At 42.2% G+C, this 144179-nt stretch overlaps 6 protein-coding genes and 1 long non-coding RNA gene across 12 annotated transcripts; 4 read left to right on the forward strand and 3 right to left on the reverse strand.

The window, feature by feature from the left end:
- The first annotated feature begins 5874 nt into the window (after positions 1 to 5874).
- Positions 5875 to 13181, forward strand: timp2b (TIMP metallopeptidase inhibitor 2b). The gene is made up of 5 exons (XM_034592092.1): positions 5875 to 6228; positions 10857 to 10957; positions 11050 to 11155; positions 11488 to 11612; positions 11735 to 13181. Exons 1-5 carry the CDS (start codon positions 6099 to 6101, stop codon positions 11930 to 11932), a joined length of 660 nt encoding a protein of 219 aa, XP_034447983.1. The 5' UTR covers positions 5875 to 6098; the 3' UTR covers positions 11933 to 13181.
- Positions 13182 to 14148: 967 nt separating this feature from the next.
- On the forward strand, positions 14149 to 30656 carry usp36 (ubiquitin specific peptidase 36). 2 transcript variants are annotated; one of them, XM_034593410.1, is made up of 20 exons: positions 14149 to 14263; positions 18183 to 18448; positions 18573 to 18794; positions 19580 to 19690; positions 21525 to 21627; positions 21723 to 21790; positions 22487 to 22557; positions 22671 to 22753; positions 22882 to 22993; positions 23098 to 23238; positions 23969 to 24069; positions 24153 to 24291; positions 24414 to 24776; positions 25404 to 25628; positions 26077 to 26201; positions 26319 to 27011; positions 27578 to 27792; positions 28126 to 28317; positions 28408 to 28523; positions 28622 to 30656. In XM_034593410.1, the coding sequence occupies exons 2-20, from the start codon at positions 18196 to 18198 to the stop codon at positions 28751 to 28753; spliced, it is 3465 nt and encodes a 1154-aa protein (XP_034449301.1). In that variant the 5' UTR covers positions 14149 to 14263; positions 18183 to 18195; the 3' UTR covers positions 28754 to 30656. The 2 variants fall into 2 exon arrangements, with proteins under 2 accessions (XP_034449301.1, XP_034449302.1); XM_034593411.1 differs by lacking the exons at positions 14149 to 14263; positions 18183 to 18448; positions 18573 to 18794; positions 19580 to 19690 and adding an exon at positions 21223 to 21365.
- A 1026-nt stretch (positions 30657 to 31682) lies between these two features.
- cyth1a (cytohesin 1a) lies at positions 31683 to 71624 on the forward strand. 4 transcript variants are annotated; one of them, XM_034592252.1, is made up of 13 exons: positions 31683 to 31934; positions 57418 to 57500; positions 59628 to 59692; positions 60825 to 60891; positions 60980 to 61098; positions 62329 to 62409; positions 62584 to 62696; positions 63617 to 63765; positions 64054 to 64166; positions 67851 to 67929; positions 68032 to 68100; positions 69099 to 69253; positions 69669 to 71624. In XM_034592252.1, the coding sequence occupies exons 1-13, from the start codon at positions 31916 to 31918 to the stop codon at positions 69745 to 69747; spliced, it is 1191 nt and encodes a 396-aa protein (XP_034448143.1). In that variant the 5' UTR covers positions 31683 to 31915; the 3' UTR covers positions 69748 to 71624. The 4 variants fall into 4 exon arrangements, with proteins under 4 accessions (XP_034448143.1, XP_034448144.1, XP_034448146.1 ...); XM_034592255.1 differs by lacking the exon at positions 31683 to 31934 and adding an exon at positions 36923 to 37156 and having other exon boundaries at positions 64054 to 64165; positions 67853 to 67929; XM_034592251.1 differs by lacking the exon at positions 31683 to 31934 and adding an exon at positions 43363 to 43638.
- LOC117765771 lies at positions 66168 to 91496 on the reverse strand. Its single transcript, XR_004614620.1, has 3 exons — positions 91485 to 91496; positions 84276 to 84476; positions 66168 to 66362 (listed from the first exon to the last, which is right to left on the reverse strand). It is a non-coding gene; the product is annotated as an uncharacterized LOC117765771 (long non-coding RNA).
- On the forward strand, positions 84261 to 86842 carry socs3a (suppressor of cytokine signaling 3a). The gene is made up of 2 exons (XM_034592256.1): positions 84261 to 84454; positions 85007 to 86842. Exon 2 carries the CDS (start codon positions 85153 to 85155, stop codon positions 85768 to 85770), a length of 618 nt encoding a protein of 205 aa, XP_034448147.1. The 5' UTR covers positions 84261 to 84454; positions 85007 to 85152; the 3' UTR covers positions 85771 to 86842.
- Positions 91497 to 118236: 26740 nt separating the features above from the next.
- LOC117766705 (transmembrane protein 235) lies at positions 118237 to 124828 on the reverse strand. Its single transcript, XM_034593989.1, has 4 exons — positions 124328 to 124828; positions 123157 to 123234; positions 122515 to 122652; positions 118237 to 119389 (listed from the first exon to the last, which is right to left on the reverse strand). The coding sequence occupies exons 1-4, from the start codon at positions 124494 to 124496 to the stop codon at positions 119145 to 119147; spliced, it is 630 nt and encodes a 209-aa protein (XP_034449880.1). The 5' UTR covers positions 124497 to 124828; the 3' UTR covers positions 118237 to 119144.
- Positions 124829 to 131601: 6773 nt separating this feature from the next.
- Positions 131602 to 136979, reverse strand: fscn2a (fascin actin-bundling protein 2a, retinal). 2 transcript variants are annotated; one of them, XM_034594157.1, is made up of 5 exons: positions 135920 to 136979; positions 133021 to 133177; positions 132804 to 132925; positions 132514 to 132681; positions 131602 to 132401 (listed from the first exon to the last, which is right to left on the reverse strand). In XM_034594157.1, the coding sequence occupies exons 1-5, from the start codon at positions 136740 to 136742 to the stop codon at positions 132196 to 132198; spliced, it is 1476 nt and encodes a 491-aa protein (XP_034450048.1). In that variant the 5' UTR covers positions 136743 to 136979; the 3' UTR covers positions 131602 to 132195. The 2 variants fall into 2 exon arrangements, with proteins under 2 accessions (XP_034450048.1, XP_034450047.1); XM_034594156.1 differs by having other exon boundaries at positions 132508 to 132681.
- Positions 136980 to 144179: the final 7200 nt, after the last annotated feature.

Genomic DNA, 144179 nt, shown 5'->3' on the forward strand with positions numbered 1-144179 from the left:
CCCTGTTATTAGGCAATTGCTGTAGTTGTAAAGGTTTTTTTTTTCTCCATCAGAAAGTAAATACATTTTTTTAACGAAAACAAGTTTTATTTTGAATGTATCCAGCAACAGTGATTCAAATTCCTTTGTTGAACCATTGTTTTCAGCAATATTACACAAATACACCTGAACAGATTATGATGGAACTTGGTGGAAGGGTACAGAATGGGTTAGGGAAGAACCCATTAAATGTGGGTGCGGATACAGGATTTATTTTTACTTTAACAAAAAGGCTAGGTTTGTTTGTTTGTTTGTTATTCATGGATCTCGATGGAAAAAAATTCTGGCATATATACTGGTACCAATAAGAAATTTGGTACAGCTTCATTTAATTTAAAAGGACTGTTGGGCCATGGCAGAGGTATGTGCTCAACTCAGTGTCATTCTACTTTTTGGGTGTAATAGTTAAAAGTCAAATTTTTCTCATATTTATCATCCCTTTCCTGCAGCAGTATGTGAAAACAAACAACCTTCAAACATGTGGGTTTGATTCAACATCAGATAAGAGACTGGATATGAAAGTGTTTGTGGTTACGGGGGGATTTGATTAAGGATGTGATGACCGTTTCCTTTTCGGGAATCATCACATCTCCCCAGGGCTATTCTGTTTTCACCACACACCAGACTACTGTTTTCAAATCCTCCTGCATTTCTGCTTCACACAGGCTCACTCTGACAACATGCAGGCCTACATGCCTGAGCAGGTGGGCTGAACAACCACATATAACACATAGTGACTCATGAGTTCCCGAGAAACGTATCGGTCGGTGAAAGCACCAAAACATGACGTGGTAGGAGGTGATCGATTATTAGTAAAGAAGACGTGATCCAGGTGTATATTTAAAGATGACTCCTCTGAGATACACTCACAGTTGGGTTGTGATTTGATCGTAAACAGAGAGATAGTGGCGTCTTTTCATTCACACGTAATCAGACGGTGAGCTCAATGTAAAGTAATGAGAAGAAGTTCATGAGAAGGGAAAGTTTAAATATTTCCTCACAGGATAGACTTGTTTTGTAAGTGACTAATTTCTGGCTGCGTTGTCCTTGTTGTGTCATTTGACCTTAAGAATAATCAACCCCAAGTCACAACAGAATTTAGAAATTTTACTCTGTGGTTTTATGAGCAACAATTTAGGCAAACCCATTTAACCCATTGAACTCTGATTCTCTGTTGAAATTGTCCAGTTTCCCCTTATGTTAGAAGAAACTGTTGTAATAAGAAAAACACAACAAATAGCAGCAGAAGTAAAGGTCCAGTGTCTAAGATGTAGGTAAAGGGAGCTAATTGCAGAAATTTAATATTAAAAAAAAGAAAAGGGAACTGCCTTTGTGTTAAGGAGGCATGGGTTGTGTTGGCAAGTCAGTGGTCATGTATGGAGAAGTAGTTCATTCTTGAGAAAGGGATTCTTCAGTATGAATAGTTGCCCCATCACACACAGTGAAAAGACAACTTAAAAATGTTGTTTACGTCCTTGTATAGTAATCTATCTATCTAACATCTATCAGTGCATTGTTTTTATTTGACAACCTAAATAGAATGATCGTGTTGCGGTTGTATGCCACTGCCAACCAGTACCGCTTTAGTCTCATACTCACATATACTCAGACACATATGAGGTCACCGTGACCTTGACCTTTGACCACAAAAATCGAATCTGTTCATCTTTGAGTCCAAGTGAATATTTGAACCAAATTGGAATTTCCTCAGGCTGTTCCTGAGATGTTGAGTTCACAAGACCAAAAACGTGTTTTGTTAGGTCACTGTGACCATGACCTTTGACCTCTGACCACCACTTTGAGTCCAAGTAAACGTATGTTCTAAATTTGACAAACTTCACTTTGGGCATTCTTGAGATATCGTGTTCACAAGAATGGGACGGACGGACGGACAACTCAAAAACATAATGGCTCCATTAACTGCCTGTCGCTGGCGAAGGAGGCAAAGCAGAAAGCTCTGATAAGTAATGGCAGCTAAAGAGTCATCATCATATTCGTGATCGTGATCGTGATCAGTCTTTGGTGACGGCACAGTAGAGTTGCTCAAGAGGGTTGAAAAGGTTAAAGATGTGCGTTAGTCATTTCAGCTGCATCCTCAGACGTCCTTGTCATGGAGCATCGTGGTATCGTGGAGGAAAATTTCTTGGAAAGTGTGTGTTACATTTTCAGGGAAACCCAACAGCAGTGACACCAGACTGTGGAGAGTTCTCACCGTCAGACACCAGAAAGTCCTCTTTCAGTAGCTTCCCCAACTTAATGCAATCTGATGATTTTCTTTTTCCATTAATCTGAAATACTGAAATGTGCTGTGTGCCTTACTTTCAGTGATCATCCAGTACAGCTCCTCTCTCTCCATCTCTTTCTCTTGTCTGCCCAATTTCACTTATTTCAACCTGAGCAGTTGAAGCAGATGGTCGTTCACCATGGGTCTTTTTTTCCTCTCTACTATCACTGCTTCCTCATGTGTAGAAGAAATCTTTAATTGTGAGATTTCTTTGGAAATCTGCAAACACAAATTTAATTTTGCTTGACAAATCGTACCTCTCAAGAACTACAAGCATGGCAGCATGGGCACCAGAGACTTTCATTGACACTGACTTTGTTTAATTCATTTTTATGTAAAGGTGTTGACAAAGGCTCTGCTCCGATTTCATCATTTCATCATAATGGTTGTTATTGGCTTCGTTAGAAATTTCAGAGGGATTTCAATTACTTCCAGAGCACAATCCAGAAATTCTGGTTTCACTTGGAACAATGGTAAGACTTTATTACTTTCTCTTCCAAGCAGATGTTTCCCTCCTCCTCCCTGTCCCACCTTATGAGAATTCGGTAATGCTGATTCACATGGTGAACAATAAAATTCGAATAGTCGGAGGCCCCTTCTGATGAATGGAAAATGTTGGGAATTACCACTGGGCTGTGGCCGGGTCTCATCAAAACAAAGATGGTAAAAAGGAGGAGGGGTGGCGGGGGTGGAGGTGCAGCAGGGGGAATGGATAGTTGAAGCGCTGCGTGGTGGTGGTCAGGTCAAATGGGATGTGTGGAGGCAACAGGGCCGAGGGGGTGGGAGTCAGAGGATGTGGGTCACTGCCACAGCACCCACCAGTTCCCACAATGAGACCCTCTTTTTCTGCCTTACCGGGCACTTCTTTTTAAGAGTATTCCTGGCCTTGCAAGTCTGTAATTTAGGGTATGGAGGTTCGGGCCATTCCTAAGCCCCTTTTGCCGTTTGTAGTGGGTAATGTACACAGGGGGGGCTGCTTACATTGCACTTTGACAATTCCGCCCTCGTTCAACAAATCAAAACCATATGTTGATACAATAATCCAGATTTTAACCGGCGAGAAAAAGCCTGTTCTAGGTAGAGCTGTAGCGTTGGAAATAGCTCAGAACGGTCGTGCTGTGAGGTCATTTGAAATGTGGCTGGGAGTCTGGGACACGGCAGTGATCTGAGCGGAGCCAACCACATTATTCAGCATCTCTGTGCAAAGGAAGCTGAGTGTTTGGACAGGGAGCGGCAGGTTTAGCCCAGAAGAAGGCGTCCGCTGTTCCTCTCATGCTTCTGGTAAACGGCAGAGAGAGACGGAAGTATATTTCCACCCATTTCGTCTTGGATGTGTCACTTCCTTTCATGTGTCCTAACTTCTGTTGCACACACTACATCTGCGTTGATGTCTGTATTTGTGTTGTGTCTTTTGTGTCTGGTAAATTCCGCTTTCCACTTACGAGTCATACGGGCTTGCAAAATTACTAGCGATGTGGAAATTCTCCTTATCTAACATGGCGGCGGTGTCCCTCTAAAAGACAAATATGTCCACGAATGTCCAAATTTCCCCTCAGGGAAAAGACGCAGGGGCACTTGAGTCACTCCAGATATGACATTAACTTGGGTGTCCCAGTTTCCTCCCTGCTCCCTCTTACACAGACATCAGAGACCTGTGGAAAAGCAAACAGGCAAAAATGCTCAACTATGGAAAAGAGAGAAAATATTTGCCACATTGGCCAGAAGACCAACAGTCGGTGGTGGCCAAATATGATGTCAGGGAGCGAATGCAGATACAGTCCTCTCTCACTCTCTCTGTCGCTCTCTCTCTCGCTCTCTCTCTCGCTCTCTCTCTCGCTCTCTCTCTCTTTCTTCCTTCCTTTCTTCATTATTCATCATCAGCTCTAATCATCAAACACACCGTGCCCTCACTGTGATCTCCCCATGTTGGAGCCAGAATCAACACGGGAGTCCACAAACCCAGAGCTCTGGAGATCCACGGTTTCCTGAGGTGGTGCTCCAGTGGTGAACATTCCAACTGAAGAGCTACCTACTGTATTTTATGCAGGAGAGAGGGATGAGAAATAACTGAGGAATTCGACTATAGCATAATGTTTCTTTCACAGACAGGGTGGAGGGGTCAGGGTAGCTTACACCGGGGGGAAATGCCGCCAGATTGGATCCATTAAGTTTTGAGGGGATGATGTCACTTCTCTCCATTGCGCCACTCCTCCTCCACTCATCCTTCATGCCTCCTTACGGATACTGCGATTAGTGGATCAGATGGAGGTCAGACCAGAGCAGAACACCTTCACAGATAATTATAAGGATTACAGGGGTGCGGTTGTAAGGTGGCCAGTGGGTTTTTGGACTAATTAAACAACCAAGACATAACATGGTGCTGGTAAAGGCAGGTTTTGTTTGGACAGAGCCACGCTAGCTGTTTCAAGTTTTAAGGATTAAGCTAAACTAACCGACTGGCAACTGGAGATTCACATTTTCTCATCTGCTTATCTTCTCAGGAGCATATTTCCCTAAATGTCAAACAACATCCAAAATCTTACTGCAGATGTTCAGGGATTGTAGAAACCCTATTCCCCCTTTTGACTTTGACTGTCTGTCTGTCTTTGTCACGAACTGACCTGAGTCATATTCACGCTCCCCAGAGGACCCATTTGGTGATTTTCCGTAAATAGTTAAGCTGGCAAGGCAAAAGCACAAAATACTTGTGTACTGATTTAGTGAGACACAAATGTACTGGCAAAGATAATTAGACGAGGACATTCCTGAGATAATGGCAAAATGACCTTATTTTTAACCTTAACTCTTATCTGTTCAGGGTTATGGTTGGATAGATTTCAAATGTTTCAATATTTAATTTGTAATGAAAATAAACTATTTATCACATTAATCATTCTCTCTCTGTATTTTTCCGTTGTATAATATATGTCCAGTTTTCTCTTTTATACTAATATATAACCAGTATTAAACTATAATAAAATCTATATTTGAACTGATGGACATTTTGTAACTATAATCCCTATTTTTATATTCTATTCATTTCTGAAAATAACAGCCCTGTATATATAGTAATATTTCTATTTTATTATGTATTATTTGTGTTATGTTATCTTATATTAAGATTGCACAAGTGTTCTATTCAATATTTTCTTATAAAACTTATAAAGTAACTAAATTTATAAAGTTGCAATAAAAGAAAACTTTTAAAAAAAAGAGCCCAAAACCTAAAAATGAGCTAATGGCTGAAGTTGTTATTAGATCTAAGTCTGGGTATTTTGTGGAGTGGGATTTTAGATTTGGAAAACTGAAGGTTATGTGTTTATTATGGGAGGGTGTAAGGAAATGTACAGGAGGATAAATGCATGTCTCTGTGTGCATCAGTGTTTAGATGTAAACAGAGGCAGCCCATCATGGAGCAGCTCGGGTGACGTGGGTTTTGCGGTGGATGTGTAAACTCTGGGAGACCCTGACCTCCGCAGCCTCCTTCTCATTGGCTGAGGCCTCAGTGTGGGAGGAGGCTGCTGCTGCCTGCGGGTATAAAGTGGGAGGCTGCTCAGGACTCTGGAGGAAAACAGAAGGAGGCGTCAGTGCTGCAGACCTCAGCTGGAACCTCTCATATGTTGTGCATGTGTAGAGTTTGACAAGCAAGACTTCAGTGTTTGATTCTTTTGAGGCAAAGGGACGTTTTTAAAACTTCCTCTTCAGGAACTTGGCGCTGCTGCCTTCACATTTGTTTCCCTCCAGCTCCTTATTTTAATATTTTCGTGCGTCCAAGATGACCTGGACGGTGAGCAGCTGCTTTGTTACCCTGGCCATCCTGTGTCTGTGGCGGGTGGAGGAAGGAGCAGAAGCCTGTAGCTGCTCCCCAGCTCATCCTCAGCAGGCTCTCTGCAGCTCGGATGTCGGTAAGTTGATGGATGGATGTCAAGCTGCTTGATTGCAAAGTGTAGATGCTTGTGTGTTTTTAATACCGAGGGGGAAACTTCTCCAAACTTTCCTTAGTCTTATGTTTACAACAGGATGAGGAGGATGGAAATTTCTCTGCCTCACTCTTTTTTTCCCTCTGCCCTCCTCTCCTACTCTAATCAGCTGTTAATATTGAATTTTTGATTTATACCCACATAGATGTACTTCACTTTTTCAATTTTATGTGTATTTCATTGAGGTAATTATTGCTCAGCCTACAGTTAAAAAGAAGCCCTCAACAGTATTAGTACCTCTGCCACACCCTTGCCTGATGATGATCAGAATTCCCATCAGTGTTATTTACACTCCTTTTTAATTGTCATTTCTGGAATTGATGTGTCACGCAAACAAACAGACAAAACAAAGCAGCCTGTAATTTAAGTATTTACCTCGCCTCCTCCATTGTAAAGTGGATCCTGCTGAAAGGTCATTCGAGCTTCTCTCACTCAAAGCCCAATGAAGAAAGTTCCCCTATTACAAAACACTGCTTGTTGCCGCCTTCAACACAGGCCATAAGTTCACTGGCCCCAAACAGTGACCGGCTTGTGCAGTTATTTAAATTGAGGTTTTTGCTGAGGGTCATTTTTCTTGGTCGTGGGCTGGCCGCCGAATGTGCGCCATGTATACAGAAGTTGTCTCATTCACAGGTTTCTCTTCACCGATGGATTCCCGGAGTAATTTGGTCAGAGGGGGCACAGCTCCGACTAGTCTGTGAAGCCATGCCTCTGAGGTCAGGTCCTAACATGACCTTTAACCCCCCCGGCATCTGCTTCATATAGAAAAGGAGACTCATAGACTCTGTGTCCGGAATGTGGAGCCAATGCGGAAGGTCCTGAAACCTGTATTCTCTTGAATGACCCGCAGAGGGCGACTCCACTGGTTGCGAAAAGTGTTAATGGTGTCAATAGCTAGTTTCAAGTCTTCTTCAATACAGCACAGTGTTTATTTCATAAATATGATCCCACCTAGAGTCAAATGGGGGATAAAGTACAGTGTGTTGTGGTGTTTGACGAGATCGAGTTCGGTCAACAATCGTGAACTTGCTAAAAAGCCAATGCTAATTTCAGAGAGAAATGATTGTAGTTCATTTGCTTATAAGGTCACTGGTACATTGACAGTTAGTGAGTGGATTAACAGTTGTGTGATTAAGTGATTACAATATTATTATTATCATCTTCAAAAGGAAGGTCACCATTAATTGCCCCAGCACCATTATGCTTTTTCAGTTTTTTTAGTATTATGTTCTGGTTGTTAGTCTACTGTCTGCTGAACTAGTTAGCAATTCATATTACAGTGAACTTATTCAATATAGTATTAATGTAAAGCATAAACAATGTATGTTATTCCCATGCTGTTTCTACACAGTTAAACATTGCCTTGATTGATTCCTGCTTAGTGCTGACAACAAGAACAAGAGTAGCTTGCAAACAGGTTTTACAAGTTGCTCAAGAGAAGTCGAGATTTGTGTCATGTGTGAACGTGTCACTTTCACTGTGTGTTTTGATGACGTCACACTGTAAATAGTTTCCTATGTGTTTGGCAAAGTCAGCGCAAAGTGAATAAGGTCAAAGCAGATACTTTTGAAAGATGCTGATAGAAAGTTGAAGTAGCAGAGCCATGAATCCAAAAGTCTGTTTTAGTTTTATCAGACTAGTTTTATCTAATTACAATACCACTTTACTTTTTATTTTATTATACCCTGGCTTAATTTATCTTTCCCGTCCTGTAGACAAAAGGAAAATAACAGATCAACTTGAGTTGTAAACATCTAGTTTCATTTATCTGACAGAGCAAGAACAAAACAACAAATCTTCCCTCATGAATCGAAAATCCATCCTCTGGGTCTTTGGCCGAGGCACAGGAATGTCGTGCAGTCATATGCTGCGCTCATCATGTGTCTGCAGTTTGTTTTGCAATCCTCTGTGATTATACCTGTGCTGCTTTATTTTGTGAAAAGAGGGCAAGCGAATCACTTCGGGACCATGAAAGGAAAGTCGGCTTTGACGTGGCTTCCGGTATAAACGCGGTCCTGCAAGCTGTGCAAACAGAGCTGACATTAAAACCAGATTTCCTCTCTGAGTGTGTGCAAGCTCTCACAACAGCTGCTTTAAACTCCAGCATCCCCTGGTGAGAATGCAATGGATCAATCTGTGCGGCAGGTTCACGTCAATGTGCAAAAAAATTCACTTTGAAATGTAACTTTTCGACTCTGTGTACGTCAGCCTCATTATACAAGAGTGCAAGAGTTGTGAAAAGAAGATTTGGGCCATGGTTTTAAACACTAGTTTTTAACGTAAAACAACATCCTTGAAGAGGATGAGCAGAGGAGTTGGTTTGAATTCACCGGTTAGTTTCCCTCGTTCAAGGTCTGACCACTATGTGGCTTCTCGGAGAGTAAAATGAATGTACAGGCCCTGCAATTACATGAAATGCATTTACTTTAGTTTTTTTTTTTGCAGCGCACACACAACCACAATACTAGATACAAAATAATGTGTTTATTGTTTGAGCAACTAGAAGATTCGATGTTTCCCACAGCTTGCGCTTTTATGAAACACATCATTTTGTTAAAGGGCATGGTCAGCCTGTTCCAGTAAACACCGTCTTTTCCTGAGAGAATTTGCACTGAATATCAGGACAGAGAATTGTTATAATCCTATACTACTTCAACTACAGAGGACAAACCGAATCTGCACTGGCAAAGTTGGAGCTCGTTTTTGATGGATTACTGTTTAAATTGCTTTATTATGGATGTTCTGCAAATGACGAATAGGAGAAAACACATAGAACATTAATCGGCCTCTTCATCTGAATAATTTGTCTATTTTCAGCATATTGAATGTTTTTTAAAAGAGCTAACTCTAACCCTCACAAAGCCTCATATTTCAGTGTTTTTCTTTTTGTACATACTGTGCATATTTCCACCTGGCCTACTTTACAGCAGTAGAATGAGAGTTGATCTGTGTGCGATTCTGCAAACTCAGGCAAAGGGGATTACCACTAATCCACTTTGTAGCCAGAGAAGTTTGAGTTTTTTTTATTTGTTTTTTTCTTTAACTCTGGGCGGGAGAGAGAGAGAGAGTGTGTGTGTGTGTGTGTGTGAGGCAGTTTGTAAACCAGAAACATCTTGACTGGTGTAGACGAATCATCACGAGGTGCAGCATGTCATTCTAAACCACGTATTTGTTTGCGAGTGTATCTGCTACTTTGCAGCAGCTCCCAGCACAGAGAGGCTCACGCAGGCTGTGCCAGCTCAGTGTTTTGCACATTTTCCTGGCTACGAACTACACCCCCCCGCCCACCCCCTTCCAGTCTCTTCTGCTCTCGAACTCCTCCTCCCCCTGTCAACTCGTATGTTTGTGACAGTATTTCAGTTCTGCTTTTGAAGGTCTTCTCCCTGTTTGCACAGGACACTGTTACTACCTCTGCGTAACTCTTCCCGTCTGTTCTCCCCTCATCACTCTGCCACTCTCCCCGTCTGTGCACACACTCTCGTCTTTTCCCCCCCACTTGTTTTGCTCCCGTGAAAGGTCGACTCTTTAGACCCTTAAAAGGAGATGTTCTGGAAGACTCTATTGACATTGAATTAGGGCACATGTGGCTCACAGCTTCATGCCTTTCACCGTGTAAAAAACAAACTAAAAGGCTTTATCTTCATTTGGTGGCCTGTGATGGTCCGAGGCAGACGGGAGCTGACACCTTGGGAAAGAGACGACTCATCTGGGACAACAGAGGGAACATCTGGTTTACCTCAGCTCTGTCGCTAGCCTCCTTCGTTGAAAATTCAGATTTTGTAAACCTTTTTCTCAGCAGTAGCCATGTGCATTTAAAGTAATCACCGCAACTTGGGAAATACTTGTAATTCATAGGTATTTAGCTATGACTGATGCATGTTAATTACCATGCTATACTTCAGCTTTTGGATTCACAGGAAGGAAAACATGTTTGTGAAACACATTAGTCATATTTTTTTTTTATTGAATACCCAGAGGCTCATCTGACATGGCTCTGATCATATTTTTCCACTTGAACTGTTATATTTCTTGCCCATCCAAACCTCAATGAATCCAGGAACTGGAACTTTAACAGAGAGAGAGAGGGGGGGGGACAGTTGGGGGGAGGCTGCGCACAAAAAGAGAGAGGGGTGTATTTGCATGTCAGCACCTCAATCCAGACAGAGAGGCAAGGCTGGCAGAGAGGCCTCGGGGCGAGGGGAGCTTTTCTAGTTCAGCTTTTTTAAGATTGCTGACTGGCTTCCTCCTGTGTCGGCCCAGGAGCCGGGAAGAAGGCAGCACACATTCCTCCCTCTGATTGCAGCTGATGAAACACTCATGGGCCTCTGTCTTCCCAGCACCTGGCACATGCAAACTCCACAGATCCAAGCCGCAGCAATGTGTTGTGGCCAACTGTGGCGTGCCAAACCCAGGGCAGGGCTTAGATCAGATACAGACAGACCTAGATGTAGTTCAGTTTTAACATGTCAATAGTGTTTCACTCAGAAACTCTGTTTTCAAACATAATGCATTTAAATGTGTGTGGTTTTTCTTTTTTTTGTGTCTTTTTCCAGTTATCCGGGCAAAGGTAGTTGGATCGGAGCAGATTGAAGTTGGCAACAATATCTATGGATATCCCATCACACAGATCAAGTATGACATCAAACAGCTCAAGGTACATGGAGTAAAGTGTTTAATTAATCGTTTATGTTTGGTCATGCACCCAATTCTCATTTCTTGCCTTTTACTCTGTTTAAAAAATTTCAGATGTTCAAAGGTCCGAGCGAGGCTATCGAAGCCATCTACACTGCCTCCTCCTCTGCAGTGTGTGGGGTGAATCTGAAGACTGATGGCGAAGACTATCTGATCACAGGTATAATGCACCTGCCTTTCTCATCCATCCATTATCAATACCGCTTATCCTTTTGAGGGTCATGGGGAGGGGGGGGGGGAGCAGGAGCCAATCCCAGCTGACATTGGGCGAGAAGCGGGGTTCACCCTGGACAGGTCGCCGGTCCATCGCAGGGCCAACATACAGAGACAAACAACCATTCACTCTCTCATTCACACCTATGGTCAATTAAGAGTCTCCAACCTAACGCCATTGTACAGCAAACTTGTATTATAAAATATAATGCATATGATTCCCTCATATCAGTTTTCACATCATCTAACTGCCTCTACATCACTCTCTCTCCACTTTAGGCCGTCTGGAGAGTGACGGGAAGATGCATGTCACACTGTGCCAATTCATTGAGCCCTGGGATGCCCTGACTGCCACCCAGAGGAAGAGCCTGACTGAGCGCTATGAAATGGGCTGCGAATGCAAGGTAGAGAACCTGAAGTGTTGTCAGTAGTTAAATCGGCGAATCAGATTGTGAAAATAATCTTATGATGCATTGTGTGTTGTAAACTCAGTCCCCTGATCTCGGTCTCCTCTCCCCCTCCTCAGATCACTCGCTGCACCTCCGTCCCCTGCACGGTCAGCGGCCCAGCGGAGTGCCTGTGGACGGACTGGCTAATGGAGAAGGAGGTCTACGGAGAGCAGGCCAAACACTACGCTTGCATCAAGAGGAGTGATGACTCTTGTGCCTGGTACAGAGGATCTGCGCCGCCCAAAAAGGATTTCCTGGACATCGAGGACCCTTAACTCCACCACTGTCCTATATGGTCTGAGGATGTCCACAGTTTAAACAAAGATTTAAATGCCACAAGCAAGCTGCAGGGTGTGTACTCTGGTGAGATTTGGGGAAAATAATGTAATTGATTATTTTAGTTGCAGGACTCATTAGGTTTTTTTTTAATGTTTTTTAATCGATCAGTCTTATGAATTCAGCACTTTCTGATGCTTCTACCCCTAACTCTAAAGCACTTCCTCATAAACCACTTCTCCCTCTGCTGAAATAAAGGGATAATCATCACAGTTTAAGGTTACACTTTGCTGTCCTTTTTATTTTTTGCACTAGTAATTTCTCATTACTAGTTTTCATTTCCTGTTTTAACCAAAGGAACTTTGATTCTATAATGAAACGCATACATACATACATAGCTAAAACTCAGTGTACTAATTCTGTGCGTCTCTGTGTTTAATAACATGAGCTGGTAATCGGCAGCCGAGCTACCACGGAGTTAATGACACCTTTTGCCTGTCGTATTCTTTATGTGCTGATTATATGCAAATATTTTGGCTTCTGTTTTATTCTAAATCTGTTTAGAATAAAAGAGTGGCATGTTACTGCCTGTGCACACGATAAAAGCTTTGGTAATTGTTTTTTTTTGTTGTTTTTTTATAATCCTGAAAAGACAAGTATGCACTTTGAACACAATGATCACAGCAGTCATATCGTCTCTTGTCTGAAAAAAAGAGGATTGAATCCTCCATTTTGTATGATGTATGTTTTTTAATATTACAGCTCTTCTCTTAATGCTTTGGTAATTGTAAGAACATATTTTATTTAAGAAGATATTGTGATTCAACCATGTATTCAAAAGAAAAGCCCTTATTTTGATACTTTTTTAAAAATGACAAATGACACAGAAGACAGTATATTTTAAGTTTATATCAAAATACACAAAGTTTGAAAGACGTCAAATTGTTGGCCTTACTGTTTACAGGCTCATCCTCTTGGGCACTGAATTCAAGAACACATTCCAACCAAGTATCAGTTTTATTTGAGAGTCATGGGAATGAACATAAACATGTATAACGGATGATAAGTGACTTTATAAATTAACGAGTGTGAAAAAACTATCTTGATTGGAATCTGTAGTCAAGTATGATGATGTCTTGTGCTGGTTTCACATGGGACTTTTGATATGAGATGAGTTTTGCATGCATCTCCAACTGAATCAATACTGTACATGTGACTTTTTTTATTAAATCCCAAACCCTGTTTTAACTCGCTTTGCTCTGGTCATTTTTTACATCAATGCTCTGTGTACAGACTGAGGGAAAACTCCAGTTTACAGCTTATTCTGAAGGGCTTTGAATCCAGCAGAGAGTCAGAGTGCCTTTTATTTGGTAGTTGTGTAATTTGAATATTCAAATTCAATCAGAAACGTAACTTTATTGTGATGATCCGAACAGGCACGGAGAACAAGACCTCACTTTTGTTTGAGGGAGGCATGAATTAAGAAGAAAAACTACTAGGTCAACTGTAAAATCTACTTTAATCGTCTATAATATATTAGTTTCTTAAATTAGTATTAAACAGGATCTGTAAAGGCACAGTAAAACAACACTGCAACACTACAACAGCAGTCTGCTGCCACCTATTGGAGACAACATGTGACAGTCATTTACATTCCTCATCCATGTGCACACATGCGTTATTCTCAAACATGACACAATGTCAAATCATTTATGGTTTATTATATTGGCAGTGAAATAATTTATTAAAACATGAAATTACAGTAAAATAAATTGTTTTCTTTCACCAGCAGGGTAAAGTTAAATTACAAGCCTGCATCAGGAGGTCTATGTAACACTAATAATACTACTACTACCACTACTACTACTATTAATAAGAATAATACATGTTTGTGTCAATCAGTAGAAATGTGGGAAGTTGTCACGAGGGAAGCGATTTGTTGTCTCGAGGGATTTTGTTGCAAGCGCGTGACAGCGATGCATCCCTAACACACATGTGAACATACATGTAGACAAACATGGAGACAAGCAAACATGTAAAACGCAACACAGGATGTTTGTTCCGTGCTCATATTAATAATTTTTAGACATGTTCAGTGTCGGTGGTAAACAGCGCTGGCTGGAAGTCACGTGTGCTCCTCTCCCGAGCGCCGATTGGCCGGGCCGCTCAGCGACGGCGCGACCTGCTCCCCGATTGGGCCCTGATCCCCGTCAATCACCGTGGTCGCCGCCCTCTGATAATGCAGCATGGGCGAAAATAGCAGATAGGAAAGCTACAGCTGAGGAAGCGAGGCTCTCTACCGTCAACGATTTAGCACGATTGGGGCCAAGGTGAGTGAACCGACGTCCCGAGGATAAACGCGCCGTGTGTTCGCGGCTGTTTCCAGCTGGATGTTGTCGGGCAGACAGGCGCAATGTGGCGGCTGAGGGGGACGTTAGCCACCCGGACGCAGAGATGCTAACCCACATTGCTGCATTGAGCGAGGACGGAGGCTTCTCGCCACGTTAAGCTAGCTCGCTGGCTAAACCGCTACAGCCGCTGTCAAGCGCGCAAAACTGCGAAATAAGACGCAGTCGAGAGCAGCAGAATACAAATCGCCCATTATAGAAGCTTGCGCGTCTTTCTCAAGGTGACCGCGACGTCTTATATCTGAACTCGAGACCCTTGCGGTCGATATTAGCTGTGGTTGAGGTTAGCAAGTTAGCATTTGAAGCTAAGATGACTGGTGCGGGGAGCAGAGTCCAGCCTGTGTGGAGGAGGCTGCCCCGCTGCTGTTTGGTGTTTATAACGATGGTTATTAACCTGGAGAAGTGGTAACCAGCAGAACCAGGGAGCTAACTAGTTGTCTAACCTAGCTAAACTAAAAGAGGGGTTTTAGAAGTGACAGCAGTAACGGTGCTGCCTTCAGGCGCTCCCCCTAAAGTCCCCCATCTGCAATCCACGAGTGAACACATGTGCGTTCAGGTGCTCCTGTAAATAATCCTGTTGTAGGAACTGTTTGATCTTTGGTTGCTGATATGTGTGTGTGTGTGTGTTTACAATTAGGGGATCCAGTAGCTTTAGTGCCAACAAATCAGTTGTATTGATCATTCATTTGCTAAAAGAAAGTTTACTTTATAAATTGAAAGTAATGTTTAAAGTGTGTCTGGGTAAATCATCTATCCAAAGATCTCTACTTCACCATTGACTTGATCCCACTTTTCTCTGTCATATTTACAATGTTTTTGGAAGCTCTTGAAGTCATCACATGTAACCCACTGTTGTCATTCAGGTGTAATTCACCCTGTGTGATCTGAAGTGATCAGGACACAATCAAACATGTAATATCAGTATTTGGTAATATTACTATTAATCCGCCAAACACATCCCAAATTCATTTGCTGTTTTGTAAATGAAATGGCAGAAAACCTTAGCTGACTTTTACAAAGGTTTGTGTTCATCCAACTGTCCCAAACCCTGAGATGTTTAGTTTACTGGCAAATAACATAAATAATGATAATATCGACTTTCAAGAGACCCAAGGACTGTACATGTATTTATCAACTCATTGTTACAGCTTTAATCACCATTCCTTAACTAAGTGTGTTTAGTTGTTATTGACCAAGGTGGGGGGGGAACTATTTTTTTATTTCCTGAAGGGATTTTGTCGTAAATTCAAGACAAAACAACACAAAAGCACCACAACTTTTGTTGTTTACAATTTGAGGGCAGCCCAAACTTTCAGATGCACTTTCACTTTAAAAAATACAACCAAAATTTATTTGGGGGGGGATTTGCAGATGTTTTGCCACTTTCATAAAATCTATATATTTTAAATGCAAGTGTTTCAGAAAGCTGGTAAGATTAGATATTGTTAGGACTCTGGATATATGGATAAATAAAAATGATGACTCTTGAGTCCACGTTGCTGATTATTTTTCTTATGCACCTTTACACTGCCTGTAATTTGAGGGAAACTTAATGTTTGGCCTGTATTTGCATCATCATCATCAGATGTAGGGGTTAATGATGACTGCAGCAGTTCTACAAGATGACTAAAATAAGACGTTTTCAGACTTGACCTGCTAGTAAAATCCGGAGTTTGTTTACGGAATTTTCCCGGAGTTTGCCTTTCACACATGAACAACACAGTGAGAGGTTCTCTGCACAGACGCGTTCACAACCGCACCAAATCCTCTGCATTATTCAGAAGAGAGGTGGAGCAGCCGGGTGCAGCAGGCAGGAAGTGACGTATTAACTCACAATTCACAGACACGGCGTCAGGTCTCATCACCACAAACCCTCTTGACATCTTCTTTGGTGTCTTCTACGTGTGTGTCACCACTTTTTTATCGGGAGATATTTGATTTTTGGATCTTTCATAACCCCCCCGGTGAATCCAGTGGGGATCCCCTGCTGTGTTCACACATCGACTTCTCCTGGATTTCTACAGGTTTTATACTAGGAGGCCAGGCTGAGAAAGTCGGCAGAAACTGCGGATAGTCTCCTTCGGACATTTGCGTTCACACATGCGCCTCCTCCAAAGAAAATACGGAGGAACTGCAGGGTTCAGGGTTCATATCTGAAAGCAGCTATATTAACGCAGCCACTGGTATCTAAGTCTGCAAAACAAACAGCTTATTACAGTTTTTACATATTAATCACAGAGTAATTACTTGAAGTGGTTTAAGTAAACAGTGGTTTAAGTAAAGAGTAAGGCTATATCTTAATACTTGAGTCTAACAGGGTTAGTATGTTTTGGACATAAGGGAATTTGACTGAGTCATTGATAGTGTTATCGATACATGGACATTTGCAGAGACAGTAAGTGCAGCCACAGGCCTGTCAAACTACAGCAGCAACATGCACGGATGTCCACACTGGTAGGCTCAGCTAATATTGATACCTAGATACATGGGTAAATTCCTCGTATTATCAAAACATTGGCTGAATATCAGTGTAGCTGATAAGACGTTTAATAGTCAAGTGTAAACATTAAAAAGTGTCAACGTGAGATAATAAAAAGACAAATTGTCACGACCTAATAATCAAATCAAACACCTGAATTGCGCTAAATACAACAATGCTGCCTGATCCTAGCAGTAACATCACTGCAGTTAGCTGTGTGGCTGTGCTCTGTGTCTTTCTTAGTCGTATCAGTATCAGCAGCACGTGAAGGTCAGTGTGCCCTTGTACGTACAATGCTTGTTCAGGCCTCCTTCTCTCCTCATGACGTCACTGCCCACTCTGATGAGCACGACACTTATGCCGCTCCATGCCTTTTGGTGTTGTTTTTTTTGTGCAGTACAGTAAAATGTACATGATGCAATGCCTTCACTGTCAGTGGGGGTTGTGTTGTGTTTGGGGCACCTTGGCTACACCGGGAGTAAATTGAGGCAAAAGGGGGACTGAATGATTGCTTTACTCACCGCTCAGTCAGCACTGAAAACATTTTGTCAGCCTGCTGCCTTTTGTAGAAAATGACACGTCAGAAGTCATTCACTGGACCGACTCTGGCAGAGGGTTGCTGTGGAAATGTGCACACACTATTATCTGAACTGAAATGGCCCTTTTAGTGCTCTCAGCTCCACTGTATTTAAAGGGGATAACTGACCGCTAATGATGCAAATGTGTTCCAATTTTCAAGCCGTTTGCAGCTCTCATATTACTGATAATGAACTGTAAGAACCACGCCGCATTACAGAATCAAGGTATCAGTATCAGTATTTTCCTAATACTGATTTAGGTGAGAAAATGGTGAGTGTAAGAATTTGATGTATTGGAATTTGGCTTGTCAGTTAACAGCAGCTGCTTACACCTCATGTCCTCTCAATGCTCATCCTCTCCTCCATCTCATTCACACACCCAACCCTCTGTTCTCAACGTCTGATGGCTTGCATAACTGTAGGGACAGCTGCCAAGACCCAGCTGGCTCCTCAGATGCACTCATATCTGTTGTGGAGCCACGTCAGGATATGTGGCCTGGAGAGGTACCTACTGTAGCACAAACAGACAGGGGTGGTAATAAACACTTAGCTGAGGGATTATTTCAACATTAATTAGATCAACACAAGTTTTACCTTCACCACTTTTAACCCCACAGTACTGTGAGGTGCGTCAGGGTGTAGACGTGATAAGAGGACATGCTATAGATCCCTTTGGGGAATTTGGGTGAACAAGCTTTATTAATTGATTAGTGCAGCATCATGTGACGTGACTGTTCAAAAAAAAATGTACGACACTTGACACCCGGTCTATCTTCCTCTGCAGTGATGTTCCAACAATGCCGATAGTGGATAAACTCAAGGAGGCATTAAAACCCGGCCGAAAGGAGACAGGAGATGAGGGTGACCTTAATAAACTGTTGGCTTCTTCTGCCAAGAAGGTCCTTTTGCAGAAGATAGAGTTCGAGCCTGCCAGCAAGGGGTTCTCTTATCAACTGGACAGCTTAAAGAACAAGTATGTCATCCTCAATCCCAGGAATGAGGGTGCTACAGGGCAGAAGGCAACAGAGCCTCTCCAAATTAAGAGGCAAGGTAAGACCTCTTTAGAAGTGTTTGACATTTTCCATATTTTCCTTTTCATTTGAGTTTTACTCTAAAAGCTTAGATCATGTTTTCTTTTTGTTTGTGTCACAAAATTGACCACACTTCATTTCAGTCTCAGAGAACATGGTTGGTGGCCAGACCGATGGGATCCCCGGTCCACAGAAGATGCTCTTTCCAGGAAACAAGCTTACCCTCAAATGGGAGCGTGTGTACAGGGTGGGAGCCGGCCTCCACAACCTGGGAAACACCTGCTTCCTCAACTCCACAGTGCAGTGTCTCACCTACACCCCGCCACTTGCCAACTACTTACTCTCAAAGGAGCACAGCCGTGCCTGTGAGTGCCTGTCTCTTCTTCTTCAATGCTGTCAGTCTCACAACATTTACAATCCCCATTCATTTACATTTCCTAAACACTGCATGGGGACACACAGGTTTAAGTTTAGAAAATGTCCGTTACCCTGCAACTGTTAATCTGCATGCAGACAGGTTTCGCTGAACGTCACAGTGAAATACAAACCAAAGCAGCTGCAGAAGAACAAACTAAGACAGCTGCTTTATGCTCTTTACATTGATTGTTGTATTCAGGCCCCGACTCTTTCAACAGTCTATGATCATTTCTAACGAGCCAAGAAAACAAAAACTCACTGACCTTTTAGTTTGTACATTTGTAAAAGTAATAAGCACTGAAACTGGACAAAAACGAATTATTTTCTACTTTGGTCCAGACGAAGCTGCAGTTAAATAACCTTAAATATATTCATTCGAATTAAAATAGATAAATACATTTTCAAGACCTGCAAGTGAAAAAGACATTAAGAGGTTTAAGCCTTTGAAATTGCGTCAAATGTGTCCATAAATGCCTTGAAGGGCAGAACGTTCTTGATAAAGGCTCTAACACTCACCTTTCTACATGCACTGCATATTCAAGGCTTATAATCAGTTTTTTATTTTGAAAAATACCTGAGTATGGATTGTGACGAGCTTTCTGTCGGTCAGATCTTTAGTCCCTTTCATTCATAATGTGTTTTTTTCTTCCTTCTCTCTTCTGCTACAACAGGACATCGTCCACAAGAGGAGTTTAAATTTACATTTGTGTTGTTGCTCTTGTCTGTGTTTCAGGTCACCAGCCAGGCTTTTGTATGATCTGTATAATGCAGAACCATATCATCCAAGCCTTTGCCAACACTGGCAATGCCATCAAGCCCGTCTCCTTCATCAGAGACCTGAAAAGTAAGGAAGCGACCACCCCTCAACACTGTGATTATGTCTTTGCAGTTTCTGCAGAGTTTCACTGTGGGTAATGTCAGGAGTCAAAGCCACCTTCTTAAAATTTTGGTTGAATATTGCCAGAGGCACAATGACGCAACAATAGGCCACAGTGTCCCATGTGACGACAGCCAGTAACTGCAGTGCTTAAGTGGAGCGTTGTGGCTGCAGGGTGTGAGTGAACACCATGTAGAGAGCAGGGACGAGTCGCAAGTTAAACCTTGACATGGTGAGGTACTGTGCTGTAGTCTCACAGGAGCCCTCCCTACCTACCTGCCTGCCTGCTGCTTCCTTATGTGCTGCTGCAATCAAGTCTCCACCTCCTGCGCCTCTTTTTCTCTCAGCCGCTCCCTCCCTTCTCCCTTCTTTCCCTCCCCAATGCCCTCTCTGTCTCCTTGTGACTGCAGGATGAGAGGAGCAGCTTTAGCACAAAAATGTACAGTCTATCCCCTTTTCAAAAAAACAACCAAAAACATGACCGCACGTGTTTCAGAATCTCCCTCTCCATTCATTTAGTTGTTGGCCACCTTCATGAAATTTGCCACAGCAGCGGTAACGATGTAAATGCATACACTAAAAAATCTACATCTGTGCTCAGCATGCCCCCCCCCCCCTCCTCATCAAAACAGTACAGCACAATGTTATCACATAAAAATCAAAACACTTACTACAACTGATGCTGAAATCACAGCAGGATCTCACAGCAGGGGGTCTCCAGTGTATTGCCAACAAATTTCCAATCTTCAGGGCGTCCTCTTCTCTTAAGTTCCCTGAACAGGTCAATAGTGCTTGGTCTCTTATTCCTTTTTCCCACTCAAGGGTGACTCATTGTCATAAATCTGCAGGGATGCTATGCTGGGAATGTGGTGATGACCACATTACAATTCTACCAGCTCATACTTTCCCCTCTTTTCCATTAGGAAATAACAGCAGAGGCACAGCTGCATTAGCTCTAATGCGAGACTTTTAGACCAGACATCAGGCTGCTGAAGTCACTAAGTGACTGTAAGCTTTTTATTAGATCATTATTGAACCGCTTGTCTGAGTTGCATGAGGTACGAACATTAGAGGCCTCTAAGTACCCACGAAAGAGTAGTCTTTAATCTTTACTGATTATTACTTTATAAATGTGCCTGTTGGCCATGCGTAAATGTCCTTTAATAGATAAATTCCCCCTGTAACCTGCTACTCTCTAATATGATACAGTATGAGTCTTTTTTTAACTAAAGACCTTCAGTTAGCCGTCTAGTGGCAGTAACTGTGTGGCCACTTGTTTGTATTCTTTTACTTATGAATTGGATCACTTGTCTTTTTATTGTGCCGTCACTTTGTTGTTTCGTAGAAATGCAGTTTTAGACATGAGTGTTTACAGAACAAAGCATAAGTGATGATGCTGATATTTTGTCTGTGACAAAAAAAAACATAACTTATCATTTAGCTGACGCTTTTATCCAAAGCAACTTCCAATTAGTGCATTCAACATCTATGAGGGGCCATTCGGGGTTCAGCATCCTGCCCAAGGACACTTCGGCATGGGCTGGTTTACGAGCTACCGACCTTCTGGTTGGAGGACGACCACTCTACCGCCTCAGCTACCGCAGACCACCACTAAACAGAGACTGACTTTGACCAGTCAGTGGTCAGTCAGTTTATTGAACTCACTACAATGATCATAACCTGCCAGTTAGAGGTGCATGAACATTTTTGCTTTGACTCAGTGTTGAGTAATTGTCACAAAGCACCTTTTAAAAACATGGAATTAACACAAAGCTAAAAATCCACTTTTTGTCTCCCACAGAAATTGCCAGACATTTTCGCTTTGGAAGCCAGGAGGATGCCCATGAATTTTTGCGGTACACCATCGATGCCATGCAGAAAGCCTGTCTCAATGGCTACCCCAAGTAAAGCTCTTATTATCATTATTGTCTCAAAAGGTTTTGTTTGTTTGTTATGATGATTGATTTGATCTTTTTCTTTGTGTACTTCCTGTGTGTAGGCTTGACAGGCAGACCCAGGCCACAACGCTGGTTCACCAGATCTTTGGAGGTTACCTCAGGTCAAGAGGTATTGACAGTTTTCTTCAAAAAAAATGTTAACTAATAGAATTTTTGAAAACTGTACATGTCTATGAATTTTCACCTTTAATACTTGTATTAGTATTGCACTATTAATCAATTTCCCTGCAGACGTCACTAAGTCTAATGTCATTGTCAACGAAATGTATATTGTGAAAACTGCTTGCTGTAGTTTGAAATTGAGGTACCACACTGCACATCTGGATCTGGTCATGGTTTAAGATGCCTCCAGTGAAAAAGTTGTCAGGGGAAATTAGCAAGTCATTCTCTATGCCCTCACTGCTTAATTCTTGTACTGTCTCGTTTTGTTTTTTCTGATGCTCAGCATTAGTTTAAAATCTCGAAACCTCATACATCTCATTGGTGTGTTGACTGACTCAGTAAGTGTTGATACTTTTATAGTCCATGAGATTTGCGAGCGCACTAGTTAAATGCATAAATTTGGCATATTTCTAGACAAATTGATTTATTACGGTTTCTTCAAGTTGAAAGCTTTAACATGTTTGTAAGATGCAAAAATGATTTCATCATAATTATATCAAGTTAATATATTTTCATGTGGTTCATAAAAGTTGAACAGAGAACTAACCGCTACTGTGAACCTTTGACATAAACAGGTTTTCTTTCTTCAGAAATGACCCCGAGGCACAAAGTCAGATTTTGTTTTTTCGCTTTTGTCTCTCAGTGAAATGCTCTATTTGTAAAAGTGTGTCTGACACGTATGACCCTTACCTGGACATCGCTGTGGAGATTCGGGTAGGTTCACAAGAGTTTAATGTCTCATTTTCATGGAAATATTACATAAATACTTGATCATTGTTTATTTTAACTTCAGCAGAACTCAGTAGATTTCTCTTATTGTCTTTTAGCAAGCGGCAAACATTGTGCGAGCCCTGGAGCTGTTTGTTAAACCAGACGTGTTAAGCGGAGAGAATGCCTACATGTGTGCCAAGTTAGTGTCACTTTTCTAGTCTGGTGACGTTTTTAAGTAGAGCAGAACATCAAAATATTTTTTCCTATACATATATATTCATTTATTCACATCCTTTTTGGGTTCAATCTATTTTTTTCCCTCTCTAGGTGCAAAAAGAAAGTGCCAGCAACCAAGCGTTTCACGGTCCATCGAACATCCAACGTACTGACTCTTTCACTGAAGAGGTTTGCCAACTTCAGCGGTGGCAAAATAACAAAGGTTAACAAGGAAATCCTCACACAGTCGACCGTTTGAAAGAACCGTCTCATTTCTCAGTGTGTCTAATTTTACCATCTTATTCGTCTTTCGTTCCTTTTCTTCAGGATGTCGGATACCCAGAATTCCTGAACATCCGCCCCTACATGTCTCAGAGCTCAGGCGACCCTGTTATGTATGGCCTCTATGCTGTCCTGGTGCACTCGGGGTACAGTTGTCACGCTGGCCACTACTACTGCTATGTCAAGGTAAGCGGAATCGATGCACATATGCTTTTATGCTTATAAGTTATTTCAAAGTCCCAAAGTTTTCTGGAGGATTTTCTTTGTCATAGAAACAGAGGAACATGTTTTTTAGGCTGAAAGTAAAAAAGTTACTTAAAATGCCCTCCGACCATACCTGGTGGATTCATATAATAGGAGTGCTACGAAACAACACAGAATAATGAGCAGAAATAGCAACTGGCAAAATATTTAATGATTCAGCAATTTTTTTGGAACCACTATTCAAGAACTACATTGTTTAACACAGAAGTAGCATAAATATTTGATGCTATAATTTAAACTGTACAATAGTGTCTGATGTCTTAACTTTTAAAGCATTTCTAGCTTGGATTGTAAAACATTGATACAATTTTCTTTCTTCGTATTAATAATTTGATATTTGTTTTATGGCAGTATCAACTTTTATGATGTTAAATTCACTGTAAATTCACTTATATAAGATATAAAATGACAAGTCTGCTGCTATCAGATTGTTGCAACAATCCTGTAATCCTGTATTGCCATGAAGCAGAACTGCAAAGTTGCCATGCCCTAATATAGACAGTTGATATTATTAGAAATGATCTGTCCTTGTTCTTTTAGTATTCTGTTTATGTATTTATTTTGTAAACTTTTTTTTGGAGTACAGCAGTAAATACAAGCAAAGCAAATACATTTCACAAAAAATATATATATCTTCCTTGTTTTCTCTCAGGCAAGCAACGGACAGTGGTACCAAATGAATGATTCAATGGTGCACTCTAGTAACATCAAAGTGGTCTTGAACCAGCAGGCCTATGTGCTTTTCTACCTGAGGTAAGACTGAAGCACTGCAACAGATCAGAAAATATGTCTTATTGGCTCCTACTGGATGTTTAATTCAATTCAATGTCTTAAAGGATCCCTGAAACTAAAAAGAATGGAGAGGGTCAGACCACCAAACAGGGGATGCTGTATCAGGGGAAGAACAGCACGTCGTCTGAGCAAATAAAGAGGGCCAACCTGAACGGCCCTCTCTCCTCCCCGCAGGTCACAAAGGTATAAGACATTACAGTCATTTGATAAAAACATTTTGTAAAACGGCAAAGGATGTGCCCTATTTTTACAGCTTTCAACATTTTGGTTTTCAATGATTTTGGTGTAACTTCCCCTTCTGACAGAAACTTGAGCCTGCACAACTGCGTAAGATCCAGTCTGTGGATGGTGGTTTGGGCCTGCCCGTTTCCAGGAACGGTGTGAGCTCTCAGCCACAACCCAGACTCTCCAACTGGATTTCATCGTCCAGTGGCCCACCAAAGCCGCCAGGTGGACCAACGGTTATCGACGAACCTTTCAAGAAGCTGAAGAAGCCGTCTCCCCAGAGCCAAGTGCAGTCCCGCAGCAGCACTCCGACCCCTTCCAACAATGGGATCAGTAGGACGGAGGGAGATAAAAAGCAGGGTGGCGAGGGCAGAGGCATTGCGGCATCTACCTCATTTAAGTCTCTGTCTGACTCTTCCTCTGCCGACACCTCTGAGTCTAAGGTAAGGTTTGCAGTGAAAACGAACAAACACAAATCTTAAGAGGCAGGATCGAGGTCAATTTTATCTAATCACTTCTCTTGTGCAAAGAGTATTACTATATAAACTAGATGTGAAAGCTTTAAGACACAGATTCTCATATAAAATCCTTGTCATAAATAAATTGGATCTTGAAAAAGGCGATTAAGCTATTTAATGGCATGGAAAAACTTCCATTTATCCATATAGTTGCAAATTTCATATATTCAATGAAAGGTGTTCATAAAACAATGTTTACCAATCTTGAATGTAAAAGTCTGAGTGAGTCTGTGGCACAGATCAGCCACAAATAAAAACAGATAAATGCTTTTTAATGCTGTGGCAGATCTGTGTGTAGATCTGTGGCCTGAACCATCAGTAATGTTATTAAAAACGTATTGTCTAGTTTTAATTATTTTCCCCATTGCTCTCATGGTTTGATTAAGTCCCAAAAAATAGTGATCAGTTATTACATTAAATCCATGTACCTGTTTTGTGGCTGATCGATGTAGTTTGTAGTCGTTGGTATAAACTTCAGCGTGTAAAATGTGGTGCAAACGTGGATGCACAGAAGCGTAACCACAGCCTGCCATCTCCCTTGTTTCCTGCCAGGACTCCTTGTCTACCAAAAGTGCGCCGGTAGGAGAGACGCCCTCCACCCCTCGGAAAGGCTCCAACGGCCTGTCGTCTCCAGCCAAGAGTGTGGAGCGCTCGCAGAGCACGGAGGAGCAGAAGACGGTGAAAATAAAACCCCCAGCCCTCAACAACATCACATCTGAAGCCACCAGCACCATGTCCCCTCCACCTGCCAAGAAACTGGCCCTGTCAGCCAAGAAGGTGAACTTCATTGTCCATCCACAGCAGCACCACTTCCTGTCTTTGTACAAGCTCATGATACCTTGGTTTCCTGTTCCCTTACTCCACACTGCTGTCCCAAATTTGACCATTGATTTCAATTTGTAGTTTTATGAAGGCAAGTAAACTCCTTTTCCTAGTTTATTTTCTGCTGTATGTAATGTGTTGTTTCTCCAGTGTTCCTGTCTAATCAACCACACGGTAGCACTTGTTTAGAGTTTGTCTTCTTTTCCTTTTTAGTTTCTTTTTTTCTAACCATTTCTAATTCTTCTCTGCCATACCCTTTCCTCCTTGTTTTCCTCCCTCCATCTTTTCCTGCCATACCTTTTTAATCACCCCCTTTCCTTATTTGATTCTCTTCCTTGTTTTTGTCACATTCATGGCTATTTTCTTTAGACCACCAAGTTTTTATTTATGTCGATAACTGCAGGCTCGCAACCGGAGTCCGAGCAACATTGATGCTCTGCCCCCTTTGTCACGCCAGCTGTCCAGTGACCCCACGCATCAAAATCAACTTAATCCCCCCACCTTTGCCTCACCTTCTCACGCTCACAGGTACGAAATGTGACACTGATATCACATAGTAGGAAAACACAAAAAAAATACCAATTTGTCCATGTGAAATGACATTGGCAGGGTAAATCCAGATGTTATCTCTTGTTCTCTCCTCAGAGCTGGTCCATTCCATTTCCCTAAAGTCCAGTCATCGCCTTTTGTCCACTCAAGTGGCTCCTTCAAACAGCAGAGCCCTCAGAAACAGTCTCTTCACTCCACACTGCAAAAACCAAACGCCAGCCTTTCTCCGAAAACCAACGGGCTTCACAGTCCCAGCCCAAAGAGCCCCAAGTCTTCCAACAACCTCAGCTCCATGGTCGAAGAGCCAGACCTCAACAGCCCTTCAGCTGAAAAGGTCAACCAAAAGAAGAAAAAGAAAAAGAAGCGGCGCCATTCGGAAGTGGAGGGTGACGCAGAGCCAGTGACATCTCCGGCTACAGTGACACAGGACATTGTTGTGGAGTCAGCCAGTGAGAAGAAGCGCAAGAAGAAAAAGAAAAAACGAAAGAGGGAGACTGACAACGAAGAGCCGGCGAAGGAGAGGGAGTGCGTCTCGTCTCATCTGGACACAACAAATCAGGAGGAGGATTGGTGTCAGGGCGGCATGTGGAGTCTAACGTCCAATCCGAGTGCAGAACAGTCTAAGAAAAAGCCTCAGTCAGATTCCACAGTTCCAACGCAGTGTGAGTCACAGCAGAAAGAACAGGAAGGGGACTCTGGGTTGTTGAAGAAGAAGAAGAAGAAAAAGAAGAAGATGCAACTGATGGAGGCTCTGCAGGACACGTCGTCGACATGCTCGGCATCAGAAAGGTTGGTGGAAGGTTCTTTTTGATACATGTCTGTCTTTGTGTCACTGAAAGGGACAAACATTCACTTGGATTTCATTTCAACGTATGTTTATGTTTTTCTTGAACATGGTGTCTTAAGATCAGCTTGAGGGAATCTCTTCAGATTTGGTACAAAAGTTCACTTGGACTCACTAATGAACTGAACAGATTTTGGTGGTCAAAGGTCACGGTGGCTTCAAAAAGATGTTTTGGCCTCTAGAGTGACTGCTTCAGGGAATATCTTCAACTTTTGATCAGTTGTCACTTGGACTCAAAGATAAAGTGATAATGTGTCAGAGGTCAAAGGTCACGGAGAACTTATATCAATCTGGGGGAAAGTATGAAGAAATATGTGCATGAAAACCGCTCTGGTTAGCGGAGGCATACAACCGCAGTGAAGTTATTCTAGTTCATCAGTTATTATTATTGCTCTCCCATCTAAAAGTCTCAAGTGCAGGTGCTTCATGACGTTTCATCTATGATCACAAATGTACAAAGATAACTTTTTGCAATAAGCACATTTCCTTAAAATTTTTATTTCCCCAACAGCAATTCTGAGGTGAAGGCTGCAGCTGTTCAAGATGACGAGGGGGAGTCGAAAAAGAAATTAAAGATGAAGAAGAAGAAGAGGCTAAAAGAAGAAGTGAGACTGTGGGAGGAGAGCAGGCGATGCTCAAACGGCCAAGATGAGGAGCGTGACGTGGCGGAGCCCCTTTCCGAAAAGATCACCACAGAGAATGACAAACTGAGCAAACAAAGCACAGGTACGTGGGCGTGGACTCGCATGAACACACAAGTATGTTCATGCTGTGCAAACTACAGTGAGAAATGTGTGACTTTGTTGCTGCGCCAACACAAAACTTGTAATATCCTTCTATACTGATTTAGCTATTTGGCCAAAAATCACTGCAGCGCGACCACAGCCTGTCAGCCTTTAATGCGAGTGACCGGTCGTTTCACAATGACACTAAGAGCATGGTTTTCATTCATTTCATCATCTCATTTCATTTTGACAATGCCATATTTAATCACAGCCTAATCTGTGCTATTTTATTTCTTTCTACTGATTTTTATTTTTTATTTTTATTCATATCCAGCCACAGTGGTAGTGTGGGACAGCCAAGTGAAGGACGGCTACAAACGCAGCCAGGCTCCAGCGGCTGATGGAAATGAGTTAGGAGATAAATCCGCGACCCGTGCTGCTCCCGTAGCCTGGGATGGAAAAAAGACGAGTGGTGTGGTAGAGGAGCTGCTCAAGAACGCCACAGATAAGGCCTACGGAGCCAGCGGTGAGAAACTGAGTTTCTGCATACATTCAAACTTTGTATTTTTAGCAAAATAATTTGTATGCGTTTACACATTTTGTTTGTCTCATCTAGTCCTCAGCTGGGATGGAGATTTATCTGCAATCAGTAGAGATGCCATCGATGACGTACACCATGCAAAGAACGACACTGTGATCGATGAGTGGGATGAAGACTTTGACAGTGGAAAGGTGAGCGGGGAAATAAACAGGACAGAAAATTGTGAGAATAATACATTTTAGATCTTCTTTTCTCACTTCATCACCTTTCCCCCCTTCTAAATAAACAGGTGAAGAAAATAAAGAACTATAAAAGAGAAAGCTGGAGGAGTGGCAGCAGCATCTTCCAGAAAATCCAGGACAGGAGGAACAAGTGGTCTGTGACACCCGGAGGGAAGAGAGTGTTTGGAGTCCGTCGCTGAGAGTCCAGAGTGCTGTTGAGATCATGCCGACTGGATATTGAGACAATACTGTATACCAAACTTCTCTACCTTTTTTTTTTTTCCTTCTTATTTTTAAACTTTTTTTTATCCGTCTTGTGTTCACCTCAGACCCAAATTTAAGAATAGGATTGAGCCAAAAGCAGCACAGCAGACTGTTAACTGTTTGACTGACAGCACCTTCACACTCAAGTTCCAATTAACCAACATGAAGAGTGTCTTCATCATAGCTGGATTTAACAACTCATTACCCCTTTTTAATCAGAAACGCTTTAGTAAGTGGCTCAAGCTTTTTTTTTTTTTTTTTATCCATGCAGTATTTAACAGAAAAGCCTCACACATCCATGTCACATGAATTACTGTATGTTGGCATCCTGTGAGCCTCAGTTATTGCCCTGCAACTCTGAATGACAATGAAATTAAATACAGTAAATCTGTTTTAGAGCATAATCTGTTGCTTTTGCAGACGCAAGGGTTCAGTTAATTGGACATTAAAAAAGTGACCTTTTTTAGATCCTTCTCCCCTGAAATGATACTAAATTGAAATGATCCAAAATGACTCTATATTAAATCTATAATGCTTTATTTTATTTTATTTTATACCTCCATCAGCGTTATGGTTTGTTTTTAAAAGACCAGATGTTGCCTGTTGGTAAAATTAGGGTTTAAATTGGTTCAGAAACATTATACAGTAAGTTTGTTTTTATTTTTGTTATCTTGGTTATATGCCATGTCATGTACTGTTTATTTGATACATTTAAGACCACAAATAAGTGCTCAGCTGAACATTTTCACTGGAAACATTGAAGATCAACACATTAGTGCAACGTTCATTTGCAGAGGAGACGTTGTGGTTGCTTGAGGAAATCGGACAAGAGCATTTATTTTCTACTGTGCAGCTATTAAACTCTGTAGCTCATCTCACCAGTTCCACAGTTCGGAGGCTCTTTCTGGATGTTTTCCACTCTGTAACGAACCTCACCACAAAACCAATGTACTGAAATAAAAGGGTTACATTTTTTACTTCAGGCACTGTGTTAGACCGGGACTGCCACATGCTAATAATTTATTTCCCCCTTGTATCTCTATGCAATTTTCTGATGCTCATGCTGGTCACACTACAAACTGGGCTGAGACTCAGGAATCAGGCATCCTGTATCGCATCTTCACCTCCTTTCAGACTCCCCCCTGTTTCATACGATGACAAACCACCATTTTGCATCCTGTACATCCTGTAGAAACTGTTTTATACCAAGTATTTCAGGTGTGGAAACCATGGGATCATCTTGCACCAATCCAGACACAGATGCGTATAGAGAAACTAACGTCGCAACAAAACGCTTTGCCAGTGTAGAAGACTGTACAGTCCATCTTGTGCTACCTGTGTTTCCCTCCCAATGCTGTAAAGATTTGCCCATGCATTTCTATTCATTCTAGAGATGTTGCCTTGAATTGGCTACAAAAAAAGTATAGAATATGATGTTATAAATATATAATTTAAAAGAAAAGACAGATCTTTAATGTGCTACTAATACTTGGATCAGTTGGTGGAAGTTAACTTGAGAATTTATCTGCAAATGTGTTTGTTCATTTGTGTAAAAGAGAGTTGTCTGTTTTCATGCAAGACCTTCCCTATGTCACTGTAGTGTGTACAGTACAGGAGAGGCCACGACTGACTGATTTCCATAGGACGTGTTTGTAAGGTGTGACTCTCACTTAGAGGAACGTTTACCATTGTGAACGGACGGTCCACATGTTTGCATTGATGGTTCTATATTTTGCACCACCTTTTCTGACCAAGGAGGAGACCTTTCATAATGAAAAGTGGCTCTTACCACACTAGTTAAACGATAAAGGTGCAATAAAGTTGTGACTTTTGTGAGCACATTCTGCAGTTTTCTTAAAGCCTTTGGAAAGTTGGTTAACAAGTGTTTTCCTACTTAAGACATGAAATAAGACGTATGTAGCAAATCTATATTTTTTCATGATTACAATTCATCTATGTACGTTTGCATTGGACACAGCAAATATAAATGATAAATGTCCCTTTATTTGTCAATGTGCAAAAGAGACGATACAGTCCAATAATACAATGCAAAATAATTTAGATTAAATAACGAGATCAATTTCAATATCGGTCAAATATCAAAAACTTAAGTTAAATTAATCATCAAAAATAAATGAAATATCCAAATATGATAAACAAAACCAAGGCACTAACTTTAATATGGGGAAATAAGGCTTAATTATGCAATTATCAAAGTTTGTGGAGAAATTAACCAATTTTTAAGTTAATCATGCAAGTCAGAGGCCTGTTATTACATTTAACTCAGCGGTTTACGGCTTTACAAATGTGTATATTCACAAACATTGCAGATATGTGATCAACACAGAAAGTATCCAGCTAAGTGACAGTATGGTTTAAACAGTCTTGTAGATAAGTAAATATATAATTACATAAACACACATCCAAATTTATATTTAACAAACACAAAGGAGAGAAAAGTTAAAAAGTTAAATTTGCATATCGACGGTTTTGTTAGTGTTTTTTTTGTGTGTCTAAATGTCTCGATGTTTCTTTTTAAAGCCACATCCTGGATGTGGAATTTACCAACCATGAACAAGTCAATGTTATAGTTCTCGTCTCTAAAATGTGCAATAAGTTTTTACAGTCAAATTACTCACTAAGATTAGATTTACACAAAATATGATCCTTCCGTTTAGTTGGTTTCACAAAGTGATTGAATGGATGAAATGTTAAAAAAACGTTTGTCAGAGTTTCAGGTTCGTTCAGCAAAGTTTGTTGGTAAAAGAGAAGTTGGAGCGTGACGTCACTCCCGGGGTGGGCGGGGCCAGCATGTGCCCCACCGGCTCCTCTGGGTGCGTAACAGCAGACGCAGCAGCATCCACAGCGCGACACGGCACGGCACGGCACGGCACGGAGAACTGCCCTGGTTGAACAAAACAAAACAAATCAACAAGCTGAGAAAAGTGTTGAGCCCGTGTCTCAAGTCTGGGAGGAAAGAGAGAAGAAGGTGAGAGGAGGAAGAGGAAGAGGAAGGGGAAGGGGAAGAGGAAGGAGTCCATAGGGCGCTTTGGCGAGAGACATCCCCGGACAGTGACGCCTGCATCAGGACCACCAGGATGGAGGGCGAGAATTACGGTTGGTCTTCATCCCACCCACCCACCCTCACTTACAGCCTGCACGGCATTTAGAGGAAGCTCCTCTACGCGACACAGAGTTTCTATTCACAGTTAGTGTCCATGCTCTGCTGTGCCAAGTGATCAGATATGTGTTCATCCCGGTGCCAGTCTAATGCACTAGTGACAGCATGGCACAGCTCTAGACCCACATCTCCTCATGTGGTGTTTAATTAGTCGAATGCATGCACAGGAGAGGACATGTTGGCAGTTTTATAAACCAGTGCAGGTGGCCTCCATGGAGCTCCATATAAAAAAGATCTGTGTGATGAATTATTAAGCATCACACTGCAGCTGTACGACAGCTCGGTGGAAACTGGAACTAATCCACACATCTGTGAAATTACAGCAGCGAGAAACAGAAAAAGTTCTCGTGCTGATCCAAACTGATTTGTTTATGTTGGCCTCTGCTCTGAGGCTCTTTACACGATGAGTCCTTCTCCTAAACAGGCCCTCATTGCTGAGACGAGTCATCTTTAATGTCCTGACATCATCTCATCGAGCTGATGGCTGCATGTCTCAGGCCGTGATAGAGTCTTCATCTCAATTATTTAGCAGTTTTAGTTTTTCTGTGAGCTTTAATGCATCTCAAAATAGAATCACCAGCAATGGCCTCATTGCGAGGTTTCAACTCGTGTTCTGTCAGAAGGAGGGTGGGCTTTTCTCTGGGTTGAATGAAAAGACAAAAAAAGTTTTATTGGGTCGGCTGTGAGATAATTGATCTGCAGTTTCATAAATGTTTTGTGCAGTGTCAAAGAATTCTCATTGAGTTGTTGACATACTGGACGGCCCATCCTGCATGTGTCTCCTCCGCCCTGCAGCTGGATAATCCTATTTGTTTGCAGCAGCCTTCGCCTCGTCAGTGCTGTCCCTTTCTTACCTTGCATTCAATTCAGCAGAACAACTGCTGGATGGTTATGTAATTATCTGTGAAAGAGCGAGGCAGCAAGGGAAGGGACACGTTGAAGCTCCCAGCAGATGCAAAATAACACTCACACTGTCCCTGACACCTCCTCATTCAAATCAGCTGCTCCTGGATATGAATGAGGTCAAAGCATCTCGTCTGTCCCTGAGCCCAGGGACTGTTCCATCCATTGTCAAGACTCTTTATTTCGGTGTAGACAGTTGTTTACTAGCTTTTCTATGATATAAGTGCAGTAACCTTCTAAAATAGTGTGTTTTTTTGCTGCATGCTCCTGTGATGTTGCTTAAGGTGCTGCTGCCTGATAAATCAGTTATCTTGGGATTCATTGGGTGTAGCTCAAGCTTCAAAAGCTCTGAACTGCAGGGTGTCAACCAAAATGTCCCCGCTGCACTTGTGCCATCTACCTGCACTTGTCAATGCAGCCCTGGTTCCTCTTTGCATGATGAAACGTGCGCACACAAAAGGAAGTTCATGGGCGTGGCAGGTATACGTGTGGTTGCTGTGGTTATGTGCCTTCGCTGCTCTCGGTCCGACCCCTCCTCCTCCTCCCCCCTCCGCTGAGTGAGTGACATGCGAAGAAGATTATTGTTGCCTCCACTGGCCTGTATTGTGTGTTTTTTTTTGTTCTGGTTGTATTCTGCCACTCTGCCCACGTGATGAACGAGGCACTAAGCTGCTTCATGTTCAAAGCACACTCGCAGGAAGACTGTCAAAGCAGCAGCAGCAGCAAAGTCTCTGTGGACTCACGCAGCCGAGCAGACAAAGTGTGACACAAAAAAAATCGAAAGATATAAATGAGAATTTGAAATCTATCCCTTCAAAGTGTGAGAAAGTTCTCGGAGTTCATCTTCTGACACAACCCAGAAATAAACATCCTGATGACACAGGCAACAAACTTATCCTTTTGCCTTTTTTTTTTATATCATTCAATTGATACAGCTGCACACAAACAAGGATATCAAACCTTTTACATTGAATGGAAATGGAAATCTGGAAGTGCTGCAACTTTACAGGAAGGTGTCACTAAGCCCAGTCAGTCTATATTTAGGTGGTTGAGTTTTTTTCCTTGTGTGGTGTGAGTGTGTTCGGTTGAGCCGTGCCAGCAGAGGTGCTTGTTCTGCTCCCACTACAGACAGGTGTTACTCACTGGAGGTGATGCTAACATTAGGCCGCGGTGTGGGAGTTCCGCCAACACAGAACAACAACCTCTCTGCAGGTTTGCACCCAGCTGGGGAAACTACAGACCTGACTTCTTAAAGACAAACACATGGTCGACTTTCTACTCTGGCAGAAGCAGCTTTTCTCCCTGACTTGTCTGCACGTGTTTTCACTTACTTGTTACAGATGAGTTAAAGCAAAGTCTGATCAACTCCAGGAAGCTGAGAATAAGGGTGTTGTTGCCTGATATGTCCACATGGTGGCATGTTTGCACAAAGATACCTAAAAGGAGCTGAGAACAGCCACTAAAAACATGATGTTTGCAACATGGTGCAGAGGCACATTCACTGATTATTATAATTATAATTTATGTGATCTGAAGGTGTCTTGATTTATAGTAATTTACGAAATAGACGGATTAGGTTCGGATTGAGGATAACTCTTGTTATGCTTCCCCACCCTCCACTTTATAAAAGAATAGAGTCAGTTACCAGTTGAGTTTATACAGGATAACTGCTGTATTGTCATGCTATTGTGGATTTTGAGTGGCCTTTATAGCAATTATGCAATTCTATTATATTTCCACTAGGGTTTGTTGACTTTTTACAATTAATTCATCTGAGCATCTCTGTGATTGTGCCAGATAATAATAAGTCTATATAATGAGTCTATTAGAAGTTAAAGATAGTTATTAATTATATCTTAATCCGGCCCTGTTATTTGAAGAGTGTTTTGGACAGTGAAGCTCCAGAGCAACCAGAGCTTAGTGGGATCTCGTCATTCAGAGAACTATTGCATAAGTGATCATTGAGTGTGGGCAGTCTGGGCACCTATGGGCCCTTATGGGTTTGTCAGTGAGAGCAACTGGTGCTGGGAGTCTCTAATGTCTTTTTGTGCTTTACTTAATATAACCTAGAAGCTTGAGACTCATGAACGGTTTAGTAAACCTACCTACATCTCAATGAATGACCTATAGAATGACCTATCTACCTTAGATAAAATGAGATAAGACACAAGATAAGATAATCCTTTATTTGTCCCAATTTGCAGTGTTACAGCAGCAAGAGGGTAGTCAAAAATAGAAGTCAGTAAGTAATAGTAAATAAACATGCAATACTTATTGTAGGGAAATGTATAAAATGGAATAAAGACTAATATAAACAGTGTAAAAACAGAATATATACAGTGCGAGAATATATACAGTGGAATGGATTGCACATAAGCCATTGAATTGCACCTGCCTAAAAACCGCCTGACCAATCTATCTATCTATCTATCTATCTATCTATCTATCTATCTATCTATCTATCTATCTATCTATCTATCTATCTATCTATCCATCCATCCATCTACTGTATCTATCTATCTATCCATCCATCTACTGTATCTATCTATCTATCTATCTATCTGTGAACATGCAAATGAAGCTGTGTGTGGTGGAGTTTACGAGTGGGTGAGGAATCTGCATGCTTAAAAAAGAGAAGAGAAACATTTGTGCCTGCTTCCCTGTGTCCTCTGCTGCGCTTCCTTCTGTGACAGGGCTGCTGCTCCTCTGGGTGATGTGCAGCTGCAGCGTTTTAAAGTAGCCAGGACTGACTCTGCAGTTCACCCAGGGGTCAGCCTGAGCCACTCGGCCCCGCGGTACTGAACCAGGGCTGATGATGGCCACATCAAAAGTGACGTCGCCGCCCATGTGAACAACCAACAAGTGCAGCGAGTGACAGAGCTACCTCATCGCATTCAGCCACGGCCTCCTCGGCCTGTTGCCAACACGCTGCCCTTGATGGCGTGATTGACAGAGAGGGCACGGTCAAAGAGTCTACTAATGACCGAGGGTGAATGAGGGAGGCGGTTGTTAAGGAGACTCTGTGTGATTGACAGGTAGGCTAATTCAGAGTGGCAGGCGGAGCGGACTTGGTTCAGGAGTGGAGGTAAATATTTATCATTTGATCCACATAAGAGGAAGTGATCAATTGTCGCTAATTATGAGCAGATCTGTGCCAGAACCAGACCAATTATATTTTTTTATGACTGTGCAAATCTGTGTGTGTGTGTGTGTCCATATGTGTAACGTGGCTCCAAAACCCCAAAATGTGATATTGCCGTGGTGAATGACTCCCAATAGCAGTGAAAATAATCGAATAAAAACAAATGGCTCACAGTGTTTTGCCCAGGAGCAAATCATTTCTTCCACCCTGTTGCTAAGCAACAATGAAATCTTGATTTTTATGTACAATGCTGCGAAGCCAAAAAACGACGAGCGACCAGAAGCTAAAAGCAACTGAGGGTAGAAAGGGAACTTAAAACTGCACAGCACAAAACAGAAGCAGCGACGACGGGTCACTGTGATTCTCGTGTTATGTGAAACTTTCAATTTATTCTTAATTGTTTTCTTTTATTTCTTCTGTTGATTTTCGCTGTGATGGTGGTTTTTTTCAATTGGTCCGGCTATGGCAAAAGTCATAGAAAAACACAGATTTGTCTCAAAGGAACATTTTGATATGATTTCACCCTTGCTTCTGTATTTATATGTGCAGTCTGTTGGGTCGTAGCAATATCTGCTTCAATCAGTATGCAAAAGTAGCAAGGGAGTGCAAGTGGGAGAGAGAGAGGAAGGGAGAGAGAGAGAGGGAGGGAGAGAGAGAGAGAGAGAGAGAGAGAGAGAGAGAACAGAGGAGGATAGAGGGAGGCTGAGACACCGGCACAAAAGGGGAACAGGGAAAAAAGCAGAAGAGATTTCAGCAAGTTGCACATTCGAACCGAGGGAGGAAGAGAAAGTAGGTGAACGTGAAGGGATCGGCCTCCCAGGAGAGAGGAGGGGAATTCATCCAACTGGGAGAACAGGTGACGCCCAGCAGGACCTTACACTTGGGAGTCTCTCTGTGGACGCAATGGCCAGGGGCTCGGAGTGAGCGTCGGAGTCAGGGCCTTCGCAACTTCCCTTTTCCTCCTTCCTACCTCAGTGCGACTCAAGAGGGAGCAACTTCACACATTAACGCACACAGTCCAGACTGCAGCTATGGGGACAGTGAGTGAACTCTGCGTGTCCAGTCTTCAGACGTTCTTGTGTCCAGCTGTGAAGACGCTCCAACAAGTTCCAGGTAGAGTAAAGTCAGAGCTTTGGGCCATGTGGTGCAAGCTCCATTGACATAGGGTTGTTTTTCTGTTGGTTTAGTTGTTGGTGTGTTGAGTGATCATATTTAAACCATCTTTTACTGTCACTATTGACGGACTTCTCTCCATTCGTGGTGCTTGTGTGGCGACCGGAACAAACAGGCAGTTGGACAGAAATAGCGGGAGCTTCTCATGGCTTAATGAGGCTCCCTCATTTAGCTCAACTTAAACCTCTGCCCCACACACACACACACACACGCTGAGAGAGGCAGAGCTAAAGTAATTACTCCACCGAGCAGATCTAATCTTAAGCAGGTGTCACACACGTTCACAGCCGAACTCATTTCAACTGACTGTGTTCACGGTTAAAGTTGATCCACAAACGACCAAACTGAGAATATCCCCTCTCTTTCCAGTTGATAGTTGACGTGTTGGCGGCGGGGGTTGTGTTTACGGGAGATCACCTCCTAAACCTGGATAAACAGATTTCACTGCTTCCCAGTTTAATTACAGATGGAGGAGCAGGCACGAGTGGAACTGGCTAAGTCTCTTTAGGAGATTGTTTATACTCGCCATCTGTCCCCATGTGTCCAGATTTGCTCTTTAAATCTGTAGTAATACTCTGTGTGTGTGTGTGTGTGTGTGTGTGTGTGTGTGTGTGTGTGTGTGTGTGTGTGTGTGTTGGTTGTTAGGTGTTGCAGCTGTATTACCTTGAAGTGTTGACATGACTTAACCTCCCCGTGTTGTGGTGAATCAGCTGACTGAGTGCGTAGCGATGGGGAAGCTATGCTGTCTCAGTGATTTTAAGAACGCCTGAATCAGCATCGGGCACGTGTTTGAAAGATGGGAAAATTGTCATGAAAACTGAAGAGGGGGAAGTGAATCTGGATTCTTCTGATGACAGCAGCGTTTCCCAGATTTTGACCAAGCAAACACTAAAAATAAAAATGACGCAGAAGAGCTCAAGTTTTAAAATGTAACAATTCTTCAATTAATATGTCTAAAAATGACCAGACCTACGTTATATATTTTGTTCACTTGTGTACGGACATTATCCAAAATGTTTCCAACAAACCCAGAGGAATCCAGAACAGGACGATTCGTGTCTGTTTACTTTGCCGCTGCTGTAACCTTTGGGCCAAACAATGTATGACCGAGGAAAAACCCACTTAGTTAGCTGTTTTTTCCTTCCACTGTTTGTAGCAATGGCTTGTAATAGATCACGTTTATTCTTTGTCGTTTGCTGTGTGACGTGAATAAAACTCAAACATTACCTCATCTGTGAAGACGATATGCGCCTTAGTCGCGTCAGGCCGATTTTCATCAGCAATGGTGGTGAAGTCAACAACTCCCATGATCCCGTGCTGCTTCACGTCGTTTTCAAAAGGGGTCTTTTGTTATTGTTTTGATTGAGAGACCCCTAGTGGCTGAATTTACTAATTTTATTTAAAAATACTAGTTTGTGAGTTTAATATTCAGCCTCCAGTCCAGTACATGAAGCGGCACATTCACTTCAGCTGTCACCCGCCTGCACGTGTCATAAACTGTGATAACATTAATGTTGTGGTGGCAGCCATTATACATTCTGCACCTCTAATGGTGGGAGGAGGCTGGACGGTGGTGTTTCTGTTTCTACTTTTAATCCTGAATCATGCAAGTGATTCATGTGTGACTCATCTATAACTGGCACCGTCACATTTCATCAGCAGCACGATTACATCGCTCCTAAATATGTACTTATTAACAAGAAGTTCTGTCGTGATATTTCTCAGGGGGATGACTCGTTTGATTTCAGCAGCGTTGTTGCTCTTCCCAACTTTAAATGTTAAACTTAATCTTCACGGGACACAAAGCTGACACAGAGGTGGAGGCGCGTGTTTTACTTATTGGAGCTTTTAATTCAGCTCGATTGAGGCACAGGACGGTTACATGTGTGGTCAGTCACACATTTGCATCTGCTGAGTCGGGCAGGTGTGCCCAGGATTTTCCTGGCCTCTCTGACAGTAGAAATTAGTCATGTGGGCTCCAGGGGCAGCTGGGGACACACTGATCTGTTTGGGAGCACAGACAAGTCCGTCAGCAGCAGCAGCAGCAGCAGCAGCAGCAGCAGCAGCAGCAGCGGCGGTGGTGCTTGTTCGGGAATATTTGCCAAATCAGCTTTTTGTAAAGGAGGGGATGGTGCAGTGACGGCTGTTAAAATGACAAGGCAACATGACTCTTCTTACTGTAAGTCCTGTTGTTATTGTGTGATTGTGTAGACATTGTGTTGATATGCCTGCAGACACACTCCCAGCAGGGACTTTTTGATTGCCCAATTGATTATGATGATAATGATGATTTCTTCCTTAGCCTTCAGTCTTCCAATGCAGTGGTTGTGCTCGTGTTTGGTGACCATGTCAAGTGCAGCAATGAACGCCGTGCAAACTGCTGTGAGCCTGGCCTGAGGAAGAGCGACTCGCCAGGCTCCCAGCTGTCCTTCTTCATCAGGCGCTCGCTGCATTTCGCATCCTCCTCCTAAAACTGATCTGCAAAGTCACAGCCTCTGACAGTGGTTTTCCTGCATGCATATGTGCAGGGGCAGGAGCGAGTTCTGCTGCAGGCTGACATTAAGGAAATGTGCTGTCCGAGATATATGAAGAGCATGCTATATTTACAGCATGTTTGTCATTGCAAAGTATTTGGCTGGGTATATATTTTCTTTCCCTCACACACACACACACACACACACACACACACACACACACACACACACACACACACACACACACACACACACACACACACACACACACACACACACACACACACACACACACCACACACAGACACAAGAAAAGTGACATTAAAGCTAAATATACACTCGTATTACTACATGACTCATGTCAGCAATCGAACTGCAGGGGCACACTCCCTCTCGCACAGAAAATTATAGGATGGATTGATCCAAAGGTCTCATTACCTGTGTCAGCAGAGCAGCGTTTTTTGGAAATCAGCTCATGCATTTAGTCATGCATGGAGCAATAAAACACCAGCAACAGCTTTTGCCAAAGAATGTCTGCTATGCACATAGTAAGCTCCTGTATCTCAATAAGCCTCTTTGGGCTTATATGAGGCTGTTGTTTGTATGTGAAAGAGGCAGGGAACAAAAACAGGCATGTCATCGTGTGAGATGACCCAACACCCTGCAGCGAACAAACCACTAGATGTTTCTAAATGTGAGGATAAATCTGTCTGCGTGACAGTATCTGACCATTAGATCAGTAGTTTTTGTGCAATTTTGCCCACAATCAAACAAATGGAAAAAACTGTTAAAACATGACCTCCTTTGGTATACGTAAATATTTATGCTTCCCTACATGTTGCTTCTGTCTTTTTTTCCTGCTGGTACAACTGTAAATATTGCAAATGATCAGCAGGGGTCACTATTGGCATCTCCTCTCGTAGGATGAGTACAGGTTATTTTCTCGCCCAGAAGACGAGCTCAGACCTTCAACGATGTCACATAATGTATCTCAACTCAGGATCTGTCACAGCAGTGTTCTGTCTGAAGAGGACAGAGCCCTGTGCTGGTTCGGTGATATGATGACTGTGGAGAGTTGAGCCGTAAGTTGCCTCAGGCGCACACAGCTTGAACCAGTGAGGGGTCTCCTCAGGAAAGCATCAATGTAAAGGCTCATTCCACCGATTTTTTAAAGAATATGATCACTTTACCTGTTGTAGTCTCTGTGCGGAGGGAGTTTTCTCTTTAGAAAACAACCCCATGATATGATTAGGGTCATATCAGCTTGAGTTAGGAGAGTATACACTTTATAAGCCTGTAACAAACTGCGACTGTTGATTTTGCTGCTGGGAAGTTTTTCAGACAGAGCTAATTCTATATATCCTTAAGGAACAATCCATCCATCACCTATCCTACGTAAAGACAAATACTTGATCAGATACGCCCTGTGTTTGCATTGTATTGATAAGTACTAGATGTTTGTTACATTGCTATTGATGAAGGTTATATTTAGATAATGTTTTATTGCCCACCCCTACATGTGCATGACTTTAAATTGTCTGGTGTTCCCGTTTCAAACTATCACTCACTGTTGAAAAAAAGAAGTAAAGCAGAAGAAAATCCTTCAAAGAGTTTCTTCTCTATTTTTTTAACATGCATGAACCAAAACCTCTTTCCACTCCATAATTCAGCGTTCGATTGGATGTTTTCAATAAATTTGTCACGTCTTTGTGCCGACACGGAAGTTGCAAACAATAACTTTGTGTGCTGATATCCACTCATGATCTCTGCTGATCATTTAAAAAGGTCACGCCGCTCTCTCTGCTCTCACTTGTTCCAGCTTCTTTAGCTCCGATTTACAGCAATGCTCTGGGGAACAGACAAACCCATGACAATGAATTGGAACTTTGTGTGTACGGGGCTCACTTCACAAAGGGCCGCATTGTCCGTCGTTTCGGTTTAGGTCCGCACAACCGAGCCATTCACGTCGCACAGCTTGAAGAAGAGCGCCTGAAATGGAGTGGCTGTGCAGACTGTCGCACTTCTCAAAGAAAGAAGTCTTGATGAAGTCTTCAAACAAGAGGTGAAGCCCAGCATTTGCTATCGCTACTCAACACGTGTCTTCTCCCATCGTTCGTCTGGTAGAACGACGGTGAGAGAGAAATAAAAGCAGAGAGGAGCTGTTTTCTCCCTCTACCTGGCCTCTTTCATTGGCTGTGAGCGCAGCATTCCTCTTCGACTCATGTGTTCATCAACAGGCAGCCACAAGCTCGGCCTGCTCCTGTCTCACAGCAGCACAGTTGTACTTAGACAAACAGCAGGCTGATAAATTCACTTCTAACAAGGAGATAGGGGACTGTGTGTTGAAACAGACTGAAACATGGAAACAATAAATCCAGAGGGAATGTTTGTGACGAGAAGCTGGTTAAAGTTGCATTGGACATACAAAAAGTTATGTCTCAGTCTCACCACGATTTGGCAGAACCAGTTTCACCATTAATGACGCATCCAAATGAATGTGTTAGCAGCCTTGAGAGGGTGGGACCACACTTTCACTTGTGTAACAGTGGACTTCGTCTGACTGCACGTACACACACGCGCGCACACACACAATGGGTGATGGTTCCCATGGTGACTGATTTTCAGGGAGTGGGATTTTCCAGGCGGCGTCCAGAACAGTGGACACTCCAGAGTTTGTTCTGGAGGTTGACTTTGATCTAAGTCAGTAGATCAAGGGAGGACAATTCCTGACCCTTTAAATATACACACACACACACACACACACACACACACACACACACACACACACACACACACACACACACACACACACACACACACACACACACACATCTACTTTTGGCGGATGTGCAATATTTATATGTGTGTATTAATTACACTCTCCCTGCCCCCACTCATTCCTGTCTCAACAACAGGGTGTTTGTGTGTGTGTGCGTGTGCGCGTGTGCGTGTGAGAGAGAGAGAGAGAGAGCCGAGGGCAACAGGGTGGGAACGCAGGCGGCACCAAACGCGTCATCTGACCCATTTTGTGCACCTTCGGGCAGAGCAGTGTCATCAGCAGGGACAGGGGAATGTTACCGGATACGGATCAAGCTCTCCTTCAAAATAAGTCTACTAAATAATAATAATAATTATTATACGCTACTAATTGAACCCCATTTGTAGTAAACCAATACCACGTGCTTATTTATTTTCCTTTATGCTCTTTTATCATTGCTTGCTTGTTGATTCTCATAACAACTCAGCACCGTTTTGTGTACCTCGATTTACTTTTACGAGATGGAGTAAGTAGTCAACTTTTTTCTTGTAAAGCACTTTGGGCTGTGTTTTATGTAACAAAAGTGCTAAATACAAATGTATTATTATTACTAGGATTTTCGGGTTGCAATGGATATGCCTCAATATTATTACATTTGAATGAAGTTAAATCTGAATCCTCGCAAGCATTTTATTACAACCTTTTTTTATAGTTTATAATTCACAACACATGCATCTGCCGTTAACTGTAATAAACAATGAAAAATAAATACATTTCAATCAATTGGAGCAAATACACTTTTCTCGTTCTCACCAAAACAACATGTGGGACTGTCAGATTAAAGTTTTAAATTGCTTCGTGGGGGGGGGGGGTTTATTATGAAAGTGTGGAAGGGAAGCTCCTCGTGTCTGTGTCTGGCCGGTTGACAGAAAGTCTCGCACAGGAAACATTGGCTGGTTAAAGTCTGCTCAGGCCACTCCTTCAGTCTGCCGACGCGCTCCCAACAACCCGCCACCCGGAGGAATTCTTCACTTACACAATAAGCAACTTTAAAGAAAATCTATACGTCCGTCGATAGTCGATAATCCCGATTGTACTCGACGAAGTTGCCGACGCGGCTGAAACTTTTTGCGGACGTGCGAGGCGCAGACAGACCGACAGCATGGTGTTGAAGTCGGAAGACGGGATCGGTGAGTGAGAGACATTTTCACGTCTTTACCGGAACGTGTGAAGTAGAAAAAAAAGTACATTTACGAGATGTTTATAATTTGTTATTCGTCAGCAGCTTTTCAAAAAGTCACTCTCAGGAACCAAATGTGTGTGTGTGTGTGTGTGGGGGGGGGCCTTGTTTACAGTGTTTACTCCTCTGCCATTTGTACTATCACTGTGGTTTGTTGTGTTCGCAATCAGATCCTCGCACGATTCATCAGAAGCTGTGGCTTAACTCAGAAGGATAAACTTTTCATGCCTTTCCTGAATATATGAAATAGACTTAATCACAAAAATGCTACTTAAAATACATATATTGTAATTTGTGTAGTAATAAGAGATTCCACAAAAAGAGGGGACAATAAAAAAGTGTTATGTTTTGGTGTTTTCAGAAGCTGACACTGATATTAGGGAGTAATACAATTTGAAAACTGACTAATCAGCTGATATATATTTGAAAACATTGGCATTTATTCCCAAGATGTCATTTCCAAACTGTAAGGACACAAAAAAAGTAATTGAGGCTTCATATTTTACAGCTAAACCATAAACTTGTATTATAAATAACTATAGATTAAAAGGAAACACAAATACATGTATTTTGGCACTTTTATTTTATTTAATTTAATATACTGATACAGACCTATGAGACTTAAATAAAACTTAACCAACTGACTAGCAACCAAATACATAGAACTTGAATTGACATAAAATGCAAATGTAATTGTTTATTCTGCATTTTAATAGTTTTCATATGGGTAAACAAACACAGATACTGATATTTCTCATATCTGCCACCACATCAGGCACTAGATATTAGTTATTAATTTGATTCGTAGACATATTGTAGTATCTGCTCCCTTTCTGTTTATTTTGTCACCATTTAGTATCTGTGAGTCTGTATTGCCAGGCTTAATACTTTTTGTTGTATAGCTGCGTGTGTTATGTATTCATTAGTTTGGTATCATAGTTGGGGCTCAGCCTTTCACGCAGTGGTCACAGTTGAACAGCTTTTGCCTCCGAGGGAACATCCCCAGTGTCAGTTTTCAGCAAGGGCAGCAACAGGTGTGAGAGCAGGCGGTTCACTCCTGCAGTGTCAGCATTGGAGGCAACACATTGTTTCACATGTTGCACTTCAATTTCCTGTATGATCCCTGCTTTTAAATCGCTTAGCTCAGTTTAAAAGTGACATTTCTCCCTCTGAAGCCCGTTCTGACAGCTGTAATATCCCTCTAACCTGTATGAAAAGACGATTGTAACACTTTGACATGAGTTTTTTTTTTTTAATGGAGTGTATTATTGCATTAGCATGAAACGCCTTTGAAGCCTGACAGAAAGTCCTTGTTTCTGAGTGTGACGCCTTCATCCCGTAGCCTCGCAGCATTAATTAGCAGCACCCTGGACCTGCGTCACTATTAATCGTGTTAGTGAACAGTGAACGTCTGACTGACTGATCCCGTTATACGCTGCTGCTCCTTTGTTCTGCTGATGGATTGGGAGAACTTTGCACACTCTCTGCCTCTGCGGCCCCTCGGCTCAGCCCGGCTGGCACACAGCTGCATTGTTGGTACATGCACAGAGATGAGAGAGAGACAGAGAGAGACAGAGAGAGAGAACAGTCGATTCTCTTCAACTCCATTTGCCTCTGCCGTTTATGGGGTGGGTGGTCTGGGAAGTTAAAGTAGTTGTCAGTAATGGTTCCCTAATGAGCGGTGCTGAGAGCTCTAATGGGCCCTCCAGAACAATGTGCCCTGCCTGGCACTAATGCCCCGGTGGTTTGACAACTGTCATCCTCGCCCCATAATCACATTTTTAGCCTTCGCTCTGTATCAGTGGCAGTTCTCCTTTTTCCACCCAGGCCAGTTTGAGTTTTTTATAGTTCCTGCAGTAGACAAAAAGTATTTACTGTCCAGTTCATCTGGGCGTTGTAAGTTTTAATGTTTGGTAGCTCAGAAACGCAAAGAAGGCAGCACTGCTGAACTTTTTTAGGAAGGGGTGGTATCACAAGTCAATGAAAAGGGTTACAAAAATAGTGGTAGATGGTATAGTCATTTCACCACTGTGATCTGTCATGGTAACGTAAAGATACCTGTGGGATTCAACTGTATTCATTGTTTTTTAATCACTTTTTAATAATAGAAAGCTCAAGAATGCTAAAAAATAGCAATTGCCAATCAAATGTTTATTATAAATCAACTAGTTTGATTATTCAAGGTAAAAGCCACAAATACAGTCAAATAATTTGTGATCATATCATTAAGACTGTTATATAGATATTAACATTATATTATACATTTTCTGGCCACAATCTATCCAAGTGTGTATAAAAAATATATCAATTATTCAACTGACAGAGAGCAAATGAACAGAAAACACAAAGTTTGATAAAGTGCTAATTGCTTAAGATTAAATTCCAAATTTCCGGCTGGTTGAAGCTTTTCAATAATGACTTACAGTTTTTCTCTTTGTTATGATTGTAAGTTGAATATCTTTTCGTCCAAGTCGAGTTTCTTAACCTCACCTTTGGATCCAGGAACTTTTCTCACATTTTATAAACTAAAGTATCAAGTGACTGATTAAATGTGAACAAATGCGACTGTAATTTGTTGGCCTTGCTGAAACTTCCTGCTGCCTGTCAGGAAAACAGGAGGATTTACCCGTAGAGCCCTATATACCTGCACACTTACTGTTGACAGTAATGACTGGTTCGCATGTGTCTTTATGTCGACCTGTTGTCACACAGGCCAGGGACAAGCCATATTATCCTCTGTGTTCCACGAATAGATCAACTGGAACTGAACGTTTAACTGAACGAGACAATACTGTAGACAAGAGTGTGGCATACAGCGTTTCTTTCTCCGTTTGTCTGAGCCTGCTGTTCATTTCCCTCTCTTCTCTCCCAGCACTGTTCTGAGTGTGTCTCAGGTTTGTCCGCAGCAGGTACAGACACGCCTGGAGTCATTTTCTTCATACAGGAATAAACTCTGTGAGCCGCCGTGTTGATAAGGCCCAGAAATTCAAGATGGCGGCTGACGGGAGCTCGCTAGCCAAATCATTATGAATGAGTTTACAGCTCAGGGTTTGGTTTTGCTCTGGTAACCTAGTCTGCTCAGCATTATTCTGTGTTTGCGCTGCGGGAAATAGACATAAAACTGAAAGCATGTTTTTCGTGACATGACATACTTCGCTCCTGACATGGATTAGCACATATTTTTGGCGCTGCTTTCCTTGAACAGTTCTCTAACTCCTGTTTTTTCTGCTCCGCTCAAGTTGTGTTGTGATAGATTAGAAGGTTTAAAGTAAGAAAGAACGGTTATTTTACTGCCTTTCCCACAGGATGGGAGGGTTCAGCCACAGCTTTCACTCCTCTGATCTGAACTGCTCACAAACAGGAAGCCGAGAGTTTGACAGTATATGCTTGACGGGAAGCGATGCCCTACAGTTTGTGTGTGTGTGGGCTAAATTTTCTAGACTGCTCTGCTACAGAAAAAGTGAACACAAGATGAGCTGAAAGGGAAGTCAAAATAAAAAAAAAGATTTGGGTTCCTTCAGCTTTCCCATCATGTGCTTTCTCTCTCTGTGTGTGTGTGTGTGTGTGTGTGTGTGTGTGTGTGTGTGTGTGTGTGTGTGTGTGTGTGTGTGTGTGTGTGTGTGTGTGTGTGTGTGTGTGTGTGTGTGTGTGTGTGTGTGTGTGTGTGTGTGTGTGTGTGTTTTTGTGTGTGTGTGTGTGTGTTTTTGTGTGTTTTTTTTTTACTGGCCAGGGAGGATGTTGACAGTAGCACAGCCCCGATAAGAATCGAGGCCAATAGCATCAGAGGACAAAAGCATGCACTGTTGATAGAAATAACTGTCCCGCTTTTCAGGGAAAACAATAAGACAACTCCACATTGGCCTATCAAAACATTCAATGATGATAAACGCCAATGAAATAGAATGGAGATTAGTACAGAAAGCTTTTGTGCGTATAATGATGGCTTGTACGTGTGTGTGTGTGCGCGCAGCTGCAGGATGTTTGTGCTGTGGAAGTATCTGTATGTTTGCTTTACACTGAAGCAGTGTGTGTGGTGGTGGGTCCAGCTATACGTTCTCCAGCTCCAGTTCCCACCCTGTCACATCCTCTGGTCCCAGCATTCCTGCACAGCAGCGTTACCACTGCGAGCAGACTGGCTGCGAACTCTGTTGGGGGGGTGGCCATTGTTCTCCTGGGGGTCTGACGGCGTCATTTTAAAACAATCTCCATCCAGACAAGTGTCAAATCGTATCAGAATAAATCTCAGCTCATACAAACACACATGAAAATATCACCACACCATTCATGTACACTTGGTGTGTGCCGGTGTAAACAGGAAGCGGTTTATTTAGTTGTAGTTTGTTGCTTAGTTACAGAAAATAACGAGGAACAACAATGGTTAAAAATAAGGGCAGAGATTTATTTTCAGCTATACTTTAATTTGTCAACAACATTGTTAGGGGTGTAGAACAAAAAAGAAAGAAAGATAGAGAAAAGTTCCTGACTTTCTTTCAGATTAAATTTATTTTTCTTTTTGTGAAATATGGCTAAATTTTCTTTTTTTTAACCCTCTATTAAAACATCTATATTCAGATTCTTAAGATTCAGGAAGTCCTCTTAAAAATCCTTAAAAATGTAAAATTACAAATTACAAAAATATAATTCTCACAGACGCGTGGTTTACAAGTTGGAAAGTTGTCATGGAAATTTGCTGCTGTGCCAGATGACGAACTGTGTTTCAGCAGATGAGACTGTTTCCAATGAGACGTTGTTTCATTTGAAACGAGGCCAAAAGGTTTTCGATCCATTGTTAATATACTTGATATTTAATTTCTCTGTGATTTTCCCCGAACAACACAGAGACAAGGCACCTGATCTTTAAATGTGAGGTTTTATCTGTATTTAAAAGACACAACTGCAATTCAAAGTGTTTTACATAAAAATACGAGACGCATAAAACACAGAAAATGTATAAAAGAGGGACAAACAGTAGATTTAAATCAGTTTATTTAAATTTCTTTTATCATAAAGAATCTTAAATGACTTTTTCCTAAAAGTTTCAAATGTTGGTATAACAAAGATATGTTTTTCTGAGGTTTGTCTCTACACTGTTGCCGTTTTAATGTTGAGACACTCGACTTGTCTGGAAATACAGCTTCCTAATGCAGGACATAAATCATTACTTGTCAACAAACACATGGAACCCATACTGGCATTAGTCAGAGGAAGCCCCGTCACTGTGGGACTGCAGAGTTCAGTCAGCACAGCAGAGGGCTCCAGGTTGACTCATCCCACTTCATGCAGACATGAGGCAAGTGCTCCCGTCTGCTCTGTGCTGCCGACGCACCCAAGGCAAGTGTGCAATCTTTTCGGGAATGCATCATTAGCACGGGGGATGATGCTCAGACACCATCCTGAACGTGACAAAAATACATGATTGTCTTCAGCACAGGCTCCATTGTTAATGTGGACTTTTGAGGTAGTAACGATAGTATGACTGGTTGGATGACTGGTCAGGGAAGAGCAGGCCTGGCTTCAAGTGCTGACTCATGACAGCAGCTCATCACTTCCGGACCAGATGTGTCCAAAGAACAATTCATACTCATCTTAATTAAAAGTCTTTTTGACAAATTGGCTCTGGAGGCACCGAATTCAGATTCTTTTATCTTCCCCATGTGAAAATGAACCATTTTTTGATGTTTAAGCCTTAAATATGAAAACTCTGTGGCCTTGGGGGAGATGATAGTGCATCTTGCCCTGTAAAACACTAAGTGTGCTCATCGGGTCAGTCAATATTAGTTTATTATTAAAGACATCCCGATGGATTGGCTGGAGATAATTGGCCGGTTCTCTGCTCGATCAGACATGACCGGTGGCCACCTGATCAGGCTCAGCCATCCGATTGAGACACTTAAAACATCGCAGGCTGAATTTCAAGAAGCTACAAGGTAAAGGAGCTAAAACAACTAGCGAGCACAGAGGCCGCCACAAAAATTCAGAAATGTTGCACCTGTTTTCTTTTGGGAAAGTAAATGATATCACTGTCATTTGGATCTTCGACTAAAATAGTAACCTGACGCAGTTTTGCAGAGGTTATTTTGATTAAATGTTTCATTATGAACATACAGGTGATTTTTCCATTAAGGAAAAGTTACCAAACTCGTGCATGCTGTCAATTATTGTTAAAAGTTAGAATTCGCCAGGAAGATATATAAACATAACATATACAATTACATATACTTAGATCAACTCAGCATTGGAAGAAAGTCATATTTTTATCGATTAGTATAGACTTGTATATGTGTGTGCGTGTGTCTGTGTGTGCGTTTGTGTGTGTGTGTGTGTGAGGCAGAAAAAGGGAATGAGCACTGGGTGGAGCCTCCATGTTAAATGGTAGTGACAGCAAAACAGAGGGAGGGAGGGAGGGAGGGAGGGAGTGAGTGAGTGAGTGAGTGAGGGAGGTGGTGAGTAAGGCTCCTTCCCCAGTTGGACTGAGTCAGTGTGTGTGTATGTATGTGTGTGTGTGTGTGTGTGTGTGTGTGTGCTGTGAGCAGGCTGGGAGCTGATATTTGTGCTGTATGTATGAAAACGCCGGCAGTATCTCCGTGCCTGATCGGGGGAGCAGGCTCCTTCTCTCTGCCGCTCGACATGTTGACGTGCGGCCGGCCAGCATCAAACAGCAGCTGACAGAAGCAGGGACTGCCGGGTGTTTTATTATTTTTATTTTTTCTTAATTTGATTTACATGAAGATGGAGTAGAAAAAGACAAGGAGCTCCCTGCAAAGACAGAACAAAGTGACACTTCGGGGGATTTCTCGGTCAGGTCAGCAGTTTGATTTGACGATGCCTGTGTGTTTTATTTGCTGAATTGATCCTGTGTGTGTGGAGCTTGTGGTCTTTGGCCCTTGCTGTCATGTGGGTCAGTTTTCATTGATTGTACCTGCTCCCTCCACACATTGACAGTATTGAAGATTGAGTCAGTGGAGATAATGAATGCATCTGTGAGTTAATAAAGAGCTAATGGGAGAATCAGTTTACATCCAACCAGGAGGAGGTTTGACTTTTTAGTTTTGGTGCTCTATCATTGTCCAGCCTCGTCCCTGGTTGTAGCTTGTTGCCTTTAGGCCAATGACTGTCGCTCCACTGACTGACACTTAAGATGACAGGGCAGTGTGGTGCTGTCAGTGTGGGTGAGTGGGTTTTTTCGTGGGTGTGTGGGAGGGGGTATTATTGCCCATATATCTGAGCTGTAAAAGTCCAGATGCACATTATGACCCTGTTGGCTGTGGAACAAAGTTTTCACATTTCACTTCACATCAGGCGACTTCATAGGACACAAAGAGTCTAAACTTGGAAGTAACGCCAAGGATGCTTAAGCCGTCAGATTGAGTTGAGGAATGTCCCGAGAGGCAGCTTTTAGACACAAAGGGAGAGCTGTGATCGTCCCACCGCTCTTCCCACTGTCTCTGTGTTGTCCCTCCACTCGCCGTCCCACACCTCCCCGACCAAACACAGGGCTCCTTCTCTCTCCCCCTTCACCTCCTCCTACCCTCAGGCCAGGTCAGGTTGGACGCTTTGTGGCTTTTTGATCCATAAATGGGGGTCCCTTTCTTTGGTCTCGTTCTGATTCTGTTTTGTGTTCAGCAGCAGCAGCTATGGATCAGGAGGTCAGAGTTCAACGAGTTCTTTCGGGCTCATGCCCAGTTTATTAACTTGCATTCCTTCACACCCCCTGCACTCTGCTCTGATACAGGCTGTCTGGTTCAGAGGCTGAAGGTGTGTGTGTGTGTGTGTGTGTGTGTGTGTGTGTGGGTGTGGGTGGAGATGTTGTGGCGACCTGTTTACACATCTACTTTCTGTGGACTGTCTTTATTATGAGAACGAGGCAAGTCCCTAAATCATAAGTCATTGAATTTTAAGGTTCAGGTTGGGGCTGGAGTATGTATTCTGGAAAAAAATGTAAATCAATATAATTTTAGTGTGTGTGTGTGTAAAATATATATGAGGCTGAGTCCCTATGGGATTTGCTTTAGTAATGAGATTTAGTCTCATATCAGAGATCAGCAGCCGAGACAATCACGTTTTAAATCACCTTTGCTTGTTCAAGCAGGAAACAGCAGAACAGACCAGCAACCTCACCTCTATTTAATACACTTTGTGTTATCTTGACTGTGTGTATATATGTGTGTGTATATATATGTGTGTGATCACATGTGTTTGTCCATCCCATGTGTGTGTGTTTTGTGCTAGATATATTAAACCTCATCATGAAGTAGAGGCTGCTTCTTCTTCACATCTGGCGCTAGTATTGATTTAGGCTCGAGGGCGATTGATTGGGACCTTGGGTTGGGAGGTCGCCCTTTTAACAAGTTTAAAGAGAACTGTCCATGATACTATAAAGACAAAAGGCTGTACAGCAACAACAAGAGCCCAGAGGGCCATGGGGGATGGGAGAAGGTGGAGAAAACTGATGCTCCCGGTTGCATTTTAGAGATGACATTGGACGGAAAGAGCAGGGGAGATGATGTAGGACCAGCAGGAGGAGAATGATCAACTCTAATGGAAAGTGTGTGTGTGGACCAAATGGATGTTGTTTGGATATGGAGGCAATAAGCTGTGGACAAGAACAGATGAAGAACCTTGTGCAGGGAGCGATCGCTGCTACCAGGGTCATTCATCCGTCTCCAATCAGTTTGTGCACTACATCAAAATGTGATCACGTACAGGAACAGACACACGTGGCTACGGGAATGGATTTGTATGTATTTGCATATTCCCACAGTCAGCAAATCACAGGCAGTATTGCGGTGGAAACACATTCAACAAAGTCTCCATCTACGGCTGTGGAGCTTCAAGAGTCCACACTATGGTGTAAAACGTCCACGGAGCCAGATGCGGAGCTTATTTAGGTAATACGTCTGTGTGTTTTTTTTTGGCTCCCTAAATTGGGTCACATTTGCAGGGAGGAGGAGGAGGAGGGTGAAACATCCCTGCGAGCACTCAGACTTCTAATTTCCTTATTTTCCGAGGAGAGTTCTTGAGTGATCTGGGTGGAAATGAGACATCTGCCTCTACTGCCAGGATGGTAATCACGGTGCGTATTAGTGGGCTCCGCCGCTGTGGGACAGGGAGCTATAATTGGTATCTCCCTTGATGTCACCTCCCCAGCTCGCTCTGCTGACCCAGCCCTCGCTTGAAAACTGCTTCGCCCATTCGCGAACTCCGCAGACACTCTTAGGAACAAAAGATGAGGTGGTCAAAAATATAAATTAAACAAGATTTGGCCGCTCAAGTGAAGGATTGTGTCGAGTTGAAGGGGATCGGCATGCATGTGATCTGAATGTGATCTTCCTTTAAAATGGGATGTAGTGAGGGATAAATTTAGGCTAAAAAGCACTCGAGAGTAATGAGGGCCAGGCTGTGTCAGGACAAATCTCAGATAATACTGTCCTGGATTTGGCAAAAGAGCATTTATGGTGGACATAAGGTCATGATCTGAATCTGATCTGAATGTTTTTTGCCCCACATTGGTTTTAGCAACATATTTCACACAGAAAATGGAGTCTGTGGACCTCTGCACTGAGCCTCTTCGACTTCCTCTGATAAGGAAACAGCACCTTTGCGGGTGTGTGTGTGTGTGCACGTGGTATTTAATTGACTTTAAATGGCTGCACTCATTGCATGCATACCCCCCATGTGCATATTCCCCTTGATTGACCTGTTTTCCAGACAGCACGAGTGCTGTCTGGAAAAGGAGTGAAGATGTGGGCGGCTCTGTAGAAATCACCACTTACAGGCTCGCCCCAGACATTGCTGTAGGGGCCCCTTGCTTCTAAGAGGCTCCTGAAGTCCGATATAGACGAGGCAGAAGAGGAGAATCGCATCTCGTGAATAAGGAGCAGAAAACACCGAAAGTTCTCTTGCATCATATCAAACTTTTTTATCAAAGTCACTGCATCAACGAGGCGTGTATTTTATTAGACTACCAGTAAATGTGTCTTCACAGAACCAGTTGCTCTCTCATCACTCTATCTTGACCTCATTTACCCTCCTGTCTTTCTCACTTCCTGTCTTTTTTCTGATGACTGCCTCTTTTCAAGGGCCCTGCCAGTGCAGTGGTTTGCTGAAAAACATCCAGGAGACAGAAGAGAAACAAGCAGCTCTCAGCGCTTACTTAAATGGATGGGTCCCCCACCCCCTCTCATCTGCTGTGTCCTGGAAAATGACACCCACTTGGCACAAGCGTGGGTGGGGCCTTTCCCTTCCCTGATGTGGTCTTGACAATTCTGGGCGAAGTCAGGAAGACAGCGAGGGGTGCACCTGATTGGCTCTGTGAAGTCTTGATTGTGTGGGTGATGTCGGATGACGTGTGGAGGGGTAGGGCGGCCCGTTGAGTAGAAAACCTGCCCTTTAATCGCAGGCTCAGAGTGTCATCGTACATCTGCCCTGCTGATGGGGTAAGGTACTGGTTCTCTAAAGGCTCCTTGTTTGTGTGCTCCCGTCCCTCAAGAGGGGGAGACGGACAGTTTCCATCCCCAAATGATCACGTTCTTTTGCTCAATTTCTTTCTGTCTCCTCTTCTGTGTCAAATTATAGTCCTTTCTGTCGCTCTTCTCTTTCACTTTGTGGTGCTCCTCTACGCCAAGAACGCTGTGGTGGCAGTTGTTAGATCCCGCTGTCCTGTGTGGCGTGGCTTCTTTTAGCTTCTGCCAGCCAACCAACCTGACCTCACGCTTTCAGAGAGAGGAATGTACTTCCTGCTTTGAGCTCGTCCCATCTTTCGGTTTTATTTGTGCGTCGGAACACAAGGTCTGGGTTTGCTCAGCCTGACATTAAGTCGTCCAGTCAATCGGGAGTAAATCTATAATGCCAACTGTACACAAGAGGATTATCACAGTCACAGCAACACGTGTAACAGATTTTTAATCTTTTAATCGTGAGAACGCACACACTAGACGATTCAGTCGAGACGCAGGAACACACACTTTCTGTTTAAACACATGATTTTTTAGACTGTTGCACAACCACCAGGACACATTCAACACGTATTACGCACTTTTACTGTTGTCATGATTTCTGTTTGTCCTCCTTTTCTACAGGTAAACAAAAGTCTTATTTACTGTAGACAGACATGTTTTGGTTCCAAACACACGCACATGACATCCAGCTGATGGCGTTTCCTCATCAGCTCGCTCTTATTGGCTATTGTGGGTTTCTGTTCCCCCAATAGCTGTTGATTTCATACTACATTCTCCCCAATTTGGAATAAAAAATGTCAAACATCTTCGATATTTATGATTAAAAATCAGCGAGGCTCAGATTCAGTTGGTGACATTAAGATTATCTCTGTAACCTCCTCATACTACAGGATCCTTTCGTTAGATAATACAACATCCAGCGCCCACACGAAATTGGACCAGTTATCCTCTTGTGTTCAGCAGGCGATAAATACAAGAACACCCACGTATATCATGTCCTTTGTGTTCGTGCACTTGTGCCTCTTTGTGCTCCCCAGTCTGTATCTTAAACACTCATGTCTTCGCTGATATGAGAGGCTTTCGAGGGTCCTGTTTGACCGAGTGAAAAACAAGGCCGTGCAAACAGTTTATTTTGGTTCCTATCTTTGCTGTAACTCACCGTCATCTCGTCCTCGTGGTTTCCATGGAAACCCAGAACATTTGGGATGGATGCGGCTGGTTCGCCGAGAATACTGTAGGCTGTGAGGCATGGTGTGTGAAAGGTCAACCCGGAATGGAGCGCCACCCCAGCTGTCTGAAAACAATACTGGAAGACAGCATTGCTTTGTTTTGGAGGCTCCTGACATAAGGCTCCTGTTTGGAGCTTTCATCGTCTACTAGCAGACATTCCAGTCAATGTCATGGGTATTTGCCTCGAGATGTTTAGGTTTGCATGCCTGCTGTTATTGAAATAAGTGGATAAAATATGCTGGAAAGACTAAATGTCCTATATTTGGATAAAAGCTTCTGTGCAGGAAATTTGAAATTAGCTGATGGTGTGTTTGTGTATGTTTCTCAAAGCCCTATGAAGCTCATAATTTCTGGATGGATGGTTGCGTCCCTGCTTTTATTGATTGCTGAGCCAGATTTTTTTTTGTTGAGCTTTTGTCACCTTAAGTCCGCTGACCCTTTACTGCACGTACGCCACTTTGCCACTCACATCTAGACGTGAATACTACCTCTGCGGTTTAGTTAGGATTATGTGGGACTAATGTTGAATTAATGTTTTCAAAAAGTTGGAGGATGAAGGAGCTTTGTTTTTTTGGGTCACTGACTCACTGGTGGAATCATGGAAAGTTGTGCATAGAGTTAAATAGGACCTTGTGTCCTCAGCCTCCATCACTCTATAACCAACACCTAGTTAACCGTTTGCAGACATTCACAGAGTCGGCCCGAGACCCCTTCAACCTCTGAACCCTGCTCCTGAGGTAATGAGGGGAGGAGGAGGAGGAGAGGTCACAGGAGGAGACGTGTGCTCGGCCACTGGGGGAATCGGAGGAAGAGCCCCTGAGTGACAGATATGATCTTCTAACAGAGAACAACCGCTGTGACCTGAGCAGCTCCTGACACTGTTTAGGTTCAGAGGGTTCAACTGCCATTCGGCCTACACGTGCAAATAAATATAGTCTTGTGAAACTGCAGAAGTTGTTTTGCAGCCCAGCGGCTGAATGGTTAGTGTTTCTCACCTCAGAGATCACAGACTTTCATTTCACGCCAAAGGAAGTTCAAGTGTGTCACTTAAATCGGGACAAAATGTGTGTATTATTTGTGTTTTTATTTCAATTTCACCCTGTGTAGTTAATTATTAGTTCATGTCTGTAACTGTTACTGAGCTCTGCATTGTTTCTGAGAGTTTGGAGTCATTAAATGAGATTATTGTTGCTGTACATTGTGTAATGCATCAGCATATCATGCATTTCTTCAGCAAGTGAAAACATGCACGCATCAAAGTTTGTTCCCTCAAGTCACTACATTCTTTCCATATTGACTGACAATAAACCGATCACATGCAAGCAAGCAACAAATAAAGGAGATCTGATGCATGAGTTACTTGGTTTTAAATGGCGTCTGAAAGAAAAAAAACAGGAAGTGCGTGCGGTGCAGTGCTAACGTAAATGAAACTGAGATTGTGCTTGTGCTGCTGTTATGATCAGAGTGCTGATACTAGTGGTGCTTCTCAGTTCCGTCAACCGGGACACGTTTCTCGGCCCTCAGTCCTTGAAACAGACAAAGCTAATTATAGCTGCGTACAGTGAGAGACAGGAGTGACGGAGCTGTGAGACCTGTGACAGTTGTGCTACTCTGGCACTGATGCTCAGCGCTGCAGTGGTGGTTTCGTTTAGTCAAAGTTAAATCCTGTTTAAAGTGCACTGTGCTGCTGCAGACTTGGTGTAGGAGCTTTGCACACTCTTGGTATTTTTACTGATTGTTAGAGGCTCGGCTAATTACGCACGGATGCTGTAACAAATCAAGGAACCTTCCCTCCTCTCCTCTGACCACGTATCACCTTCTCCTGAAAAACACATTTTCATGACTGTCACTGTGGTTCCACACCTTATCGCCGGCATTCACCTCATAAAATCAAGAGAAGTTAGAAAAAAATTGTTCTTCCCGTACACTGTAATATCAGGGATATGCCTCAAGGGACAGATATACATAGAAAAGGATAAAGGTTTCATACATTTTTGGATTCATTGTCTTAACCCTTCATCTTCTCTCTCGTGTCTCCACAGTGCCCGACGACCTCACCCCAGAGGAGCAGCAGGAGCTGGAGAATATCCGCCGGCGCAAACAGGAGCTGCTGGAGGACATTCAGGTAACACTGGACATTGATTCAAGGGCTTTTTTAAAACGGTCTTAAAACGCGAGATAGGTTTTATTTATTCTGATAAGTAGAGGTTCGTAATACTAAAATATCAGCATTTTTTAAAAAAGGTGTCAAAATGCAAGTCATTATAGTGAAAGTGAAATCTCATACACATATTTATAAATCACACTTGAACTTACCATAACAAAATATGCTTAGGTTCTGCCCCCATTAAAATGAGCTGGTTTGAGACATAATGGTTCAATGGGTAAGAGGGTCTGAATCTCCTTATTGTTTTGTACCTACAAGTTGCAGACACAGCACTGGTTTGTCTCCTCCTCTGCTTTGCGAATTTACTTCATAGCCAGACTCACTGCCTTTGCTCTAGTTCCTCTTTTCCTCGCAGTCCTTCACACATTTCACCCGAAGTGTGAGGTATTTCTTACCAAGTGCCCACCCTTCTCTTTTTTTGGGGCGTTTTCATTGAAATGTCGTTTTGAATATAATGTACTTAATAAAATAAATCAAGCAAATGATTCTGCGTGCAGATAACACAGCATTATGCTCTTATGAGGATTGTGCTCGTGCAGCCGGTGGAATAATCTCGTGTACTCTCTGGTTCCCAGACAGAGCCAGGATTCAAATCAGCTCAGCCGAATTTCCCTTAGTGGTTTGTTTGATTCCTGTCCATGACCCATGATGATGATAATTCTTTTTTTTTTGGACTGTTGCCTTCACCCAAGTGAAACTGCAGCTGATTACTCTAGCTCAGGTCAGGTCAGTTCTGTCAGTCAGTAACTAGCTCCATGCCCGGCCTGGCAGGAGAGTCGGCCTCCAGATGTCCCAGCGGGTGTCTCAACTTCCGCTGGCCCTGACAGACAAATATTAGAGGCGTGATCCGACACTCTCTCTTTTATGAGCCCAGGCCCTTCCCCTTTCTTCTCTGGCCACCACTACCACCCCAATCCTCTCCTTCTCCTCCTCCTCCTCCTCCGTGGTCTGCACACTGACCCCACTCCTCCTCCCTGACTCCCACACCCAGGGTCAGCATGCCAGAAACTTCCCCTCCACCACCACAACCACCCACTTTCCTGTATGAGCATGGCCTTTGTTTGCGGAGACAAGCATCTGAGGAATGTGTTGTGATTGCGTAGAAAACACAGATGTTCCTTTTGTGGTTTGACATAAAGTGAGTTGGTATTATGCATGAGAAATAATAAACTAACACTGTGGCTAGATATGAATGGAGAGCCTTGATATTTGTAACCTTTACTTGGAGCGTTGTAGTGTCTTATGACTGTATACAGCACCTCTCTTATGCTACACTCCAGACTTTCATCAACCTGACATCACCCTCTCCATCCCTTCTGGCCTGTGCATCTGCCTTTCTGCGCCAGTCTGGCACCAGCAGGCCTGATCGACTAAATCTGCCTTTAAGGCCATCAATTACAAAAAAGCCACACAAACTATAATCCACTTTTAAGCTTTCTTACTCCATTTGTATCGAGGTTATCCCCAAATGTTCTTCCCCTAATCAAATTCAGAACGGGAGGCAGACCCACACAAACACACACACTCTCTGATATGACTTGCGTGCAGTCATTGTGAGTTCATACTTCACAGCGACAGGGGTGAGGTGAAACGCCTCAGTGGACGTACGTTGTAAAGACAGAGAGAGCGGCTCGGACCATATTTTTTCTGTCCGAGCCATATTACAGAAATGTGAATTGTAAAAAAAAGTCAGGGATCACCGCACCACTACATGTACCTTCACCCCGTCCTGCACTGGGATTGGGTGTAGTTGTCGCCAACTCATCCAGTTGGATAAGCATGCGAGAAACCAATGATGCGTCGGCACCCCCCCTCAAGTTTTTAAGTTCACACATTGTGATCAGCGACCGCCAAGTGAACGCTCATCTGCCTCCAATCTGAGGCCTTTGTCTGTGACTGAAACCTGGCTAAAGATCATATAGTGTGAACGAGGGTTTACTGGCAGCTTGAAGCTCAGAGATGTTTGCCTTTCTGAACTGTTTAATGGAGCGCTCATGTCCCCCCCCCCCCCGGTGTCAGGTACTGATGACGAATGAATTCTTCTACTCACCATAACTCATACATCTTCTTGCTTTTTATCTGCAGCGGCTGAAGGATGAGATCGCAGAAGTGACAAGTGAGATCGAGAACCTGGGTTCCACTGAGGAGAGGTAAGAGAACCGGACCCGACCCTCCTCCTCGTCCCCTACACACACATTTCCCTCCCTGTTTTGCCTAAACCGGCTTTTTGTTTGCCTTCTATTAACTTAGCAAATGAAGCTGTCAATTATTCATGTTTGATGGTCGGGCCATCCCATCACACCGAAAACCCCTCCCCAAATTGGCTATGCTTTTAAGGCAGTTTTAAATGTTTCATCAGGCACACCCCCGGCCTCATTGAATAATGCAGTGGGTGTACGGGCAGAGGGAGACAATGGACGGTCTCAGGGGAGGGAGCGCTCGTGTTCGGTCTACTCAAGTGTATAGGGATCCCATCAGCTACCGAATATTCCTAAAGCACTTGGATCTAAACCCCATTAAGGGATAAGGCACCTTCTTGTGATCAAAGTTTCCGATGATTCGCTCGAAAGTCCGTCTGAATCTGTTCAGCTGAGTGTCGGACTTTGGCAGACAAAAGCCAAAGGAATGCTGGTGTGAGTGAGTCAGTGGGAAGAAATTATGACCTCTCACCGGCTGGGGATGGAGATGTCGCCATAGTGACGGCGGACTCCTGGAGCGCACTTTGACCCCTGAATAACTCTAGGCCCTGAGAATTGAGACTTTCCCATATGCATCATGTTAAACGCTTCATCAAGGCTCTGTCAACACAGAGGAGGGGGGAGAAACGCCGGCCCCAGACAAATACATGAAAAAATGTGAATGGGAAAAATACTTTCATGAAATTAAGTATTTGTTGTAGTTCCCTGAGCCACGATGAATAAATACTGTGATAGATGAATTTGAATTTAATTTGAATGCAATATAACAGTGATTGATTCTTGAAGAAAGGTCCAGAGTCACTGGTTTCAGCTTCTCAAATGAGAATATTTTCTGGTTTTCTTAGTCTTTGATTTGATCAAATTTAATATCTTTGTATTTTGGTCAGTCATACTGTTACTACATGTTCTGGGAAGTTGTGATTGTTATTTTATTGTCTTCTAATATTATATAAAACTAAATGCTTAATCAATTAATTAAATTATTGATGGATTATTAATGAATCAATAATACAAAATAATTGTTGACATATGCTACATTAGGTTCTCAAAGGGAAAAACTAACAACAACTATCGTATTTTTCAGGAAAAATATGCAGAGGAACAAACAGGTGGCGATGGGCCGTAAGAAATTCAACATGGACCCCAAAAAGGTAGGAGGAAGTAACTGAGGAGACATTATTTCCCCCCACATGTTCCTCATGAGCAGGATGTAACCTGGGGCTGCTGTCTCCTCCTCAGGGGATCCAGTTCCTGATTGAGAACGACTTACTGAAGAATACCAGCGACGACATCGCTCAATTCCTCTACAAGGGCGAGGGCCTGAACAAGACAGCCATCGGCGATTACCTCGGAGAGAGGTCTGGATTAAAACTGTCTCTGTGATGCTTTGGTTTTTCTCTCTTTCTCCGTCTAACCTCCACCGTCATCATTCCCATCCACGTGGTTGCTAATAGCATCGAATGGCGAGCGCATATTTTCTGTATTGCTCCGCTTCCTCTTGGTCAGGGACACACCCGTCCCTTCCCAAACAGATTATTGGTCCCACATTTAGACCGTCCTGCCTGTTGCTCAATGGGCTCCATCTGTCTTTGATTATCTTAGTCATCCCTAAGTTACGGTGACACGATTTGGGAATGCATGCGTTTGAAGTTCTCACTCGAGAGCATGCTTTGTAGAGTAAACGCATAATACAGGAAATGGCCAGTACGCCCTGCTCTATGTCAGGCGGCGTTATGGTCAGGGCGTGGTCTGTGAGGGAACCAGGAAATGGAGCGCAGGCTATTGATGGACGCTCTCTGTTTGATTGTCACACGCTTGGACGTGTCTGAGTAGGGAGGAGCCTGAGGAGCGAGGGGCTGTTCCGATATAATTGGTCACTTTTCCACTGGGAATAGCTGTGACTGGATAATACTCTGTCAACGAGAGCTCCTTAGAGCTGCCCCATGATCCCACAGGGCGGATCGTTTACTCTGAAGGGCGCGAAGGTCGAGAATGATGTCATGATTGAGATTAGCTGATAAGTGAAAGGTGGCCTGGCCTCCTCCATTGGGTTTGATTGGAGTACGCAGCATATCACTGACATCCGAAGCCCATTCGAGCCAGATCACACCCTGAGCTAAATCCTCAGACACGTTTCTGATGAGATCTACTTTTTTTCAATTTTGATGCAGCGATAAGAGTTTTTCTCAAGATTTTCAAGCCAACCACAACAATACAGGCTCTGAAATTCATGAAATTCAATTAGAATTTAAACTTACTCTGACAGATCTGGGTTATGATTTTATCGTTCGATGGTCTTAACCTGCTGTTTTGATAATTGTTTGATTTATTATTTTAAGTTATTTTCCAAGCACAACTGCATATTTATGTTCCTGGTTCCAGATTCTCATTATGAGGATTTCCTTACATGATGTGATAGGAAACAGAAAATATTTCAGCCTCTGATTTTATGGACAAAACTGTTTATTATCTGTTAAATACTCAGTTAGTTAGACATAATATTTTGTGCCTATATTTCATTTTGCCTGTGCAGAATATGACTTTTGACATGTTTACCAAAGATAAAATGTATGTTTTCTCTCCTATAGAGATGACTTCAATATCGAAGTCCTCCATGCCTTTGTGGAGCTTCATGAGTTCACAGACCTCAACCTGGTTCAGGCCCTAAGGTAAGACAGCGTGTTTCCACACTATATCTAGTACTTTGCATGATCCTCACCTTATTTAAATGTAGTTAGGATGCAGCTCTCGGTTTGAGTCCTCTGCCCGGACGGAATAATTCAGCTTTTTTCACCGTGGAAGTGAATGTGTCTGCTGACGACTGAGCTGTGTCCCCCTGACAGACAGTTCCTGTGGAGTTTTCGACTGCCGGGAGAGGCTCAGAAGATCGACCGCATGATGGAGGCCTTCGCTCAGCGCTACTGCCAGTGCAACGCTGGCATGTTCCAGTCCACAGGTAACGCTCTCCTGCTTTTTTGAGCCTGGCTTTCAGTGCAGTCCTAAGATAAAGGAGCTGTTAATGTGTCAACAACACTGATAAATACAGTTCAATTTCTAACCTGACTGCATAAAAGTTCATTCTAACTTTTTATTTCTTAAGAAACTTAACCAGATTAATATTTGTCTTCTCTGTTATTCTATGCCATCTTTTTCCATACTTCCCTGAGATCTAGTGGAATGTCGATAGAAGTTGCATCGAACCTTCTTTATTTAACTTGGACAAAGTCTGCTGAGGTTAATTGTGTTATGGAAGAGTGTCTGGCTTTTGGGAAATAATGCCCCGAGCAGACAGCCCGACTGCCTCTAACATGATTGCAGATGGATGTGAATAATGCATGGGACTTCTCAACAGCCTAACGGGCCAGATAAAGTGCTGCTGTGTCAGCTGTGTGCCGGCCACATTGTCTCTTAGCACACACACACACACACACACACACACACACACACACACACACACACACACACACACACACACACACACACACACACACACTTATACATATGCATACTTAGCTGCCCACATGCAGCCTTTCACTCCAACCCACTCCCCATGCTAACGAAGCTTCTCCAATCTGTTTTACTGCAGCCCTCAAAGTGCAGTCTTTTCAGCTCAGTTAATTTCCATTCATATTTAAACAGCACGTTTAAAAACACTGGCAGCATTTTTATGGTAAATGGCAACATTCTGCTATCTGGTAAAATCTCACCGCTCGGCACTCGCTCACAGCGTTATCGCTCTGTTTGTGTGTGTGTGTGTGTGTGTGTGTGTGTGTGTGTGTGTGTGTGTGTGTGTGTGTGTGTGTGTGTGTGTGTGTGTGTGTGTGTGTGTGTGTGTGTGTGTGTGTGTGTGTGTGTGTGTGTGTGTGTGTGTTACAGACACCTGTTACATCCTGTCGTTTGCCATCATCATGCTCAACACCAGCCTCCACAACCCCAACGTGAAGGACAAGCCGTCTGTGGAGCGATTCATCTCCATGAACAGAGGAATCAACGATGGAGGGGACCTGCCTGAAGACCTGCTCAGGGTGAGTGGGGACCTGAGCCGACTCGTTGGGTCCCGACGAGTCAGGCTGGGTTCGGCAGGGCCATCTACTTTTTTTTTTTTATGCTGCATGTGCCTGTTATCGGGGAAAACATCTCTTTCGGGACGGGCTCAGCTAATTTGTTCCTGGGCTTGGTCGGGTTCTGACAGAAAATTTCGCCCAGAGCAGCACTCTTTTCAGAATGTGTGTGATTGCTCCACTGTGGCCCTGCACTGTCCGCAGACCTCAGACCAGCTCTGTATTTATGGTCAACTCTCTCTCTTGCTGTAGAACCTGTATGATAGCATCAAGAACGAGCCTTTCAAAATCCCAGAGGACGACGGCAATGACCTCACGCACACTTTCTTCAACCCAGACAGGGAGGGCTGGCTGCTGAAACTGGGTGAGTGACACTAGAAATACAGCGTATGCTCAGTACACTGTAATGTATAATTGGTCAAATGTTGGTTCTCATCACTGTGCTGACGGATAACCTTGCATTGCGTTTCGTAGCAACAGAAAGTGATAACGAATGTTGCCCCTGAGGTCGATAACCTGCGAGTGTGTGTGAGAAGCACCTGTGAGCGTGTGTGTTACGCTCGACCCATGACATCTGAAGACATTCCTGCTTTAATGTATTATGAATGTGGCCTTGAGATCAGAGCACTACATGAAGAGGCCTTTAAATTATTTAAGACGCATCTTCATACACGGACATGCACAAATGCTGACTTTCAAGTGTGTGCACATACACAGATTTCACGTTACTGTAAATATATGTATATTTATAAATAAAAATGTAAACCTTTCCCTTTTTTTTTCTGTCGGACATTTTTGTCTCGGGAGAATTTTCACTTAAGATTTGAAATGCATACTTTGTCCCATATTAATGTTTTCGAGTGTTTGATGAACTTTCAATGGTACTTTTCTCCTGATCCTTTGACAATTTCTGACTGAATCATTTGCGCACACACACACACACACACACACACACACACGTACGTAAGGCCACCTTTGTCTTTACAAATGTCTCACAGGAAGTCACCCGATCTGGTACATTTTCTGGTCTGTTTTCATCCTCTGTTTCCTCTGAGATCTCTCGCTGTTGTACAGATTCACAATGAACTTTAGTTTTAAAGAAAAACCAGAAGAAAACATTAAGTTAACTGACATTAAATCTTCTGATCGCTGTGAATCTTTACAACCCACTCACAAGTGAGTGAAGACTTCTCTTTCTCCAATGACTCCATATTGACAGAATTGATCAATCATGGTGGAAGGTAAACTACTGGAGATAAAAACTGAAATTGATACAAGTAGAGGTGATTATTCCATGTAGTGCTTTACAGTAGTTCTCAATGAGTAAAACTCCCCCTTGTGGACTGATGTATTAACAGCAGATTGGTAAAAATCTACTGACCCTCCTGAATAAAGTCTGTGAAGCAGTGCATCAAAGCCTCCTCGGACAGGACTGTGGTGGTATAATTCTTTATCATTTAATTTAATTTTTTTTGTTTCCTTTTCCTCTTCGTTTGTTCGTTTGTTCCCATGATTTTGGCTGTTGTCTTTCCTCAGGAGGTATGTACACCTGCTCTTCCCAAACACTAGCCCGTCTCTCAGCTCTCAGGTGCTTTCGGTGGTCTGCCATGCTTTCGTTCTCATCTTTTTTTTTTTACATCCATACAGGGTTGTTTTTTTTGGTTTTTTTTCATTGTGTCTCCACTGACTCATTTGGATTTCAGATGTTTGTCTGTTCAGTCTGCCATTGAGCTGGTGGTGTCACCACACTCCTTTATCTCTGTGGGTGGTTGCTGAGTGGTCGCCGGGTGCGTTTGCCACCCGGGGGCTTGGTTCTGGGAGCCCATGCTTTGTGACCACTCTGCTGAGCAGTCCGACCCTCTTTTTCTCTGTATGCTGTGGTGGTCACTCTCTTCGATCAGTTTTATTGGAAGCTGCATTATACCTTATTTCCATGCAGCGAGCACAACAAAAGCACTTTTGCCTGTCTCTCCAAATTGATCACGAAGCCATTTACCCATTGGCTTATTGTTGTTTGCTCTCCGGTTGCATGGAAAGGGAATACTGCACCTTTTTCGCAAATGTGGCTCTGCTCTCCTTATCTCATGCTGTTATTTAATCTGAAGGGCAACAGTGTGGTGCTGGATCGGACTGGACCAAACTGTGGGAGAGAAGCGTGGGCAGAGGAGTGTCGAAAAGGGATTCAGGGATGATTAATATGCTCAATAGTCTGTGCATTTTAGTCAAAAACAAAGCTTTTCTATAAATGAGATTTTAGAGTCCTTACATTGGTCTAAATGGTATTTTTTTCTTGCACAAAAATCATAAAACAAATAAATCAACTTAGTCAAAAGAACCAAATGTAAAATCATCTTGGTGAGAAATAAATTTCACAAAAAACAAATCAACAACTGGATATGACTTAGGAACAAAACCCGCTCCCTCTTATCCTCCACCTGCCCGGCCTCCCACAGTTCCGTCTTGCATGGGTGACCCCCTCCACTCAGATCCTCTCCAGCCGAGCGCCGTCCCCACACCCTCAGCAGCAGCCTGCTGGGACGCCCCGCAGACGACGGTCACCTCTCTCTCTCGCTCTGAGCGATGACGGGAACTGACGTGACCATAAAACCCACAAATCACAAACCCTCTGACCAACCCAATCAACCGTATAGGCCGCTGGCTCTGTGATTCTGCCACCGCCTGTGTGTTGTCTGTTTGTCTGCTTCCTTGTTGTGCGGATGAGGTGGCGAGGAGCTGTCCATCTCCGCCTGTCCCATTAGAAGTGTGGCGATAGCGTCTGTAGACAATAACAAGTGTAGACTGAAGTGTGCGACCTATCATGAGTTGTGTGAAATGATGGGGTATCATATACAGTGCCAGTGCTGCTATATGATAAAACAAGTGTGTTCAATATGTGTGTAAATATTCATCCGTAAAGCCTCCTATCCTGGTAGATGGGTTTCACAATGCAGCTTTTTACTAACAGTGGTGGTGGGAATGTCTGGTCTAGTCAAGGCTCAGGTCTTTGGTATGATTACTATGAAATCTTGTCCCCCTGCTCACCGGGAAGGGACTTTTCAAAGACGAGACAGGAAATTCAAGTCTGAGATGCCTGTAGAGTACCTGAGCATAGCTGCAGGCGCTGAGCTCCCTGCCGCTCTCAGTTTGTTGGTATCCCATCCTCCCAGCGCGAGGCCGCCATCTGCTCCTGCCATCAGGTTTCCCCTCACAGGAAGTACGGGTGACAAAAGGAGGTCAGAGGTCAGCCACAGATCAGCGAGCAGCAGAGTTAACCAGGGAGCCCCCACTGGGCGTGAAAGAGGAGTAAACTTAAAGGGATAGTTTTACTCATTATCTACTCACCACTACACCGATGGAGGGGTGGGTGAAGTGTTTGAGTCCACAAAACACTTTTCACAAAACGATTTGGCTGCAACGCTGTTTAGCCCTGAAACTCAAAGTGTTTTGTGGACTCAAACACTTCGCCCACCCTCCATCTGCATAGTGGTGAATATATTTTGAGTGAATTTTCATTTTTCTGTGTACTGTCCCTTTAATCCTCAGTAACTCCTCACAGTCATTTTAGTTTCCACGTTTCTTTTTCGTAGCTTCATCCAGGCGGTAGTTAAGTTTAGCGAGCTCATAGATCTGTGTCCTGCCTCGACACACTGATTTACACTGTCGGCAAACAGGGAAAAAGAAACGGGGCCACGTGAGGAGAGTTTCCAGATGCAGAGAGACGTTTATGGAGATGTGTAGCTTTTACAACACCACATCTACTCCAATTATCATAAAACACATCAAAGAGGAAATAAGAAACCGTTATTAAGTCGAGTGAAGCAGAGAGCTGAAGGCTACGCAGTCATGGTGATGGTAGGTGCATGGTGGAAATGCGGTGGATCTGGGTGAATATGGGGATGTTCTGGGTAAAAGGAGCCATCATCTGTCTGTCTGCCCATACATCTGTCTGCCTGTCTGCTGCTCTACCCGGTGCTTCGGTGCTCCTATCTCTCTCTCTCTCTCTCTCTCTCTTCTTGTTGAGCCTCTTTGACGCTCGCTTTCTGCTCCACAGGGGGACGAGTAAAAACCTGGAAGAGGAGGTGGTTCATCCTCACCGACAACTGTCTGTACTACTTTGAGTACACCACAGTGAGTACAGCTCAGTCCCTGAGGCCCACTGGGGGGAAAAAAGCTGCTCATGATGTCGCTGTTGTCGCCCGTGTGGATTTACACCTTTTTATGTTTGTGCAGGACAAAGAGCCCAGAGGAATCATCCCCCTGGAGAACCTGAGCATCAAGGAGGTGGAGGATAAGAAGCCAGTAAGTGCAGCGCCCTCTGCTGGTTTATTATGTGGTTACACACAGTGAGGGAGATGGATTTTACTCCAATGTAAAGGTCCCATTAAATAAAAAATCCACTTTTCCATATTTAATTCTGTAACTGTCTTAACTGTTTGATGACTCATCCTACACTCGGATGCGTTTACAAATTCTGCATCCGATGACATCAGACATACACTGTCTGATTCGTTGGTTAAATCCGCAGACGTAGCTGAAGCCCCATCTTTCTACCAAACGCAGGTCAATCTGTGGAATCAAATAGCAACCGGACATCACGGGGTCTTAAAATATATGTTAATATGTTTATTGTCAGTGGGACTAACAAAGATAAATAAATTGAGCAAAGCGTTTGTTCAGGCAGGTGACAAAGTCGATCCAGTATCTAATCTGACAGGAGCAGATCTCTACGCTGGCTCCAGCAGCTGATTGCTCAGCCCCTCTCCTCCTATGCATTCGATTGGCAGAGCTCATATTGTGCGCTCTATTTAAGCTGCTCTTACTCTTTCAGCAACCCCCCTCCTCCACAGCATCTCCTTTTCATGCTGAATCTGACATGCAAGGGCCAGAAGGTCCCACCACAGAGCCATATCACTAAATATAACTTCTTGCAATTATTGAATCAAATAACTTTTGACGAGCGGAGTCCTGACTGAAAGGCTAAATTATCCAATGGTTGATGCAAAGCCCAGTAAAAGTGCAAGTTTCCCATTGCACAAGTGAGCCAACAAAAGAGGAGCAATCAAGCTTTCTGCAGTCCTCTCTGTGGGAGGCTTCGCTAGTGCAGACTCTCCCCAGCGCTGCCCATTTAGAGAATGGCCCTCCTCGGTTATTTCACAGCTGTGGGTTGTACAAGCCACAGCGTTGACATTTTAAGATCACTTCAAAGGAATAACACTGCCTGACAGGAAGTTGCATTACAACGTTTAAATCTGTCTTTTAAGGGAATTACTGTAATTTCCCACCTCTTACTTCCGCAGAACTGCTTTGAGCTTTTCATCCCGGACAACAAGGACCAGGTGATAAAAGCATGTAAGACCGAGGCCGACGGACGCGTCGTGGAGGGAAACCATACCTTCTACCGTATTTCTGCCCCCACCACTGAGGAAAAAGATGAATGGATGAACAGCATCAAGTAAATGTTTTTTATTTAAGTATTGTTTTTTAAGTTTTCAAAGACTGAAACTGGTGGTCTCACCTCAGAGGCTCCCACACGCTTGGGGCTTTGTGGGGATGAAAATTTATGTCTGCATGTCCAGTCAGTTGAGCCTATACTTGTTTGCATTTTGGTAATATGTGTGGGGGGGCCAGATTAAACGTCTCTCCCTCCACTCCTCCATTTATAAACAGAAATGATTAAACCATGCTGGCCATGCAAATGTTACTTTAACAATTTTATTTCAATGTCGACCTTAAATCAGAGCGAAAGATACATTTTTTTAAAAATCAGCTCCAATTACAGTATTCTACAGGGGGCTGCACTTTGAACGCTCAAACCGTTAATGCCTCTCACTGACATTTTCCTCTCCGCTTCTTCCTCTCCCCCACAGAGCCGCAATCAGCAGGGATCCCTTTTACGAGATGTTGGCGGCCAGGAAAAAAAAGGTGTCGTCCATGAAGAGGCACTAGATCCACTGAAGGCTTTTCTGCACTTGACAGAGCAGGGGGTCCGGGTATCCGTTCGCCCTGTCTGGGCCGGTGCAGAGGCCACGGTTAAGGACATCCTCAGACAATTTCCAGGGGGACTTCTCTTGGACACATACTCGCTCTGGCTTTGGGACTCTACTGGCCAGAAAAACAAACAGGAAGCATGCCGGGGATCATGGTCAATAAGAGTCAAGGCCAAAGCTTCCTCTAACCTCTCGTCTGAATGTCTCCCTTCTCTCTCTGTCTCAGCTTTGTGTGCGCTCTCTGTCCCGGAAGCAGAAAGGGAATCTTGCTTCAGCGAAATCAAAAACACAGTTCCCGCATTACGACGCGTAATGTGCACAACATGCATACTCTCACCCGTAGCACACATCGTTTTAACTCAGCAGGTCTGATCGCGTGTGGCGCCCCAACCAAAATATTCCTCGCTTTATGGAAGAAAAGTTAGGACCTTTTCGGACGTGCTTTAACATGTTTGGGTGATACTTGTCTATTTTTACAGCTTTTACTGTAGATTCCTCTTGAGTCCTCTGTTTGTTTTGTTTACTTTTGTAAAAAAAATGGTCTTGCAAGAGAAACTACTGGGGGGGGTAATAATTTGCCAACTGTTAGTGATTTTATATAAAAAAGAAAAGAAAAGAAAAACTTGTCTGTTTTTAAAAAAGGAAAAAAAACAAAGTTGCCACTCAGGAGATTGCTAGGATGTTCTGAAACGATGTTGCGTGTCGCCGCTGACGTGGATCCTCTCAGCCGTGAAAAACCTCGCCCGTTGTCCCAGACCCAACTGGTTTTCAGTTTTTTTTGTAAATGTGAAGCGTACCGCTGCAGGTGAGGGTGTCTGCTTGTCTGGGCAGGGTCTCAGCGTCAGATCTGTTCATTTCCTGAAGGTCTTGGAGATGCATATCCGCGCATTAGTGTCTTTTTTTTTTTTAAAGGGACGAGTGTCCATCACCCTGGGCCTCTTCTTGAGCTCTAGACTTTGAGTTGTTGTTTCCGCTCCGCTACATGTTTTTTCATGCTTTCCCCTTGTCTCAAAACACAAGAACCCCTTCTATTACTGTATCATTTTATTTTTTGGGGGAAAAGTAACTTTACTGCTGCACGGTGCCTGGCACTCTAGATGAAATGTGATGAGAAATGCTGCTGGTTAGCGACAGTAATTCACTTTTTTCTTTTCCCACTTGAACATTTAATCTTTTTTTCCGCTGCCTTTTCAGAGCTATAAATGACTCTCGTGGCATTTTAGCCATCCTCCCGATCATTGTACAATACTGTGTGCTTCAGGTTGTTTTATGTATAAGATGATATATATATATATAGGACATTATTGTTGCAGAAGCTTTAAAGCAGCACAAATCAACGTGTGGCGAAGCTAGATGCCCAGAAAGGAACAGGGTTGTCCCCCGTCTCAGGAAGCGCGACGTGAAACAATACAAAACTACTGCTCATATCAGGAACCGTGGTGACCCCAAAAGATGGAGGACAGCTGATTTGATGGCCGTTCTAAGGCGACGTCTTGTCAAATATCAAAAACTGCATCGAGGTACAATTTTGCAAGTGCAGTGTGAGTTGTGTCTCGAGCAGTTGTCCCCCCCCCCCCCCTGTTTCCCTTCCTTTCTCTTCTCCTCTCAGCGCACTAATCTTAGAGAAATATGGAAAAAATGCTAAGCAATCATAATTCTAGACAGTATTGGTTTATTTATCAGAGTTGTACATACTTAAATGTATAGTGGGTATTTTGTCTTAATTTTAGTTTCTTATTAGTTGTGCCATTTTCTGTTTGTTCTTCTATTCAGTAATGTTTGATTTGAGGTTTCTATCATCGACATTTAATCAAGCTGAAATAAAGATTTGTCACAAACGGTGTGTGGGTGTAAATGGCTGTCAGGCAACTGCAAGTCAAAACAAACTCATGTTGCTCCAGTAGGTGGCAGTATGGTACCAGGACCGTTGAGGCACTGGGCACTAGTACTGCAGTAAACCAGGAAGTTTCCCGTGAAGTTTCTAGTACCTATTTAGTAAGTATGCAAATCAATTACTAATGAAACTAGCTCATGCAGTTTCTGAGGAAAATGGTGTTGGTTTGCTGCCATATACAAATATAATCAAATGAATTCCAGTTAGAAAGTTTTATAGTTATATAAATATTTAAAGTTCTGTGTACAAAGACAACTTTCACACAAAGGTTTTTATAGTTGTAGAGGTTTTCTGTAAACACATTTTAAACAAAGCACTATTTTCACTCAACTACTGTGTTTAGATGACAAAGAGAAGATTTTTATTTTTTTTCTGTAATAGGAAAAACATCTTAAAGTCACTATTTCAGACAAACTGCAAGAAAGGTATGAAAACATCCCATATCCAACTGTTCCACACCACTAGATCTACAACTCTCTACGGCCTGTGGAGGAGGAAGTATGTTGTATTTTTTTAAACCAAGGAAATGCAAATTAGCAAACCAGAAGTTCTTTAGGAATGTCTTTGTTAGGTATCCAGTGCCAGCTCAGAAATACTACAAGGTATTTACAGGTGCGCGTGCAAGTTACTACGTCAGCTTCATTATGATGTTGGAGTCCTCGTTGGAAAGATTGTAATGGTTCTGACACATTTAAAAGCTGAATACAAATTCCAGAGCTGAAAATATTGTGGCCTCAAAGCTAAAATTAGTTGATGAGAGTGGTGAGAAGATGAATGGGAACATTTTCCAACTAAGTTTTCAAATTGATCAGAAATCTTAAAAAAAAAGTCAATAAGCTCCAATAGTGAATGCGTCGATTGAAGTGTTGAGAAGAGGTGGAATAAAAGGAAAGGATAATAATGACTTTATATATTTATAAGTTATAATATGGAACCATTTAAGCATTTAGTCATCATTCATTCCTTCTCGTCTGGCTTTCCAACCTTAATATATATATATATATATATATATATATATAGCACTGAATTCCCCATCTGAGGACGAGTGTGCGCTCCGTCAGGTGGGGTTACCATGGTAAACCGTACACGCCATATCCAGGGGGATAAATTGTTTTGACATTTTAATCAATTTACACCGATAACCAGCATTGTAAACACTTGACAATTTCATATGTCATGTAAAAAACATTGATTATCTAGTTATAATTGCATCTTTAAGAGAATACGAGAATGTCAGGTATCACTGCTGTGATACTGTTTACCTGACAGGATGGAACCCTTATTTGACGGTGTCTCACTGCTGTGACCTTGACAAACAGGGTGTATGCCCTTATTCGGTGATGTTTTCCTCCAACTGCTACAGCAGATAGACACAGATGATGATTTCCTGTCTTTTTTTCATATTATGTTTTATGAAACGCCTCTTTGTATAAGTTCTGGCTTTTGTGAACTTGCCGCCAGTTCCATTTTGAGCACCCGTGCTTGTTGGGTAACCTCTGCAGAGCTTACTATTAAAAAGACTCAAAGGCAACTCCAGTCTGAGAATTTCATTATTTCAAATCTCAAGATGAATTTCCATCACAGTGGCAACAACTGGCACCCAAGGCTCATTGATGGGAAGGCTGGCCTGTGTGGTCCGATTCCGGAGAAGAGCGACTGCACTTGAAAGCACTTGAGCACTTGAGCACCAGACCTGCTCCATGGAGCAAAAGGAAGAATGTGATCTAATAGGATGGATCACGTTTTCTCTTAGATCACGTGGACCATGTCATGTGTGTCAGGTACCTGGGTAAGAAGCATGTTCTGAGCATCAGGACACAAACTTGTGTCCTAGCGACCAAGTTGACACGTGCCACCTACAATGTTGGACACCAAGTCTTTCATGGTTAAGGTATTCCCTAATGGCAGTGACCATGCATCATGCCACACTGCAGGTTGTTCAGGAGTATTTTCGAGGAACATGAGGTGTTGATGTCCTGTAGATCTCATGCAGTATGTGTGGAAGCCACAATTGGCCCACCTCAAAACTCACAGGACACCAGGGGACACCTTCAGAGCTCATGTGGAGTCCAAAGCTTAATGGGTCAGAGCTATTATGGCACCACAAGGGCAATCAACACAATAATAGACTTACAGGTGCAGATATAGACTACCAGGTTGCATCAGTTGCCCTTTGATTTGACTCAAGATTTTTTAAGTTATGTTTTCACCCCTGTTTTGTTATTTTGGTTTGTTTGGTTGTAAGAAAGATTAGGCAAAAACCACTGAATGGATTAACACGAAATTTGGTGGATGGATGCAGTGCAGATCTGGATCAGGGGGCAGATCCAGGATTTTTTTTATCACATTCTTTCACATTGCGTTGTTTGACATTTTCACTTATTTCCCAGAGAATAATCCATGGATCTTGATGAATAGAAAAATCTGGAATATTAGGGAACTGATATCCAGGAGCGTGTGCAATGTAGTGCGGCTTGATTGAAGCTGCTGAGACGTCTGGGTGATGTTTAGCAGGTAATACAGTGAAAGCTACAACAGTTCTGTCTTGGGATGTAAAGGGTTCATAGTTTGCTCTAATTGTTAAGTTTGTCTGAGTCGTAAAAAGAGAGAAAAACAAAGATATTGCTTTGAAACACCCTTTGATCTGCAAGATTAAAATCTTTTTATTTTTATTTTCAGAAAACCTAATCATGCACTAAACCATGGCAAAATTAATGGATGCATGATATTTCCCCTTGAGAACTTACCCGCAGTGTTTTGAGAGAAAGTTGCTACAAATTATGAGAGAGTTTGTTCCAGATGTGCACAATGAAATCAAGACTTTAAAAAAAATTCCTGCTTGCATCTTTGCATCTTTGTTATTAAATAAATTGAGTTTTGCCTGAAAAAAAAGAAAAAAAGGCGGATAAGAAACTGCCTGTAATATTTTGCACCACCGCAGTGAAACAGGATGATAATGACATTTTTGAGAGTTACAGTCAGGGCCAAGGAGGTGACCGTGACTGATGGGAAACGAGAGGCGTGTTGCCACGGCGAGAGGAGGAGGTGGGGGGGGGGGTGGAGAAAGTGAGAAAAAAAGTTGGTGAATGTGTGGTTGTGGTGGTGAAGCAGCAGCAGCAGGGGGGGGTTGTTTTTAAACCATCTGCGCTGTTCTTTACTTCTTGTATTTCTCACTGCAGAGACTGTGTACTTGTAAATCTTTGATCAGTTGTAGCCAAGAATGAGTGAGTGAAGGGTGGGGGGGGGGGGGACAACAGGAGGAGGGGGCACGCACACACTGTGCAGACTGGAGATCCTTGGAACAAACTGTACACAGAGGGATTTTTACTGAGCTCAGATGTTTCCTTTGAAAACACTATAAAAACTGGCACAGCTCCGTGTACCTGACCTCACTGCACTGAGACACACTCAACCACACCGCTCAGTCATGCTGTCATGTCAGGTCTGCTCGTCTGTGGTTATGCTGATGCAGGGAGGGGAAAGGCCTGGGCCCGCTGCAGCTCTCATTGGCCGGGCGGCGGGATCCTCCGTCTCCTCCAGTAAGTGGAGACATGTGAGACCAGTCAGGCTCCAATTAGGCCCAGACTGTTTCCCAGAAGCGCTGGAGGCCTCCCCCTGCCTTCTGGCCCACCGTGGCGGGAGGCAGGGTGCACCCCACGGTGTCCGGGCCTGACCTAAGCTGGCACACACATTGGGCTCCTTCTCCAAGCGGGCTCATGCAGGCAAAGAATGTTACACACAGACAGGCATGCACACACAGACACTGTCACGCGAACCTAGATGCGGCGCGCCATGGTTGACATTTTCACGCAAAACCAGGTCACAGCTGTGTAGAATTTCCTTTCGGGGCTCTCTCACTTCTCAGCTTCACATGAGCAGGGTGTTGCTTTGAAGTTGAGAGTTATCAGGTAAGATGCCATCAATCATGTGACTCATCGTTGTGGGACCGTAAAAAAGAAGAAGAGCTGTCAGAGCCGGTCCCGAAAACCAAACCTTACGTACTGTCATTTTTATGCAAATAAAAAAAGAAAAGAAACACACAGAGACAGACTGGAGCCCTCGGCAGTTCGCGCTCAGTTTTTGGTTTGGATACAACATATTGCAGTGGTTTAGGTGGAGGTTCGGTTCAGGTGCTGCGCCGACAGATGCATTGTGTCTTTACTGTAAGAATAAATCCAACTTAATGCTCTTGGCAGGAATCTCCTTGCTCTGCTGAGAGACCCTGAACTCATCCTGGAGGCAGGGTTTCTGAGAAAGGGAGTTAAAAAGCAGCCACAACAAAGCCTACCCCCTCCCACCCCCATTCCGCTATCTTACCTCCCCGCCTCACACGCACACGCACACTCGTATAAACGTGCACACAAGGTATTTACAGTATATCCCTACATCTGCTCGTGAGCCAGCGGTTGATAGTAAAGGGTTACGACAGTGATAGAGAAAAGTGGTAAAACTTTGGCTTGTGCTCAGGATAAGAGAATAAAATATTGGTCGGGATATGATTTACCGAATCAGTTCACATCATTCGCCCACAAACATGCAGTTGTGTAAGTTTTAAAATTGCCCACATGTGAAATATTGCAACACATTTAATAGCAAGTGGCCAGAGCAGAAAGTGAAATATAGCTCTGTGGCCCTCGTTTTAAGTTTGAGTTGAAATGATTCTGTTTGCATGTAAACTGCTTAGTGAGCTGATTCTGAGATATCCCTGATATAGCTTCTCATTGAAAGCAATTGTCGCAGAAGCTTTTTCCCTCCAATAACTGCAACACCTCTTTCCCCCTTCGCCTGCTGGTGTTGTTCACAGGTGACAAACTGACCCTGATATGAGAGTGTGAAGGAAGACAAGCCCCATCTCCCTCCATCTGAAACTGGAGCATGCTTGAATTCATAACGACAAACAATAGATGGTCAAGTAATAAAAAAAAGCTGGGATTGTTTTTATTTATAAGAGGAACTAACTGCAGTTGCTGTCTGAGAAATGGTGCAGCCACCTTGAGTCTAAAATCTTTGTTCCTGTATGAAATTAGCTCGAGGGACCGAGTCTGAGTCGAGACAGACGCCGTCTGTGTGGCACATTCATTAGATTTACTGGAAAGTGAAACTTCTCTTTTTTTCTCGCATACCATATTTTTGGTTGTGAACTTGCTGATGCAGAGCTGCAGAAAAACCATGTCAACAAGACAGAGTGCTGTTTGTCCCAGTGGGGGAAATGGTAATGTGGGATTTTTCTGCACATTCATTGAACTGTGGGTGGCTCTAATTCTAGGAAACTCTGAATTTGTTTAATGCGGTCTGAGGAGCAGAGTGATTTGTTTCTGTGAGATCCTTTTTTTTTTCTTTTGTGATTTGTCTGACGACTAAATGAGGCGCGTTGATTGCAGCTCATTGTGCGGGACAATAATCATCGCAATAATCTCAGATGAGAACGACAAGCTTCAGTGATTTCTGGAACCGGGGGATTGTTTGTTTACGTGCAGGTCGAAAGTTGGGACAGAGTGCACCCTCCTTCCAAGATTTCTGGCTAAGAACGGGAATAAGAGGGAAAAGGAGGCCGTGGCTTGGAGCGGCTCCAGTAGAATTTCCTGTCTACAGGGAGTGCCCACCGAGAAGGGGACAAAAGGAAGTGCCTTGAAAAGAGCAAGAGACGTTTGAGCTTGTTGAGCTCCTTTATGATGCCTGATCCAGGACATCCAGGCACCTCTTGCAAAACAATAAAAGCCTGCAGCATTTGAGGGTTAAATTCAAAGTAAAAAGTGCGATTGTTCTCGAGGCCTTTAATCAGAATACACATCTGATATCTATACGGACAGGAGCTGCCCCTGTTCGCCGGCCTCTCGAGGTCAGAGGTAGCAATCCTCAAAGTGTGGGAGTTGCAACTCTACAATGCGGGAAGAGGGAAGAATGGGTCTGTGTGAGATACAAAGACAACAGAGCTGTAGAAGCAATGCATCCATGTTGACCAATGAGGCCGCTGCAATTTGAATAAAAAAAACACAGGAACTAACACTCACAGATGATTAAGCGCTCCTGTAAATCCAAACAGGAACACACCTGCACCGGCAACAATAGTCTACTCAGCAGAACCAACGGCTCGTGCTCAGCTTGTAGTCCCCCCCGATATGACTTCATCTCGTCTGCCGTGAAAGACTCCGTGCAAGGTCACTGAAGGACCAGTCATACACGCAGATGGAATCGTTTGGGGATCAAAGCTGTCCTCGGGATGACGGAGGCATTGTGTGCATACTATCCTCAAACATCTGTGACTGAGTCAGGTTTTGTGTGAGATAAAGTGTGAGAGTGTGAGATAAAAGATGACTCATGAGTGGAGGGTCTCGTGCCTGTAAAGTAAAACATAGGTAAAAGTCCTTCCAATCCACTGACTTGTCCTTGTCGTCTGGCTGACTACGTGTCGCGGATGGCTATCGGCACCCTTGTCTGAACAGTAACCACAAAACTGCTGTGTGAACGCTGCACGTACTAAATCTATCTGGAAATATCAGACTTACTGGCACAGCTCGGGATCAAGTTACTTCTGTGGTATGTGTGTGTGGCATTTGCATGTGTGTGCAGATCCATATGGATAACCAGAGAAATATTTAAATTAAAGATGATTACTGTGTTCCGTGCACAGGCACTAATGTACGATTTGGCTCAACGGCCTCTGGCTTTAGAGCATTCAACAAGGTGTTCTCCGGTAACAACAGTGCAGACAGATGTATTACCATCTGCCCCATGACATCAGCCGGCTATTTCTGAGGTTGGTGGGAATCAAAGTCCATTTTTAAGATCCCGATTATGTCATTGGCTTCCTCTGTCGCCCAAGCATATGATACTGATAAATTGACGGTGACGGCAGTGGCAGGCGAGCCGAGATAGGCGGGCAGCGTCGGATCAATCAAATTATCTGCCATGATGCAGCCAGTATGTTTGAGGCAGCAGTTCATCAGGATCTCGACGACCCGAGGAAGGAGTGCATTCTCCAGATGCAACATGCACCATCGCGGTGATGTGACATCATTTCAGAAGGAAAGTGCAGATTGTTATCCGGGAAATGCGGGTTTCCTTCAGGGGACTTATCAGTTTCTGTCCCAGTTTGCACATAACCTACTGTACATTTGTTTTTCTGGCCCAGAGTTAGATCAGAAGAATGTAGATAAAGATGGATGTCATGACCGCCGCCCAAAAGTGAAGCCAAAGTGATTGAATCGCCCCCTGGTGGCTGGCTGTCAGGCTGTCACATCTTCGTCAGTGTCTTCTATGTGTATGGCTCGGGAGATATTTGTTTTCTTTCAGTTTTTTAAATTTTTGGCTCAGTCACATGTTAGCGTCATCACCCCCCCCCCCCCCCCATGTCAAACCACTAAAGTAAATTGTCTTTATATAGAATCTCTACAATGAGCAAGATTATTTCATGTGCTTCATCAGCTGACTTTCACCCTATTATGTCAAATATTTGAACTTCACTTTTCCAGTAAATGTTGAGGTGCGATGTGTTCAACAACCTCATGTAGCACAATGTGGCTCAGTGGAAACCGGTGACAAACTAGCATCCAGGGTCTGATGACGTTTGTGACATTCTCTCCTTTGACCTGTTCCCCAACACAATGACTGTGCAGTCACACTGACCCTCATCACAACATGCATTTCCTGTATTTATTGTCGAGAGTGAGCACTAAATGTCCAAATATTTCAACATTTCCACATCAGCTGTATGTGATTTAGGAAAAAAATAGGGTTTCGAAATTTCAGTTCAGCGTATGAGAAGTCAGTCCTGTGATGCTGGTTTCAATAATAGCTTACCCCTGAAGCTGCCTGCTCTCTGTCACATGGATGATGTGTTGGTAAGTGACCCACATGCTTATCACAACAACACTACACATTCCTTTTATTGTGTCATTGGCTCATGATGGGAAAGTAGAAGCCAGGAGAAGAACTCAGGCCGTAGACAATCACCCGTGAGGCCAACGGAGAATGACAACAGCTCTCCTGTTTTAAGTATCAGAGCTGTGCCTGGAGCTGAAAAGTTGGCCGATTGTTATCTGGCAGGGCCGACGTCCTAAAATAAAGACTCACGACAATGTATCTGAAAAGTTGTGGATGCAATAGGCTACTGTTGAACAGAGATATCTTTAAGTTGTGATTTTCTATGGAATGGTTAGATAAGTAAAGCAAGAGTAAATATCAAACACACAGGCCCCATTGGGATTAGGAGATTGAAAAGGCCTCATTCTTAACCCGGAACAGCTGTGATTGTCCGACCTCATTGTGGATAATGTTGTGGGTGTGAAAGGTACAAGTTAATGGAGCTGTGTTCTTCTTTTAGCACTTCTCAGAGGAAAGCCGTCACAGCAATGATCCTGGCAGCCATAAATAGGCCGCATGTGATACGCATGGAGGAATGCTGGAACTGCATATGCACAACATGTTAGGCCAGAATTTGACTTTCATACTTGTTCACACGAAGTGCCAAGTAACTGTCTCATTTGCATAAAAAGGATCCGTGTCAGTTTCAGGAATCTTGAGATGGGTTTAGTAAAAACAAACATGCAGACAGATAAGGTGGAGCACACGTCTGGCACATGAACAGAAATAGGATGTATCGTTTTCTGCACATTATAGATTTTAACTGCACATTCAGATTCTCTGTTTTTCTGTATTTGTCTTTATAGAATTATTTTGTTTTACTGTTTTTAAATGCTTAAATTTCTGCATGTCACAGCACAACGCTGTCAGGTCCCACCAAATAAAGTTCAATGACTAATATGCAGTAATACTAACAACAAGTTGTCTTCCCTGTAAATTCCCTGAAACACTCAGTGGACAGAGTGGAGTTGCACAATCAGGCTGAAGATGAGTATCTCTGAACAAAATGTTCTTTAGAGAACTCCTGGCGTCACTCCACATACCAAGGAAAACGGTGAAATGTTTGGAGTCAACATGATGCATATCATACACACATAATATACAGATACCAAAAACACATAGTTACAATTTATGAATCGTAAAAGAAAAGGGAGGCCCCCTCAGGGTTTTGTTGCTTATTTTTAACTCTCAACTGTGGCGATCACACATGACACTTCCCATAATTCACATATACACACAAAGACCAGCATTGACAGCGACACAATTAAGAAAAATGTGAGTGTGTGTGAGTTTTAGAGAGACAATAAGGGAGACACAGGAACCAGGAAATAATTAGAAGATAATTGATGATCGCACTTAAGTGATCTTACACAACCAACAAGGAAGTTTTACGGTAATAGGCCTGAAGCGACAGTATGTAGCAGACTAGTGCTGACATTAAAACAAGGAAGACATGCAGGAATTGGACTGAGTGATGAAGCAGGAACCTACCTGGTGACTCACATTTCCACAGTAGTTGACTGGATTTCAATCGTACAATATTTTGCATATCTCGCAGCAGCTGCTCCATTTCTGCTTACAACCTTTTATTAAATGTGATATCATGTAAAGGTTTCAGTTAAACAGAAAAAAATATTTTATATCAAGCAGCCCTGGTAAAAAAAAAAATTACCTTGTTGACTTAACCTGAATTCAGGGCTGACTATATTCAGCTGTGCAAACAATATGAGGCGCCTTTGTAATTGCCACCACCGCAAATAATCACACAGAATTGGCACAGCTTGCAAAGTTTTTTAAAGATCCCCCTGTTCAGGGAAATCCGCCAAGCAGCTCCAAAATATTTAGTTGAATAACATTTTTCTGCTTTTCACCCCAGTTTCCAGTCGAGCAAAAAAGAAAGCTCTGCCTTTTTTCCCCCTCTCGTTCCCAGCGGGTTTACTGGAACCATGAGAGTAAATTTCTGAGTCAGTGTGGGAAAACTTAAACAGCTGCCTTTTCCACTAAACACTGGTTTAAACCAACAAGCTATCATGCAAAGGCTTCATTTTTTACGGGCTCCACTCAGGGCGAATCGGTCGACTTTGCACGTGAATTTCAACTTTATTAATGTTTTCATGACACTATAGGGGAGGCTACATTGAGCTGAGCCTGGACACACATTTGAGAAACAAAAAAATCAAGTCTTTCTTGATTTACAATTTAGATTCTGTAAACCTACCAGAAATAAAAAAACACAGAAAAGCACATACGTACAGACTACAGAGCCAAAGCTGTTGCTGCCAAGACTCACACCCGGAGCCTCAGACGTTTGGCTGGAGCCCTTCGGTAGAAACCCCTTTCTGCTCCAGCTCACTCGGTTGGCTTCGGCTGACCGACCAGTTGAGTGTTGACCTCTGGTTAAGTACACACTGTTCTGGGTTTATTTATTTTACTTTATTTTATTATCACAAGTCTTCATATCTAGGGAGAGGTCTATTTTCTTTAAGTGTTTCCTCCTCGCTGTACCAAAAGTCCCTTCTATTCCACTTTATCAAGTGAAAATGACTTGGGAAACTACAGCAGACGTCCTAATAAGCCAAGTCTGCATGCTGTAGTTATGTGCATAGTGGTTTCCATGGAAACCAGGCGAACTAAAATACTGCCTTGCTGGTTTTTTTTCTAACTTTCTGCTCCTTTTCCTTCCATTGACTCCTGTTGGGATCCCAGGGGGGACTTTGGATGCTAAAAACATGCCTCACAATGATGACCCAATAGATTTTCTGGAAACAAGTGGACCGTTAAGAGGCTGTTGTAGTGATTTCCCCTCCCCCTCTCTCTATCCTAATGATGGCCTGAATCAGACAACACCTGACTCACCTCTGTGGACACAGCTGGCTTTTACCAGGCCCCATCCGACTCTGTGGCGTCAATCCGTCTCCCACAGACCCCTCCCTCTGTCTCCGAGGTCTGTGAAACTAACGCCAAAGCAGACGGCGTGTATCTTTTTGGTTTCTGAGCCCAGGACCTGTCTGTGGGAGAAGTTTAAGAGCCGTTTTTTCGTTTTGTCCGATTTCTTTGTTTTGTTCACCCTACGGGCAGCAGCACTTTAAGACCTCCATCGACACGACACCATAGCCCGGAGTTGATCTACAACACAATAACCACCTGAGGCTTGAGCTGGTCACTGCTGAGTCATCAGGGAGCTGATGCGGATGGTATGAGCACTCTATCAGTCACATGCATGTTGCCAAAGATTAGACGAGGATGTGAACACATCTACTGCATGTAGACAGCCACTGATCGTTAAAGTGATGATGAAGACAGTCTCACAGGTAGTAGAGGTATAGGGTCATCACAGTGGGCGGGGAACTGCAAAGAGGAATGAGGTTATATCCAAAATATGAAACCCACAAAGCTGTTTGGACAAGTAATAATAAGATGTGAAACAATATATAACATTTTATTTCAAGTACAGTATCTAACCTCTTGTGTTAAGACATAAGGGAGAACTACACAAACACAGCTGAACGGATTTCAACAAAACTTGGTTGAAGGATGCTTTATTTGTCAGGGAAGATCCCACACAGTTTTGGTGTGGATCCAGATCAGGGGGCAGATCTGGGATTTAACATTGTTACATAAGATGTCTTTGGAATTTTTATTTGCATTTTCCAGAGAATAATTCATGAATCTTGATGGGGAAATAAAATCAATTGGACACATTTACTCTCGTCGGAGGTATGAGCTGTATTTTACTATGAGCTATTGTCATGGGATCTGTTTATACACCAGCCTGAACTTATATTATTTCCTAACAAATACATAAACATCTGCTAACAACTACTTTACATTATGTTTCTTAGACAATCTAAATTGTTTTTAGAGACTATATTAATAGAGGCTGGAGTTAAACTGCTTTGTATTCACTGTTTTGTTAAATGTGAAGAAAACAAAATCATTTAACAACATGGAACTTATTAGAGTCTAATAAAGACCATGTTATTAAAAATAAACGTAAAAAAACCCAATAAGATAAACTACTTCACTAAATAAGTAAAAGTCTGCATTCACAGTTTAGGATTTTATGATATTACCAAATATTGGGGAACTTCTCTCAATGCTGAGAAACGCCTGAAGGGAAGCGTATAAACAGTAAACCGTTGCCCTTGGAGACCAGCTGCTCTCACATCAAGTTCCTCAAAATCTGGCGCCCCCTATGGAGGGAACCGGTGCTCAGTGTTTAATGTGAATTTCTCAGAAACCCGATTACACAAACCACCTAAAGGCTGAATCACTACCTGAAGGGCAGCTTTTAACAAAGAACAGAAAACATGAAAGAGAAGGAAATATGAGAACAGGAAAAGAAAGAATAACATATGATCGCGTTGTTCTAAAAAAAAAGAATTCACAAAAAACGGTTGAGATCTAAATTTAATAAAATAAAAGAGAAGTGTATATAAAACACCACGTAGATGACTATTGCCTGGAATTCCTCCTTAACTTCATTTTGGAGGAACAGATGAGGGTGTGGGGTGGGTGTGTGTGTGTGGGTGGGGGGGTGGGGGGGCTGTCCTCTTCTCATAGCAGGAATCCTTTGAATAAAATAAATACAATCGTTGCTTCCTGACAACGTGCCAAGAGAGAGAGGCTTACTGGAAGGAGGAGGAGTCGGCTCAAAACCGAGGAGGAGGAGCCTGCTCCAGTTTAAAACCCTGAGCTCAACAGGGCAGCAGTCAGGTTGTCACACACACTCTCTCTCTCTCTCTCTCTCTCTCTCCCCCACACACACACACGGAGAGGAGACACATCTGAAGTGAGAAACTTTTAAACTACTTCCACCTCCTGACAGAACCAGGACAAACTGTGGACGGCCTTCTCCCTCCTGCGCATTTGGATTTATTACACGAGCCAATCTGGAGAAACACTGAAGGTAATAAAACGCTCTTTTTCTTCTTTTTTTTTTTTTCCTACCAGCACTTACTTTATTAAAACTAGCAGTTTAAAAAAAAAAAAAAGGGCACGCAAAATGTGTTTAGTGTTTGTCTGAAAGTCAGGTAGAGTTTGTTTAGGGGAGGAGGTCGTTCCGCGTAAAATTGCGCAATCGGGAATTACGCTGTTTTTACTGGAACTGACCGAGTCCCGAGGGCAGATTACAGAAAGTTTCCGCGAAACGACTGGAAGTTCAATGAATGGAGGAAATGTAGTTAAACACGTGGACAACACTCCAGCGGAGGAGTCAGACAAGCTGGCTCTTTGTTGTTGGTCTTTAGATGATACAAGAAAAGAAAGAGGGGAAAAACTCGCTGTGGGGCAATTTCCCACTCATCACAAGTTTAAAGGCACAACTTCCACATCTGGGAAAGTTTCCGACAGAGATTTACATTAGAGCTCAACATTAGCAGATCAGTTATTTTATCAGTGTGTTAAAACTCAAAACCTGGATTTTAATGTTATATTTAATCTCCCTTTTTTTCCTCATCAGGTGTTTTCCTCCAGACAAACAGAGAGCTGACCTCTTCATGCCCTCCCAGACAACCATATGAACCCCTGTTCGACTCCACCTCCTCTCCAGCTTGTCTGTGTGGCGACCGGTGCTCCCCAGGATATCTAGAGATCGGGCACAGCGCCATGGTAACTCACAGCAAGTTTGACTCCGCAATGAGCAGCAGCCTCTTGGACTCCAACATGCGGCAGCCTCACCGTTACAAGACGTTCACCTCCAAGGCGCAGCACCAGATGGTCCTCGCCACGCACAACAAGCTCCAGGAGAGCGGCTTCTACTGGGGCGCCATCACCGGGAAGGAGGCCAATGCCATGTTGGCGGCTGAGGCCACCGGTGCCTTCCTCATCCGGGACAGCTCCGACAACAGGCACCTGTTCACACTCAGCGTCAAAACGTCATCAGGCACCAAGAACCTGCGCATCCAATGCGACTCGGCTTCTTTTCGCCTGCAAACAGACCCTAAGAACATTCAGTCTGCTCCCAACTTTGACTGCGTACTCAAGCTGGTTCATCACTACATGCCTCAGAGCAAGGGGAACACGCACAGTGGGAATATGTCCTACATTTACTCTGGAGGGGATAAGATCCCTCTGGAGCTCATCAGACCTCTCTACTGCAGCTTGTCCACCTTGCAGCACCTGTGCAGGAAAACGGTCAATGGACATTTGGACATTTCGTCTAAAAGAGACCAACTTCCTCATTCTCTGAAGGAGTTCCTCCAGAAGTACGATGATCCGATCTAGAGATGTTGGACTGATGCTCTTGAAGGAGCAGTAGAGTGTCACAAAGAAAACCGTGATGGCCTCAGTGCAGCTGCGTCTGACGACATGTGAGGAGTAAAGATGAAGCAGAGACAGGAGAGTCAGGCCCGGGACTGAGCTTGTGAGAAGGAGCAGTTTTGAACTGAAAAGTTGTGTGTGGACATCTTTCTCTTGAGGTTCACATTTAGGAAGAAATACTGGACTGATGAGGACTAAGGCACAAAGAGGCCTCAGAGAAAAATCTCTTGAAATGAGAGATGACACCGTCGGCCTCCGCTTCCCCTCTGCCGTCTGATGACGTTCAACTTACTGAAAACCGAAGTGAGGATCACAGTCAGCCGTCTCCAGTCTGATGACACACAGGTTCCGTGTCCTGCTGCTGCTGCTGCTGCCGCTGCTAACCATTGTGCTGTGAGGCTGTCGAGCTCACGCACATCAGCCTCAGAAAACCATCCATCCATAAAAGCTGGACCTGCTTTTACGATCAGACTTTTTTCACAAATACGTTTTATGAGACCATTAAATGTGGAAAGAAGATATATATTTTTGATATTCTGTTTAGAGGGAAGGTTTATGCCAGATTTGCCTGAACTTGACAACAGTTTGTTGGAACACGACTGAATTTAACCTGAGAGAGGAGTACCACTGCTGAGCTATTATAACCAAAATCAGAAGTTTGTGTGAAAACCAGTAGTGAGGAAACACACACACCAAAAACATGAGGCAGTACCTGTGGCACAGACAGGATTGTCACTTACACGCAAATGAATGAATGAATGTATGAAATGTGGCGTCTTACTTTTCCTAGTAAGAAGAAGAGTCTAAAACGTATCTCGTTCTTAAAAACAATGTTTACATGAGTGAAGGTAAAGTGGTGAATCTGTTATTGTGCTGTCTTTTGTAAAGATGAACCCTTGCCGGCCGAAACCACTGGCTGCGGATGCTTGAAGACAAGTTTTGACGAAGTGAGCGGACTGAAACGATTTTGCACTTATTTATATTTGTAAAGAAACGTTTGTTAATTTATAATAAAGAGCACTATTTTTCTATGAAATGAGGTCTCGTTGTCTGATTTTGCTTTGTGACAAACTTTGACTCCATTTAGGTTTTTCTTTTTCCTTTTTCTTTTGAGCTTTTACATCACTGACACTGAAATACATTATTTGCATGCATCCCATTTGGCTCAACTTGCCGCTGAGGTCAGACCACAAGTTCACGGTTTTTTTTTTTTAAATTTTTTTTTTTAATGATTTCCTCGGAAACTTAAATGAGCACCAGTTGCTTCCTTGAACCCACATGGGAAAACGCTGCTCAACATGACGCTGCACTGAACACAAGCAGCTTTCAGTATGTAATCACTTTGACGTTTCCCCTTTAGAGATATACAGAGAGATCTAGCTTGCTATAAAACTCCACCTGCCTAGTTTCACCTTTAAACAGATGTTTAAAGATAACGTCCTCCGCTTACAAAGAGCTGGAGCGGCCGCTTCAGACAAAATACAACAGAACTGCGAGGTAACTGCCTGGCATAAGGTGACTCCTTTGTTCTGGTGTGACACACAGCATTTCTCTGTGGGTGTTAACGTGACCTAACATGCTCTCACATGCACATTCATATTGATGCAGCTGTCTGCCTGTAACATGAGTGACTTTTTAGGGGCACACGTGTTCTCAGAACTGTTCCCCAACTTGCACATGAATACGCACTAAACGCACCTGCACCTCAGCGCAGAGCAATTCAGAGACATGTTGTACTTTCCCGGCGCACATGATGCACCATGTCTAGTAATCAAGCAGACCGCTGCAGACTGTTTGGATCAACTTGTTCTTGGGTTTAATAACTACGTGTTTGGCTTACTGGCTTTTTACCTGCAGGTTAACAGTCGGACGTCAGCTGACAGAAAAATGACAGATCTTTATTTGAACTTTCTTTAAAAAAAGCTAACAAAGCCTCCAATCAGGAAGCATGTCAACTCCAAGCATCTGCACTGGGAAACACATTAGCATCAACATCATTGTTTGGATTATTATTATTATTCTTAGAACAACCCATCCTGTACTCCATGGCTGTCTCTCCTCTGAAAAGGAGGCCTGGTTTCTGTCAGTATATGTGTATGGGAGAGAAACAGTTTTTTTTACTTTGTCCCACTTTATGGCAAGAATTCATGTATTTAACCCTATAATGTTGTTTTAGTGCTAGCAATGATCTGTGGTCAGTTCTGTATTGGGTCAATGCTTTTCTACATATTGCATTTTAATGAGGTCAGAGGAAAAGAAAGAAAATGGAGAGGTTTCCGGTTCGCATCCCAGTTTGGCCACGGTCTTTCTGTGTGGATTGTGCAGGTTCTCCCTGTGTTTGTGTGGGTATTTCTCCAGCTTCCTCCTACAGTCCAAACACATTCAGATTAGCCTTAAGTTAACTGGACACTCAAAAATGACCGTAAGTGTGAATGTGAGACCGAATGGTTATTTCTCTCTGTATTTTGGCCATGTGATATATTGGCGGCCATGTCCAGGCTGCACAGTGTCTCGCCCAATGTCAGCTGGGTGGACTATTAAATTCATTCATCAATTTATTTATAATAACTTGTAGTATTTTTTTAAGAATTCACACTTTTAGCCTAATGCATCTGCTTTTTTGTTGTGTTATAGTGTTTGTGGATATTTGTCTTGTGTTTTGTCTTCTTGAACCAAATTGCCTTCAGGATTGATAAAGATGTATTGTATTGTTTTGTATTGTAGAAGGGTTAAACTATTATGTATCTATTGATTGTGATTATCAATCAATTACTTTCCCGGATGTTCTGTAGCTTCTTTATTGTCAGCCCTGTGTAAACATGGATCCATCATGTCTGCTGCGCATATACAGTATCATTAAGAGAAACCAGGAATACATGCACATTTACTGCAAGCTGCTAAAATGATGGATGAACAGGAATCCGCAATAACCTCCATATCCAACGTGGTTACGGGAAGGCGCTCCGGCGCTACCTGCTTCAGCAGCACTTTACTGTTTCCTCTCAGTGCGGAGGGTTCAATGAGATAAAGGGTCTCCGAGGTGATTTGCACTCTGAGTGCTTCAGAACCATGTCCATTTTTTCTTGGAATGTGCTCATGTGAAGTACCCGTCCTATTAAAATACACATTCAGACACTTCTTCGTGAATATAAATTATATCTCAGATAGAGCCAGGGGTCTTTGCTTTCTGAGTGAAACATAAAATATTCAGTTTTTAAATCCTTCCTCAGAAGTTATGGTTCAGATGTTGAATCACTTTTCTGGCTGAATTTATTTTAAGGAGGTGAGTGCAGGATGTGACTGGGGAGTTTTAAATACTCTCTTTGTGTGTGATAATACCAAATAAGTCCGTGGTCACTGCAAATTTGCTTAGCTTAACAAAATCATCCCATCCTCCTTGTTTCCTAGTAAGTCTGAGCTACGGTGCAGCAGATAGATGTGTACACAACTCTGCATAGTTTATTATATGGTGAGTGTTTTATGTGACTGTCTGCGATCAATTGAGGGTTTATGTGTTGTGTAAATTCTGTTAAATAAAACTGAGCCTTTTGGAACATCTGCCACTGCTTTATGTTTCTTCATCAGGTATTTAATGAGGAGTCTGAGGAACCTTTCAAAGGCTTTAAATACTAAAACACCTCCAAGGCCTCACACACACATCTGAAACCAATCCGACGGCCAGCGGAAGTCTATTAAACATGCTCAGTGTTTTGTTCAGGAGAAATTCTCTGGTATTCTCATGGCATCCCCGCCCACTGCTCTCTGTCTGATCTGAAACCATCAGGGCTTCCACATCAGGGTTTTCTCAGGAAGATCCTTTTGAATCCTCCCTGGCTTTTGTTAAACTGTCGAGGCAAAACACACAATAATGAAGGATTATTATTATTATTATTAGGATGAAGGATATCGTTTCCATAACATCTTGAGACATTTATTCAAGACTTTTAATGTTTAACAAAAAATGCCATACAATCTCAATGCATTAGCAGTGTTGATAATGGATGGATTGATAAATACAAGCCAAACAGTGCACTTTTTATGTAGCATTATTATTGCTTATGACTAATATGCCATGTAGGTGTCTTTACAAAATGTAAATGTGAAAGCCTCACAGCTATATTTGCATAGTCAAATTTTTCATTGCCTCATGATAGTGTTTCAAGATTCTTGAATAATTCTCTGGGAAAACGGTGAACATGTTGAAAAAAATCTCACAGTCTTAAAGAAAGAGAGAGAGAAAAATCCTGGATCTGCCCCCTGATGTTTCATGTAAATCCGTCCTGTTGATTTTGAGTCATCATGCTTACAAACAAGGAAACAAACAAACATACAAAACAAACAAACGAACAGGGGTACACTTTATAATTTAATTTACTTTATACTTTATAATACTTAGCGGCACTGGTCAATGCCAAAATGTCTGGAACTATCCTTTCTGGAATTTAGGGAATATGTTGAATGATGTATGTTGTTGTCTGGTGATTCTTCAAACGATTACATTACATAGAACCAACTCTGCGACAACAATTGGAGGGGTTACAGAAGCTAAACAATTTACTGCAAGTCAACAAAATAAAGTTGTTGTCGTATAGAGAGAGCAGGATCATTCATTTTTCAGTTTTGTTCACAAGCAAGATTAATGTTTTATGTTGTTTTACAAGAACTGGAACAAGTTTGCAGTGGTCTAGGAATTTAAAGCATTTATTATGCACTCACCTTTTACTGTGGTAGAACTAACTCTGACATAGAGAGCTGCGTATATCATAATAATCCTGTGCAGAGGCGAAGGTCTGTTTGTGCTAATTTGTTCTCATTTTCTCCCTTTGACCTCAGCACGTGTGCACCTAGTAAAAGCCGAGAGCCTCATTGGTGCTCTCCGAGCACATGGAGAGACGTCAGCAGCCCGATTCGCACTAATCTTTCCAGTATCTCAGTGTGTTTACAATTCCACAACTGCTGGTTGCCATGGAGCTATTGTGAGTAATAAGGTCCAGATGCCAGGTACCAGAGCCAACCAGGGAGAAGCTTTGAGTCACCACAGGCCGCAAGTCCCACCCACCAAGACTCTTCTCCGGGCACGCTCCTCCTGTTCCTCCGCCTCCTCCTCCTCCTCCTCCTCTTCCAGGCCTCCAGATTTACTGTAAGCACTCCACTCCCCTGTGCTGGGCTCAACCTCAGGCTGTAATAATATAAATCTGCATGTCCATCTTCACTGTGTTCATCCAACCTGACTGCTCTGCCACTTCAGCAGGTCTGTGCAGACCTTTAGGTCCCGGCTCTGCTTTGAGGACAAAGCAGGAAACCAGATGGATCAAGGATAAGAGGGAAAACTGCAAAATTAGAGTTTGATTTTAAGCCACTACCACTGACGGTAATGAACATAAGCACAGCTGGCACCTCTCAAAAGGAGCCCAGCTATTTTAGTCTTAGTTCCCAGATATCTTCGTGTTTCCTGCCTTTGAAACACTTTTCCATTTTACTTCACATCAATAGTCTCAGGATTGTAGCATCTTTACGATCCACTTTATATCACTTTTCTGTCGTATATGTGTAATAATCCACGACTTTACAATCTAATAAAATCCACTGCACCACGCCTGCCACACGTTCTCCATTTTACAAGTAATAATGAGTTTTTGTGAAGAGGTCCCAAGTTGTGTTTTTATTGCTGAGCTCACAGGGTTGCTGTTGTTCCACATTATATTCAGATGACTTTCGAATATTTTTCTCCACTCCTTTTAGTATGTGGGCAAACACCACTGCAAATTACAACCTGAATAGTAAGCGTGTATTTTTAATAAAAGGTCTCAGACGGTTGTAAACAAGGTTATGTTTTCATCCCTGTCAGTTTGCGTGTTGGTCGGTTTGTTTTGTTATTTGTTTTGTTTTTTAATGCAAGATTGTGCAAAAACAGCAGAACAGATTTCCATGAAACTTGATGGAAGGATGTGGTCTGGGTCAGGGAGGAACGGGCACGGATTCAGGATTTTTATATCCACTTTCTTTAACTGCGTGAGATCAGGCTTTTCTTTTATGTCTTTAACATTTAGGGAACTGTTTTTTATGAGTGTGCAAAATTTAAAGCAGCTAGATTGAAGGGGACTGTTGGGTCTTGGCGGCAGGTATGTGCTTTACTGCCATTCTAGTTGTTGTGTTACTCCTACAGCTCCTGTCGTAGGGTTTTATTGAAAACCAGCCATACAGGTACCAACATGCCACTTTGAAATGTTTACATCACCTTGGATGTGATCTCTGTTTTACTTTAACTCACACACCAACCACAGCGAGGCCATGTCACAGTGCGGCTCCACACACCAACACCGTGAGCTTACAATAGCTGGCAGGTGAGTAGTCAGATTCAGTTACTACAGTTGAAACCATTACTCATACTGGTGTGTGCAAGAATAAACTGCAGAGCAGATAAAGCTATAAATGTGTTTGACTGCTGCAGTTTTGCTTTCATGTGATAAGCCGCTCAGTTCCTGAAAAACTGATGCTTCAGGTAAATCACTGATCACATTTCTTCTCTGCATTTCCAGGAAGTGATGGGTGACTGCAGCTGCAAAGCAGGTAGTGCATGTAAACACTGTCAGCTGAAGAGAAATCCCTAACAGTCCACCCGCACAGCCGGGAAACACCCTCTGAGTCACAGCTGCAGAAGTTAGAAGCTGTTGTGGCCTGGCCAAGGGTGAAATGAGGTATTTCTGGATGCTGGTTCGTGCACAAGACACGTTAATACTTTGTGTAAACATTTCTGAGTTACAATACGGGAAATCAGGGCCCGCTTCGCATATGGCAGTGAATTAGGAGCCGCATGCAAACTGTAATCGACAATCAAACAGCACTAAACAGATAAGTATGACGGAAAAAATGTGGCAACATGTTTAACAAGCTTGTTGCCGTGCAGGGGTACTCAGGTGGTACCCTGACTCACTTCCTGATCCTCTTGTCTCAGTGGGAAACACTTTGAACGATCAACATATAACTAATGAGCAGCTCTGCAGATAGTCCACAATGCATGTTTACTTTGCTCTTTGTTCTTGCATGTGTTGTAAAAATATATTCAAGCCCTTAAAGTAAAAGCTCCATCATTTCCTTCTAAATCATAAATGTATTTGGAAACCCATGACATTTTGTGCTGTCGTCGGTGTCTGCAGACAAAAGAAGTTTGAACAATTTGTTCTATAAATAATCGACATAGTACAATGAGAGTCTTGAGCTTTTATTGGACTGTTATATAACAACACCGTGTGCCTGTGTGTATTTCAGTCAATAGAGTCTTTTATTGGAACAGGGTGTGTCTTTGTCACATCTTGACACTGGGCCTGGTTGGTGACGCAATTTGGTAATGCGGCTGCATGCTTACGTTGGTACTCTTCCCAGTCATTGTGGGAAACAGCTTGTCATCACCATGGGAACCAAATAATGCAGTATTTGTATGTGTGTACTTTATTTAATCTGCAGTATGCCGTAAAGGATTCAGGGCTACATGCTGCTCGCATAAACCACAGATGGGATTCGGCTTTGAGGACATTACTTTCACAATAACATAATTCTTAAAAAAAAGAAAAAGACGGACATTTAGTTTATTTCTGTTGGAATTCATTTTAAGGGCCTAATAGGATTGCCAGTTCAATTCTTCTGGCTATGAAGAGGAGGTATTATAAGCCCATGCTTCATGTGGTGGAAATTCTCTGTGAGAGAAATTTAATAAGAATCTCAGATCGTCTTTTGTGAATTTATTGAAGCAGGAAATACAACAGAGAATATAAGAAAACAAAAATAAAAGAATATATCTAAGAATATAATCGAGAATCTATCGGAATCTATCAGAGTCTACATTCAGCGGAATAGGGCCGAGTTCTCAACACCGAGATGTGACGCAGGAGCAAGGAGAGTTCACTCCTTCGCATATTGTGATATTCTAGTCATACAACAATCGTCAGACACTTTCGTCAAGGAAACACTTTGAATGATCATTCTTCCGTTAACGCAGTCAGCACTGGATCAACGCCAGTTCTGTTGCTCGAATGAAGAAGGGTTCATTCAAAAAAAGGTAAAGGAAAGTTCATGGAGTAGAAAGACATTACATACAAGGTAATACAGACAGTTAAAATGTCCATTACAATTCATCCCACACCTTTTCAGCCTATGTTTGTTTTTTTGTTCCTTTATTTATTTTTCTGTAAACTTCCTTCTTTGTTTTTTGAAACAAAGCCTTTCTTAAAAAATATTTATGTGGACTGAAATCAATTAACCTGTAATAAACTGGTTATACTAGTTATTATGAGAGTCACAACATTGTACGTGTTCCCACACATAACACATCAGCACACTCAGTGCCAGAAAAACACACAAAATACAGGAACTTCTTTCTCATTTGAAACCATAAAGTTTTGCAAGATAATTTCCCCAGGAGGATTCCAAGAATAACCCAGGGAACTCATCTTAACTATTCCTTATTTTAGTAGCCAAACACTTTTAGGATCATGCTGTTATCTTAGGTTAACAACTCTTTTCAAACACTGAGTAACCGTAAAGGAGAATTTGGCACTCCTTCTGCTGTTTGTCTGGTTGTGGCCCAACAGCTGTCAGGTGCAAAATTATGACTTGCGGGCATGACTAGTAGTTCCTCTGAAATTTCCTCTGAATTTGACTTATTACAGATGCCGTCTTAGTACGAAATACATGAGAAGATGAAGTTAAAAATAAAACCATGTTGAGCCTGTGCAGGTTGCGTGTGCTGTTGAGTGTGTTGAGACAGCGGTGTGAAGCCGTTCTGATATTCAGACACACGTCACATTATCATTACATTAAAACAACGCAAACAAAGGACACATTACATGACAAAAACAACAGTATGACTGTCAACACCTCATGAACTATGTTATTTTACACATTAGTGTTTGTCAGTGTGGTGATACCTTACATTTTTCCTTTCACAGCTTCATATTTCATTCACGGACCATAACCAACCATGGATTTAAACCACTAACAAGTATCGTCTGTGTAACCGAAGTTCGGCCCCGGTGCCACAGAGCTCCGTTGTTCTCCGAAACTATTAAAAACACATGAATGACCTGTTTTGTTAGGTTCCTTCAATGATATGCAAAGGTATTCTGATTAACCTGCAGTGATGAGTTCTGCATTTACAAAAAAAAACGCCTGCAGTTTGTCATACCAACACTATACCATCTCTGTGTATGGCATCTTTTAGAGACACTCCCTATAAAGCAGCAGCTGTGAGTCATGTGTGAACATACTGTAACTATGTGTTTAATTAAACATTAGATGCCATGTGAAGTTGTCACCTCACGCGCAAGTTGCCATCACGTGAACCATTCTTTACACACATTTCCTCTGCAAGTGCTAATAGTGAGGATGACTCTCACAGTTCGCGGTGAAAGTGTCATTTAAAGTGAAGCAAAGCGGCAGAAACAGAATTAAGTCACGATTAATACAAAATTATCAACACACTGCCGCTCAGACATGCAATGCACAGTTTTAAATGTAGATTCCTGATTCAGAATTCAAGATTCATTACTTCATTGTCATGTAAACAAAGTAGATTGGAAGTTGTCTTGGCGAGCTCACACTAACGTTGACAATAAGAAAATACACAAACGTTAAAGTAAACAAATCATTAAAGTATACTCAGCGTATTAAATGCATAGATAAGACGATAATCGGCAGTGATAATCAGCAGCAGTGACCCATTAGATAAAGTGTATAAGTGCATGATAAAAAAAAAAAGACATTTGATTTACTGCCCTTTCTTAAATAGCACTGAGTAGCCCGAGGAGCTGGATCTAGTGGATCGAGTGTTACGGCTTCTGGAATCTGGTTGTTCTAGTCTATTACGAGAAGGGAGGACATTAAAAAGGCCGTTAGCTGGGTGGGAGGTGTCCTTTAAAATCTTTAGGCCTTTCCTTTGTAGTCTGGCTGCGTGGATTTCCTTCAGCGGTGTCAGAACACACCTAGTGATTCCAGCACGCACCACCTTGTTTAACTGTCTCTCCTCTGAAAACACATTTCCAAAGAAGACAGTTTTGGGCACTTAAAATCTAACATAAAGAAAACCCAGCCAGTGTTGAATCAGACTGTTGGATTCAAACAAAAAGGTTTTCAACAACACATCCACTGCAGGCAGACAAGAGTAACGTGTTTCCACTGGAGAAACTGGATTTGGTATAGGCATCTATGTAAACACATGTTGCTGCGTGTTGTTGCTGCTCTTCCACCAGTTTGGCTCCCAGCAAAGCTTTAGAAAGTCCAGCATGATGTGTCCAACATGAACAAACTCTGGAATTCAGACACTTGAGAGAAAAATAGACCTAAAGCCACATTTTTGTGTGGACAGAGCCAGGAGGTTAACTGGAAACTCCCTGATAGTGTGATAGCCATTCAATATGTCAAGCCACTCACTGAGTATACTATGACAGCTTTGTGTGTGTGTGTGTGTGTGTGTGTGTGTGTGTGTGTGCGTGCGTGCGTGTGTGTGTGTGTGTGTGTGTGTGTGTGTGTGCGTGTGTGCGTGTGTGTGTGTGTGTGGATTAGTATTTACACTGTATGTGTGTAAGTGTGTAGATTAGGCAACGAGGTTATGATAAGAGAACAAAAAGCTGAAACACGAGCTTAGTCAGGTGGCCTTTCCTGTAACAGGGGTCATCAGGTGACCAGAAATGACTTTGAATGACCTCGAGTGCGGACTGCTGGGATGGTGCGTCAGCAAACTGTGAAACCACTTACTGGATCATGGGGGAACAAAAACATGTACAAAAAGGACAAATTTGAATGCATCCATAAACATGAACATTTAATAGGGCAGCTGGTGAAGGTTGGACAAACTTTGGTAGTGGTTTGTATTTAGCCAGCTAACTTAATCTTTGATAATACATTATTTGTTAACCAGACTGAAGTTAAAAATACAATGCCGCAATTAATTATATAAATAACAAATTCAAAGTTAAATAAAATTATACTTATAAAGTGTTGTGAAGTTGCAAAGTAACTGTACAATGTTACTTTCTACCAAAAAAACCACTTTGTCAGTGTTTGGATTTTTGTGGTGTGAGGGTATTGAAAGTTGAGGGAACATGATGATTATAACTTTCCATATGACATTTAAAAAAATTACACAACCAAGGATTTCCATAGAATACATGTACAAACTAAGACAGGTCTGGCTTTCTGCAGAACCATACTGAGAATTAATTTTACACAGAACTTCTTGTAGTTCTGTGTAAAAACCCTTTGTTTTCAGAACAGAGGTGCGGTCTGGCTCTAACATTTTCAGAACAAAGTTCCTGTCAGGACATGACAGGTATCCAAGCAGTTGGCACAGAGATGTCCGCTTAAGACACACATCTCTCACATTCACAGGGAAATTACAGAATGCTCCGGGAACAGCTCAACACACAACAGAGTGAGCAGGGAACAATCTGATACTGTACACTGCTCTTTGTGTCCCTGCGGGCCCCGCACAGCGCACACACTGACTCCAGAGCAGGTCCTGCTGCGTGCAAGCTCTCACAACACAACAAACCTAAACCTCAAATGTCAGTACCATGATGGTAAAGTCCACCATTATGAGCTCACTGGTCTGGAGAGGAAACAAAGCTCGGGGAAACCCTACTGGACGTAGATACTGCTGCTTTCCATTGGCATGAAATGTTGAAAATGTTTTAAACATAATTTAAACTTTATGACTGTTTGGATTTTCACTCTAAAACACTTCCCAATTTTTTTTCCCTCCAATAGTCAAGGCTCAGTGTGTGTGTCTGTGTTTGTATTGCACATGTTGTGGGGACTTACATCTGTTTACAGTCACATTATTCGGGTTGATTTCTTTATGGGGACAAAAAAACAAATCCACATAACGTAAATCATTGTATTTTGAGGTGAAGACATGTTTTAATCTAACGTTAGGTTTGGTTTAGTGTGAAGTTTAGGTTAAGGTTAAGGTCCCCAGGAAATGTATGTAAGTAAATGTAATGTCCTCCTAAGTCATGGGGACACGGCTTTGTGTGTGTGTGTGTGTGTGTCTGTGTGTGTGTGTAAATGAGAGTTTCATCTTCATTTGTGAGTTAGAAAAAATAGAAAAGAAATACCTTAATATCAGTTATATCAGCTTTTATCCGGTTTACATGAATTAAAAAACAATACAGCGTCCTGTGCATGTATATAATGAGTGATAATAGAATTGAATCATCATGAAAACTCTTGATTAATGAGTTCCAGTGATGAGTCATGAGGTCCATTTTCTAATTAAGCTCTACAAGAGCGATGCTTGATGAGAGCGGCTTTAAACGCTCATGTCTGATGCGCTGGATGTCACCAAGATTATTCAACACCAATGAGCACAAGCAAGAAAATGAGGCGGTAGCACGGCAGGATCTCCAATGCTGCGAAAAAAACAACACCCTAATAACCTTCAAAGCTAATTTCATTTTGCTCAGTGTGGCACAAACATAAAGAAGCAAAGCTCTGGGATCGGCCTCGCCAGATGTCAGAGCAGGGCCAGCGAAATGGTGTTTTGATGCCAGGGGCTGTCTCTTCAGTAACAACAAGGCCACATTTAGAATAACAGCATAATAGAACATTACATCTGGGTAACTGCAGCTCTCATTGTGTGATACACAAAAAATACAGTTGCATGGACCAACAACCTTGTTGGCTGGTTGGTTGCTAGGGAAGCGGCTTCTGTCCAGGGCCTTTCTGTGTGGAGTTTGCATGTTCTCCCTGTTTCTCTGCCTTCCTCCCACAGCCCAATGACATGCAAGTTAATTGAAGACTCTAAATTACCCTAAATGTGAGTGTATAGCAGAAATGACCTCCGGGTAAAATCCAGAGAATTGGCTACAGAGTACCCAGTGTCTGCCTTACACACATGCACAACACAGCGGGGGGTTCTCTGCACAGACGCGTTCACAACAGCAACAAATCCTCTGTATTATTGAGGCGAGAGATGGAGCAGCCGGGTGCAGCAGGCTGAGGCAGGAAGTGATGTATTAACTCTGCTGCGTAGATCAGGTGATCACGTTTACAGCACCTCGACACTGTCGTCAGCTCTTCGTCAGCTTCGTAAAAAGCGCCATCAACCCCCTCACTCGTGCACACACATCAACTTCTCCTGGATTTCTACAGACTTTATACAAGGAGGTCAGGTGGATAAAGTTTTTGGACACTGTGGAGCGTCCCACTCGGACATTTGCGTTGACACATGCAACTCCTCCGGGGAAAATACAGAGGATCTGCGGAGAGCAGTGCATGTCTGAAAGCAGCTGTAGTCAGCCCTGCGATGCACTCGTGACCTGTCCAGTCTGCTGGGATTGGCTCCAGCTCCCCTCCGAGACCCTCAAATGATAAACTATATTTGATTTTGGTCTGGAGCCAGGAATGTTCTTTTTCCATTTCTTTAACATTGTGAGACTGTTTTTGCCATTTTCACATATTTCCCAGGAAATAATTACAAAACGTAATATTCTTCTGCAACCTGATTTTCGTGATCCACATTGTTTTGTTGGCTTAGTTGTAAGGCCTCTGCGGAGGTGTGCGTTCCACTGAGTGCCGTTCTAGTTAGCTTTGTTTTTCTCCAGAGGCTTGTGAATTGGCTAGACATCAGTCCAACACGAGCATTTGCTGCGGAGAGCCGAGGTAGAATGAGATATTTGCTGCATGACTGTGCTGCCCAACGTTTCACATGAACTGCATGAGCGAGCACCAACCAAGATACTGCTGAAACAATCGTACTGAAAACAGATAATGAAAGACAGGGACGGTTCAGATGTGAACACATGACTCCTCTTGGAAAACAATAATAACTGCAGTTGACCTGGACTGACTCACAGGATTGGAAACAACCGTGTCGTGCACGAGGACGGTCCAAAACGTTGCTTGGTAACAAACTGAGAGAAAATATAACAGATACGCATTGGAACCTCAGCAAAATGTGTTGAATATTTAACCTTTACTGGATTCCATTTCTTCGCCTGTGATGGTAAGTAAGCATGGAATTTAGAAAAATGAGCTCAGGGGTCAGCTGAGGACAGGATACATGCCGGCAGGCTCATTTTCACTGGGCTGACTCATGTGTTTAATACACAGAGATTTAGAGAAGGAGGAGGAAAACTAGGATTTAATACATTGTCTCTCGTTGTTATTTTCTTTTTTGTGTGGGGATCATTTTCTGCATTTATTACATCCCATTATAGTTCACAAAACCATCATAAAAGTTTAAAAGTGTAAAACACACAGTCCCACAAATCCGCTTTACCACAGAAACATGGATTCTGCTACATAAAGACTCTCCACCGTAGATTGAGTGTGAGGCAAACTCATTAAATAGCTCCTTGAGGACACAATCGTCAAGACCCTTGATTATTATAAGTGGCTGGTGATTATTGATCACAGTCAGAGGAAAAGTCTGAAGCAGTGAGCTCTCTCAGAAAACCCTTTGAATGAACAAAGGTGATTATGAGCGTCTGTTCCAGCAGGTTGAGTCACTGAGCACACACGGTGACTGTAAACTGGGAAGGATCACTCTTCCCATCATCGGCGCACACACTCATGCACACTCACACTCACACATCCTGTCCAGATATATAATGTCGAAAAATTGAATTTTTATCATGTTGGTTCATCGTTGTACAGTCACAGTAACAAAAAGCGCTATGAGTTGTGACAAATCTTCAACATTTTGTTGTTTACCGCAAACCATGTCCATGTAGGAAGTGGAACTACAGACTATACTGGAACTAATGTCATAATTGCAACATTGGTCAAAACAGGACAAAAATCCATTGCTACATGCAGTACTTGCTGTATATCCTGGCACCAAGTTGCTATGCAAAGTACAGTACATGTTTGCAAAAGGCTTCTAACTAGAAATGCCCTTGCTTAATTTACAAGCCAGAGGAAGTGCTGAAATACCTCTGATTTGTGTGAAATAAAGATTGAGGCATAGGGGCCAACGTAAAAAAAAACTAAGAAAAGAATGTGCGGTATCTTGTGGTGAATGGATCAATGCGAAACAGTGAGAACAGTGTGAACAGTTCTGTATTTTTATCTCTGCTGTTGAAGTTCATTATCAGAGTTCACGAGTGTGGTCGGGAGGTCTGCTGTGCAACTTGCCCCAAACCGCATACAGAGGTAGTGGAAATTATCTGGAAATAGAGCGTTGTGTTACAACAAACCTGCCCACCATCACTTCCATTCTGATGAAAAATACGTGAATTCCTTCAAACTAAATTGAAAGTGAAATGTTTCAAAAAGAAGTGGGTGTATTTATGTGGTAGTAGCAGGGCATCGCTATTAATGCTCACCATTACACTACGCAGTAATTCAAGAGGGGGAAATGTTTTCTGGTAAATATGAACTGGTGTGTATATTAGACCTCATAAATAACCATTTTAAGCCAGTTCATAGTTTGTTGGAGAGAAGAAGAGGAAAGGAACTATTAATTGCTCTTTACTCAGAATCTTTATGGTTATTTAGAATATATGCACTCATCGAGCACATACCTCTGCCATGGACCCAAAGTCCACATTTCAAACTCATAAATATCAGTCCCTTAAACATGGCTGACATGAACGACAATACTGGAAAATGACCTATCTTACAATGTTAAAGTAAGGAAAAAAATTCTGATCCACACCAAAGTTTAATGAATTCTCTTTTGACCCGTGCCGCATCCTTCCACCAAGCTTCCTGGCATTCCATCCAGTTTATGTTTTGTGTACCCCTGCTAAATGGCAGACAAACAAACAGACAAGCACATGATGTAAACATAATCTCCTCAGCGGAGGCAGTAATCAGTAAGAAAATGTGATACAAGAAAACACCATTTATATGATTAGGAATAAAAAGCAAGGAAACCTTCAGCCGCTGCCCCAGCTGGTCTGACACACTTTGCATGAATGAGAAAATGACGACCATAGACAGAAGAATGGGAGGAGAAAGAGGGAGGGGAGGGGAGTTGCTCTGCTATTAGTAACGATTCAAGGAAGTGATTGTGGCATCTGAGAAGTGTGACTCATCCTGTGGCGTATCAGGAAACCCTTCAGATGTTGCTCACGGCCTGTGTGTCTTGAGCAAACGCAGATTCATTTCATGCAAAACCATCACACTCCTCCTTATCTTATCCTCCTTTTCTTTCTCTCTCTCTCTTCTCTCTTTTCTGTAAATATCGTTCACACTCTCAAATCCACATGTGGGAACATCAGGCCCCAACACAAGCAGGTCCTCCGTCTTCTCGTGTCAGTTTTACCAAAACTCAAACAGGATATTGACACATTTGTGATTGGAAGTGCGGCGTATAAACGTGGCCTCACATGCCAAACTGCTCACGTCATTTACTCAGGCCTTGTCCCCACTTCCCATAACAGAACGACATGAAATGCAGTCAGCCCGAGTTATTGACTGTAAACTGTTCATGAGTAAACTGTGAAACTAATAAAAAGCAACATGTTCACGACAAGTTGCCTCTTGAGAACGAAGAGATGAATCAAGAGCGAGGACATGGAGCCTCAACCACTATTTTACTCATTCATCAGGAATCTGTGTGTCAAAGCCCCACCAGACGCTTTTACCCAACTTTACATATAAAAAAGTCAAACAATTACTGTACATCATTCTTTTTTTTAAATGATATTATTCTATACAGTATATTAATATTTTATTAGTTTTAATTTCCCCTTTCAACTTTTGATACCGATTTATCCTATTTATTTCTTTTGCCTCTTCTAATCCTTTGTCTCTTTTACACAACTCAGAAATGGTCTTGAACTGTGCTTTCAGATTTGTTTTCTTTTAATTTTATCTCTGTGTTTTAAAAAAAAAATGTCCTTGAATCTACCCCCATGTATGAAAGGTGCTTTATAAATACAATTGCCTGACCTTTATTTCTGATAAAGAACAATAGTGTTACTCTCTTTCTGTTTTGTGACATCAGGTCGAGAGAAGCCTCCCCCTCCTCTCTCCCACAGCAGTGATAGGAAGTGACACCGTCGGGACCCCTGTGTGATGATAACACCGGAGGCCCCCCCTCCTGCCAGACGATTGGTTTCCTCTAAACTCTTGTGAGTCCTTCACCACAAGTGTTGCGTTGTTTCAGTTTAAGGTTAAAAAGTAAGCACCCAGTCAGATTGAATGATTCCACTGCTTTGTTTTTGGCAACGTGGATATGAGTGTACTCTCGGTTCCCCTGAGATTTACAACACTTCACATTTCTCGGTGGTGGTATCGTGAGGTACAGTGCGTATACGTACTCTGTCATGTGGTAAGTTGCCCCCTCAAAGAGAGTTTGAGTGATTTTAGATTTTTTGTAAATTCCTTTACCTACTGACTGAATCACTAAACACAGTGAGAACACACTCATCAGCCTCATGGAAACACAACCTTTAATTTACTTTATATCCAGTGGGGAAATCGAATGGGGAAGCGAAACGAACCCACGGCTGCTGCAGGAGGACTCAAGCCTCTGTATTCGGCTCAATACCTTATTTAAACTAAAATGGTTGTGTACATAAATATAAAAGTGAAGTGGTCTGACAGTCAAAATGATGTATTTGTCATAAAATATAGTTCAAGATGAAAAAAGATAATAAAAGAAATCTACATCTACACCAAAATTGAATGGGTTCTTCTTGTGGCTCAGGCCACATCCCTCTACATAGTTTGGTGGAAATAGGTTCGGTATAGTTTTTACATGATCCTGCTAACAAATAAACCAACAAACACACAACCAAGAAACAGACAGGGGTGGAAAGGTAACCTCCTTAATGCCTCTATGTTTGTCATACGAAAGAGTTGAGCTTTACTTTGTTTATTGTTAGAGCAGATGCACTTGCTTTATCACATCTGGTGCAGTGTTTCTCAAGCATGTCACTTTATCATCTGGTGTGTGTATGTGTGCGAGTGTGTGTGAGTGTGTTGTGCACATGTGTGTGTGTGCGTGTGGCCTCAGAAAACAGAGGAAAAACACCCCATGAAACACAGCGAGATCTCTCCGTGCAAATTGTGGGAAGTGAGAGCGAAACACTGACGGCTTTGGACATCAGAGATGTAAAACCTCATATCTTTATGGTAATCGGACTCAGGTGAGTTGTGTCAATCAGGCCCTCTCCCTGCTTCCTGGAAAAGTCTGCGGCGAACCAAGAGTTTTTTTCTTAACACATTAGATAAGCAGAAAGCATGCGCTTCCCATAAACAACAGGCTTGCGACACCACAAACCCACTTCGCTCTCATGAAAAGAAACAAGCCAGGGATACATTGCTGTGACATGGTAGAAGAAAGTCAATTTTGACATCTGAACAACCTAAAAACGACTTGAGGATGCTGCCTTCTGTTCTGTGTTCTTCCTGGAAATCAAATGCCTTATTTGGAAGCCAAATTACATGAGTGCCATTCAAATGTCCACGAGTTCCAGTAATTCAGATATGACACAGGGAAATACCTCATTACACTCCACTGCACATCACATTCAGCATTTCCTGTCAGTTTTCATATTAGGAGGTTTCTTACTTATTGCCACAACCATTCAAGAATATTCAGTGGAGTCCAAGAGTCTAAGATCTTCCTCACTCCCCCAAAGTCAGCATGAGTTTTTTTCTGTGCGGTTGCTCAAGGACAGACAGAGCACGTTTGTTAGCTGCACTGTTTAAAAGGGGGATAACAACATGTAAATGTTTAACAAATGGGACCCAAAGGTCAGGAAGCTCTCATTTTGTTTTTGCATAAACAAATTACAATCACACATCTACAAGCACCACATCTGGAAAGCTGGCTGCACATGTGGAGGAGCAGAACTAGCTTCTAGTGCTCGTGGCTCTGTCCAGTGGCGAGTTTGTTTTTGATTTATACACTCTGAGGAGTCTTGACTTGAATCTATCGTGCAATTTGTGTTGAGAAATACTGCAGTTCTATTCAAATACCCTTGATTCACCTCCAAGGGTTCTGGATTTATAGTCCAATAACAGATTTTGTGACCAATATACTTATCTTAGATGGTGGATTGACTGCTTTCCACAAAACATCCTTCATGAGCATTGGACTCAGTAAAATTGTGTTTTTTGCTAATGTATAAATGTTTCTTTTCTTCACGGAAACCAGACTAGTCCCAAAAGCGAAAAACTCACAAATTAGCTTGCGAAATTAGGGAAACAGCAAATACAGGATGATGCCCACGATGAGCAAACTGTCTTATAATCAAAACTAACGTTACACATGGGAGGGGAACTGAAGTCATTTGATTTTCCATTCGCTATGTAGTCAGACACGGACATGGCAGAATATACAAAAGCAGCTGCAGCACATTACTTGGCTATCAAGTCAAATTTCTCTTCTCTCGCATATTTCTTACGAACGCCAATTTGTCGTTCTGCAACAGCGCATGTGGTCCTGGATGAAGGTTGTCAAGGTGATTCCATCCAATTGTAACTGGGTAGGTTTTTCCAACACAACTCTGAAGAGAGAACAAGACTTTATTAGGAAACATCTGTACATACAGACACTGCTCGTGTGCTCAGGGAGTGCAGATAGATTGACCACTGATAACACCTCTTCTGTGGAAGCAACAATAATACCAGTATTGTGACATGTCAGCTTTCTTTGGAGCTTCTTAATACCAAAGAAGTCCCTGCCAGTTCTTATCAGTTCCCTTTAGATACATTTGCTGTAGTAATTAAATATTGTGAAGTGCTCCTGGAATGATAAAGCAACACAATGCAGGGAAAGCTATGAATCTTTTGATGTGGAACTGAATTCACTGCTTCCCCAATAGCTCCCCTTTAAAAGTCATGAGTTTTCCAGTACGTAACACACACGTTGCGTATGTGGAAACTTTAGCCAGCTTCTGTTAATTTTTTATTTCCCGCACAAACCACGAAAGGTCAATGTATCGAGGTGTGCGAGCGAATCAGGAAACAGATGCCACACATGCACGATTACCAGGTCAGTGCCAGACAAAGGGTGCAGCATTTTGAAAGCACCACAGTCACAGAGGAGGGGTGTTCAAGACAACCCACTCGCTGGGGAGAGACAAAGGACCAACGAAAAAGAAAAATAGAACGTGAGAAAGAGAGAAACAGGTGGACAAGTGGTGCAGCTGTAAGAGAAACCAGCCAAAGAAGAAGAAAAAAACTGCTTTCACAAAGGCACTTGAAAGGAGGGTACTCCTGCAGGATACGGATCTGTTATTATTCCACGCTTTACGGGAAAGGTCTAACCACACTGCACTGTTGCTGTGGCAACCAGGTGACATGGCATGATTCGCTATGCAAACAGGTCCAGTGGTCGACGGAGAATGGACACCACAGTGACCGACCCTGACCCGAGGAGGCCGAAAGTGACGCCAGGCAAAACCCTGCATTCAACCGGCGTTAACCCGGCTGCCTCCAGTCAAATGAGCACAGATACCATCATGCACATACAAGTCTATTGCGATTAGCCGACAAATGCATGCACACACACACTGACACACTTTTACCTAATATTGGCAGGCAGCTGAGTAATTTTGCACAATGCAGTGAAAACGTAAATAAATCAACCTCAGTGTTATTTATTTATTATTTGATCTGTAATAAGATGGAGGATCTGCGCATGAGGCCAGCGGGTCAGCAGACACTAAATCAATCGGACAAATATCCAATCAATTCATTTAGGTTTCATTTTCTGGGTTCAAACGTGCAACATTGGAAAAACAATGTGCCAGAGCGGTGTGATTTGTTTGACCTTTACCTTACATTTGCCCCCATTCTAATCTATAGCACATGTTACAGACAGTCAATTCAAAAATAATAATACAAATCTACTTGCAGAGAGTTGTTTCAGATAAGTAATGAATTGCTGTGAATGTCTCATATGTTCTACTTGTTTACATGTTTCATTTTCTACGCGTGGTATAAACATTGAAAGCATGCTGGCATTTTATGTGCTGGATTATTTATATCTTTATGTTTTCTTACAGTGGTTTCAATTCATTACAGCATGGTGTAAAAATAAGATACCGAGTCTATTGCATTCAACAATTTGTGGATTTTATATTCACCCTCCATCACCCGAGCACCCACCTGTCAGACTTTTTCAAATCAAGTCGGAGTTTTCTACTGCATCACAATTCAACAGTAATATAGGAATCATCATGGCTACTGCAGGTGAAATCCCCACCTCAGTCGGGTTCTAAGTGCATAAATAGATGTGGATGCAGATGAAATGACTAAAATACATTTTTCTTTCCAATCACAAAGAAGCAGAAACACTGTATTCTTCAGTGGCTGTGTTGTGATGGATGCTCTCGAGGCACATTTTTTGGTTCATTATCTGGGGACGCTGTAGTGGATGGTGGAGAAAGAGCTGCTGTCGCACAAAGAATGGGCCGGACTGTATCTGTCCTACATGAGAAACCCAAGCTCCTCCGGTCTTAGGTAATGCCATTGTGTGTGCGGACGGCTCCACGAGTGGATCGGGTGACAGCAGAGAGACCGGGGAGAGGTACTTCCATTTTTAATCAACTCACTGACACACACACACACACACACACTCTCTCCCTGTGTGTGTGTGTTTCATGTTGAAGCCAATTCTGTTTTTGCTCCCCTAGAGCTGAAAATACCAAGGTCTCATCAAACTACAGATCAAACTACTCTATTATGTGTCTAAAAAATAGTTGAATGAATGAACGAGAAACAGTGAGCTCTTCAGAGACACATTGATCAAAGAGGTATTAGGTTTCCCTCTTGCTAGTTCAATGTGTTTTAAGTGCAGCATAGATGCATAAAGGCAACACACAGAAAGTGAGGCCTCTTTATACTCTAGACTAAGATGGTCACAATCCAACAGGTGGATTTTGTTCCCATAAGTCTGTAAAATCTTATCTCGAACTAGAGCACAATGTAATAACTATACAACACCTTCCTCCAGACACTAAATAAACTGTTATAACCATCAGGGTGTAAACAGACTGTGGGGGTGTGTTTGTGTGGTCCAGGTATTGGTGTGTTGTGGGGACCTAAATCTGTTTACACACAGACATTAGGGGGACTTTCCCAGATTTTCATGTATTTCCCAGGAAATGTTAGCTTGGTTGTTAGCTTAGTTGTAAGGCTTGATTGAATTCATGGGAACTGTTGGGCCTTGGCGTTCTACTGATTGCCATTCTAATTAGCTTTGTTTTTCTCCAGAGGCTTGTGAAATTGTAAGACACCAGTCCAACACAGACATTTGCTGCATGACTGTGCTGTCCAACAATTCACATGAACTGCATGAGTGAGTGTTTCCTCTTTCCAAGTAACAGGACTAGAATGACAGCTCTATCAGCAGATGTCAAGTTCCCATGCACTCTATCAGGACGCATTTAACAGAAAGTCGGTCAGTTATTGATTGACTCCGAAAATACTACAGGATCTGCAGCTGAGCTGGTGGCCGTGCACGCACAGTCTGAGTTGTACTTTTCTCTGTTCTTGTGACCCCCTGTAATATTTCAGCATTTAGGGATGTTGACAGAGAGAAATTGTAAAACACAGCTCAGGTTTTCATTGTTTCCTAGAAGAAGGGAGGGAGAAGAGATGAGAAAAGTGAAATATAACTTCAGAGGAATGTTGGAAACAGGCTATGAAGAAGATAAAAACGTTCTTACTGGCTGCAACATTGAGGGCATTTAAATCAAGCTGTCTTCCACCTCGTCCAACCCAAACGCAAGCTCCTGTCTGTTTTCACTGGACGATATAGGCAGATGGAGGAGTAGGGGTGCACACCCAGGGAAGGAGTGTTGGCAGGAAAACCAACAGTGAGCTCATGTTAGTTCTTCTCATCTCGGCTTGACTTCTGCTTCGTCCCCCACGACGGGTTGTACGGCGAGCTGTTCAGAGCCCCTTTCTTGAATCGTAGTGGGAGGGGACTCTGTCCAGCTGGTGGGGCGCACATGCTGAGTGGATTAAGTTGGAATAGGGCACATAGTGACCATGCCACAGCACTGTTTGCTTTGGCAGCAGAGCCATGTCTACGGGAATGAACTCACACATCTCAGCTAAGCCCAACGCCATGATCCAGAATTGGGGCTCTGCAGAAATAGCAGTCAGCAAAAGTAAGTGCAGTGCTCTATCCTTGCAAACACTGCATGATTGTTTGTTTGTTTGCCATGTAAGTATATGACTCAAAGCAGCTTTGAAAATGGAGATGTTGCTCCCCCTCAAATAGCACAAAGACCATATAGAGGGCCCTTGTTCTGCCTCCACACAAAAGGAATTTCAAACTCTAAACAAAAGAATTTTCCTCCTACAAGACATTGGGCATTGACGTCGTCCACATCAGAGCCTCAAGAGAGAGACAGAGTCTGCAGAAAGAGACTGGGACAAAATTAAACCTTAAAGGTTCAGCGTGTAGAATTTAGTGACATCTAGTGGTGAAGTTGCATGTTGCAGCTGAATACCCCTCACCTCACCCTACCCTCCATGAAAGAGAACCTGCGGTAACCTTCAGTTGTCATAAAAAGTCAAAAGGTGTTTAGTTTGTCCAGTTTGAACTACTGTTAAAAACATGACGGCCTGCGAGAGGACCCGCTCCCAATGTAAATATACAGTATTTAAATAAACCTTACGGAAGTTATAATTATTCATGCAAGCAATTGTCATCCAAAAAATATATAATTATGAAATGTATGTATGTTTTTTATTTCATTATTAGTATTATTAGTATTATTATAATCATATTAAAAACAAGCGCAATTTCCATAAATTCCACTGGAGTAAACTGGCCTCTAATAGCACACAGGACCTTACTGTAATGCAACTGAATAGGAGGAAACAGTGCCAACACCCATCTCGGCCTTACTGGAAGTGCGGTGCCCTTTGGATTACCTTACCCGACACATGTATGTCACCTCATGCCTGCAACTGGTAATTTAGTTATTGGCCCGCAGACAAAAGCAGATTATGTCTCAAAACAGATGCCACAACAATAGTTTACAGCATGAACTTGTGCCGCAAACGTTTCCAGTAAAATCCTCTGCAGTCTCATTATGGATTCTTAATAACACAACCTAAGCTTGAGTTTTAATTTGTTCTTACATGTGAAAATAAGGAGGAATAACCAAAGAGGCATAATATATACAGCACAATGTATTTTTCTGAGATTCCACTGCTGCTGAAAACTACCATTGCAAGTGAAATTAAGCAGGAAAGTTGCCCCCATGTGTGCGACGGCATAATGAAGGTGTGTGTTTGGGTCAACAAAGACATCAGTTTGTGGCCTGTGGCAAACTCTGGATGAGGGATATTTGTGCAGGGTGAGGAGTGTGGACAATGGAAGAATGCTGACCCCTGCTGGAAGATGGTTGATGGGAGGATGAGTCCAGAGCAGACGAGGGTTGGATCAGTGTGACAGTTGCGTTCATTGTGTGTCCATCTGAATGATTAATTCCATGCTGTAGGCTTGCTGCACGCATAATGAGTCTGTGATAAAGCTGTTGTTTATCTCAAAGAAACCAGTGGGACACGCTCACCGCCGTGTTAATTGTTAATGGGGTTATTTGTGGGCCATTGCTATAGATTTCAGACATCTAATGGTGATACATGGTATAGTTGGAATTATTCATTTCAAAGTTTTCACACAGTGCTAATGTAAATTGATCTTCCATTTCCCTCTGAAGCCTCGCTATAGGAGCTTGGCTAAGGCAATGTTGCTCTGTGGAAACTACTGAATGGACGGTCGATATGGCTTCTGTGGTTTTCTCAGACAAAATCAACCATTTGAATTGAGATTGTTATCCAATTAGATAATTAGAATGCCTATAGATTAATTGATAAAAATGTTTACAGCTGGTTTAATTTGTACTTTTATACAAACTAATAAGTCAAATGAATATGTGTAATGGTAAACATGTCACTCATAATGGCACACCCATAAACAAAGACTTATACTATTCATTTCTGTCCTCCTACATCTCATTGCTATTTTCATTTGATTATTTTTGTATTATTATATTTTTATTACATTTGTAATATATTTTTTTAATCATTTTTTATCACATTTAATTGGTGTACACAGTCTTCAGCGCAATATTCTCTAATCTGCTTTGCTTTGCAAGGCAGTCTTGTAGATGTTACTACTATCCCAGCATCACTCGCAGCACACAGCATCACTGCAGTTGGTTATTTTTTCCAGGAGCCACTTATTTCAGGAGGATTTGTAGGAGCTTAGTCATAAAATGTCACAAGGATTCAGGTGATGACTTGAATCAATTTAGAGGCCGTGTGTATCAGGGTTTATTGGGTTACCATGACTCTGGAAGGCATGCCGCCATTACATGTTCTGCTAATGATCCTAGGTGGAGTCCACATTTTGTGCACAATTTAAATGTAGCCCTCTTTGCGCTAGTTCCTCGTTTCATTTGACCTCATTAGCCTCACACATATATCGCTGTTCCTGGCAATTTGGTTGGCGCTGAGGAAGCTGCAGAGTGGCGATAAGAATACACTTGGCTGCGGCAGGAGCAATTTATCTTTGTCTCGAGAAATAAAACCCAGCAAGGCAGAGAAAGTGAAAGGGACAAGGTTACAAAGGTGGAGGGAAAATAAAGCCATTTGTGCACTGCTTTCCCTGTCATCAGTCTGCTTCCCTCTCTCCTGCGGATGACAGCATTGTGAGGCTTTCATCAACAGAAAGAGGGACTACTTTATTCTGGGAGACATGCGTAAACTCTGCTGCTGTTCTCTCTTTAATTCCACTTCCTGTTTGATCTGAAATCACACTTAAGCAATATTTTCAACTTAAAGAAAAAATGTAAAAGCATTTTTCAGTTTCATTGTACAATCTACTGAACCACTGGGGAAGCTTTTCAATTTCCTTCCCTCTCAGCTGAAATGACTGAAAAGCTGTAGACTGTTTTTGCTGAATATGTTTTATTCAGGATTTCTATTTGGATCTGCCTGATTTTGTCATCAATATCCATTAAATCAAGAACCAGGTTGAATGTACTATCTCACAATGTTAAAGAAAATTGTAAAAATCCTGGATCCACCCCATGATTTTGGTCCATTAGTGGATTATTTTCTGTTAGTTTCATTTGTATCCGTCCAGTGGTTTTTGTGTAATCTTGCACACAAACAAACAAACCATTAAACAAACGGACAGGGGTGACCACATAACCTCTTCGGAGGAGTTAACAAACAATAAATAAAAGTAAGAACTGCATGCTTTGTTTCAAGTTGGAAAATGACTCCAAATCAGCTGAACACAGAGTTTAAATAAATATATGAAGCGCCTAATTTTTGTCCTTCGAGAGATTTTAATTCAGCTTTTAAGTTTCAGGCCTGATCATGAACCTGCAGGATGGATTTTACTGAGGAGGAAACAGTCAATCTTTTCTTCAAGTCCACATATTTGCTATTTGCGTCAAGTCAATAGGTTCAGATACAAGTCCTCAGTCTGTCAGGTGGGAAAGAAATGGGGGAGAGAGGGGGCGAGAGAACAGAAGCAGCAGTGGAACTGTCATATATATAAATCACTGTCATACTGCTTGTTATGTTGACTATAATAATAATAATTATTACAGTGATATTTAGAGATGAATGAGAAATTAATGATAAAATGTGTTCCATGGCAACAGCTTTTTTCGAATGATCCCATTACACACAGAGCAAGGCACCGTTGTAATTAACTTTTCATGTGGTTCCCAGGTAAAGAGAAAACACATCTTATTCACGCTCCTCCAGGGGCTGAGTCCCTCCTCGCTTTATGAGATCACTCCATCTTGAGACGTCTGCTCCGCACCCCCCTCGACGGGCAGCGCGACAATGGAGCAATGTGATGCGGTGAAGTGTCCAGCAGGTTAAAGATTAAATATATTACTGCAACAGGGAATACAGATAGGTTTGAATGAGAATGAAACAGTCAAAGCATTTTATCATCGTGACACCTGCATCCCATTTCCTTGAAAAGTTTTGAAAATGTTCTTGTCACAGAACCACATTAGCTTCAATTCCAATGAGAATATATATATACACTGTATATATATATATATATTTGAGATACTGTGCACCTGAATGGATGCGCTATTAGGATTTGAAAGTATTTTCGTCTTCCTCTTTCCTAGTGAGTTATTTTCTCTGTCATTTACACAAAAGCATACAGTCCATAAGTGTGTTCCACCTGATGAGGGCCTTTCATCGAAGAATTGACGGCTGGACACCTGAGCCACGATGTTCAAGTCACAGGGAGGTGAAGCAAATAACACAGCTCATGACTATTGCTTCTGTCAGAGAGTGGGGAATAATAGGCCGCAAAGTGAACAGTTGAAGTTGGTGTGTTGGAAACAGGGAAAATGGACTGGCACAAGTTTCTAATGTGTGATGGTCAGATACCAGCTTCACCGAGACAGCAGGTCTTGTGGGGTCTAGGATGTAGCTACTAAAAAAACCAAGGCAGGACAAGGTGCTCATGACTCATGGATTGATAGGATGGAATCTTTTTCGGGCAAGTTATCTGAATTCACTTCTTCAACCAATCTGGTCATTTCTCAGTTCGGTTTAGCTCTTAGTCACTTGTGCGTCAACGAGCAGGAATATATATACTCACACTCTGAGTCATTTCGTCTCTCATTTATATCACAGACTTTGGCCTCCTTGCAAAAAAACACAACCCAAAGGACAGTGAAACCCAGTCATTTATTAGTAGCCTGAGAGCTCAGTGCGAGGGTAACTTAATAAAAAAAATTGCAAATACAGACAACACAAGCAAATTGAAAAGTATATTCATGGCACAACACAATATCAATATCAGTTTGACGGTTGGGCAGCTCCTGAGACTGTCTCAGTTCCTCTCACTGTGAGGAAATGGTGCAAGCAGTGATTTATTGACAGCAACTATGCAAACTAAACAACGATCATTAGCCGTGAGCGATGGTCAGCAGCTCAGACTGACAGAATCAGGACCAACGGGCTGCACAGTAATGACAAAAACAAACAAAAGAGTAAATTTGTTAAAAGCCAACCGTCATCTCGGATATTCTTTGGAAAATGTCTAAAAAGTCAAGAATTAAGAACAGAGCTTAAGAACAGAGTTTACATGATGTGGAAAACATACAGTTGGGTCATGTTTCTTTTTGGTAAGAGGGACCAGAGGTTCGGTCAAGTACTGAACGATTCTGCGTGCTGCTTATGGGGCTGCGTTGCCAAATCAAGGCTTAACGCTGACCCCTGTGCACCGCTGACAGCTCCAGAAGACACACGAGCAGCAGAACTGCCGCTCCATGGAGAAATGTCAGAAGGTGACTCAGTGTGATGGAACTTGTTTTCTATCTTTTTATATAATGTGGAGAGCATCATGTGTGTCAGTGACCTGGGGAGGAGATGGCTGCTGGGTGATGTTCTGCAGGAGAACCCAGTCATTCATATGGATGTTACTTTACCACCTACGTAATTGACTTATTAATTTAGACCTGATATCTGCAGGTTACAGTTTAGACCTGATATTTGCAGGTCATAGTTTAGACTTGATATCTGCAGGTTACAGATTAGACCTGATATCTGCAGGTTACAGTTTAGACCTGATATTTGCAGGTCATAGTTTAGACTTGATATCTGCAGGTTACAGTTTAGACCTGATATTTGCAGGTCATAGTTTAGACTTGATATCTGCAGGTTACAGATTAGACCTGATATCTGCAGTTTACATTTTAGACCTGATATCTGCAGTTTACAGTTTAGACCTGATATCTGCAGTTTAGACCTGATATCTGCAGTTTACAGTTTAGACCTGATATCTGCAGGTTACAGTTCAGACCTGATATCTGCAGGTTACAGTTCAGACCTGATATCTGCAGTTTACAGTTTAGACCTGATATCTGCAGGTTACAGTTCAGACCTGATATCTGCAGGTTACAGTTCAGACCTGATATCTGCAGGTGACAGTTGTCTCTAAGCTTAAAGCTTGATTGCTACATAGCTCTTCTAAGACCAGTGTGGACAGAGCACTTAATGTTAAAGGATTAAACTACTTTCATGACAGTCACGTGTTTTTAGTTTTTTTTTAATATACAGTATTAGTTTTTGTTTCATTTCATTTATGTGAACCTGTGCACATCTTGGGATGCAAGACAAAGTTCAGAAGAGCCTTCTGATGGTAAAGTTATTGTTTCTCTTTATTTTTTATTTCAATAAAGGGATTCAGTAACAAAACTACTTGGACAGGCTAAACCCTTTCAGGCAGAAAACCTTGAAGGCAAACTGAGTGTGTGGCTCATTCATTATGATGATGTCCCCAGAGAAAGAAAACAACGATCTGAACTATGCACAACCATTTAATCCATCCATGAAGCTGTTTGATTTATGTTTTGCTTTTATTTATCTTATAATTGTTTCAATTCTGTATTTTAACTCTTTTAATATTCTTTTTAAATCCTTTTTATTTGTATTGTCTTACATGTTGCCTTTAAAATTTGTCATGATACCTTTTGTATTTTATGCAAATACCTTGTTGTTGAAATGTGCTCTACAAATCAACTTGCCTTGCCTGTTGTAGGCCTACGGCTTGTAGCAGCATTGAGATAATGATGTGAGAAAACAAGATCTAAAATCTAACCTTTGCCTACAGCATTTTTTTGTTATATAAGATATATGTTAATGTTGTATGGACTTATAAGAGGTTTCTAATCAACCTTGTAAATACTGTTATTTTGTTGATGTTCTTACATGCGGCACAGTTTTTATTCCCCTGTTAATAGATTTTTTTTTGGCAGTTTTTCCTGTGATTTGTTAATATGGGCTATACAAATACAATTTGATTTGATTTGATACAAAGATATATAAACACTTTTTTAAAGATTCATTTAACTCCACACAGAGTGTAAGGATATGTAATATATTATGTTTACCCCCTTGATGGGGATTGTGCAACAGCCCACGATTGATGAAAACGACAAATTTCGAGGATCAACTTTAAAAACAAACGTTTTAAAATCAGCCTTTGAGCGAGGAAAGCAGTTCTGATAAAAAAAAAAATAGGCTGTGTTTCTTCAAAAACTTCTTTAAACTGTGAGGTTTGTCCAAGTCAGAATTAAAGCACTCAGTCAAGGACGAGGCCACAAACCAAAGAGTGATGGCCGAGAACCAACTTTGGTGTTTTTCTGCCAGGGAGGATTGAATTATTATGTTCTATAAAAGTTTAATGGGATTTCAGCAGGCCTAATATATAAAAGGGAGGCAGAGAGACTGAGCCGCTGTGCTTTGGTCCTTTCTTTATAGCCCCCTGCTCTCTGTACCATGTGAGAGGATTACTGGGCAGGGAGCTGCAGGACAAACAGCTGAGTGGACACAATGTTTCATGGTTTGGATTTTGATTCACCGGCTGAGGCACATTCAATCATGTTGCAAATCACATTGAGGCAAACACAAGCACACCATTCAATGCTTACAGCCTGACTCGACCATGAGCACCCATTAGCAGAGACCTCTGCGCTGCTTTCCCATTACAAGGCTGAGCGCTGCAATTTAGAGGTGTGTTTTAGGCCACTTACGACGCTATTAGTCGAAAGTGCAGCTCATATTTTGGCCTGAAACCAGTCAAATTTAGGTGAAATTACTAAATCATCAGTCTAATCGGGTCAGTTCCAGTCACTAAATTTGGTCATGACCCCTCATATAAAAAACATGGCCTGAATTTAGATTTCTTGTGCTACTGTATATAAAGTCTTTGCTCGTGAGTCAAAAGGCAAAGACAGTTGAATAAATGTATACAACTCTTGGTAGTTAATGGGTATAAAGTCCCAGTACAACTGCCAGGAGGACCCATGTCATCATTAGGCCATGACCAAGTTGTCAGTGAATTTTTGGGAAGGAAGTCGGCCGATCACTGCGGAGGCCCTCTCCAATCAAAATATGCTCAGTGAATTATATTATACTCTATATGATATGTTTCCCTCAACCCTGCAGTCGTTGCTCACGGCCACATTCTCACTTGTATTTGATGTAGCATATAAATGTTTTATTAAATTCAGTCAGGCACTCCGTCTGTACCCTCTGGTGGCGTGGCACAGAGCTCTGGTGGCAGCATGGCGAGGGTGGGGGTTGGTGGGGTTCATCTAAGACCCCACCAACCATAAAAAAGAAAAGAAAAAAACACATTCACAAAAAACATTCACGTTCACAAAATGTAAAAGCTATATTGTTGTTATGTTATATATATCTATATATAGGGACCTGCCCTTCTCCTTCCTGGGCTTGAAGCTGTGGTGCTGGGGGGGCCAAGTGGGGGGTCACACCTCACCACAGTAGAGACGTATGTTATTATCATAAAGGTTAATATTATATAATATATTATTATATGTACCATGGACTCATGCAGACATCACACATATGCACAGGCGAGCGAGCGCGCGCACACACACACACACGCACACACGCACACAAACCTACTTCATCTCTAACCCATCATAATCAAATACATCATTCTAACTGCTTTATGTTTTTTCTGTATGTAATCTCATTATATACATATTTCTGTATGTTTTTTCTATCTTGTATGTCACTCTTTTTGTCACTATTTTCACACAAAAAAAGGTTACAAAAAAATCATATTAAATTCAGTCAAAACCATAGTGAGGCTGCAAACAACAAAATGTTGAATAGGATATGGGCCATGTAAACTTCGAATAATCTCTGTTATTTTGAAGTTAGTATCACACTGATGTATGTGTGCTAATCTTTTTGGTAAGTTTGGTTAGTTGATGCAATGATAATGGGGTGAAACATCATGAGTGACAGCTGAGACTGACTCGAATGCCTTTATTGGCGGGACCCCCCCGACGGCGGCTCCATCCCATGATCCCTAGTGTGCAGACTCTGGCTCCAATTACTGTCATCGGTGCAAGTTGGGAGAATTTGTATCCAGGATATTTGGCTGCATTTCTGGATAGTGGGAGGAGGTTTATATAAAGTCTTTGATTCTCACTTATTTAAATAAATTCCAATACACTTCCAAACCAAAGCGCTGACTTTTTGTCTTGACACAACATTTCCAGTGGTTTGATTGTGCAAATAAATCTTCAAATTAGTGTAACCTTTATGGGCAGCAGAGTTTCAACACATTGTCTGTGGCAATTCTTTAAACAACTGCTTTTCTGTCTGGCCCAATTCTGTATGTGATTCATTTGCATTTAGAGGCAGCAGCAAGAGAGCGGTCCTCTTGGTATTGGTATTTGGTACTTGGTATTCTTGTAAGCTGCAGGACTTGTTGTCTTGTACATAAAAATATACAGTGCAGGACAGACATGTCTCCATTTAGATGATCGACGCTATTTTTTGTTGCACTCACGCAACAACTGGATTGATGTTTCGTTGTTTTTCCGTCCCCGTTGAAAATAAAAAGCCGTTCAGTTACGAGAGCATGAACAAGGTTTTTCATGATTGTAAAAAAAGAGCATCGACACAGTAAAATCCACTGAATTGCAAAGTGATACATTTTTTCATGGTTACAGCGCTTTTTTACTTTCAGTATGCAGAGAGCAGAAGTCTCATTTTGTACAGCACAGGCAGATCATTACAATATGTAGCTGTTAACTACGGCAAAGCTGACAGCAACTATGAGCATATTTTGTTCTGCTGAAAACTGCTTGAGGGATCCTCAAGAGTGCACTTATCCTCAGCCCGGTTCCTGTGATTAAAGAATTTACCAGCAGGATTGTTGTAAGCAAAAGGGCTGAACTATTATGTTTTGTATTTCCTTAAAAATCCATAATACTCTGCAGCCAACATTGTCATAACAATTACATTGATCAAACGCTAAATGCTCTTCAAAAGCCATGAAATGGAAATTACTCCAGAAAATGGAGCAACAATGCAGCAGCTGTATTATGAAATACAACAAACTCTAGCACCTGTGACTATGCTGGAGTGTAGGTGTCTCCGTTGCATGGTGTTTTTCTGCTGCAGAATCAGCAGTAAACCACCATATATATGTATGTATATATATAAATACATATATATGTGGGTGTAGTAGGTGTAATGGGTGTAGTAGTGGTACAGATTTACTCCTCGAGTAGAAAAGCCTATCTGACACACATCAAAAGAAAAAATTACCCCATACGACTGAAACGTACAGTTTGCCTTTGTTCATATTGACATGCAGTTTGCAGTTGGGCTGCGGATGAAGCTGCGTTCAATAAATTAAAAACATGTTTCAAGACACATTTCACGGAAAAGACATTATACTTTTTGCTGCAAACTCGGACAGAACTGCAAATGCAAAATAATGAATACTGCTCTATTTCACTACAGGAAATAAATACATTTTAAAAGCAACACAATACCATCCAACCTCAAGGCTTTTTTTTTTTCTTCACTCACTCCTTCTATAACATGGCAATAGCCACTCCAGAGTCATAACGTCCCTTCATATGAGTTATTGCAGCGGCGCGCATGAGCAGCAGGCCGGTGGTCACCTCAAGGCTGTAGGAGAGCCAGGCCAAGGCCAAGGACCAGCCGAAGGACACGTGCACATAGGCGAGGTCCCCCGGGGACACGATCTGCTGGAACTCCTCCATGGCCCGGTTTGAATATTTGATGTAGATGCTGACACCGCACAGGGTGAAAAAACCTGTTGGTGCACAGACACAGACAAATGGTACCACAATGACTTATGTACCTGTAACATGAAAATGTATCCATTTGACTTACTAGGGTTACACAGTTGGACCATTGAGCTAGTATTGCAATTAACAAAAAATAGAAGAAAACTCGAACTAGAATTGTTAGGACCTGCACCATGTTTCTCACACTCATAAACATTTGTACTGTGAACATGCCTGATTTTTTTTTCATCATCTTGAATTATCCTCTGAGAAATGAAGGACATTGTTGAAAACATCTCTCAATTTTAAAGAAAGCGAAGAAAAAGCCCTGAATTCACCCCTTAGTCCGGACCTGCACCAAACTTTTATGAGAACTTCCCTGAGCCCTACTGCATCCTTCCCCCAGGTTTAATGGTAATCCGTCCAGTAGTTTGGGTGTAACTTGCTTACAAACAAACACAAAAACATGTGTTTATCTTTTGTGTTTATCATTATCTTCATGCAATACAATGGATGATATTATAAAATGTATAGAATTCAACCCGTAAACCCATTAGCTTAAAATAATTAGTCTTATTTAAAAAAACAAAAAAACAAATTTCCTCATTCATATGTAAATTATTCCATCAAGCTGCTTCTAAATTTAATCCAATTCTTTATAAATATGAAGCTTCTTCTCTGTATTGTTTAGACTTGTTAATCCTTAAATACAGAGCTGTCAACACAAATTGTATAATTCAGGCTAGGACCGTGACAAGCAGTACCAGCACAAACTGCAGCAATTAACCTCCGTTAATTACTGATAATTTCAAATTACAACTGCGGACAACCTGTCTCCCAATGTCGAGTGTGCTTAGAAGTGCTTAATTAAACCAATCAATCAATAAATCAAATTGAATATGTATGGTCCAGATTCACGAATCACAATTTGTCTTGTAGGGCTTAAGAAGGTGTGAAGAAAGAAAGAAAGACACTCGACTTGTGCTCCTGCATTAAGCAAGATTTCCCCTTCAGCTCTAATCGACATCCATTTTGTTTGCACAGGCCCCTGTGTCCAAAGGCTGGAAAACCAAATGAATCTCTTGGAATCTGTCTCTGCATCACTGGGCAGCTGTGTCTCAGGAGCGGGTCGTCCAACTAACCAAGGTCGGAGGTTTAATCCTGACTCCCCAAGCCACAGTGTCCTTGCCCCTGAAAACTCACTAATGATGTGTGATACAAAAATACCTGTGTATAGAAGCGTCGTGTGAATGGGTGAACGTGACGCGTACTGTAAAGCCCTTTGGATGGTCGATAAGATGAAAAATCCACTTTATAAATACAGTCCCTTTACCATTTACTGCAATTCATCATTTGGAATTCTCTCGTACTAAAACTTCAAACTCAGAGATAGGTTGCTATAGTACATTGAATAAGGTTGGACAAGAGCAGTAAAAAACACAGGAATCCATCTGAAAACCTTTTTTCCCTTTTTCTGTTTACCGACCATCAGCGGTGGTACTGAGAGTGCAGGAGCTTGGTGATTGCAGGTGCTGTAGAGATGTCGAAGGGAAATTCAAATTCGCTGTCTCTGCTGGGGGACATATTGGAGGCTGGGCCTGTCTGCAGAGATGTCAGAGTAAGACCTTCATTTTCTGTGACAGATTCATGCCGACACTCTCAACTTTACCCGAACTGACATTCTAACCCATATAGAGCGAATCCAATCGATTTCTGATGGATATGCTAGTCTTTGCGACTGTCTTCTTGCCGGACACTTCAAAGTGCAGTGGAGGAAATAAAGAGCAGTCTTATTTTGCCCTCGTGCTGCTGAAGTGTGTCCTTTCTGTGTAGATCAAACCTAAAGGCCATTTCCACTCGGAGCGGACTCTGCAGTGCTCTGTTGGACATTCAATGCATATTTATGAGCATGCACTACCCTGTATGGATAAGTATTGATGCTGCGATCACAATTACATGTTACATAGATATTAATGATTTCAGTGTCCAAGATTGTTGTCAAAGACATCATTGTGTGTGGCAGGTCACTGTCTATCCATTTGATCACAATAAATTTCCCCCGAAAGAGGAAGTTGAATTTTAGAGTGACACACAATCACACAAGGAATTGCCCACTGATGATCTGAGGGTCTGAGGGAATCATTCAATCAAGGACACGCTCTTCTGCAGCTTGATGCCACTTCACGTGCAGGATTCACTCCGCATGCTGCAAAGACCTGGTTGTTTGGTGTCGAAAAAACATTGTTCTGGCTCATCAGGAACAAGCCTGCAATTATGGTTGATTTTATGCAAATCGGGCCGTCATCTGGTAGGAAAAAACGACCTCCCTAAATCAGCACTGGCAACTATTTTTGTTTATATTTTAGGACAGGATGCCAAAGCTGTGATTTAGCATATGGGAGTGTGCTGTCAGAGCAGCGTGAACATCTCACACAGTACAGCTACAATGGCAAGTTAATCATGCAGCGTCTGCTCCCAAAGAGATTGAATAAAGAGACGGAAGTGCTGCACAGCACTGTCACAACCACCAGTCTAAAAGTGCTTTGTGACTAATTTCCTTATTTGCACCATTAAATCCCCATCTTCACCCACTCCAGCAGTGTGAGCAAAAGCATCATTACCTAACCCGACTCAATTAAGTCAAATGGGGCTTTTAATGTCCACGAGGAGATATTTAATATGTAGCTTCAAGTTCAAACCCATAAGAGGATTTTTTTTTCCAATCGAGTGCAAGATATAATATTTTCACAAATGTAGAGGCTGAGACGTGCCGCTGGTTGTTGTCTTTAGTTGTTTGATGTAACTCAGACATGAGTGAGAGCAGCTGACATTTGGATTTCCAAGGTTTCCTAGGTGTCATTATTGCACACAAACACAGACACACACACACACACACACACACACACACACACACACACACACACACACACACACACACACACACACACACACACACACACACACACACACACACACACACACACACACACGAACACACACGCTCACACACTTGCATGTGCCACCCACTCGTTTACTCCGGTGCTGCACTTACACACTAAAAAAAGGATTTTCTTCGTGCAAGCCCTCAAGTAGAGCACTTTTGCTGGAGGCTGAGAAAATAGAAGCAATTGATAGTTATTGTGTAACTTACTGCAGAGGAGAAGGTGTGTTGCTGATCCGGCCAACAATTTCGGGCTGCGGGCCAACGAACTGACAAGACCAAAGATCCAGCCAAACACCAGCATGACCAGGCTGAGGGGCAGCAGGATGACCACCACCTTGTGTAAGCCTGCAAACACGCACGCACACACGCGCACACACGATCACACAATGCACACTGCACTTACAGTTGTTAAAAGGTTATGCTGTGATTTCTATAGGCCCTGTGTTTACAAGTCCACTGGATTTTACTCAGTGCAACCTTTATGAAGCCCTTTGATATTGTCGGGTTGATTTCTATAATTCGGGTATCCATTCGTTTTATATTTTCTACATCAGCAAGACCTGAAAATCAACTTGCAGAATATTGGGACTGTGTTGAAATAGCTTATTGTCTCAGTGAACAACTAGACAGACTGTTTTACAAAATCTAAAGTCAAAATGTGCTTGTTTGCTTTGTGTTTAACACCTGGATGTAACTGTCTAACAGCACGGCTTATAAATACAATGTCATATTTCTGTTTTCTTTCCTTTCAGCAGCCACCACAACCTTTAAATTACAACTGCCAGGGATCTCTTTTTATGTGAACTATTAAATCAACTCCTGCTTCAGCTGATGAACAAATCCACTCACCGAGAAGGTGCCTTTCCACCTCTGACAGGCTGGACATGTTTGCCGTGAAAGAAGGGATGACCGAACTACTGTTTGCTCCTGAAAATGTCAAGGGAAAAGGTTACACATGACAGGACATAGAGAAAGAGCTGTAGGACTCTGCACAATTGCTCTCGGATTCCAAGCAACATGCTATTTTTGTCTTTGAGGAGTGCAAATAATTAGATGTAGAGATGCAACCCGTGATTAAATGAATTCAACAAGTTAAGGCGGTCTTTACATTTCACTTCACCTGTGCATGTGTTGATTGTTTTGCACAGTATCAATGGAGCCAGTGCTTGTTCCTCTCCTGCCAATTTGTCACAGGTGGGAGCTGCTTGAGACGCTTCATTGTATGTTGTCTTATTTCTTTCCTGGCAGCTACTTTGCGTATCATGGTGCGGCCACAAATTGAACGCCTCAAGCTGCGCAGCTAACAAGCAGATAACATTGCAGCTGTGTCGAAGAGCATCCTTTTCTCTTTGCAGCCTCGCCTGCAGGGGCTGATACAGAAGTCCCCACACAGTAGTATCAGTTATTACTTAGGGGGGTTAGTGGGGGGAGCTATTATGGATCTATTATTGCACACTTAAAAAGGCAGCACCTGCGGTTCATCACACTCACCAAATCTGAAGTGAAAAATTGAAAAATCCATTTTAGAGCGGTTGCTATTCATCATATGACCATGCTCCATTCATTTCATCAAACATAAGGCACTGGGATGACACCTCCTCTGCGCACCAGCTAAGACTCACTTGCAAAAAAAAAACTGGCAAATGTTGCTTCTGCTGCTGAGAGTACATCAGACTCATGCTTCATGAGCAATGCACATTAATGGTGGGTATCAAAGATTCAACTTCTTTCTTTTGGTGACAACATCAGAGACAACATCAATACTGACATACATGTACGTGCTAGCAGTGCAAACACTCCTGGTTCAATTTAGACCTTATGCATATGTTGTGCCTTTTACGCACGACACCATTGATATTTAACTGCCCTGGCGAAGCTGCGCAAAAGTTGTCCTTAAAAAAATAGAACTGCGTCCAATTTTATTTACATTGTACATGAGTAGACGAATTAATACCCTCTTAATAAAAGCTCGTGCAAAGTACAAACCACGTGCGGAGGTTGAGCGGACAATACGACATACCATAAATCCTCCACAGTCCAGAATGAGAACTCAGGTCGTCTGAGTCTGTGTGGTTGGGTTTATTCACGTCGATGATGTACCAGTAGTCAGTCCCAATTGCCACTGCGAGGAGGCAGAAACTGAGCAAAGCTGTGCACCCAGCAGAAACGATCACAGATCCGTACCTCATTATGGATATATACGGTCCGCACGCAGGGCGCAGTAACGCTGTAGACCTTTTATTTCACTGTAATCTCAACCGACGCTCCAAGATGTGCGATGCGTAAAAGCTGTCCAAGCGGATCCTTCCCTGGAAAGTGTCGCTCCTCTGCGCTGCAAGCATGTCTATACATGTAGTTTTGGTTGGCCTGAAATACAATATCCAATCAATAAAAGATACAATCAATTATCATTATTTTTACTTCTTTGTAAAAAAAAAAAAAAAAAGAAAAGAAAAGAGAAAAAGAAAGAGAGATAAGCAGGATGCGCAATTCTCTGCGCCAGTTTCCCCCACACTGACAGATAATTGTGGCGGACAGCAGCAGCACTGCTCCTGATTTGACCCATAGTGTCCAACTCCTGGAATAAGACACCGTGTTTCCCGTATTGCCTTTCAAAATAAACGTCCGACCAAGAGTATACATGTTGAGAATGTGTTTGGCTTTTACTTTTGGATGCAAAATAGCTAATTTCCGACTGCAGTTTGATCATTAAAGTGTGTGTGACTATTTAACTGTAATTTTTAGCCTATTTTCACCAGTAACAGTGGCTGCTGCTTTGACCAAACAAAGATACAATTCTGACCCCACCCAGGCTTTAATCATTATATGTATAAGTATGAAAAGGCAGCTTAGGATTTAATGTTAAACCAGACGTAATAAACTAAAATCAACATTTAAGCCTTTAGGGCTTTCACCTAATAATAAAGATATAAACATATCCCTGGCTTTAGAGATGATTGTATTTAAAAAGTTCGGTTGGCATGACGAATTAAAACATGGCAACCTCTACTTTCTTTAGTCACCTGTCATACCGAAGGAGTCCTCCAGGTGGGGCAATTCTTATTTGATGTTGCTAATAAAGGAAAGACAGCCGCAACGTGCTTTGCGAACAGAAAACGTGTTGGATGCTTGAGCTACAGGAGGAAAAATACACCTTAAACTGATGAGAGGTGAAGTCACAGGCACCTGAACCAAATAGCAAACTTTAGCATCCAAATGCAGTTGGTGTTTCGCAATTAAACACTCAATGTCATTCTGCTTTTTTTTAGATCAGAAAATAAGTGTTATGACATAAATATCAATGACTAAAAAATGTCACAAATAATTATTAAATAAATGGATAAACTGGGAAAAAGTCTATTTCTGTAGTTCTACATTCATTTATTTACTTTATCAACATTTCTCAATTTATTTATCTATTTATTCATTTATTTATTATGTCATACATTAAAATAGGATGAATTGGACTTAAGTCTTGACTCGTCACTGTAAACAAACAAACAAACAGACAAGGAGGTGGATGTGATCAACATAATATAATATAATATACTTACTTCAGAGCTCGTAAGAATAACGAACATGAAATCAAAAACCTGAACAAAGCCTCAGTCTTTCACTTCGAGTATCTCTATCTGTACCTTTTGTTGTTGCCAGAACGGACCCCTGGTTGCCAGGTTGTGTGGAATTAGCCTCAGTGACCAAGTTGGATTCACTCAAATTTCTCTCAGTTTTTAGTTGTTCGGAGTTCAAAGCTAATCGGCCATTCAGTTTTATCAGTTCTGTGCTAAAGAGTTCACACAGTATGCAGAGTCCCATTGGTTTAATGACTAAGAGGACTTCTCCACATCTGTTCCTCTCTGTAGCTTTTAACAGGCTGGGCAGTTTAATGGCTCTTTCTTGGATCCTAATTATAAATGGAAATTGGTGTCTTTGAGCACAGCATTGGTTTTGTGCTGCTGTGTTTCTGTGGCCTGAGACTCAGAGAGCAGGTTTTAGTACGTCAGTGTCCCTGTACCTAACATCTATATGGTAGGTAATTCTCTGAAGCCTAACAAAATGAAATGTAATTTGTATTTCTTAAGGTGTATAATTATGTCGTGAGTTTGTCCGAGCTCAGTGGAGTCAACGAAAACCCTTTGTGGGTTTCACCGAAGTCAGGACCTCTTGTTCAGGTCTGGCAGACTGTGTGCATATCACGCAGCTGCTGTAATATCTCTCTATGTGAAGCTAATCACATCAGCTCACCTGCAATTATAATTCTCTAAATATACAGATGGAGACCTAAACATACACAAAAGAATCACACACTGTACAGATTTTCATACTCCTTTTCACTGCACATGCCAATTAGAACATTCTTTGCAGAGATGGAGTGCAATGCTCAGTCAGCGGTAATCTTGCAGGTGAAATAAATGTAACATTGTGTTACATTACGCAAGATTAGTGCCTTTTTGGGGTTTGAACATCTGGGCTGTGGGTTTTCCTTTTAGGCTTTAGGACCTGAATTTTGGCCTCTGTTCTGTGACTTTCTCTCTCCCTGTAAAAAGTCGTCTTATTCAGACACACAATGTACAGAGTCCACAGTGCATTTACACTGTTTCACTGTCCACGTTGCCGATGTGATTCTGATTTTAGAAGGAGGGGTAAATATGATAGATGATATTGTATACTCTATATACTGTTAGCTGGTTCTATTAACCTTTCCCTGGGCAGGAAATCAGCTAGTGAATTCGGTAGAAAGCTTTATTTAGTTTTTTGGGACTCATACATATTTGTGTATTTCTAAATTGCTCCAAGCATCGTTATATGAATAAATAAAGTTGAACACGAGCACTCGCTGTTGATCTACAACAAATCAGAAGTGGATTTCTCTCTAACATTTGCATTTTTTCAGATACTCACCTTGATGGAGCTAATCCAAAAATGGGAGGTTGTGTGTCTGACAGCGTAGCACAAACACTACTGTGTTGTTTGTCCAGAACAACATTGACTGCAATCGAAGAACAGTGCCAGGAGTACATATTGACGTCGAGCCATCAAGTCTCACCAGAGCTCCACAGCCTTCCGGTTCACACTCACACAGACAGCAGGGGATACCCGGGTGAGAAAAGGGGGTCACGTGAAATCGACAAGTCTGATCCTTGCCCCCTGGTTTTTAATGCACCTTTGCCAAAAACTGAGTCTATGTGACGTTAAAGGAAAGTTAAGCCGTTGAAACAGTTCAGTGAGCAGTGTGTGATGATCAGGGCCAGCGATCAAGGCGTTTATGGGCTGTGATTCTCAAAGAAAGCTTTTGCCAATGTAAGCGTTGAATCAAACACGAGGAGGCAGAGTGTCAATTTAAAATTTGTAGCGCTTGAGAAAAGGCGACATGCGTGTGTAAATGAAATACCATGCTATGTTGTGGATAACTGGTTTGAAAACTGTCAGAGAAGGTGATGCCTGGAAGTTTTCCCATACGTCCTGTGAAATCACGTCTTCCAGGGCTTTAAACATATTGTGTTTCACATGTATTAGATGTTGAGTTGCTGGAAGTGTCAGCAGATGATCTCGAATGCAGTGAGGTGTGATGCTAACAGCTGGGTGTTTTGCAGTAGATTGCAGCAGGATATGGTGTTTTTACACCACCTGTCACTGACTAGTGCTGTAACAGAAGGAACTACGGTAGGTACACACTGCCACCCAGTGTAGAGAATGGGAAACTCCTCATGCTGATCAGATTCTTCTATGCCTTTTATTTATGAAGGAATACCCAAGAAAGTGTTTTTCTGTTGTTTTTCGTGTGAAGGTCATACATGGGAGGTATTTTGGATCCAAGAACTGTGTCCGTCAGCCCTTTTCAACAGACACTGAAATATCATAGCAGACATAGCACTAATATCATGTCTAATCAACTTAATGATACCTCAGTTGCATTTATGCTACAGGAAAATGCTTGAATTTCATATAATGAGCCATAACAAAAATAGGCCTTTTCACGCACAGTTGAAGAAGCACATGCGTAAACAATAACAGCGATTTTGTGTCAATGCTGTGTAACTGTCCCACTGTCACGAGTCAGGTTTTCAAATCAAGTGTCATGTAGATTCAACCAAATTCTGACAAAACTGGAAAAATAAAATGTGAATTAATTTGTTTCCATCCAATACTGTTATGTGAATAGGAAACATGATGTAAAATTTGCCATTTATATTTGTTTCATCGATGAGTTTGAGGAATTTTCCAGTCTCCTCATAGGTTCTCACTCAACTTTTCAAGGTTAATCGAGCTTCAAAATGTTTTTTGCAATATTTTGACATGTTTTCAAATTGCTGGCGTCTCCGTGCAGGTTTTTAAACAAGAAAATTTAACATGCCTATTCTCGGGTAGCAGACCTGAAAAAGAGTCACCAAATATAATACATATAATTGATTATACTTCATACTTATTATTCATTATAATTCTTTCATTTGTTGGATAATTCTGACTCTGGCAGGCATATCATTTTCCACAGTTTGATCATTTGTTCACACGCAGGATAAATATGGATGTGAGGACATTTTGACATGAACATGAAAGGAGCAGAGTTCCAACCAACCCTACAATTGACGGCTGCCGTCTTGATTACTGAATCAGAAATGTCACACATATTTATTTTTAGACATTTGCATTCAATTCTAGTCCCGAAGCCAACAATGATGTTGTCATGTGTTTATTGTTATCAACATTTTTAAAAATCATATTAACAAACAAAAATAATAAAACAGCAAACATCTATATATTTTTTTTTAAATACATTCTAAAATATGGCCAGAGTCTCTCTATAGAGCTGATACAGGGTGCGTAGGTGTCTGAGCCTTGCAGACCTTGCTCTCTACAAAGTTTCTCTATCAAATGCAAGTTTCACACGTCACACAACCTTTGGTTTAGACATTGCACTTGAACTATTGCAGATTTAATTTCTTCCTGGAAGACAGCTGACAAACATCTACAGGATTAATTGTATACAGGTTCAGGTTGTCCTCTGCACAGCACACCAACATCTGTTTCAAACCAGAATCACGGCTTTGCAGCTGTATTTCTCCGCCATCTAGTCAAGTTTTGTTTACTCCCATGACTGTATTCATCAGGTTTTCTTTTCCATTTCCCCCCCCCCATTAATGGGTGTTGATCCTCATCCGAGTCTAACAGAACAGGATGTGGTTTGCTGTACAGATCGTGAAGCCCCATGAGGCAAATATATTATTGGGGATACGGGGATGTATAAATAAAATGTATTAAGTTCAGTTATTTGTATCTTGTCTACTTTACTAGCTTGTGCATGTGTCCATGTGCTTGACCTGGAGGCTAGTTCTGATAGACAGCAATGTTGCAGCAGTGACAGTATAGGCAATGCTTCAATTATGGATGTTGCAAAGAATAAGATACTAATTCTAAAATGTGGATGCTTCACTTTGGGCACAACAGAAGATCTGTACAATCACCACAGATTCAAGGTGGGCACCAAAGATTCTGAAGTGTTACCAATTCTGTATCTGACCAAAAGTGAAGTATGGCCCAAATCTCCCCTTCTTCTACTGAGCTATGTCACTGAATAATGGACAAAAAAGTGTTTTAGCAGAACATTGTGATGTCACTGTCAAGTTGACCGTTGACCTGTTTTGTATAAAATGTCATAATTTTATAAATTTAGACTATTAGACATCTGTGTCACATTTAGCATATTAGGTCATGTTTTGTGAGGTCACAGTGACAGTGACCGTTCACCACGAAATCCAGTTCCTCCTCCACTCCACGTGGGCATCTCTGCCAAATTTGAAGAAATTCCCTGAAGGTGTTCTTGAGATATCACAGTTACGTGAAAAGGACAAGCGACCCGAAAAACATGATGTCTCCAACCACGGCTCTTTTCAGCATGTAAAGGGAATCTCGTGCCCTTAGCGATTCGATTGGTGTCAGGAGTATGAAATCATTTGAGTGAGTATTGTAAGAGATTGGGCCTGCACTGACAAAGAGTCAGCTAGAGGCTGCCGATCACATAATGGTTAAGTGCTGAAGACCTAAGGTGAAGCAGTGTTGACTGCTGTCCTTGAGCGATGCATCACATCCAACATTATCTATTGACAGGCCGTGGCAATGGCATCTCGCGAAGATGGCTGCCCCCGTCAAAGCGTGGATTCTAACACTTTTCATTCCTAAAAGCAAGATATATATAAGGCTTATTAAGAGACAGAGCAAATGATTTATTGTTATCGTTGTTATGTTAACAAAAAGCCACAACATGTGTCATCAGTGATTCAACTGTTGCATATTTACTTGAACTTCCAAGTATGAGTAAGGGAATGGTTTAGCGTTACAGAATGTTGTTATTATCTGCAAATCATTTCAAAACTTTTCCCGACTGAAGCAAAAACACATTTGCAGGTGATTTTCTTAACCGCACATTTCTCCAGTGATTAAAAAAGTGTTGAGACAAGGTCTTCCGGTGTAGGGAAAGGGTTGCTATCACACTTACTGATTAAATTGAGACTCACGTGTCAAGATATTTCGGCACACCTAGATAATTGTAATTCAGCCTTGCGATAAATCCTCCTTTGAATCATCCTCTTGAATTTGTAGTCCAGTATTGAAATGGATGTTAGATGACGACGATTAAATGATTGAACTATTCTCTAGAAAACAAGAAGTGACATAACACAAAATAAATAAATGTCATCGTTTCAGCTCGAGTGTGGGTAAGCAAACATTTCAGGATTCCTCTGTTTCAATGGTCTAATGAGTTGTTGCATTCCACTCATATGTATTCCAGTAAGTAATTATACCACCCCACTCTGAACATAAGTACAGGGTAAAAAGGGATACAGAGTGCAGTATGGTTTAAGGCCCCCAGGCAGAACACCAGCAAAGCACTTCCTGAGTTCCCACCTGGTACATTAAAAATGATGTATCGTCCATCAGATACTTTCAATGTGCTCCCCTTTTGGTTTCTTGCTTGTCCCTGACATGGATATATGACATCTCTACTGATATTTGTTCATGATCATGACATGTATCTGTATTCCTGTATTTAATAACTATCTATATTAACAAATAGTATTTGTGTGTTTAAGTCATCAGCATTGCAGAGTTGCCTGATACAGTAGTCTATTTGTTCCTATCCACTTTATTTGCTTTATATTATATTAAATTTATGTTAAGATAAATGAAAATGTCCCTGGAAACAGTCACTCACAGTTATTGATGCGTGTCTACCTTATACAATCGAAGGTAATTTTGTGTCCACACACTGTTTTTCTGAACTAAGATGAAGCCACACTGATAGATCATTACCCATGATTGATTTTGGATATTTGTGAATGTCGTCAAGACTGATGTCGTCAGGACTGATGTGTGTTACATTTGTTTTGGTTTTGATAGACAGAACAACCTGCATAGATTTTGACCTTTAGAAGATATTTTTAATGTTTTCTGTGAAGGCTAAACAGAGAAAGATACAACAACTTATGGAGCAACACAACTGTTAAACTTCTCTTTATTGACTGACCAGTGTGGCTGATATGTGTTTGTCACTGCAACTAAATTGAAAAAAGAAAAAAAAAATACGTGTCTGGAAGCATTTGGACAGTGACTTTCTAATTTCATTATTTGTGAAATTACACATTTTCACACACTGTGTGTTCTTTGATGTTGGCATTGACCGTTGAACATTTACAAGAAAAAAACCACACACATACCTCTCTAGCATTCACTTCTTCCCAATTAAAAAAACAAACAAAAACAGACCCGGCATGGGAGCTAGTATAAAAACAGGCAGGAAAATGGTACCCCGTCAGTTCGCCTCAATGAGCTGAGAGAAGCGGGTTCTGCAACCACATCTTCTGCCCTCTTTGAGGACCTTTGTTGAAGGGATCAGTATTCCCAGAGAGAAGATGCATCGACACATGTACCATCACCCATAAGTGTGCCTCCCTGGTCTCCACGAAGGTACTTGCCATTGGAGCCCTTGATGGCGACACGTCCGTGTTCCAGGAACTCAAGGAAAAAGTCCTCTGGCTTTTCTCCATCGGAGCACACTAGGCCACTGCTAGAGACGTACCAGAACTTTCCACTCACACCTGCAGAAGGATATCAGTGACTTATATTTCAATTTGTTCAATCACCATTATCTAAAACAGGATACAGCTATATGCATTGTTGAAATTGAGTATGTTGTGCACGCACACTGACTTTTTATGTTGTAGGCGCCATCGTTGAAGATCAATGAGAATATGTCGTAGACGGATCGATTGGCATCCAGAGTGTTGGAGCTCTTGTGGTGACACACAAAGCCATTCTCTCCATGGAGGATCAGCATGGGGCGGTTGATGAGCTTCATCAGGAACAATTCATCGTCACCTGCAGAGAAGGATAAATACGGCTGAACTCTTGTGCATTTGGGGCATCAGAGCTGAACACGTGGCAGCAGTTTCAAACACACACAGCACTTGATGTCCAGCAACTTGCTTCAAAGCTCTTACCCACTGTATCGCTGACCGCTGAGAGCTGCCCATTCTTCTTTGTATACACATACTTTCCATTTCTTGCTTTGAGTGCCACCCTCTGTCCTCGCCACTCGATGTCAAACATTGTGTTGATCTCTCTGGGGGGGAAAAAAGACAGGTGGAGAGGATCAGGTAAGCGGTGTGTGGAAACATTGAAGAAATCTCTGTTCTCACAGCTACAAGCGCATCTTACACTTCTTTGGCAGTGGACTGGATCTCTCCGTGAGACACAAGGGTCCAGTAGGATCCACCATTGGTCCTGAACATCGCCTTTTTGCTCTCCTTATCAATCTCCATCTGGAAGGTCTCCATGTCTGTCTCCACATCCTGATTGGCTGAAACACTCACTCCTGGTGATAAGGGAAAAGGGATATCTTGACAGTTGAGCTTTTGTTCAGAGGAAATTGTGGATTACAACATTGCATCCTCTTTAATGCCATTAAACCACCTGAATCACCAAATGTTATTTCCTCCCTCAGTTATTACAATATGAGACTTGTGGGCAGAATGATAATTCATATAATTACATCCATGCCTCCTCCTCCTCCTAAAGCAGTGTTCTACCGACAACTGACTCATTCAAGACTTGTGTGTCCCCATGTGGGCAGCGGATGTTATTAGGTCACATAAAGCATTTTATTGGGCAGATGAATGAAATGTCACAGCAATGAATTTCATATCGTCATATTATTTTATCTAGAGAAAACACCCATTACGTATTCAGCATTGTTTTATTCTGTAGATGTAGACTATATATAAAGATGGACAACATGACTGCTCTCCAAAAGTGAAGCTAAAGCATGACTGACTGGCTGCACTGTTAGTCATTAAGCCTGCCTCCTCCATGTTAAAGGATGGGGCATGGACTAAACTATATCATGATTCTCTCGCGATTGGTCGAACACATATCGACAGGACCCCATCCCCTGTTCCCTAATGTGCAGATTCGGGTTATGTGCAAGATGGCAGCGTTTGTTTCTGGGATAATTTCTGGATAGTGAGATAAAGTGGAGACACATCAATGAGCTATATATAAAGTATATTCTATGATTCCGACCTATTTCCAGAATATACCTGGTTGCTAATAGCATTCAAGGGTTCTAGCATCATAAATGATAAAAGTGTTGCCCACTCATCGATGTCATCACCTGGAAGTGATGTTGCTTCAGCATTCCTGTTGAGCTGAGCAAATGATCTTCGGTAATGCAGGGGCATCTCAATGTGCAATGTGCTAACGTCCCATTACACAAACAACCAAAGCTAAAGCCAACACAGAACTACCTCCAAATTTTGCTTAATATTCTGCCTTTTCAATTAAATCAGTTAGAGCACCGTTTGACTTGAGTGCCTCACTTGCAGCCAACCTAGTGTTATGTACCTAATCCACATGTATTAACTCTGTCTGGTGGGGTGTGTCAGGTGGTGGAGAATACACAGACACACAAAACGTGTAGCGGTGTCTGCTGCAGTTCAAATTAGATGCCACAGAAATATCCTTCAACCTTTCTCTTAAGCCTGTTACAACCCTAATCCCCCACAGTCACCCCTCCACCCTCCCTGTTCATTCGCTTGCTGTAATTCCCTGAGTGGTGAAATGCAAATCTGCACCGCAGGGCCCACTAAGCAGCTTTCAGTGCCTTGTTCCTTAAAAAATGTGAAACTGCCACAAGGCCAAACGCCGCAGTCAAAAATGTGATTCTTTGCCCCATATTATGAGGATGAAGTGCCACATTGTTGAAATACTGCCCCGACAGCAACCATTTTTTAAAGCAGAGTTCTATAAATGCTTAAACATAATGATGACTGCAGTCTAAAGCTATAGTTTTCTTGTTTGTCGTTAATGCTGTTAGTCGATTTAATGGTGTTTTTAAAGCTTTAACAACCTGTAACAGAACCATGTTTACTCCCCTCTCCTCCCCACATTGTTTACTTGAATAGTTTTAATAAAAGACAGAGCAGATCACATGCTGCAGGGCTCTGAAGAGACCTTGTAACTGATATGTCTGGCTGCTGCTATTTTTTGCTTCCACCTCACCTCCACACCGGTCGAATATAATTTCTCATAATTTGGAGCATTTCGCCTGATACAATACTCTAAAGAGTGAGACGCTGCAACGCTTTACATTCCATTGGTGGTAATTGACACCCATGGGGCACAGAGCCGCCCTGGAGTCATTTGCACTCTGCTTAATCTTCAACGGACACATGGTGGAAATGACAAAGCCCATTACTACAGTTACCTCCACAGCATGACTGTCAACCACTCCAGCATGTACAGTAAACAAGAAAGACAGGGCCCTCTCTCATTAGCTCCTAAATGTTCCTGATTTGCTCATTAAGTCACTGTAATATAACTGTGAAGATCAAATTAATTCAGGGCAACTCAAGTTAATTTGAATCCCTCATTTTTATACACAGTGTGATATTTTAATTTACTTCACACCCACAGTGGCACTGCTCCTCTCAAGAAGGTACAAAGAGCATTCCAAGTACACTGTTGTGCTATTTTACAGAGAGTCAGACTCGATTCTTAGTCAGCATCAATAATTAAATCTACAAAATGTGTCCGTTTTCTTAAAAGTTCGCAAAACTCTTGTAGAGATTAAACAGAGACACTCAGGGAACAGGATGCTAAAATAAGGTAGAAGACCAATGAAAGGACAGGACCACTGATCTGAAACCAACATCACCCACAGAGTGACCCAAGGTTGGTGAAGAGTATTTCATAACTGTAGTGTTTTTGCCTTCCTAAAAGATCTAAAAATGGAGTCCTACAGTACATGCTAACACAATGGTACACTGATTGAAATTGCTGTGTCAATTATGTTTAGCCATATTCTTTTCATGCCCCTTTGCTTCTCTTTAGAAACCTCGGCCTTGCTTAACTTTGAATACATTCATTTCTTTTAAAAGACCATTTAGATTATTTACAGTAAACATTGTTATCACGCCACTATACTTTTACTGCTGTACTGGATAGAGCCCTCAATTTTTTGTAAATATCAAACTCTCCACTTTTAGCATTAGATAAGGAAGTACTGTAATTGCATGAATGTGTTTTTTTTCTCAAGACTGCACTACAAGCTGATTACCTTGCTTGACCGAGACAAATCTTTTATTGGCGGCTTGGAAAACTACTTGTGGATGACTCTCCTCAAGATCAAACAGCTCATCTTTTCCAGGCTTGGAGCATCGACCTGAGCGCAGCGTCCCTGTCGGACCCATTGGGGTCAGGTATTTCCCATCACAGTCCTTAAAGGCCAACTTGCCAGATTTTAGCTCCAGGGTGAAGCTGGTATTATTGTTGTTCTCCTTCACCAGTTTGCCATCATTCCTGAGGAAACGGCTGTCACAGGTCTTCAAGCTGTACTTGCCGTCCAGGTATACCAAGGTGACGAGGGAGTCCACTCCCCAGGGAATGTTGCTGTCCACGGAGATCTCTCCATCTGAGGAAGACAGATGGGCATAGCGCTTACGTGCCACACTGAGCAGACTGGCCTGTGGGTGTAAAGCCAAGTGGACGGCCCACAGCTCTTGTTCTCCAACGACTTGGGCAAAGCAGGACAGGTAGTCAGCCGAGCCTCCAAAGTAACGCAGGTAAGGCTCCGATTGCAATGCCCATCGACCATCCGATTGGGGCACGATAAGGAAACGGCAGTCGGGGTCAGGCTTCTCCGCCCCACACAAGATCTTTCCGTCTTTGTCAGAGGCCAGGTAACGTCCCAGGTGGCTGCGGAGGAACACCACTTGGCTATCTTGTTCGTCCTGCTCCAAGGTCCAGATCTGTTTCTTCTTCATGCTGGTGCCCGAGGCATTCACCTTGAAGCCAAAGGCCTCAGCGGTCAGGTAGCGGTTGTCATAGTTAATGAGGCCAAACTGCAGCTTCAGGGCCCTGTTAATTCCGTTTGTGGGCATGCTTGAACAGGCCGCACGTCAAGATCGAAAGCAAAGAGACTTAAGACAAACAAGGGAAAGGGTGATGAGGAAAAGCGGGCATGAGAAAGAAAAGCAAGAATAAAATGCTTGATTTCTCCCTTATTCCGCCTCTCAAGCCGTAAATTAGCTCCACTTATCTCTCTAGATGAGTTGTGAAGTGTTCCTTCCCTCGTCACTTTCTCTCTCTCTCCCCAGAGGACTTGCACGGGCACTTGCTCCCTGTTCCTTAATGAGTTAGGATTAAAATCAGCAGGACACAGCACCTCAATCCAACAAGCCGCTGACGTCACACACCAGTGCACCAACCACAAACCTCCCTTCCTCCCACTCCTTCCCCGGCACACTCTCAACGCAGGCTCCTTCTCTATCTCTTCCATATTTCCTCCTCATATTCTCACCTCTTTCTTTTCTCCTCCATGTTGTCTTCCTTCCCTGTAATTCACACTGACACACTCATTTGTCAACCTGACTCCCCATTGGTTCACTCTCATATTTAGGTCCGTACACTCGTAGCCACGCTACATCCAGCCCTCGGATTATCTTAGCTCTGATCTGCTGGCGAGCCACAACCTAATTGGAAAATGTCCAGAGAGTAAAGGTGCTTTTGTTGTTCCTGCTGCCTCTCCTTCTCGTGCGAGTCCCCTTTCCAGGAGATTTTGTCTAAGATTGATTGTATTTTTCATGGGCATAAATACAAGCACAATTTGAATTACAGTTCCTGTCCATGAATAAGTTTTCCGCTTGTTAAAGATTTGATGTTAAGATTTAAAATGTTTTCACAAAGAGCATTTTATTTTTTACATTGCTTCAGACCATGGCCAAAATGCATGGGCGACTGATTTAGAAGAATAGTCTTAAATCCAAAAGCAGTACAAAGGTTTCTTTAGTAAAGTTATAATCCCAGTTTTCCACATGCAGGTTCAGACGAGCTATGTAGCAACATTATGTTCGGTTTAAGTCATCAGAGACATTTGAATTTGTGATCTCTGTGAGTTTAGCTTGGACGAATTTGAATAGGTCACATTTGAATGTACAAGCATTGCCCATTTGCCTTTCCTCCACTTACACCTTGGTTGACGCACAACCTTATTCTTTCTAATCCTCCTCTTTTTCTGTCAGTCAATTGACAATAGAGGTCGCAACTTCTTGCCCCGTGACCTTTGTCACAGTGCACGCCAAGATCAACCTTTGTAAGAGCATTACCACCCTCTTTCCCTCAAGTTCCCGGGGGACGTTGAGGACAATGCCAAAGAGACATCTGCACTGTAAATACAAAAACACAAAAGTGTGTGATTCAAGCTACAGCACAAAGCAAAAATCCTTTGGGTCTTTACTTTAGTTTAATACTCTAATAGTTTAATAATAATAATTAGCAGGCACGTCTAATCTATTGGACTTGACAGTTAAGAGTGATTGGCATATTGAACCCTACCACATGGTTAATGCTCAAATGTTAATCTAAATATAAAGATTAGTAAAATCTAATTAAAAACACAACAAATTAAAGGGTTAAAATGGTTAGTCTGTCAAAGGTTACATTACTGTCACACAGAATACATCCACACTAGCTTTCCCTTTAAACCTGCGTGTTAATAAGAATACAATACAACTCCTTCCAGATTTAACTCCATATCATTTCACATTAACATTTACATTCATAGTTGGTCATGTGCTTGTTGGTGATAATTGGAAGCGGTTTGTCAATTTGCTGTAGGTTCTGTAATCGCAGAAAATACTATGAACGGGAAACAGCAATGGCAGAGACCAGGGATTTCTTATCTTGGACTGACTATGAGCTGGGACTCTCACTGAAAGTAAAGGTTGGCAATGCTTTGCATTTAGTTGGAGCCTTGTGACCGATAAGAACCAATCAGGAAATGAATGTGCGTCATACCAAAAGTATTTTTCTCTGCTTTCTGGTCATTCAGGTTAATGGACTTGTTGCTTTCTAGTTCTCTTTTGTTTATTTTTGTCACTTTCCCTGTGAATAGTGAAGTGCAACACAATGAAATCTCTGAAGAGAGATGATGTTGCCTCTTGTCCCTCTTGATGATGATTAGTTCTTCACTCTGCCTTTGAGAGCGGCTTTTTGGAACAACTATATACACATCTGATTTCTGACAAGGTCAGACGATGAGTCATACAAACTCAATCTTTTTGAGAAAAACTCAAGGTTAGCCTCCTCAGTCCCACTGTATTCTGACTAATTCATCTTTGTTTTTTTAATTTTCCAAAACTCCTTTAAAGTATTTTCATTCAATAAGGTAATCAGAAATTAATTATCTTTAACAACCCGAACTAACAAAACAAAATATACAAATGTGAATAAAAACCTTTACACACGCACATAACCCCAATCCATCTTTTACAAATATACTATACTGTAAATTATTTTTCATGTACTTTCACCCTGTGCTCATTAGATGGCAGCATTGCCATGTATAAGTGCATATTAGCGGTTTACAATTACAGGTGTATGAGGCATTGACATCAGTAAATGTAATACATCAACGTACTTATTAATTTGTAAATCACAAGAGTTAGGATGTCCCTAGATCAATTTTATCTATCTATCTATCTATCTATCTATCTATCTATCTATCTATCTATCTATCTATCTATCTTTCCAGCTATCCAGCTATCCAACTATCCATCTATCCACCTATCTATCTTATTTGTTCATTTCCATAGCGAGATACCAAGCATTATTAATTATCTAACTATGAAACTGTCCATGCTTATTAAATTGCCGACACAGTCAGTAAAAACAGTTGCTGTGCATATGTAGGAGTTCTGTCAAGTATTGGACAAACACACCAGTCACACTGCTTAAGTAATCTTTTGTTTTGGGCTCTGAGACTACTTATTGTTTTAATAGAAATGGCTTGGGGTTTGAAAGATGTCACTGCTTGCCAGGCTGAGTTGCCTCTTTCGGGACCCAGCCCAGCTTTCAGTTAATTGTACAAAAATTAGCTTGAATCATTTTCTTTTTATAAATCTGTGACCCAAAGTAAGTTTGATATGTTTGCATAGATACACAGGAGTATTTGTAATGGTTGGTATAATAATACTAACAAATGCCCAGTAGATGGCACTGTTGACTATAGATTGTAGCCGGTTTGTTTTCTCTCATAAATTAAGATGCTCCTGTTCACTGTGTTATGCAGAGAGACGAGAAATATCTATATCTATATCTTCTCTACCTGATAAAGAAGAGTCTCATCAATTAATCCATTTAACCGTTTTCTTAGTTTATTGTTAATTTTTCGTTGTTGTTGTTTTTACAAGCTCCTGTAACTTATATTTGCAAGAAATATGGAAAATAGGACAAAAACCAAGCAAAGATGATTTAAAAAAATCATTTACAATAACTGCCCGGGTCAAAATTAGACAGTAAGAGACACAACAGAATTTGGGTGTTGCAGGTATTCAAAATAAAAAATGGGAAGTAACCATGAAACTGCTCTAAGGACCTGCTATCACTGACATCCCATGATGCTCTGATTATTGAAATATTTTACAAATGAGGACAATCGTTCTTCTGTCTTTCAGACACTCCTCCTATAGGTCTGGGTTGCCCAACGCTCCAGGAATCCTGGATACCTGCAACACATTTAAACTGTTGTGGTCCAGTGGTCAAGCACAATTTCTCCCTCTCTGTTTCTGTCTGGGTTGTCTTCATATCTTTTTTTATCTTTATTCCACACTCTTCTCTCTCTTTCCTGGTATCCCCTGCCGGAGGTCCTAGTCAAAAAGAATAATAAAACCTTTTACCGTTCAGCTCTAAAAGAAAATGATTGAAGGAGGGGAGAAAATGAGCGAAAGGGTGGCTGGTTACTTGCAAACACACTTAGCCGTGCACGTGCACAGGCGTACACATACTGTATACATGCACTCACACACAGATCAAATGGTGAGCTGAGGTCTCCCCCAGGGCATGAACATGGATTAATGTGCCCAGCGCGATTATTTAATTTATAACTGTCCTGGACCTTTTCAGATAAGACCATTTTTCAGGTTGCCATCCATTAGTACCTTTAGACTGCATCTATTAGCCTGCCAAGCACTCACAGCTCCATTTAAAGGGCCAGCACCCTCACTGTTCAGCTTGCTATTGAAAGCACTTTCACGGGAGTCAATGTTGTCTACTGGCAAATTAAAGCCAACTAACGCTCAAAGGACTAAAGTGCAAATGTCTTCATCGGACAAATAAACTGACACAGTGGTCACCCCCAGTAAATTCCACTATGATATGAAGATTCTTCAGAAAATGAAATATCATTAGAAAGTTGGCGTTACACATATTTGCCAGATTGAATGCAACTGAACATGTTCTTAACATTTTCATTTTTCTTTGTAAAAACAATTACAATAGTTAATCTTCATCAGTATACACCCGCTGGAGGGTTTATAAAATCGTAAATGTATAACTAGGTCCAAAAATGTCCTTTCCTTGCTGTCTTTTGCCCCCTCGGGACTCTACTGCGGCCCTCTCTAAATCCAGCAGAGGAAAACGACCCATGAGACATGCAGTAAAAGTAAAAATGTAAAATGGCTGCCTTGGCTGGGATTCTCCTTCCTCAGCAGCTTGGTGATCACTGACCCCATTAATCCAGGTGTTCATTCATCTATAGGACGATCCTCCCACAGGCCGTTAACGACTCACCCCACCATGTTTGCCCAGCCCCAAACCAAGCCCAGCCCCTGGACTCCTCGCGCCGGCTCTACCCGGCGTAATGAGCGCGGCCAATGAGCTAAGTGTGGGCAGCCATATAAATGAGCCTTGGTAAATGTCAAGCCTTTCAATTCTCGGTTGTAATGCCACATTTGTGTTGTAGGCTGTCATTTGTTTTTGGAGGGAGCCAAACTTGTTAAACCACCACCCCCTCCTCCTCCTCCTTCTCCTCCTCCTCCACAGTCGCCAAGGAGCGAAGACGGAGAGCCGCTCATGCAGAGAGAGACGGTGGAATAACTTAATTGGAGGTTGCACCGTCGTCAGTGCCACACATTATTGACGAAGATACCTCAACGCTTAGGGAAAGCAGTTTGTAAATAGGTACGGAGTAAAAAAGCTGTTCCCCATCGATGTTGCATGACCGGTGGTGGTCGCTGTGTTTGGCCGTTTGCAGACTGGGCTCTTGTTGCGATGCAGACAGGGTGAGCTTTAAGGGACAGGAGCGCTCATGTTGATGTCATCCTTTGCTTACCGGCTCTGACAGCAGGGCTAATACGAGGCCTCAGCTTCTGCCATCCTGACAATTCCCTGTCTCTTTCATATAAAGTGAAACGATCATGTGAATTACAATGACAGGTATTTGTGTGTCTGTAAAAATGTGCTTCTCTCTCTCTTTCTGTGTGTGTGTGTGTGTGTGTGTGTGTGTGTGAGGGAGAGAGAGGATGTCTATATGAGCTGGCATCTGGAGCTAATTCTGACGATGCTTGGTTGTTTGTGCGTGCATGTGCATGCGTTTATGGCAAATTATGCACAAACATACGTGTTTCAGTGTCTCCACATGTTGGCCTGTTCGGTCAAAGGCTTATATATACATGTGCAGTGCCGGTTTTAAAACCTGCCTGTTTGGAATGGGCTGTTTGCCTGTGGTGATTCTGGTAGTAGCTTTCTTTCTGAAACTGTAAAAGTGCAGTAATTGAGCCACAGCAAGTAAAGACCGGCCGCACAAAGAGCTGTTCACCTGTTTACTCAAAGTTTTGGTGAAGAAAAACGTATATTTGTCTTTTTTCATAAAGCAGCACCTATTGTTATGAACGCCAACGTGATATTCAAGAGTTCTAGCCGCCGCTGCTACAGAGCGCTGGTCGCCAGTTTATTCAAACTTTATTAATATTTAACTTATTGCATTTCCAAATTCAACACTGCACTTCCTTCGGCCCTGTGTGCCTAGTGTGAAGCCGATAACATGAACGGTTCTCGAGATATGAGTTCCACATACGTACAGACAGACAGAGATTTTTGGGAATTAGCAGAGAGATATACATCTTGCCATTCTTCAAAAGCCAGACGTATGACACAGGGAAATTCTCCTGTGCGATTTAAACCAAAGTGAGTAAATACTCTTAGCTGGCGACACCGTCTGTGCACTATTCTGCTCCCGTGTTGATTTCAAACCCTCCGTTCTTCCCGAGGATCAGAGGAGCATGTTTGTTCAGCTTCCCGGCAAGATCTAATAGCCGCGGGGGGGGGAGGGGGGAGTATCTGAAACAGTGCAAGTGCAAAACCTTTAGGATCATCACAGGTACGTGCATTAAAACAAAAAAAGTTCACCTTACTGTCTCGAAAGACGATTACACACGGGGATCAAAGTCAGTGCTACGGTAGCTACTCATGGTGACACATGCGATAAATATTGGTGCTGATAGCTAATGGAACTGGCTAGAGGACGGCAGTTAGGCCGGGAGTTGGAGTACAGCGGACGATTGGAGGGAAGAGAGAGTGATAAAAATAAAAAAAAAGGAGAGGGAGCCTTTATTATGAAGTGTGAACTCAGCCAAGCTGTATATCCAACGTCTGTCTCCATAAGCCCTGAGCACTTGGTTTGTGTTCATCTACACAGAGAGATGCCATTTGTCCTGCCACACACACACACACCCACACACACACACATTCCCCTCAAACAGACTACCGTAGCTTGTCTGACAAATTGAGCACATTTGTTCACTGGGGAAATGTTCATTGAACAACTGGGTCTTCTCCCCGTCTCCTGTTGTTTCTCATTCAGAGGTTTCCTCCCCTCTTCCTCCGTCTGGGTAGATTGTTTACAGCAGGAAGTGCCTGGCATCCACTCACTTGGCATTGGGATACTGAGTGACTTGGCTGATGCCGGTAGCCCAACATCATTCACACAGTCCCCGGGCCTGCTTCAATGCAATTCATGTGCTTTTGGGAGACATCCTTACCCGAACAGAGAGCGTTTTTGTTGATTATTCCGTCTGTTTTTGATTACATCCTGGCTGTCCTCGGAAATGCTAGTGGACAATTTAGCTATCATTCCGAGATTGGTTAATGGGGCCCGGGCTAGAGGTTTGTGTTTGGGTTAAAAACAGTAGGTTGGCAGAGATCTTCAGTTGTTACAGCAATGATTACGGCTCAGAAATGTGTGTGTGTGTAATTTCTCCTCCATGAAAATACAAGTATTTAATTCAATTTAATTCTTTTTTTTTCGACAAAGCTGTAAATCATTCGACGTTTAATCCATCTCAACACTCTTTGGCCAGGCCCTGTTGTTTGCCCAGCTGTGTGGTTTAAATACTGTAAAACAGAGGATATTGGCGTCTTTAAGGTGCAAACTGAATTTGCGGCCTTTGACCCCCCCGACGGATGTTGCATGGTCGGAATAGTGCTAGCTTCTGCATAAGTACTCCAATTGCTCTCTGCTGAGGTGTTAAGCCTACTGGGGC

The sequence above is a fragment of the Hippoglossus hippoglossus genome, chromosome 8 (assembly GCF_009819705.1).
Source record: "Hippoglossus hippoglossus isolate fHipHip1 chromosome 8, fHipHip1.pri, whole genome shotgun sequence".
Taxonomy (NCBI): Eukaryota; Metazoa; Chordata; class Actinopteri; order Pleuronectiformes; family Pleuronectidae; genus Hippoglossus; species Hippoglossus hippoglossus.

What these genes read in the sequence shown, in the direction of transcription:
- timp2b (XM_034592092.1), top strand. Translation starts at nt 6,099, where the DNA reads ATGACCTGGACGGTGAGCAGCTGCTTTGTTACCCTGGCCATCCTGTGT. An exon ending in TCTCTGCAGCTCGGATGTCG is followed by an intron (nt 6,229 to 10,856) that starts GTAAGTTGATGG and finishes GTCTTTTTCCAG; the next exon opens with TTATCCGGGCAAAGGTAGTT. An exon ending in ATGACATCAAACAGCTCAAG is followed by an intron (nt 10,958 to 11,049) that starts GTACATGGAGTA and finishes AAAAAATTTCAG; the next exon opens with ATGTTCAAAGGTCCGAGCGA.
- usp36 (XM_034593410.1), top strand. Translation starts at nt 18,196, where the DNA reads ATGCCGATAGTGGATAAACTCAAGGAGGCATTAAAACCCGGCCGAAAG. An exon ending in TCACCTTCTCACGCTCACAG is followed by an intron (nt 26,202 to 26,318) that starts GTACGAAATGTG and finishes TTCTCTCCTCAG; the next exon opens with AGCTGGTCCATTCCATTTCC. An exon ending in AAGACTTTGACAGTGGAAAG is followed by an intron (nt 28,524 to 28,621) that starts GTGAGCGGGGAA and finishes CTAAATAAACAG; the next exon opens with GTGAAGAAAATAAAGAACTA.
- cyth1a (XM_034592255.1), top strand. Translation starts at nt 37,075, where the DNA reads ATGGGGACAGTGAGTGAACTCTGCGTGTCCAGTCTTCAGACGTTCTTG. An exon ending in GGGCTGGCTGCTGAAACTGG is followed by an intron (nt 64,166 to 67,852) that starts GTGAGTGACACT and finishes TCTGCTCCACAG; the next exon opens with GGGGACGAGTAAAAACCTGG. An exon ending in AGGTGGAGGATAAGAAGCCA is followed by an intron (nt 68,101 to 69,098) that starts GTAAGTGCAGCG and finishes TTACTTCCGCAG; the next exon opens with AACTGCTTTGAGCTTTTCAT.
- socs3a (XM_034592256.1), top strand. Translation starts at nt 85,153, where the DNA reads ATGGTAACTCACAGCAAGTTTGACTCCGCAATGAGCAGCAGCCTCTTG.
- LOC117766705 (XM_034593989.1), bottom strand. Translation starts at nt 124,496, where the DNA reads ATGAGGTACGGATCTGTGATCGTTTCTGCTGGGTGCACAGCTTTGCTC. An exon ending in TGGACTGTGGAGGATTTATG is followed by an intron (nt 123,235 to 124,327) that starts GTATGTCGTATT and finishes TGACATTTTCAG; the next exon opens with GAGCAAACAGTAGTTCGGTC. An exon ending in GGTGGAAAGGCACCTTCTCG is followed by an intron (nt 122,653 to 123,156) that starts GTGAGTGGATTT and finishes GCGTGTTTGCAG; the next exon opens with GCTTACACAAGGTGGTGGTC.
- fscn2a (XM_034594156.1), bottom strand. Translation starts at nt 136,742, where the DNA reads ATGCCCACAAACGGAATTAACAGGGCCCTGAAGCTGCAGTTTGGCCTC. An exon ending in AGCGGTCAGCGATACAGTGG is followed by an intron (nt 132,682 to 132,803) that starts GTAAGAGCTTTG and finishes CCTTCTCTGCAG; the next exon opens with GTGACGATGAATTGTTCCTG. An exon ending in CTACAACATAAAAAGTCAGT is followed by an intron (nt 132,402 to 132,507) that starts GTGCGTGCACAA and finishes ATCCTTCTGCAG; the next exon opens with GTGTGAGTGGAAAGTTCTGG.